The sequence below is a fragment of the Raphanus sativus genome, chromosome 5 (genome assembly GCF_000801105.2).
Source record: "Raphanus sativus cultivar WK10039 chromosome 5, ASM80110v3, whole genome shotgun sequence".
Lineage (NCBI taxonomy): Eukaryota > Viridiplantae > Streptophyta > Magnoliopsida > Brassicales > Brassicaceae > Raphanus > Raphanus sativus.
The window spans coordinates 7,579,174-7,701,078 of NC_079515.1; the positions used below are offsets into that span (position 1 = coordinate 7,579,174).

Consider the following 121,905-nt stretch of genomic DNA (forward strand, 5'->3'; position numbering starts at 1 on the left):
TCATCAAACATACAACTATATGACCCAACATACAGTTCTTTTTTCATGTACCATCACATGTATAAAGTATAATAGTTTTTGTCAACGGAACATTACTGAAAATGTATATGACGCACATGAACTACATAATTCACTTAATAAGGACGTATGCATTTTTTTTTTGAGAAACAACGTATGCATATTCTGGTTTATATGACATATGATTCAAGTCTATGATTCATTAATTTGAATTTAGATTTTTAATGAAATTTAAAACACGAGAAACAAAAAATACACGTGAACCCTTAAAATACATAAATAATTTTGATTTAAGTTTTGTTCCTTTTAATTTAAATGAAAATGAGGGTAAAATGTCTTTTTACATATAAGAAAGTGTAGTTTAATATGTGTATATAAATGAATAATTATGTAAGTACTATAAATAACAGTTAGTTGTTTTACCCAAAAAAATAATAATAAGGGCTAGTTTATAGTTTAACCGCTAGCATTATAGGCCTTCTTATAAATAGAGATGTTTTGAGATAAGAGTTTTAGACTTTCGACCATAATTAAATTTTCTTTCTTCTGAGAGTCAGAGAGAGAGAGAGTGTGCCAGCGAAAGCAAAGAGAGAGAGATGTCAGGTGTTGCAGAGGATACGAAGAATATCTGGAGAGTTGCCGAGGATTTGATGCTAAAAGCAGGAGTAAAGAAGTATGGAAAGTATGCATGGAAGAAGTGTAGAAATCTGCAGATTCAATACTAACAGCCTAAGTACGGAACTTCTAAAAAAACTATATCTGAATCCCGGTGAAATTGATTCCAGCACAGCGTAAACCCCAATTCAATCTATCGGATGAACCAAGTTCCAAAAACCCAATAGTTTAGTATGAATCATTTATCTTATTTAATCGTCAAAACCAATCATATTCTCTAGAAATTTACTTTAACAATACCAAATAACCAAATTCTAAAATCAGTTGCTTATGCATCTTAATTTTTTTTGTGATTGGTTTTAGAAGTATTATATTTGGTCAAAATGGGTGCAATCAAATGGTCATACAAGTGATGACACATAGTTAGATTTGTATATTTAAAACATTTGATGATAAATTATTATGGTTTAAATACAACAAATTAAGATCAATATAGAAATTAAACCAACAATTGATAATGTTTAAGAAAAATAAATGTTAGTTAAAAGGAAGAACATAAAAGAATTGATTTTTAGATTTGGTTTCACTTCAATTTAAAACGGGCATTTGATGACAAATTCTGATTAGTAGAAAAAAGGAAACTTAAGTTTCCCACAAAAACAACCAAACTTTAATATGTGAGACACTTTCGTTTTGAATTAGTCACAAATGACCATTATATTCTACAGTAATTAAATAAAATAAACTCATGCACTTATGCTAGTCCTAGTATAAAACTTGTAGGAGATTTTTGATAAGACTAAGAGCATGTCCATCCATTAAAAACTCATCTAGTATCTTAAACAAAACAAATAATAGTTTTAAAATGTAATATGTTTATTTGATTAAATTCTGATTTATAAAGAAAAATAAAATCAATCAAAAATTGCCATTTGTGAAATGAATATTTTAGAGGTTCTTAATTGGCATACTTTGGATACTCTCTTTCTTGTTTTATTTAATTTTGATTTAAATTTAATTAGGAGAACTCCATTGCATACTACCAATGAAGTTGTTTTAATGATGTTATTAGTGTTGTTTATTAAAACAAAATTATTGTTTATCATTTAATATTTACTGATATCTTCATAATTATGCTCAACATGATAAAGGGAGTATTATGACATGGCTTAGGAGAACACATAAACATAACCAAATCTAGCTTTTTCTTATTCAAAGTTTATATTCCAAATACTTACAAGACGAGATAAAATAAAATTCGTGGTTAGTAATCATAATGAACGGGTATATAAAGTTATCACACACCCAAACTATTGTTCGATCTAGGACAAACAAATTTGGTTGCACCGGTTAGAGAACTTTGGAGATTTAGTTGCACCGGCTAGAGAACTCTACATCCGTTGAGAAAACTTGTTCTGAATTCAGACAACCGTTACGGGAACTCGTGTAATGCGAGGAGGACTGGGAGTGGAGGAACAGGGCCAATGAGGTCAGCACTAGGTTGTATCTTTTTTGACCATCTGCTGCTTCGGCGTGAAGGTTTCCTTAAAGAGGAAATGTGGTAACTGAGGAAACTCCGGAACAGCTAAGAACTCGAGAGACGGTTTCTTCTTGTCTAACAGAACACCTTCAACCTCGGTGTAGTTTGAGAAGGCAAGCAACAGAAGCTCCATAGGTAAGCTTGACCAGGTTTCTCTCAACGCAATATCGAAAACGCTTGTTGGTGAGTTGATGCTGTTGAAGACTGCAGTAACTGTGGAGGAGCATCTGTCTCTACCGAACCCGCAGAGATTCAACTTCTCGCATATCTCCTCGCGGTAGGTTAAGCTAAGAGGATCACTCTTCTTCTTCTTCGAACCTGATGGTTTCTTTTTGCTCATCCTAGATTCTAAGAACTTGGCGAGGTTCCCTTTTGTGTAGGCAGAGAGATAGTCTAGTTCGAGGTATTTGAACCGTCTTGGGAGTTTGTATATGTTACCATCAGGAAAGTACAATAAGTTCACCTCCTCAGTGTTGCAGGTGGAGTCTCTGTGAGATACTTCTCCTTCCAAGCTAGGAGAGGCATTGAACTTGACTGCTTCTAGCTTCCCTGAAGATTTTAACTGAATCAAAGTAAACCCATCTGATGAACTAAGTGATGGAAGGTACTTGTTCAAAACTCCAAAACCAAGAACAAGAACTCTCTTCTTCTGCCAATCGATCCATACAGGGAGAGACTCCTTCGTTGTCACTTCTCTAATTTTACAATCCCCGCAGAGACATTTACCAGCCGTTGGTTAATATCTACCCTAAAAATATTCTCCGATTAATCGATTCGATTCGCCGTTAGGGTATATACATAGTGGGGTTTCCGACGGAACCTGCGGCGAAAGAAAATCTATTAAATAAGGCGGGGCTTTTTGTTGTTGTTTATTGTATTAACTAGGAATGGAACCCTTGCGATGTCGCAGGGGAAATCTATATTAATAATAATATATAAAAATATGATTTATAAAATTAGTTTTAAATTATTAATAAAAATATAAAGTTATTATAAGAAGAAGTAATCTCTTTAATTTATTTTGGCTTAATATTTCTAATAAAATAGGAAAATATATATATATATATATAAGCAAAATAAATTGTTTTACAAAATTCTTCAAATGCTTTTTGTAATGGTGAACTGGAGAAAACAGTAGAATATAAAGTTGATTTAAAAGATGGTTTTTTAGGATATTTTTAGATTATGTAAAACACTTTTTGATTAAACCTACAAGATACCTAAATACCAAAATATATGGTGAAAAAATCTCTAATCATAGCTGCGTGTGTTTTTTTCTTTTAATTTTAAAAATAAAATTAGTAAATTAAAGAATTGAATAATTATTTAATAATTAACTGAGATGATGTATGTTATTTTAATGTGATCTTTGAAATGAGTTGTAGAAAACCGTATGATACAAAAAATGATTTAAAGATGAAATTTTATATATATATATATATATATATATATATAGAGAGAGATTAATTAAAACAATTTTTAGATTATTTAAAACAATTTTTCTGCAAAAAAGACCTAAATAGCAAATATATGGTGAAAAAATCTATAATCATAGTTGTGTTTTTATTGTCTTTCATTTTTAAAAATAAAATTAGTAAACGTCCATTTTTATGTCCCTCAGTTTCATTTTTATTTTTCATTTTTATATCCCTCAGTTTATTGTCCATTTGTTACACTATGATCATACTTGTTCAATAAGTTAATGGAATCAAGTAGTTACAGAAAAAAATATAGAATCTCATTAATTTGTTTTAGTTTTTAATATATATATATATATAATATTCTTCAGTGTCTTAAAGAGAATTGTTCCTCATTCAAATCTAATTGGGTGTTGTTTGAACAATTCTGTCTCATCTTTCTCAGTTATAATTAGTTTTACACATACACATATGAAAAGGGACATCAAAAGAGTCAGAAAATAGAAAGAGGCTCTTAGATCAGTTCTTCTGACAAAACATCAGATACCAAGTAAGAAATATACAAAAAGTGAAAATCGAGTAGAAAATATTATAATTAGTAAAAACTTAGAAACTACCAATTTCAGAGACAAAATAAGTTTGAATTCCATAAGTAATCTTAGTTGGCCAAAAAGAATATATGATTCACTCCATCTCCTCTCCTCTTATGCAATCCAAAACATTTTAAAAGAGATATATGCCACTTCAGATAAAACAACAACAACTGATTAATTTATTTTCCTATAATAAACAAAACAAGGGTTGTGTCTTTTGGTATTAAATATAAAAAATAAAATAAAAGGTTGTGACTTTTGAGAAGTAACGATTCACAAATAAAACATTAAGACACACTGTTTAGATTAGTAACCGGTAAAGAAACAATAAAAGTTTGTTGAGAAATTTTATTTTGAAAAGGTTGCGTTTCTTGAGAAGTGTTTGTGTCTGTTGCCGAAATAAAAAGAGAAGCGCTGTGTCTTTTTGAAAATTAAACGTAAAGTTGAATTATTAGCCGATGGGTGATGCTGTCATACATTTAATTGTAACTAAAACTTGACCATTAGATAGTATAACAAAGTAATCTCTACCGTCTGATTTGACTTTTATTTTCCTATAAAAAATGTTGACCTCATCAGAGACAAGGAAAAGTTGTTCTTCACCATTTTATTTGATGAATGAAAATTATACTTTGAGAAAGATATAGACATAAATTATTTATCGATATTCAAAATAATAGTTTCAATAGTCGCATTTTTTAATTTAAAATTTTATTCTTTTGAATATTTTTGAATATGAATAGTCACAACTTTTCTATACAAATAGTTACATTCTTTCATTTAAGTAGTTATTTTAAAAAGATATTTTTTAGGGTTGCTTGTTGAAAAGACACATAAATTGAACATTAGAAAATAAACACAACCTTTCAGTTCTATACTAGTATTTTTTGTTAACAACGTTTCATTTAAACATCTTCTAAAAATTTGTAACCAAGTAACTTCATAGAACTATTTTTTCACCATTTTATCATCAATTAGATTAGCAAAAATTTTAATTTTAGAAAAGGTATAAACATGGACTATTTATAGATTTTAAAAGATTTCTTTGAAAAGTCACATCTTTTCAATTTAAATAGATGCATTTTTTAATAAAGAAAAGACACAACCTTTTAAGTAGTCGCATCTATATATATAAAAGAACATTTTCATCTCTCCTGGATGTCCACATGGAATGCCAGCCTGGAAATTCGCTTCCCCTGCATCCGACATGTGTCTCCTTTAATCAAATGCTGCGTCGCGTGTTGTCTCCGTCTGGGCTTACGTTTTGGGCTTATATCATGTATTGTTAGCGGCCCATCGATACCTAACTGTGCACAAATCCTAAGTCGAGATGGTGAACGCATTTGTTTGTGTTCAGCGTATCCTTTCGATCGGCGGTGACGATTGTGATTCCTCTGTCTTTAATTTACAAATACATGAACCCCAATTTAATTCTTTGTACTCATCACCAGTTTCATCCACCTTTCAGGTTTCGACTTCAATCCCTTTTATTTCTCCAATTACAAATCTTAATTACTGCTCTTAAATTTCATCAAAGTTCTCATTGGATTCCTCCACGGCCGTTGTAAGGAGTATAAATCTGTAGCAGACAACGCTATCTAAGCACACTATCTCATGATTCCTTTATTAAGTTCTTCGATTTTTTTGGTCGAAACTAATGATTATTTTGTGTCCATTCATGCTGCAGACTCTGGCGTGAGGCATTTTGCTCCTCGCCTTCGGATCATCTTTTTCTATGTAGTGAGCGAGTTCCCATCAGAAGCAGGAGATTCCAAGTCTCTGCTGCTAGCTCTGCTAATGGCGCTCCGCCCAAGAGTTTTTATTACAATCTGATCATCATCGGAGCTGGTGTTGGCGGCCACGGAGCTGTTTACACGCCGTTGAAAAGGTGACTTCGCTTCTTATTACGAAACAGTTAAAGGAAATGCTCAACATCATTGTGAAACCCGAACACACTGTTTTTTTTGTTAGAACATGAATCAGTTTTTCTGTAATAAGAACTGAGATTTTTGCTGTAATAAAAGATGATCTCTGCTTACAAAAAAAACAGAGATGAATTACTCTGTTTCTTTACGATTGGAATTGCTCACTTTTATTTAATGGAACCATTGTATTGATTTTAGGGACTTAAAACTGCCATCATTGAAGGAGATGCTGTTGGAGCGACTTGCGTTAACAGAGGCTGTGTGTGCCTTCCAAAGCTCACTTGCATTAATCTTTGCGGTCCTCACAAAATGTTTTCGACCGATTCCTATCTTAAGAAAGAAGGTGAATTCATGGGATCTTCCTACTGCTTCTTTATGAAAAGGTAATCACCAAAAAACCTATAGGATATTCAGTCCGTATATAATCTCCCCTCACTAATTTATTTAAGAGTATTGTCCACTAAATTCTGTAATAATTCATCCCAGCTGCTGGATCCAACTAACATTGCCACCTCTTTGAATTAGGGAGGATCTACCACCTTACAGTTTTCAGTATTTCTCTCTGCGATCTCTTTGTAATTTCACATAAGATTGCTAGATATAGAGTTTCTAGCAATCAGATATATCTTAATTTCTCTCCAGTTAGTTGGCAGAGAAGCAAGCCAAATTAATAGTCAACTTTTTTATTATTTGTGTTGCTCTGACCCATATATTGAAACATCTATGTATGACATGCACACACTGCCATCTACCAATCTAGCAGGAACTGTTTTCATGTAGTGAAGGTTGTGAAAGTGCAGTTAAGAGATGTGGTGGTTGCCTTGGGGTGCAGGGAAATATGGAGTGCCATTTCTCTTCATAATATGATTTGTAGTTCTCGGTTTATTAACGGTTATGGGTATAATAAGATATTGGTTGCAACCATGGTTGATAAACAATCTTTGCATCACCATGACCATATTATAGCTAAAAGAATGTTAACAAAGGTAAAGTTTTTACTACTTATACTGTTCTCTGTTGGCGTGTTTTGTATAATTTATTTTTCATTTTTGACATTTCTTGGAGTATGTGTTCAAGGATTTCCCTGAAAGATGATGGGATTTGCATGGTCACCACGGACTTCACTGTCTGAGCATGTCTACCAGCTGAAGACGCTTAGCCTTCTTTGGAAATTGTATGAATTGTCATAGATGTTTCAACTGCTCACAGGGAAATCCATCTGACCGAGTGGTGAGAAAGAACTCAAGATTTATAACTTATGTAGACATTTTTTAGGGATTCTTTTTGTTTGCAAAGAAATACTCGAACGTTAGATTCAGACCTCTCCTGTTGACGAATTGAACATTGAGAGGAATGTTTAATTCTAACCTTTTTATAGCCAAATACTAAATATCCACCAAGTGTTGCTTTTCTTTGAGAAAACTATTAGTCTATTAAATAAGTGGTTGAAAATTGTTCATTTTTCCGCAATCATAATATTTGGTTTGTGATTGTCACAATCGTGTTTAAAAAAAAAAAAAAGATTGTCGCAACCCAGTGCTTCAACACATATGCATAACTAAGGCTGACAACACTTACAATTTGAGAAGGATATCAACTCTGAAAATACAAAAAAAATTGAATATAGTGTAATGTAGTAAAAAATAAAGGTAAAAATGGATAACCATAAGAAAAACTAATATCAAATGGCAGAATAAAACAAAATGCTGCAAAGAGTATTATGGACTGCAGCTTTTTTCTGAGATATACAAAGAGTATTAATACATAATAACGTAATATTGATGACATTTAAAAACCCTATATACACACATTACACACTTACATACTATACCAAACAAAATATGCCCGACTTTGCTATTAAAGATGTTAAAACGACTAAATCTGCCCCAGTTAACCCGTCCCATATAAAACTATCCCATTTACATTCTAAACCTTAAAGCCAATATAACACTGAAATATATTTCATAATCTAATATATTAAAACTGAAGTACAATTGAAAATTCCCTGAATTTTCCTTAATAATTACAACATAATGCCACTGGATTTTTTTTGTCATTTAACTACATTACTAAACCATCATAAATCTTCTATCCTATTAAAAGTGAAGTACAAATGGGAAATAATCCTTATTTTTTCTTAATATTTACAGGAGAATGCCACTGATTTAAATTAAGGAAATTTTGTTAGATTAATTAAATCATTTTAAACCAGCTTTATTAGCATAGTCCATTATTTGTTTGTTTACAAATGTTAATGGGTCTACGTTTTTGACAATAACTCTGCTCATACAACTCTAATCTGACCCATTCCTAATCTCTAACCATTAATATTAGACTCATACTCATATTTTGTGGAACCACAAATTCAATATACACAGAAATATTTTTAAAACAAAACTGAAACAAGAATTTGTATAATCAATTGCCATATTCACATATGAATAACCTAAAAACCAAAAATAATATATGTCTGTAGTTTTTTAAATTTAAGAATTTCTCTAAACCGGTTATTATGTATTACATTAAATATCTTGAGGTCAAACCAGTCAGTTTGTTTAATCTATTGGTAATTTCACTTCTAATTAAAAACCATTCGGTTTGCCTATTTAATTATTTATATTATTGATCAAGATTATTCCATATTTAGATAAAATTGACTAATTTCAAACATAAAATCGAGATTATATAGATTCTACGCAATAAATTTTGCACTTATAACTATAAACTGTTAAGATTTCAAGTAACCTATACTTGGTTTAACATAAAAAAAGTAAATTATAATAAGCAGACAATGTAATACGATCAACTATTCAAATAAATCATTTACGATTAACAAAAAAAAAACAGAAAATTCATTACATATTCTAATTTCACACACTACCATAGACAAACTATATGATTAACAAAAATATGTTTCAACCATTTATATATAAATAAATAATGTAATTCATCATTTACAGTTTTAATATCACAATTACATAAGCTAAAATAATAATATCATAATATTTCAAACCGAAAACGAACACCCGTGCGGGTGCACGGGTCAAGGTCTAGTAATATATTAAACCTCTTTCTCAAAAAAGAAAAATATATTAAACCTGATACAATTTATACAAACATTTCATAAAGCATGATTTATTAGTCAGATGTTACAATAACATGCAAAAATCTAACTAATATGTATAATTTTATATAATACAAATAAATATTAAATATATACTATAATCGTTTTAATTAATATTTAATTTACATTCCGCCCATAGGGCGGATCTACTCTAGTCTTTTCATAAAGAAGAAACATAACTTTTTATAAGAGAACACTTTTAACGAACAATTGCAATTTTTCACAAGATTTGAGATATCTATAAAAACACACACCCTTTAGAATTAATCGGAATTCCTATTATTAATAGATAGATAAGACCCATCAAAAAACAAATATGAGATACATTGCTGTAGACCAATTCGGCCCAAAACTTATGAATTAAACATGTCATTGTAGTTTCATAACATTTATATTTTTTTTTCTAAAACAGAGTATTCTATTATAAAGATGGTTTTCCTTCGATATATACATTTATAATTAAGAAAATATATTTAAAATAAAATATAGAAAATGCTAATTTTTGTTTCTATATTTAAAAATATAAATATAATTTTTCTATACATTTCCTTCAAATAAAATAATTATATTAAATAAACATACATGGATCAAATCTATTTATATAATAAATGTTTTCCATTTTACAAAAGAATATTGAGATAAAATAGAGACGAATTGAAGATAATCTTAGACTCAAGTTCTATGCGAGTAAAATAATATGTTTTGTGAATTTATCAAAAACTGCAATCTCAACAAGCTACTTCTTAAATTTTCATAACTCACCAAGATTTTGCATTTCTACAGTAAAATTTGCTTTTGGAGACTTCTAATAAATCCACTACATAGCATAACTATGGTTAAAGAATCTCTTTAACATCATCGTGATGCAGCGGACGATAGGGTGAACGGTCGATCAAAAAACTTTTAGGGTTCTAGAGACCTGTTCTTGGATCAATCAAGAGTTTCTTTCGATAGCGTCTTGAGACCAACTTCCTGTATTGATGAATACTGATGCAGCGGACGATAGGGTGAACGGTCGATCAAAGAACTTTTAGGGTTCTAGAGACTTGTTCTTGGATCAATCAAGAGTTTCTTTCGATAGCATCTTGAGACCAACTTCCTGTATTGATGAATTTAATCAAATCAATAACAAGGCAACTCAAAGAAGATGAATTTAATCAAATCTTTTTCAAGGTATAAAGCAAAAGCTCGTTTATTAATTATCAAAGTCTGAATACATCTTTAGGCTTGAATGCCTATTTATAATAAATCCTTAAATTTAGAAAATCATAATCTTAACTAAAATAAGAAAACCATTAAAATATAGAAAATACAAATAAAAGATAATTATCTAATTCAATATATTTAACAAAATAAATAATAAGATATTTGGAAATATTCCAAATACTTATCTGCATCATTATCAAAGGACTTTTAGGGTTCTAGAGATCTGTTCTTGGATCAATCAAGAGTTTCTTTTGATAGCGTCTTGAGATCAACTTCTTGTATTGATGAATTTAATCAAATCAATAACAAGGCAACTCAAAGAAGATGAATTTAATCAAATCAATAACAAGGCAACTCAAAGAAGATGAATTTTATCAAATCTCTTTCAAGGTATAAAGCATAAGCTCTTTTATTAATTATCAAAGTCTGAATACAACTTTAGGCTTGAATGCCTATTTATAATAAATCCTTAAATCTAGAAAATCATAATCTTAACTAAAATAGAAAAACTATTAAAATATAGAAAATACAAATAAAAGGTAATTATCTAATTCAATATATTTAACAAAATAAATAATAAGATATTTGGAAATATTCCAAATACTTATCTCCATCACATCGTCTATTTTCTTTTTTGAAATATCATATTTATTTGATTTTTGGCGTATTGTTTTTTTTTTTCTTTTTAAAGATGCACATTTAGAGGTTTTGAGATGATAGACAATTCTCTCATTTTTAATTATCACAATTGGTGAAAATGGATTTAAATTTGATGTGAGTTCAAACACAGACAATTTCATAAATGTATAGTACTAAGCTTTTCTAGATTAGAATATTAACATTAATCACTGTAACAAATAAGTTAAAACATTATAAACAAACTATTTTATCTTGGAACTTAATGATTCTAAAACCTAAATATATTTAAACTCAATTGTAAACACAACCACTAGATTTCATAATAACTTAAATAACCAACATAAAAGAATATTTAGATCATAATTAAGATTTAATTTAGTTTACTTTTGATCATCTTGCTCATAATTCTATATAGATTTTTGAGTTATAAAATACAATCAATTGTGAGTTACAATTATCTCAAATTTGCTTAAGACCATCAATCCTATTAAAACTAAATTATAATCTGACTACCAATTTATATTTCATATTGTTCTGATATATTTGAAATCATATTTTCTTTTATGTTCTAAGTTCAACTATATTTACTTTTAAATTGGAAGTGTTGTTTATGGTTTAGCTTCCAAAACTCTTGTTTTTAACTCTTATTTACAAATTACAATATGCTAGATCAAATCATGTAGTAAATATTGTTCGTAACCTAACCAGACTAACTCATCATGTCAAGTTTTTAATGGTGCATTTTAATTTAATGTGTTAAAAAAAAGAGATACATTTTTAAAATCTCATATCGAAAATACAACCATGCTAAAACTCGATTCAACTCACCAAGAAATGACTATGTACATGGTCATAATTAAGTTACTATATATCTTTAAGTCCAAAAAAATCCCCCTATACATTAAAAGAGAAGTCACTTTAGTGATTTTTGCTTAGGTGTCACTCATAGAGAGCTTCTAGGATTAATTCTTATAATTCTATTGGTTCCTTTTTTCTAATTTCTTTTTGATTTATTTTTAATCGGCTGGTAAGAGTTATTAACCTAGAACCAATTAATCTATGCTTCCAAACACTCTCATCCGAATTCTTTTATATATGTTAAGAAATCTCATGAATCGAGAATACAATTTATCATCCGAGTTTATTATATGAAAATGTATGACAATACAAGTTTAGTCTAAAATATGTTAAAAATATGAATCGAGAAAACATACACATATGTACACATATATTTTGATTAAACATTGGTGTCTTTTTCTTTTCATATTTTCATAAGTATATAAAAATGTGATTTCTTATCCTGGTAAGAATAGCACACACATAGATTTTATTTTATTTTATAATTTATATTATACTAAAATATGTTAAAATTAGTAATAAATCAAAACGTTCACTAAGTACTAAATAAAGGCTATTTCAGAATTCTAACTATTACTAAATAATATATGTTTAGCCACCAGCAGTATTATTTAAAAATTTAGGTGAAATTTAAAATATTTGAAAATTTAAAATGATTTAAATATTTTATTTCAATATAAAAAAGAAATAAAATTTAATATAGAGAAAGAGAAGTGTTTATAATGTTTCCTTATTGAGAATATACATTTCGTTTTAATGACTTACCTTATTTTAATTATACATACCTTGCACAATATTTTTCTTTCTTTAGTTATTTGTATGTTATGAATTGTATTAAATTTAGTAGATTCGTATTAAGTGTATTACCTTATTTACAAAAAAAAACTTGCATAAGACATTGATATGACAATACAAGTTTAGTCTTTCTATGTTCATAATGATGAAAATGTATGATACTACAAGTTTAGTCTTTCTATGTTTATGATGACGAAATTTTATTTATTTACATAAATAAAAGTTTAAATTATTAATATATTATAATTATTTATTACATGTAACAAATGAGAGAGAAGAGTGCAATAGAAGGGTAAATTTCCTTTGTATGTTTAAATTAATAAATGAGATTTTTATTAATAGTGTAAGCTATGCAAACAAGGTAACTTTCCTTTGTAAAAAGGTAATAATTATTCTGATATGACAATACGCATTATTAAATTGATTGAAATAAATTTTGGATACATTTTATATTCAGTTTGAATGTTATCTAGGATTTATGCCAAGCCTAAATTATTAGTTTGATTAAAATAATTTTTATACCAAGCCTTTATGTGAAATGATTGAAAGAAAGGTATAGCTTTAGAAGTAACGGATTATGCTTCCATATATTACAATGAATCTAAAACTATAGACTATTTGGAATAAATTATTTGGTTACCATATATTAAAAATACACTACTTTGTTTCAGTCAACCAACTTTCTAAATAATATATATATATATATATATATATCTTCATTTTATTTAAAACGAACCAAATCCTAATTCAGAGATAAATATCACAAGATCTAGACCACGAATATATAGGATTGTGTGAACATAGTATTACTTGCAAACAAGAACGTATTAGTGTAAATAGCATTACTTGCGCAAAATGTTACGGGAACTTGCCATAAGAGGAATGTTGTAATAAATTGTTCTGAACCCTTGGTCACATTACTTGCACAAGTACCAAAGAGATATTTGAATCGTATATTCTAAGTTACCTTATATATTTTATAACTTAATGCTAATTAAAAGATGAATTAAATCGTATATTGTAAGACAAAACTTGATTGATACTTGTAATAAAAATTGCCATCAATTTAAATTGAAAGACAAGAATAGGAAATCATCATTTATTTTAGTGACTTGACAATATAAAGATGCCTTATTCCTTGCGAATGTAATAATTTTGAAAATTAATATTACATTGTATTCAGTTTCATAATATTTCTAAATTGATCACACAATATTAATCACTTTCCTTATATTCTAATTCGAAAACTTGCGCAAGACATCGGCAATTAAATGCAAAAAAGATATTGCATGCAGATCTCAAACATTTGGAAAGCTCGTCAATATATAAACGCAATACTAAAATCTTAGATATTATAAGAGAGATTGAAGGGGAATACCAAAATTTTAATAACGTTATGGCAATGGTTCAAGCTACCAAAAATCGAGTGTCTTTTATCAGGCAATTGAGACCGTGAAAAGATACATGGCGTATTGAGGTTACGATCCTTCGTTTATGGAGAAACTACAACAGAGATTCCGAAAATACCATCAAAATTGGTTTTTTCCGATAAAGAGGTAAGTATATAATGGTATTATATTTTAGGCTAAAGTGTTTTGCGCAAGTTTTTTTCAATCCAACTAATTAAACTTAGTCTCATCACTGTCTAGGGGACAAGAATTAATGCTCAAGTTGGTGAACAGCTCATAAAACAATTTGAAGGGAAACTAAAAGAGGGCAATGCGAAAGCCATCCAGTTATTCAAACTGTACGATGCTATGGGTGATTATCGAACCACCGCGCATCCCTAAAAAATTGGATTCTTTCAAACTACTTTTGTTGGACCAGCGGATGACTTCCGAAGTGAAGTTCCGGAGAAGTATCTTGTGAATTACAGTGATATTATTGATGGAAAGTTTTTTAATAGTCGTTTGGTTGGTTAGTCGATTCCTACGATTACTTAATTTAATTTTTATTTTTTCGTATGCAATGATTTAACTGGGATTTTAATTTCACCTTAACTTTATATTGTAGATGTTATTGGCCAAATAGTGAACTTCAGATCTCCTGAAAACAAAGTCATTAAAGGAAAAGATAATTTGAGGCTATTGATTGAGTTACGTGACCAAAAGTAAGTTTACAATACCTTGGCTTTTCCTTTGATCAATTTGCTGAGGTTTGAATAAACATACGATTAACCTAACTTTATATTATATGCAGTGATGTCAAGTTGATGTGTACTCTTTGAGGCTGTTATGCTAAACAAGTATACGATTACAGTATGTTAAACATGTCCACAATGATCATTTGTCTTATCAGGTTCTGTTCTATTAAAGAATGGAAAAGTATAGTTTCGGCACTATATTTGTTTTAATGATTCAGAGCATAAAATATTTATAAGCTCGTGCTATTGTAAGTGCTTACTCCATATCTAGCGGGTATAATTCAATCTATATTATGCTCAATCCATCACTAGATTTAGTTGACAATTTTGAAGCAAGGTAAGTCCACTAAAACGACAACTATACCCAGCTAGAAATATAGTGTGTGGATTCCAGATACATACTCAAACGTTTTTGCCTAACGACGGTCAAGTTGAGATTGATATCCCTTCTGATTTGCTGATATAAAATAATGGAAGAGATCCTATTAATACTATGGCAAAAGAGGTTTATGGACAAGCTTTTCAAACCTCAACAGATAAGGATTTGTATAGACATCGAGCCATTCTTACTCCCACAAATGATGAAGTGGATAAAATTAATGATTACATGCTTTCGCAGTTGGCAGGTAACATGTTGAATCTGATACTCTTATGTTCCACTACCAATAAGAAGTCACTAAAGAAAAGGATTTACATATTATTTCAGGTGAAGAGAAGGTTTACCTTAGCTCGGATAGTATTATCCCATCTGATGTTGACATAGAAGAAAATGTGACCTATCTTGCGGAGTTTTTGAACAGTGTTAAGTGGCTGGAGTATCTAGACATTGTTTGAAGCTCAAGGTGGGTGCTCCTATTATGTGTCTTCGTAACATGGATGTTGCAGATGGCTTATGTAATGGTACTAATAACTGGTAAAGAATCGAAGCCGCAGACGAAAATATTGAATGTTGTCTACAAACAAGTTTTTAAAAATATTCCGTAGTCAGGGTACGTAATTTTAATATAATTTTTCAAATATTAAAGTTTTAATATATAAACTGTTAGAATTATTTTTTTACAAGGATGTGAAAGATGGGTAGTGATGAGTTACCAGACCTATTTTATTTGATTATTATCCAGCTTTCCGCCTATTTTTACGACGGTATGTCATTTAATATTATTTTACGGTCAATAAAATTTTGAAATAATTATATATCTATCAAATAATGTTATCTGATCCAATAGCTTACCAAATCTAATACATTGTTTTCAGGTGTCTAATGGATTTGGTTTTCTTTATCGAGAATTTTTACTTCATAAACTTATGTCGTTTATTGATTATGTAATTAAATTTTATTTATGGATAATATTTATGGATAATATTTTGAAATTTATTATATTTTCTTTTAATATGTGTACATAAATAATTTAATTACTCCCTCTGTTTCTAAAAGATTGATGTTTTAGAATTTTCACGATTTTTAATAAAACATATTAAAACTTAGCTATAAATGCATTGTTTTCTGTAATTTTATATTCCCTATACTTTTAAACCAATAAGATTTTAGAAATTCCAATTAATATTTTTGAACTTCACAATTTTTCATTATTAGTTGACAAAAATTGTATTGAAAATATAAAACATCAATCTTTTTGAAACAAATTTTTTCTCTAGAACTTCAATTTTTTAGGAACAGAGGGAGTACAATTTAGTATAATACTATTCTTCACCTGAAACCCGATATTACAACACATACAATACAGTTCTAATTATAGAGGATAATATAAAATCAGTTACTTCTAAAAATATACACTATTTAGAAGTCGGAGTTTTAATGAAAGTATCTTCTTAAAAACACTAATTATTTTGGGACTTTGCAATTATATATACACACAATAACTATCTCTTCATACTCGAGTTAACATCTTTCCAAATATTTTTTCCCTCTCGTCCAATGTCAAATATTGAGTATCGGCTTTTCTCCATGGCTAGAGCTTTTTCCAAATGACGGTGACCTAATGATCCCGAGTCAATCTGTTACTTTTAAAGCTATACACTATGTATTCTATATTTTAAACTTTATCATGTCCGCACAGGGTGCGGGCCGGCCACCTAGTACATTCTTAAAAAGCATGCTTAAAAGAACGTTCGGTTAGTGAGAGTGTGCATGCCAGCCATGCAAACGTAAAACTGTTATCATTGCAACGTAAAAAGTGTTAATCATTTGCGTGTTCTATCAAACAGTAGAGTATATGAGCGACAATTCCTATCAATTCACTGCAAGACCGGTTCGATATTGTTAAAGCAAGTCATACTGGCATCTTAAAAGCCATTACACTAAAAGATGCTCTTGAGACTCATCAACACTGTCCCATAGAAAGTTAACCTCCTTGTTCATACTCTGTGTACGATATTAGGTAGTTCAAACAGAAGAATAATAAAAAAACTAATTCATGAGCTGCAGTAGTTTGGCTTTGTGAGGCGACTTCTTTTGCATCTTTGTGCGTAGCTGTTGATCATAACTGCCAGTATGACTTGCAGCTTTTTTTTTGTCACTGAATACTTAAATTAAGAGGGGCCCAAAAGAAGTTTGGCCCAATTAAGTCCATTACAGAAAGGAGTTCTTTAGAATGGCTTTTGCTAGAGCATCGGCCTATTCGTTATCTCCTCTACCAATATGAAAAACTTAACAGAAACAAATGCAGACGAAATATCGAGGATGTCGTTGATGATTCCCCGTAGTTCCTTTCTCTGTGTCTTGTTGATGATTGCTCCCACGAGCGTTCGATTATCGGAACACAACCAGAGGTTCGAGACCCCCTGATTTGCCGCCATGAAAAGACCCTCCCTCACCGCCAAAGCTTCACCGATCAAAGGGGAATTCACATATTCCTGGATCGATGCTCCCTGTCTCTCTGATAGATCGGTGTTTCCACTCAGTACCCAAGCAATACCTGCTCTGAATCGAGATGCGTTCCATGTCGTGTCGGTCCTGCAAATCACGATCTGGTCATATGCTTGAGGTAGACTCCTTATTATGTTCTCCTTTGTAGTTGCATGATGATTTTGACCTGTAGAAGGGAGAGATTGGGCTTCAATCCATTCTCTCGCTAGGGCTAATCCTTTGATGCTACTTCCATAGGTGTTGTGCTTCTGCCTTCAAAAATCAGAGAGTTTCGATCCTTCCAAATAGCCCAACAAACCCCATGGAAGGATTGGCGTCGAGACTCCAGTTGGTGGTAGGCATGTTGCAGACCGGAATCGAGTCATCGCACTTTTAAAGGTGTCTGTTACAGCTATGTGAACTGTTTCTTTGAGAGGGATGCCTTCCCAGACTTTCTTTGCGAAGGGGCATAGAAAGAAGGTATGTAGTGACGTCTCAGATTCATTACATCTTGGGCAGTTCACCTGTGCATTGATACCTCGTCGTTGCAGGTTTTCTCCTAGAGGCAGAGCATTTTGGATGGTTGACCAAATGAATACTTTCATCTTGGGAGAGCAGGTTGGTTTCCATACATCTCTGATCCAATCAAAGTCTTCCGTATGTCTGTTTCTGTTAACTACTCGGTTGGTGTCAGCCACTGAATTGTAACCAGAGCGTGTTGTGTAGGTTCCTGATGGTAGCGGTTGCCAAACGAAGCTATCTTCGGCTCCCCTCAGGCTTGGTCGCAGACTCATGATCTGTTCAGCAAAGTCAGGTAGTAATCCTTCTATCCTCTGCTTGTTCCACTTTAGGTCATCCGTTAGTAAGTCAGAGACTCTAAGATCAAGGGCTTCTTCTTGTATAGGACCAAAAGGCTTGACCTGTTCTTCTAATGAGATCCAAGAATCCTTCCACACTCTAGTAGTGAGCCCATTCCCGATCGCTTTGCCTAAGTTGTCCTTTAAGAGATTTCTTCAATGTAGTATTCCCTTCCAACCATGAGAACAAACCGAGGGTAGTTCCACCTCTAGGAAGCTTTGATTGTGACAGTATTTACCTTTTAAGATTCTAGCAAGTAGACACTCTAGTACTGTGATGATTCTCCAGGCAATCTTCGCTAATAGAGCTTGGTTAAAGAGTTGTATATCTCTTAGTCCCAGTCCCCCCTCCGCTTTAGACTTTGTCAATCTGTCCCATGCTACCCAACTCATTTTTCTTTTATCATTTGGTCCATCCCACCAGAATCTGATAAGGGCGGACTGAATCCTCTTGTACATGCTAACCGGAAGTTCAAAACATGACATTGTGTAGGTGGGGATCGCTAAGAGTACTGCCTTGAGCATTGTCAACTTTCCAGCTTTAGAGAGACATCTAGTTGACCAGCTTGCCGCACGTTGTCGGATGCGGTCTACAATGGAGGTGAACAGGTCACGCTTTTTACGGCCGAAGTGTTCAGGTGCACCCAGGTATTTTCCTTCCCCTCCCTCCTTAGAAATTCCCAAAATCAACTTCGCTTCTTCTTTCATTGTTGCTGGTGTCTTTTTCGAGAATGTGATTGCTGACTTGCTTTTGTTAATCATTTGACCAGAAGCAGCTTCATACTGGGCGAGAATTTGCAGGAGATTACTGCTGGATGATGAGGAGGCAGAGCAGAAAAACATTGTATCATCGGCGAATAGCAAATGGTTCACTTCTGGACATCCTCCAGCCACTTTAATACCCTGTAAGTTTCCTTCTATTGCTGCCATCCTGCATAACCCAGATAGGACTTCTCCACATAGTATAAATATGTATGGGGATAACGGATCACCCTGTCTGATCCCCCTGCTCGGTAATACTTTGCCATAGACATGGTCGTTTACCAAATAGGAATAAGAAACCGTAGTTAAGCACTCCATGATCCACTATACCCATTTGTTGTGAAAGCCCAGTCTGTTGAGGACTTGTCTCACAAAACTACATTCGATTCGATCATAGGCCTTAGACATGTCTGTCTTTACTGCCATATAGCAATGCTTTGTAGCCTTAGAAGTCTTCAGGTACTGTGGTACTTCGTGAGTAATTAGGACATTGTCTGTGATAGATCTCCCCGGGATAAAGGCTGACTGATTTTCTAAGATGAGGGAATTAAGAACCTTCTGCAGTCGTAGTGATAGCAATTTGGAGATAATCTTGTAGTATATATTGCATAATGCTATCGGGCGGTAGTCTTCTGCTCTTTTGGCCTCTCCATGCTTGGGAATTAACCTGACATACGTGTGGTTTATTTTCGCTGGTAGGGACCCCGTTGCGAAGAACTGCTGGATCTCCTGGATGATGGCTGGACCTGTAACATCCCAATTTGATTGGAAGAACGCAGCCGAGAAGCCATCTGGCCCTGGGGCCTTGTCTGGATGGATAGCGAATGTGGCCTCTTGAATCTCCTTACAAGTTGGTTGTGCTGTTAACATCTCATTTTCTTCTTCTGTGATACAGGGGACTAGAGCATCATGTACAATGTGTTCTCCGTTAAAAGGGATTGATGTGAACAGTTTGGAGTAGTAGCTACAGATGACCTCTGAGATCTTCTCCTCTTCATAATTCGGTAAGCCATCTTCATCTTCTAGCACTGTCATTCTATTTTTTGACTTTCTGGTTTTTGCAGAAGCATGAAAATAACCTGTGTTAGCATCTCCTAGTGACAGCCACAACTGGCGACTTCTCTGTTTCCAGAAGTTCTCCTCCTCCAGGTACGTTTTTAGAATCTGCGCATTTAGATCTCTGATAAGCACTTCATTCGCTACAGAATGGGACATTGCTTTATCTAACTCTTGTTGTAGACTATCCAGCTTTTTCCTACTGTTTTCCTGAAAAGCTTTACTCCATTTGCAGATTGCTTGACGACAGAGCGACAGTTTTGCCTCTACTTGGAGATGGGAGTTCCTTTCCCAAAGGTCCTTTACGATTGCTTTTACTTCCTGATTCTCTTTCAGGCGTCTGTCAAATCTGAAGATACCATTCCCTCTCTTTTTTGTAGCATCCAGGAAGGAAATCAAAGGTCTATGATCGGATCCTCCATACCTTAAATACTGACTGCGACAGGATGGATACAAGTCAGACCATTCTGTATTACAGATTGCCCTATCCAAGCGGCACTGAACCAGGTGCGTATGTCGTTGACCCCTCCACGATAGGAAGCTGCCACAATGCTTTAGATCAAATAGGTCATGACTAGATAGGAAAGTTCTGAAAGCCCCAAATGATCCTTCTGCCCTATCTGGGCCTCCACACTTTTCTGAGTTATCAATGATTTCGTTGAAGTCGCCTGTGAGGAACCAGGGTGTAGTGTTGTCTGTGTGTAGCGTAGAGAGAGCATTCCACACCTCTTGTCTTCTAGTTTGTTCTGGTTCTCCATAGACAAAGGTAGCATGAAAAGAGTTTCCTTTGTAGGAGATAGATGTATCTATGAAGCTCTTAGTCGATGAAGTAACCGTTAGCTCTATCTCCTTTTTCCAGTATAAGAAAAGAACTCCTGACCTTGGTGTCTCCGGCGGTACCGTATGATAGTTATCTAGTGTTAACCATTGGAGGTCTTTTAGGGTTTTCTCATCTGGGTTTTTTGTTTCCGTTAGGAAGATAATATCAGGTATGTTCCTTCTATTGATCTCCTTTAAACGCTGGACTGTTGCAGGATTCCCCAACCCGCATCAGTTCCAGCTCGCAATGACTAAGGAGCCTGGGGTGGAGCGGCCCGAAAATCCTCCTTTTTCCTCGTGACTGCAGGTATCAGTTGTATTGGTGGATTTCCCCTCCTACTTGAGTTTCCAGTAGAACTTGCTTGGTTCCTTGATTTAGTTTGCGTCGCGGAGTTTCTTCTTGCAGGTGAGAACTTCATGCCTGAGATGTTCCTCTTTCTCGAGCTTACTCCTGACAAAATATTTGGACTTCCATTGCTTGGGCGATTTCTAGCCTCGGTTCTTGGGTTTCTTCTTCGTGGTGGGACATCACTATCTGAGTTTTCTTGCTGCACCCTTTCTTCCTCAACTTGATCGTTTGGATACATTACAGGAGGAGAGTTTCTGCTGTAGAGTGGAGCATTTAAACTTTCTGGAACCACTACAGGAGTAGCCAGGATTCTCGCAGCAACTTCCTCTTCTAACCCAATTGCATCTCCTTCAATAACTCTCTGCTGTCTAGCTCTTGCTTCTGAAGGGTCAGTACAGCTCAAATATTGTATTGTAACATCATTTAATTCCTCCATAACCTGCTCCCTTGTTATATGTCGATCGAATTGCTCATGTTGTGTTGTCTGATGAACAGCCACAGCTGGAGGGAGGATTTCATTTAACATGTTCTCCACTGTTTCGTCAACTTGGCCATTCTTTTCACTAGCCAGAACTCGAAGTCTCCTCGCTGCTGCTTCTGTGGGGTCATCACAACTCAGGTATCTCTGTGTTGCTGTGTTTATATCCTCCAAAATTTTCTCCCTTACTTGTCGCCTTTCAGATGTTTCAATTTCCAGCTGTGCAGGTGCTAGAGTCGAAACCGGACCCTTATGCTGAGGGATGAGATACGGCGAGTTAGCTTCTTGATCCATCTTTGTGTTCGGTTTCCTTCTCCATTCTCTCGTATCTTTACTCTGGAACAACGGTCTCATATGAGAGGAATCATATGGATGATGTCGCCGGCCTCTTGAGTATGGAGGGGATATATGCTATGCTTGTGCCCTCACTTCTTCATTACCCCTGTTTCTGGGCTTGGTATTAGTTATAGCTCGCTCTTGAGCCAGAGGTGGATTGCGGGTATGTCTTGTACAGATCCTCTCTCCATAAGCCCTTCCATGTCTGTCCACTCGTTGGTTGAAGTCTCTGTTACCTTTGCTGCTTTCTTTGTACTCTGAGGCCTGAGGAGGAAAGTTCTTCCTCGTTTGATAGTAGCTATTTTCCTCTCTTCTAGAAACTGGTTGTTCCTTTGCTATCTCCGCTTGGGGTACTTCTTGCAGGTTCTGCTCTCAGGAGCGTATACCGCAGTGTTCGTTTGAGTGTGAAAGAAGTAAACAGATAGAGCAATGGTTCTCCAGGCGTTCGTACTCCAAGGTAATTCTACTCTCTTCGCCTGTATCAAACTCCACGATGGTCTCTTTCACTAGAGGTTTCAGCCCGTTGATAGAGACTCTGACTCTTCTGCCTCCTCCCACCTTCCTCATCCTCAGTATGAGACGCAACATAACCAACCTCAGAAAAGTTGTCTGAAGGAAGAACGTTCATGTTAAGGTCTTAAAGCGGGAGAGTTTTGGAAGTAGTGCTTGATTTTTCTCCGGTCTCGTTCTCAAATGCTCCCCACTCCTCCAAGTTAGCCACATTGGAGCCCCAGCCAGGTAACTCCTTCTCAGGTAACCTCTTTACTCCATATAACTCAGCCTCAAGCGTGTATGCAAATCACCAGTAGCTTTATGTAACTTTACTAAGCACTTCACATAATCATGCAAAACTACTACTACGTTAAATATATATTAGAAACGTTCCATGCCGTATTTTCAAATTGGAATCTCCATGTTTATCTTTTATACAAGCAACGCATTACACAAGTCTCGTAATTGTAAACATAAACTATACTGAACGTAAGTGATCCACAACTACTAGATCCACCAGTGGCACAACCAACACCCCTCCTCCCCCCCCCCCAGGCCCCACTCCAAAAGACAACGGACCATGGCGGCTCAGTCAGTTTGGTTTTGTCTTTATCTCGGAGTTAATGTGAGAAAGAAGGAAAAGTGGGCCAATTGGGCGAGATCATTAGGCTATGATACCACGATACATCATGTGTACTGGATACGTGTGTATTCACATTTTAACAGTGTGGTATTTACACAGCTAGGATTTATACTAAGATTAAATACATCATTGTCTAATATACTTCAATACATCATCTCAATATGCTGCTACAGCAGGCAAAAACCTTAAAATAGGAATTAATTATCTCAGAGAAATGATCAAACAATCATTCATAGATGATGGGCTTCAAGGCTATTCTCATGTTCAACAGTATCTCAGAATTTGAGGTTCCTACTCACGTCCCACTACGTACAATGGTTTGTTTTGGTATATATATATATATATTCTTTCATTAATTTATCGGTAAAGTTACTCATCGGATTAAACTTATCGAAAACCCGCAAACATTCACGAGGGAAATTAAAATACTATAACGGCAAACATGGAAACTTGTATATTATTATTACTTTTAATACTATTTCCGTTTATAATAACAAATATAAAAATACGATTAGCAAATACTCCGAATCAATGTTAGGGTTGTGTGGTGAAAAGTAGATCTAAGTACACGTGGACAAGAAATAACGGTAAAAAAATATGAGATTTTTCTCGGCAAACCTTTATCAATGTTAAAAGTACACGTGGACAATAATAAGTAACGTTTAAAAACCGATTTAACGGCTAGTTTTCGTTTCATGTGTGCTTTGTTAAACTTACATAAATAGATCTATAGAGGTGTGGTAGTGGTACGAAGCTATTATTTTGAAAATTAAAATCCGATTCCCATCTCATCAGAAGAAAGAAAGAAACAACAAAATGAGTGAGAGAGCTTGGAGTTCGAGTGAGGATGCGAAGTTGAAGAGTGGTGTGGCGAAATACGGAGAGATGAAGTGGGCGAGTGTTTCGGCGAGCGTGATGAACCACCGGAGATCCGCAAAGGCTTGTAAAGAGAGATTCTCGGAACTCAAAGAACCCAAGGTTTGAATTTCTGATTTTTTCTAATAGTTAGGGTTTTGGTTTCGCATATGTACGATCACTGCTTGGGGAAACTTTATAAGTAATGATTAGGTTGACTTTTTTTATTTGGTTTGTTACATATGAATAATGATTGGTTTAATCGATGAATTAGGTTAAGTTTATGCATGGATGGGTGGTTGGGTTCTTATTATAGTATATATATATATATTAAAGTTAGATAATTCTTAAATAAATTTGTTTAAGAATTATCTAACTTTAATATATATATATACTATAATAAGAACCCAACCACCCACTCATGCATAAACTTAACCTAATCCATCGATTAAACCAATCATTATTCATATCTAACAAACCAAATAAAAAAAGTCAATCTAATCATTACTTATAAAGTTTCCCCAAGCAGTGATCGTACGTACGCGAAACCAAAACCCTAACTATTAGAAAAAATCAGAAATTCAAACCTTGGGTTCTTTGAGTTCCGAGAATCTCTCTTTACAAGCCTTTGCGGATCTCCGGTGGTTCATCACGCTCGCCGAAACACTCGCCCACTTCATCTCTCCGTATTTCGCCACACCACTCTTCAACTTCGCATCCTCACTCGAACTCCAAGCTCTCTCACTCATTTTGTTGTTTCTTTCTTTCTTCTGATGAGATGGGAATCGGATTTTAATTTTCAAAATAATAGCTTCGTACCACTACCACACCTCTATAGATCTATTTATGTAAGTTTAACAAAGCACACATGAAACGAAAACTAGCCGTTAAATCGGTTTTTAAACGTTACTTATTATTGTCCACGTGTACTTTTAACATTGATAAAGGTTTGCCGAGAAAAATCTCAAATTGATAAGAATCAACAATGATCATCACATAATCAACAAGACCAATGACCCTCAACCTCAACAGTCAACACTGTACTCTCAACATGTTTTTCAGACACTAACTAAATAAAAGAAAGAAACTAATAGACCAGTGTCACGCTAGCTTTTAAGTCTCCTAGGTAAACAAAACCAATCACTATGAGATGTTTCAATCTAATACGGTACTCAAATTAGCAGTCATTTGAACTTTGGGCATCCTGAGCACAATACCCAAGTAGAAAAGTTTTAAACGTCGAACAGTTATATAGCAAACCTATTGACCTCTACTCGTTGTAGCATCAAGCCTTGTATCTTTTTCTCAATGTTTTGTATACAGTACTTAAACCAAGTGTCAGTGTGAAGAAGGTACCTGTGAAGCTGGTCGGTGATGTCATCGACACTAGGAGTGGAGAACGGAGTTGCATGGCGTACCAATTTGGAGTATGCATCAGAATTGCCCTTCTTCTTTTGCATAGGAGAAGCTATTCCTTTGGAGAGAGCAGCCTCCAAGAGTTGGCCCGGTGTTTATCGAGAAGGGAGTGCGTGCAGGTTTATCACGATATCAGGAACTATGCCTTGCGTCGTGAAAGCAAAATTCACCTGCTCCTCTATATAGTCTAGTCTAGAACACCCTTCTGACCATGCATACTGGAGAATTTATATCCAAGACATGGAGAACGAACCTGCAAGTTGGAAAATACAGATAAGTGGAAACGCTATAAGGTATGCGTTAGCTGAAAGACAGCTCAATAAGGTATGATCTGGAACTTACCTGTGTCATAGAAACAGCAGCATAATTCTTCCCATCGTCATTCGATGACAAAACCACTTTCTGCACTATCCCTCTCTCTGTGTGCTTTAGTTTCACGCTGTGATCAATCCCAGTCTCTGTACATCTGCCAATGACAATATCACCACTGTGCATATTAGCACCCACAAAAGGGAACCCGTCATCATCCAGGCTGTCTACTCTGCCAATCTTGCTGTGCGTCTTTCCAAACTGAACAACCTCGTCCATCTTTTTCCTCTTCTCCGAGTCTTTACTCTCAAAAACGCAATGTTAAGTTCCCAACAAAGTTCCATTATTTCACAGCTCACATTCGCATCACCACCATCGAAGGCAATCAGATCAACAGCCTCTTTGTCTGACGCAATACCCAGAGCGAAGAAGACAGGACCTAGACTGGGATCTCAGTTGACAGGAAGTATACTGTCAGTACTTTCTCCCTTCTCTTGAAGTCTTCAGCTTTCTGATTCTCTGATAGACGCACGATGAACCGATTCCTCTTGGTTTCGGACCTGTAGTTGACTGTCCATGGTGGATTAGAAATCCAAAGTCTCTTATTGCATATCTGTTCTTGAGCAATAAAGACCTGCAAAACACATTTCTTCACGTCAGGAACTTGTATAACAGCTTGGCAATATTTTCCAGCATATACACAGTATTAGAACGAAAGAAAGCAAAAAACGTTGTCAGCAGTTGAAACAGTTTACGCAAACAGGAGCAATGCATATTATGTGAAGAACGCACAATCCAACCACTAAGCCATACACTAAAATAGTTCATGACAGCAGAAATGTAAATATTTGGTGTAACTCACCTTCTCAGCTCCTTTTATCACAAAGTATCCACCCTGGTCAAAAACGCACACTCCCCCTTCTCCGTTGAGTTGCAAAGCACAGACTTCACCATCACGGGTATCCTACCAATAGGGATGTCCTGCGTCTTCTTAGACAGGATCTGCCTCTCGTCTTGTCCCGTCTTGAACTTGTCTCTTTTAACCACTTTCTTAACGAACACCTAGTCAATTTACAAAGGGAAGAGTCAGTTACACAACAACCAGTAATAAGAAAAAGATACAATGGCAAGCAAACCAGAAACTTCATCAAAAGTTTGACAAATAAGAGCCATTGCATAGCCATAGAAGATCACACAATATAAGCACTAAGCAGCAAAGTGAAAATCCCCAAAAAAAAAGTTTCCTTTAATATCTCACATCATACGTTATTATAAAACTCTTTAAGACTGACTACATAGACAAGATTCAGTAAGCTGTAATTGCAAGATGTAGAACGGTAAAAAAGGTGAAAACTTTAATCAGTTTCCCTTTACCTCGACATCGACATTAACTTTCATCCTCCCGGAGTAAGTCAATGTTCTGAAGGCCTGGGGAGAAACACAAGCTCCTTTATCATCAGAGTACAAGGTCGGCTTCTCCACGCTGACTTCTCCCAACTTCACCGTCGCGTCGCGTATCTCCACTCGTGGTCCTTGTTCTTCGTAGGGTCAAAGGACGCATCTCCCCGGAGAGGACTCAGAACACGAGATTCTCTGATAGACGCACGATGAACCGATTCCTCTCCATCAAACTCTCCCACACACACACATTAAATCCATTTCCAGTCAAAACAAAACAAAACAAAACAAGACAGGAAAATCTGTCACTAATTCGATCTGATTTCAACAAATCCAAACCATCAGCAGAAAAAAACATAAACCTACAAACAAAAACAAAGAAAGGCACAACACTAACAACATCCAATTCAACTCCCAATTTGCGCAATCAGGACCGAGCAAGGATAAAAAAAACCCCCAATTGCCTCCGACCCAAGAACGGTTTGGTAACCGAACAGATTTATCCAAACCTACGATCCGGATTCCAATTGCCTCCAACCAAACCGGTCTGAACCGGATATATAGTAAACACCATTTATTTGATCGATTTAAATTATTTTGTTGATTTTAAAATTGCAAATTTCTCTTCTTAAAATCGGGAAACTTGAGTTTCCATCTTTTTTTTATTTCTTTTTTTTTTTTAGGTATAGAGTCTAAACAAAACACAAATTAAAATTCAAAAACACCCCCCCCCTCCCCCAAAATTCAAAAACACCCCCAAAAAAATAAAATTCATCGTCAAATTGTCTCAAATGATCACAGCTCGATCTTCCTCTTCATTCCACGTCTCTGTAAATGATTAAAAAAAAAAACAAAATTGAATGTGTGTGTTAAAATTCATGTAACAAAAACATACAATAGTATAACATTAATAAAATAAAATGGGCTTTTACCCTTTCTGAACTTGAATTCGCAGTCGGCCGCGCTGGGATAATGACACGATTCTCATCCATCTGAAATTTTTTTAACATAAAAAACATCTAAACATATCAAAATTATTAATGATCCCCAAAATGTCGATTATTCTTTTCTTTACCAGATATTTGTATCTGTTCTGGCAGCTGGTGCATGGACGTGACATGGTGGTTGCTACCGTTGTCCACAGCACATTCAAACCAAAGCTCTTGACCAACCGCTTCAAATGATCATCATCTTCCTCCGTCCACTTAAAAAATTAAACAAATTTATTTAAGAATTATCTAACTTTAATATATATATATATATATATATACTATAATAAGAACCCAACCACCCACCCATGCATAAACTTAACATAATCCATCATTAAACCAATCATTATTCATATCTAACAAACCAAATAAAAAAAGTCAACCTAATCATTACTTATAAAGTTTCCCCAAGCAGTGATCGTACGTACGCGAAACCAAAACCCTAACTATTAGAAAAAATCAGAAATTCAAACCTTGGGTTCTTTGAGTTCCGAGAATCTCTCTTTACAAGCCTTTGCGGATCTCCGGTGGTTCATCACGCTCGCCGAAACACTCGCCCACTTCATCTCTCCGTATTTCGCCACACCACTCTTCAACTTCGCATCCTCACTCGAACTCCAAGCTCTCTCACTCATTTTGTTGTTTCTTTCTTTCTTCTGATGAGATGGGAATCGGATTTTAATTTTCAAAATAATAGCTTTGTACCACTACCACACCTCTATAGATCTATTTATGTAAGTTTAACAAAGCACACATGAAACGAAAACTAGCCGTTAAATCGGTTTTTAAACGTTACTTATTATTGTCCACGTGTACTTTTAACATTGATAAAGGTTTGCCGAGAAAAATCTCATATTTTTTTACCGTTTTTTCTTGTCCACGTGTACTTAGATCTACTTTTCACCACACAACCCTAACATTGATTCGGAGTATTTGCTAATCGTATTTTTATATTTGTTATTATAAACGGAAATAGTATTTGTTATTTGATCTTGATTCTGACTCAACGGTTTATCATCTGTATTATTCTGGTTACTATGGCTTAGCTGTTCCTTATTTTCCAAGTTTATCAACCTTCTAGCTTCTCTCTCTTTTTCTTGAACTATTTATATTCTTTATTAACATTAAAATGTGTTTTTTATATTCAAGTTATGCAATGAGCACTTCTTATACGTGTTTTGATGACCTAATTATTTATCATCAAGTTATGCGAGCACTTCTTATTTTCTTTGCCTTAAATGATTGGTTAGATACTTGAGTCGCAAGCTTTATAGTTCTGTTCTAATTTGGATTTAAACTCCAGTTAAGAATTTTGGTTTTGTTTTCCTCTCAAGCTCAGAACCATACAAGTCGATCAAGGGAAAGACATTTGTGTTTTTTTATCAGTCTGTTTAGCTTTTTACCTTTTTCACTGCCTCAAAACTCCTAAACAAGTGGTCCATCATGATGCTCGTACCTCTGGTCGTTCTTCAGCTGCAAGAAGCACAAATGGACTAAGAGCAATAAAAGCAACAAGAGAGACTTGACACCAACATACCACATCAATCAAACTAATGAATCCGTTATTAACTAGCCAGTGGCAGTTTCTTGTTCTACCAAGTACCGGCTCGGCCAACTGGTAAAAACCGATGTCTCTGAAGCTGATTTTAAATTCGCTATCTAGCTTATTACTGCTATTTTCGATAGCTGTCTGTAATGTTAATCTCCTTCTCTTCCTGATATCTTTGGTTGTGCTTTAGCGTTAATCTCCTTCTGTTTCCAAGTCACAGGGGCTGATACTCATGCATCTCAACTGTTTCTGATGGCTCTACATCTGGCACGCGAAGCATCTCTGGCTAAGGTTTCTATAGAAGCACAAAAGAAATGTGCCCACAACACCTCTGTATAAAAACAAACCAGTATCTGTTTCCTGACCTAACGCTTTCACAGTTTGATTTACTAGTATGGTAACAGATTCTTTCTTAAACTTGACCATGACAATTTCTTGAGATGACTATCGATACTGTTTAGTCTTTTATTTATTTATTTATCTCTTTAGTCTTTTATATTGTTTAAAAACAATTAACAGTGCATATCAAAATATATGTTTTTAGTATCTTTGATAAACTGAATTCACAAAAATCAAAGTAGGAAAGCTTTATTTTTTCTAGTTAATAATGAATTCAAAAATTAAATTAAATTAAATATACATTAAAATATATTATATTTAACATCAGTCAAAAATATTTAGATTGGCATAAAAAATTTAAAAACATAAAATATCTCTTAAATTTTAATTAAAAATTATTCAAGTTAAAAATGTAATTAAAATAGTTCATATCATCAGTGTTAATGAATCTAATTAAAAATGATTTGTTTGTAAAGGTTAATTTTGTCTATTTGGAAAACTGAACCAAAGTATGAAAACTAAAACTGAAAAAAAAATCGTTTGAAGAAAATAGAATTTTGAAACTTAGACCAATACATTGCATTGACTATTCTACGTCTCCTCCCAAAAAAAACACCAACACTTTGGCCTAAGCAGTTTCATTTTTTCTCAGTTAAAAAGTGAAATTATAATGAAGATATTGTAGTTGTTTGTTTCCATGCATGGTAGAAACAACAAATTTAGATTTTAATTCACCTGCCGTGAGCCCAGTGTTTCCCTTCTCCTGGATGCTCTCGCTTGAACATACATAGATTTCCTTTTTTCATTAGGGTGAAGACTATATCATTGCTATTCTGCTAGGTTTTGGGGATAGAATATAGCTTAATGAATGAAACTTAACAATAGGTATGTCATTTTACGTTCTCCTATGTTCAATAATGTCTAATTACACCACAGTTTTGGTTTTAGGCACCGAAGAAAGGAGTGAAGAAGAAGATGGTATCATCTTTATTTGCTTTTCAGATTTTTCCAACTGAGATATCGTTAGGAAGAAGTGAATCCAAATCGAGAAGGCTAAGATCTTGGGGGAGAAGGTCAAATCGTGTTAATGTGTGGAAGGCGTCAACCATTACCAGAAATGCCGTATTCTCGTCCAGCAGTATCTCGACTCCACTCGCGACGTTGGTTGAGAATGATCTCACGGTGTCTGTCCGAAGCTATGGATTGTCCATTTCTGTGAAAAGAACAGAAAGTGGAGATTTGATAATCAAGAGCAGAGTTTTTTTTTTTTTTTTTTGTCACTGAATCAAGAGCAGAGTTTATTCATTTAATCATCAACTTGTGTTAAGTAGCAAAGAGCAGTTTAGTATCATGAAGAATTTGAACCACGCCAAGGGGAGAAGAAAAAACCGCATCAAATTATAATTTGTAATTTGCATAAATTGTATGATTTGTCAAATGTATTTGCTTACTATTTAATAAAGTATTTAATAAATGTATATCGGATGTAGGTGTAAATTCTTTATATAAAGAAAAAGCTTTAAGATCAAGAAAAAGGTGGTCGAGAAATGGATTTCAACCAAGATCAATAAAAACGGAGTATAAAGACTTTCATTTTTATGTTTTGTTACCTATTATAAACTTATGACATAGGAAGTAGACATGAATATTATAAACTTTTCCGCACTTCCAGATAAAAGATGGATGCACTAATTAATTTACTTGACCTCGTGTACATGATGAGATCTATATCTATATGTAATGATTCAGTTGAGATTGATGGAGACTATTACATAAGAACAAGTTAGGAAATTCAAATTTCTGCTACGTGGTTTACCCTTTACCATATGGAGTCCATATTTTACGCTTCCTCTTGGGGTTGCGGCTGAGACGAACTTGAACCATTTTGAATAATAGTGGAGACTCAGAGAAGAAGGATTGATACTAGAGATCATCTCTTTTGAGAAATTATAAGAGTTCCTCATCTGGAAAGCCTTGAGCAACAAAGAGTTGATTGGAGATAAAGGTGGACCAAGTAGACTTGTTGTCCAAGGCGGAATATTGGTAAGCGTGTTCATGTTCATATTGAGACCAGCCGCACTTGTGATATTGACTTCAGAGTAAACACTGTTGTGCGGATATTGATGATCATGAATTTGATTGTTTTGTAACCGAAGGTTGATGAGTTTGAACTGGGATTGGGAAGCTCGATATCTTCAAACTCATTTGCCATTGATGAGTTTGCATCGCATGGAGATCCAAAAGATGATTGAGGTTGTTGTTCTTGTGGTTTCTCTATTGCTGTGCTCTTTTAAAAAACCCTACACACTACTCACTCCTCCTGGAAATTTAGATGACGTCATTCAGAATCATGTAATAGATGGTTATTGATAGTGCAAAAATACATATGATCCAACAACATTTAAGGATTCTAAAATGCATATAATGCCGAGCATTAAAACATTCCAAGCATTTGCTTGGAAAATACATGCCCCACCAAAACTAAAACACTTTGTCTGGCAAGCGGTATCTGGACAATTAGCAGTAACAATCAACTTAATCCATCGCTATATGCGTTGTGACAACCATTGTCCGAGATGTCTAAAGTAAAAAATATAGTTTTACTGTAGCTTATTATTATCTATTTTTTGAAATATACATACAAAAGATAGAAAATGTTTTTTTTTAATCTTATATGTTACATAATAATGTTTTTTATTTGTCAACATGGTTGGTCTATTTGAGTGTTTAATCATATACTATGAGAGATATTTCACAGTATAATTATACATATATGAAATTTCCCCATAATTTATTTACATTGATTAATATAATACGTAAACTTGAGTTCGGTTTAACATTCTTGCGATTTTGATTTATATTGAAATTTTGTAGGTTTTGATAATTCTAAGAATTTCGTTTACTAACATCACTTAATACTAACAATCTATATTTTTTATCGTCCAATTAGATCATTGTTTATAAATTAATATAATAAATCGGTTAAATATAACAATATTTTTAAGTAAAAAATTGATGTTGTTATCAAAAATAATATCTTAATTCAGTAAAAAAATAAAATTAAAAAAGTGAAAGATTCATAAAATTTTATATCTTTAAACAAATAGTATATTTATTAATAAATATTTATAAATAAATTATGCTCGTATGTGCGAGTAAATCACTAGTTTGCATATTTTTTTAGTTGACTTATTCCATAACCTACATACACACGAATACTAACATTTTTTGGATAGATACAATATAATAATAATAATGCAAGTATAATATTAAGTTATCAGCGAATCTAGCTAAAGAATTTATATACGTGTATGTTTATCAGCTTCGGCGACATCGGTTTTTACCAGTTGGCCGAGCCGGTACTTGGTAGAACAAGAAACTGCCACTGGCTAGTTAATAACGGATTCATTTGTTTGATTGATGTGGTATGTTGGTGTCGAGTCTCTCTTGTTTCTTTTATTGCTCTCAGTCCATTTGTGCTTCTTGCAGCTGAAGAACGACCAGAGGTACGAGCATCATGATGGACCACTTGTTTAGGAGTTTTGACGCAGTGAAAAAGGTAAAAAAGCTAAACAAATTGATCAAAAAAAACACAAATGTCTTTCCCTTGATCGACTTGTTCTGAGCTTGAGAGCAAAACAAAACCAAAATTCTTAACTGGAGTTTAAATCCAAATTAGAACAGAACTATAAAGCTTGCGACTCAAGTATCTAACCAATCATTTAAGGCAATGTTCCTGACAACTTTGGTTCCAAATCCTTTTTTTTGAACGACCTTTGGTTCCAAATCCAAGATTGGACCAAACAACGAGTGATAATCTGTTTGATTGGTTTGTTTGTGTTTTAGGAATAAGTGGAATGGAAAAAGCGAAGAAGAATGGAAAGATTGATATATACATGTGTGTGTAACTCTGTGTTTATTTATGGCTTTCTATGTTTTGTCTCTGCAAAAGAAGTTGTTTGAGTACCAAGAATGGAAGTAAGATTATATATAGCAAATGATATTTGCCCTTCAAAGCCATACATAATATTAATGTCTCACTGTTGAGATATTCGTTTTAAGAAGCAAAGAAAATAAGTTGAGAAGGTTATTACAATGACATTTCTTTACCTCATTCAGCAGTAAACCCACCATGTACAATTTAAATATGGACGCCTCCCATCAAGATAAATGAACATTTTACCTATAAGGGATAAATAACAGAAATACTTGGGTTCATCCACCTATAAGGGATAAATAAGAGAAATACTTGGGTTCATCCCTAGAGTGAACATTTAGGTTCACCCAAACAATATGATTTCGTTATTTCATATTCAGTATCTTTTAAAAAAGGAAACAAAATATTGTCAAGTTTTATTATGTTTTTAAAATAAAAAATAAATAGAAAAAATAGTAATCGCAAAAAAAGATTTTATATTTAAAATACCGTCAGCAAAACACTAAACCCTAAATCATAAACTTTAAATCAATGGTAAATCTTTGGATAAATCTTAAATTTTTAGATTTTTTTTAAAATATTTTTAACACAATCAGCAAAACACTAAACCCTAAACCCTAAATACTAAACCCTAAACCCTTGGGTAAATCATAAACTCTTGGGTAAATCATAAATACTAAATCCTAAACCATTAGGTAAACCCTAAACCCTAAACCCTAAATCTTAAATCCTAAACTCCTGGGTAAATCCTAAACCCTTGGGTAAATCATAAATACTAAACTCTAAACCCTTGGGTAAATCATAAACCTTGGGTTTATGATTTACCCAAAGGTTTAGAGTTTACCCATGGGTTTAGGGTTTAAGATTTAGGATTTACAGTTTAGTGTTTGGCTGATGGTATTAAAAATATATTTTTTTAAAACGTATTTTTGTTTGCAATTAATATTAATTTTTATTAGTTTTATTTTTTAGTTTAAAAATATTAATATAATTTGACAATATTTTGTTTCCTTTTTAAAAAGATATTGAATATGAAATAACGAAATTCTATTGGTTGGGTGGTTAACCCAAGAATTTCTCGATAAATAAAGGACAAGACTTGGGTTCACCCCCTATGGTGAACCTTTAAATTCATCACTTCCCTAATAACCAATTAAATTGCCAACTAGATTAATGATAAAATAATTTTAAAAATAAATAATATCATATTAAATAATGCTAATATCATTATTTAATTCCTAAAATCAAACTCTATACCCTAAATTCAAATTCTAAACCCTAAATTTTAATTTATAAATTCAAGCTCTATACTTTAAATCCAAATCTTAAACCTTAAATCCAAATTTTAAATCCTAAACCCAAACCATAAACCAAAAAATCTAAACTCTAAACTCAAAACTATATCTTAAACTCAAACCCTAGACCCTAAACCTAAATTTTAGACTATAAACCCAAACCATAAACCCTAAACCCAAATCGTAGACCCTAAACCCAAATCCTAAACCGTAACCCAAACCGTAGAATTCTAAATCCAAACTTTAATACTTAACCTTAAATTTCAAAAGAACAATATCAATATTAATCTAAATATTTAGGGTATAGGGTTTGGGTTTTGTATTTACGTTTTGGGTTTAGAGTCTAGGATTTGAGTTTAGGGTATAAGTTTGGGTTTAGAGTTCAGGTTTTTTTGGGTTTATAATGATTTATGGTTTGAGTTTAGGGTTTAAGATTTGGGTTTAGGGTATAGAGTTTGAGTTTATAATTTAGAATTTATGATTTAGAATTTGGATTTAGGGTATAGAGTTTGAGTTTATGGATTAGATAGTGACATTAACACTATTAGAATTGACACTATTTAATTTTTTAATTTTTTTGATTTTTAAAAATGATTTAATATTTTTTAATCATTAATCTAGTTGGCACTTTGGTTAGTTATTAGAAAGGTGGTGAATTTAAAGGTTCACCATAGTGAATAAACCCAAGTCTTGTACATAAATAAAGACTTTTTCTTGGGTTCACCCCCTAGGGTGAACCTTTAGGTTCACCAACCAATAGAAAGTTGTTATTTTAAATTTAGTATCTTTTAATTAAGGAAATAAAAATAACTTGCCAAATTATATTATGCTTTTAAAATAAATAAAAAGATTAAATAAATAAAAATAAAAATAGTTCTCAATAAAGATTATTTTAAAAAATATTTATTTATAAGATTTGGAGTTTAGTGTTTAAGATTTATAGTTTAGAATTTATCCAAATGTTTAGTGTTTTTCTAAGGGTTAGGGTTTACCCAAGAGTTTAGGATTTACCCAAGGGTTTAGGGTTTAGGATTAGAGTTTAGGGTTTAGTGTTTTGTTGACAACATGTTTAGTGTTTTTTCCAAGGGTTTATGGTTTACCCAAGGGTTTAGGGTGTATGATTAGAGTTTAGGGTTTAGTATTAGAGTTTAGGGTTTAGTATTAGAGTTTAGGGTTTAGTATTAGAGTTTAGGGTTTAGTGTTTTGTTGACAACATTAATTTTTTTTTAATTCGTTTTTATATACTGTTTTTATTTATTTTAAAATTTTATTTTGAAAAAATAATATAATTTGATAAATTATTTATTTCCTTAATTAAAAGATACTAAATCTAAAATGACAAGTTTCTATTGGTGGGTGAACCTAAAGGTTCACCTTAGGGGGTGAACCCAAGAATAACTCATAAATAAACTAATAACACATTTAGAGTAAACGACGTAATCAACTACCGACTGAAATATAAATTACGTGCGCCACTAACTCAATCAAACCAACTATAATTGGAATAAAAAAGAATATATCAACTCAAGACAACTAACCAGTTGCAAAAACGTAACAGTAACTCACCACTCTCAGAAAACATACTTTTTTTTTGGTAAAACTCAGAAACCATACATCATCAGAGTTTCAGAAACACTTCTGCAGAAATCAACATGGATCCACCACAGTCTCTCTCACCTGGAAAGTCCCCTAAAACATTCAAGTCTATATTAGCTCCCCGGTGGCACTTTTCTCACGCACCACGGTACGAAAACTATCGAAGCAATACTGGCTATAGCCACAGCTGCAACAAACGATCAACCTACGACATCAACCTCCTCCACCCATTGACTGTCACTCCATATTTTATGTTTGTTGTATGCTTACATGAATTAAACATAGCATATATGCTATATATGGCCAAAACCAATGATGGGGTATGGTTCATCATTTATGTGTACATCAATTAATATTTATTTATTATAATTATTATATTATTATATTACATAATCTAATAATTATATTTGACATTTTCATATTTTAAAGTTCAGATCCAAAATTATGGTACACAATATATCTTCTAAATAATATATTATTTAAATAAATCAAGTTCACCTAATAAAAGTTGTTTAATAATAAAAATATGGTCAAAATTTGTAAATTAAATAATAAATAAATAAATTATATATATATTGAATAAAACCAATGTACAAAAATCTTCTTTAAAAATAAATTAAATAAAAAACAATTATACTCTCCCCTACAAAGTAAAAATCTATTCTATTAATTCTTCAGCATGACATATTGATAAGGTTGTATCTAACTAATTTTTTCAACAATACATACACAAAAATAAATTTTATATTTTCTAACTGCATCTAAATATAATTTTTTGTAACCACCATTTACGAAAACCATAAAAATCGGGATCTACTTTAATTTTCTAACTGCATCTAATTAATTTTCTTTTTATTGGTGTCCACCCACTCAGTTTAATCAGTTACAAAAGACAAGCAGTTATATATTGAGAATTTGAGATGCAATTGTTTTTTTTGACATCGTGAGATGTAATTAACGTGGTGACGTGTATCAGTTATGTTTTTTTATAAAACATCTACTTAAGTTTTAGTAAGAAAACATGGCAATTATAACTGATATAATATAAAAACTACTAAAATATATAATATGTTGCAAATTTTATGAATAAAATTTAAAAATATTTTTTTGAAATACATATGACATGAGTGCATAGTTACGAAACTTGACTTATTATTGTAGTTACAAACTAAAAACATATTTTGTAAGCATTTACACACTAAAAACATATTTGTAACTATATATATTTTGAAATTTTCCAAATTAAAAACTCAAGATATTTTAAATTTGTGATACTTTGAGTTTCGAAAAATATTCATATAAATTTATTTATTTTAACGGGTTTAAAATAGCTCATTCAATTAAAAATATTTTTTAAAATTTATTAAATGTTATTCTATATTAATCCACTTAGACACACATATTTAACAGAATATAATAAAAATTTATTTCCAAGTAATTTTTTAAAAAATATTCGTTTTTCCGTGCATACTGGTTTGAAATTAGTTTTCAGATATAACACTTTAAGAACTGTTCAAGTATAAATAATAGATCTAATAGAGTATGAGATTTTGGTTTTGGATTGATTCAGAATCAGGTTTTCTAAGTACAAATATTAGATAACTATTCATAAAATATAATATGTTGCAAACTTTAGAAATAAAGTTAAAAAGTAATTTTTGAAATGCACATGGAACAAATGGATAGTTATGCAATTTGACATATTTAATATAGTTACCAAATATTATGCTAAACTAAATTAATATTAAAAACAAATCTGATTAAAAATTGCAAATATAGAAATTTCTTAAATAAAATTTATAACAAAAAATATACCCGCCCTCTGAGAGGGTGGGTCAAAATCTAGTAATATTTGTTAAAATCTAATCAGTTTGCATGATATAGTTTATTTAAAAGTTTTTAAAAAGTAATTATATTTAAAATAGCAACAATAAATATTAGATGGTTAAACTATCTAGCTAATTTTATAAAACAAGTTTTACATCAATTCACTTTGAATATTATCTAACTCAATAGATGTAAAAGAAAATGTATAAGAAAAAAAAGTAAGAAATAAATTCAGAAACAAAAATATAAGATATAAAAATAATTTACAATTTATGTATTGAACTTTATTAATTCCTGATTTATGTATTGAACTTTAAATTATCATTGCGAATAATTTTGTTATAAATATTTTATTATAAAAATAAAATAAACAGTACAACGAAAAATATTTTAAATAAAAAAAAATATCTTTTTAATCATCATTTCCGCCGGTAGGGTGGATTTATCCTAGTAAATAAATAAAAAGACTAAACAGATGAATAAATATAAATATTTCTTACAAGCCCAAAACACCCCAAACTCTTACAGTTCTGTCGCAGCAAATCACTCGAAAACATTAAACAGTATCGATAGTCATCTCAAGAAATTGTCATGGTCAAGTTTAAGAAAGAATCTGTTACCATACTAGTAAATCAAACTGTGAAAGCGTTAGGTCAGGAAACAGATACTGGTTTGTTTTTATACAGAGGTGTTGTGGGCACATTTCTTTTGTGCTTCTATAGAAACCTTAGCCAGAGATGCTTTGCGTGCCAGACGTACAGCCATCAGAAACAGAGATGCATGAGTATCAGCTCCTGTGACTTGATAACAGAAGGAGATTAACGTTAAAGCACAACCAAAGATATCAGAAAGAGAAGGAGATTAACATTACAGACAGCCATAGAAAATAGCAGTAATAAGCTAGATAGCGAATGTAAAATCAGCTCCGGTGACTTCGCTTTTTACCTGTTGGCCGAGCCGGTACATTGGTAGAACAAGAAACTGCCACTGATTAGTTAATAACGGATTCATTAGTTTGATTGATGTGGTATGTTGGTGTCAAGTCTCTCTTGTTGCTTTTAGTGCTCCCAGTCCATTTGTGCTTCTTGCAGCTGAAGAACGAACAGAGGTACGAGCATCATGATGAACCACTTGTTTAGGAGTTTTGAGGCAGTGAAAAAGGTAGAAAGCTAAACAGATTGATCAAAACCAAAAAAAAGAAAAATCACAAATGTCTTTCCCTTGATCTACTTGTATGGTTCTGAGCTTGAGAGGAAAACAAAACCAAAATTCTTAACTGGAGTTTAAATCCAAATTAGAACAGAAGTACAAAGTTTGCGAGTCAAGTATCTAAAGTGTTCGTGACAGAGAAAATAAGAAGTGCTCAGCGCATAACTTGATGATGAATAATTAGGACATGATAAAATAAAATAAGAAGTGCTCTCATTGCATACAAAAACACATTTTAATGTTACAGAAGAAGATAAATAGTTTCAGAAAGAAGAAAAAAGAGAAAGAGAAGCTAGAAAGTTGCATGAACAAGTGATAAACTTGGAAAATAAGGAACAGCTAAGCCATAGTAACCAGGATAATAGAGATGATAAACAGTTGAGTCAGGATCAAGATCAAAGTCAACAAGGCTTCCTTGATAGGTAAGCGAGAGGACGACCTTGTTCTCAACCCTTGAAATGGCCAAAAGAGTGAGAGGCAGTGAAGTGATACGACCAAACCAACAGGAAGTAGAATTCAAGTCAACTGAAAAGATTCTCTCCCACTTGTCGTCGCATTCTTCAACCCTCCACCAAAACTCTTGCTTACAATCGCCCTTGAGTTCAGAAATGCACAGACGACCATCAAGATTGCATAAACCAATTTTGTCACTATAGGCATTAGGGGAAATAAAAGGTGGTGTTGAGGTGACTCGAAACATCTCTGTATGAATATCGAAAACTATGAGCTTGGTTTGTGTTGATGGATCTCCTCGTTCGTCACCCGTAGTAAGCCAGTATAATGATCCGTTAGCAAACGATGGCATCTGTTTAGACAAGATTTGGTGATGATCAAGAGGTCGGGTAGTCACAAATCTCCATTCCTCAAAATCGAAAACCTCGCATCTGGTCTTCTTCTTCTTGTTCAAAGTGGCAGGATATATATTATAGAGCCACACTATCTTATATCGTCCTGTGACGCTGTCTTTCCCAAATCCAAACCTAGTATATAATACGAATGGCACTGGAACAGGATTTCGATCATCTTCATCATCACTCACGTCCTCTATCTCCACCTCCAGATCTGGGTCTGGATGGTATTTATGGACCTGCTGAAATTTCGCCAAGGGGAGTGGTGGTACCAATGTTTTTGTGGCCATATTTACCACTCTCACTGCATCCGTCAAGCCGTAAAAGCAGACAAGGCCATCGCAGCATTCGGAGATCGCAATAGCACCCTTAATCTCTTCAATTTTCAAATAGAAGCTCTCTTCAAGAGAAGTCGTCTCCAAGTCCCTTTGCTCAAAACGGATATGACACTGACCATAAGAGACAAACATGAGTTTAGGATCTTTGCTTCTTCTCTGATGAGCCATGTGTCTTGTCCCAAAATCTCTTGACCTAATCACCGATTCCCAATGCTTTGAAACGGTTTGGAACCTCGCAATCGATCTCACCCGAAGCCTCATCACGATTTCTTCCATCACATTATTGGGGATCTCAGTCTTCCACTCTCTTCTTCCTTTTCTTCTGCGTTTGGTTTCTCTCACCATTCTCTGATAATTATCCATCGACGCCATCATATCTTCCTTCCACTCCCCCAAATCTATAATTTTTTTTTTTTTAACAATACTCCCAATTCTATAATTTATAGAGCCAACCCTCGATTTTCTTTTTTCCTTTTTTATTTGTGTTTGGTTATATAACCACGACCGATTTCCTTTTCATTTTTTTAAACAAGAAAAAAACTCCAAGAAGAACAAACCCTCGATTTTCCTTTTTTCCTTTTTGTTTTTGTTTTGTTATGGCAACCACCGTCTATTTCCTTTTTTTTTTATAAACAAGACTCAAAAAACCTTCAATAAAGGTTTGATCTAATTAGCTTAAATATAAATCCCATATAGACAAAGGCAAAAGAGGCCTAAGCATAAACTAGTAGTCACGAACCGGCCCAAATAAGGTGGGAAAGTTCACGTTTTGTATACAGGACTTCTAACACCTTGAGAGTGTTAAGGTGGGATGGGATGTGAAGGAGTATGGCTGGCCTCATGGTCCAATGCCTGTTGAGGATGTAAGTTATGTCTTGAGTCATGGAGTGGTGTACAAGCAAGAGGATGGGGGGGGAGTAATTAAGTAGATGTCGGACGTTGATGTTTTGACGGTTGGGAGTGATCGTCCGGTGTGGAGGAAGGTTGCTCCGATTACTAAGTGTTGTGGTACGGTGCTTGGTTATACGCAGTTGACAATATATGATGGGAGAGTGTGATGTTAAAGACTGTGTTTTCCCTCTTTTATTCTTTGTTTTGTATGTCACGTTTTCCTTTCCTTTTTTTTGGGTTAGAGAGTATGTCTTTTGTTTTGTTATAATGTTTTTACTGCTGTTTCAGAATACTCTTTTGTAAGGAAAACGAAAGAAAGGACCATGGGTAAATTATTAGATGACGGTAAGACTGTGTCAATGGGACATGAGGCACATATGAGGTGTATAGTGCCGAACAAACAAAGAAGACATTCTCTAGGATCGTTTCTGTTGAGCTCCCTTTTAAATAAAAAACCATAAAAAGGCTATGGAATAGGAAACCATACAAAGAGGAATTCGCATTTACAAAGTGGATTCCACATCGTTTTATACCACATCATAGAACAACAACACAAGAAACCTGACTTTCTATTTTTTCTTTATATTTCTCAAACAGAAACTAAAGAAAGAAAACTATAACCTTTCCTCTTTATTTTTTTTAACCTCCAACTCTAATCAAGAAGGTGCTGAAACTGAGAACAAATTCATCAGCAGCAACAGAGTTTAGTTGGAGAAGTGGAAACATGTTCCGTATCTGTCATGCTTTGAAAGTGTCTATTCGTCATCCTCTGAATCTGTCATTGATAATAACAAACAAATAAATTTTTAGGAAAATAACTCTAGTGGTTCGTTCCTCCACACTACACAGCCCACATAACTTTCAAAACCGGTGGGTTTAAACAAAGTTACAGAAACCTTACCGGATCTTATGTCTTCTCCAACTTGTCCTCTGTTTTTAAGTAGTCTTGCAATCATTGCGCAAATGAGATACCACCAATATATGTGGAAAACAAGAAGCATCAGTAACAGTGTGTTGAAGGAATAGTACATGATGGTGCCTTCACCTGATGTCATATCCAAATGATCCAGGAGTTCAATGCTTTAACCCAAAAAAAGGTGAGAATGTCAGATATAGCATTGGCAAAAAAAAAAGATAAAAGTTAAATATAATAGGTAAGAGGTAAGAATAAAGTGAGGGATACCTAGTGGCCCTGATGATCCAAAATGGAAAGTAAATCAACCTAAGAAGTAGCCAAGAGAGAGCAAAGAGTGAAAAACCAACACTCGCTCCAAATTCCTTTTCAGAGTACTTACAAATTTTAGCAGTTTCCATAAACACGTCGCTTGCATCGTGAAGGGCTATGATGATTGCTCCAATTCTGAAAAAACTGCAAAAGAAACAAAAAAAAAACAGTTTCCTGAGTTTCTTGGTTGCTTGCTCTATAATTCACTACATATATCTAATCTCCCAGTCAAAAGTCGAATATTCACACATAATAATATTGTCCAGTGACAACTCTTTTATTATTATTATTATTATTATTATTTATGATTGGACATGTAACTTAGCAAATTTACTTAAGGTAAGCATCCATATGGAAATAGAATATGAATTAGTTACCTGGTTAAGTAGGAGTAGGCAAGGAGGATGATGGTGATGACATGGTGAGACATCGTAACAGAAAAATCTTTTCTTCTGGTCTCCCATACAAGCAAGGCAGCAACAGCATACATATAGAAACCGCACTCACACATATAGTACAGCTTTATCGGAAGCCTAGAGAAAAGAAAGAGTTAACATTATTCCACCGTATACATGCCGGTACTGAGATCCATGGAGCTTAAAAAATCATCAAACATATATTATTTATAATCATTAGGGACTGAATGATATAATATTTTAAGGGCCTTTAAGCGAACCAAGAAATTATAAAGTAAAAGGAGAAGGAAAAGTAACTCACTTCAGCTCTTGATTAGGCCAACCTTCAAAGTAGAGTTTGACATCTGTGGCCCATGGCTCGTGAAAAACGAATTTGAGAACGAATATGTCACAAGCACCGTAATACAGGAGCTTCCACAGAGACTCCTTGCATTTTACGAGCTTAGCAAGAGTAGAAGCATCGTTCATTTTAATAGGCGCAGTAGACGCGGTGCTCGAAAGCCAGACAGCTATCCTCTGTTTAAGACATATATAGTGGTGATCAATACTCCTAGCTCTTTTGCAAGATGCATGAACCATCTAATGAATCTCTTTGCTTATACAATCCAAAGTTGCAAAGGAGAAAAAACTGAGAATTTTATTTACTTAACTTGAAAGACGAATCTATCAAGGAAGAGTCTCAAGAAGAAGAATCCGAAGGCGAAATAGACTGCTATCTGGAAATGCCACGCCTTAATCGACGCTTCAAGATTCCTCACGCCGCCGCTAGAAGAATATACCTCCGGTTCCATGTCCGTAGACTGTTATTGAGTATTTGCCTTCTTCTTCTTCTTCTTTTATGAGTCTTCCTGAAAGTGAGCCACAGATGTAAATGTTTTGTCAAGCTTTGGAAATTGGGATCTTCCGACCAATTACCTTTTTTCTCTTATTTTTTTTTTTATTACCAATCACTAGCCTTCAATAGAACAAAATACAAGTCATCAGCATGAGATTATTTATCTTCTTTTTAGACACGCTGATCCAGGGGATGATCAAGTCTGTATTTTTAGACACGCTGGTTCGTGATATTATTAAGGGAAATTGGGCCCTATAACAAGGTAAAAACGTATAATGCACTGACTAACCAAAATCTCTAGTACTCCCTCTGTATCATTATAAGTGATGTTTAAAGTTTTAACACATAGATTAAAAAAATACTAACTTTTATAAAATTTACATTGATTATATACAAATATCATTAAATGAGAATAATTCAACCAATAAGAAGAAAAAGACAGCATTTTATAATTGGTCACAAAATTCAAATGCTATTAAATTCTACATAGAATAGTGAGAACATCAATTATTTTGGAACAAAAGAAAATTCTTTAAACACTACTTAATGTGATACGGAGGGAGTATATTTGTATACACAAAATCCCAAAATCCCTATTATTAAATTATTTTAATTTTTTTTACTACTAATTACATAACTTTTTGAGAATTATATTTCGATAAATGTGTCCCTCATGTTTAATTGAACGGGATATATATACAACAAATACTACAAACTATGAGAAAATTAAGAGAGGTAAATGTGAATCATTATGTAATTACACTTGGAGTTAGAGTACACGATAAGCATTCTTTATAATATGATTGATTCACTTTTAGCAAAGCGCGCAGCAGCAGCCATGAATGATGTTCAAGTGCGAGCATCAATCATCATGTCTAGCTAATTTTTTTAATTGGGGTCACTAGTGATGAGGATTAGGTTTTACAGTTCAGCTTAGGGCTGGGCGTTCGGGTACCCATTCGGGTTTCGGTTTAGTCCATTCGGGTTTCGGATTTTCGGGGTCAAAGATTTCAGTCCCATTCGAATATTTCTAAATCTCGGTTCGGGTTTGATTCGGATCTTTGCGGGTTCGGATAACCCATTTAAAATGTTTTTAAGTTTTCAAAATTCATTATATACTTTAAATTTTCAAAATCTATAAGAAAGATAATATATTACATATAAATTTTCATACACATATATGTCAAAATACCATAATTTAACATATAAATTGGTTTTCTTTGAATATTTGGATAAAGAATCAATAGATATTTAACTATTTTGGTGTTTTCAGTATACTAAAGCTATTTTAAACATTTACTTTTGACTATTTGCATATATTTTCCGAGTATTTTGGAAAACTTAAAAGTATCTTATATATTTTTAATATTTTAATATACATTATATATAAAAATAATGTATATATTTAAGTATATAAATTTATTTCGGATACATTCGGGTATCCAAAATATTTCGGTTCGGATCGGGTTCGGTTTCGGTTCTTTAAATACAGAAGGAAAGTGTCTGCAGCAGTTGCTATTGAGAACCAAGATGCACCAACCTAGTTTTATTTGTTGCTCTTGTCTGTAATTAATTACAGAAACGCAATAGTTTCCTTGATTTTAACATGGAAGAAATCTCTTGAGCTTTACTGTTGTTACAAAGAGTAATTAATCGAGAACACAAATAAAACATTTTCTAAAACTAAAAATTACCACTTACAACACATTTAACGGTAATAAACTGTTAGATGTCATGTAACTCTTTAAGTTTATTAACCATACATACATTGTAGTGAATAAATAAAACTCCATAACAACATGCTTCATCATGCCGCGTATAAAGCCCCAGTTTCACGGCTTAATCTCATTCCCGGTGCTGCTCTTCAGATGCAAAGGGAGCTACAATGGTTTAAGGTGATACATAGTTTATATATAACTATTTATTGCTGCACACGAAACTAGGTATAATTTTTAATGTGCAACAATTAAGCTGGAATTACAATTCTGTCTCGTAATATCTGTGATTTCTGATTTTGACCACATTCCTAAGAATCTATCTGATGTTGACCTTGTCACTGTTCTACCATCCTTCCTCATCGGACCAAGCCTGCCTCCTGATCTGTATTCTACAGCATCCGATGTACTCGGTTACTGAAAGGTACTATACATACTCTCTTGGCAACATCACCAGAATAGTAGCAAGTACTTATAACTTGTTATTACTTAAGACAACAGGAGAAACAGACAAGTTCCAATGGCATGGACAGATGGGTATGTTCATATAGACGACGTGGCAAGAACCCACAATCCTAGTTTTCGAACATGAAGCAGCTCGAGGCAGATACATTTGCAGCTCTAAAGTTGTCACTCTAGAGGAACTGGTTTCCTTCATATCCACACGTTATCCATCACTCCCTATCCCCAAGAGGTTTTGAAACTGATCTTTAAAACCCTTTTCTCAAACCTTGACTATCCTTGAAAGCAATGAAATAGTCTTATCTTTGAAAAATATTCAGGTTTGAGAAACTATATAGGCTGCATTACGACTTGGACACTTCCAAGGTAAAAGAGTCTTGGACTCGAGTTCAAGTCACTTGAAGAGATGTTTGATGACTGCATTGCCTCACTTGTGGAGCAAGGCTATTTATCTCATGTAGTTTCTTAACTCTTTTGACTCAAGAACACGTAATGTCCGGAAAGAGCCAAGAAGCTGAAAAGGTTCTTAGTAATCTGAAAGAAATAGACGTGGATCAAACAACTCTGCCTTATAGTTCAGTTCAGTCATTGATGCTTACCTCCGGAGCAAAGAGTATAACAGTGGAAAAGGCTATTGGAAATGAAGAGAGAGGGCCTTGAGCCAAACTATTGGTTTATTTTTATTAAGAGGTGTTGTGTACCTTTCTTTAGCGTTTCTACAGAAACCTTAGCAAGAGATGCTTTGAGAGCCAGAGGTAAAGCCAAAAGAAAGAGAGATGAATTAGTATCAGCTATTGATCAAAAAATAAACACACAAATGCTATTGACTTCTTTCTCTTCATCCACTTGTGTGGTTCTGAGCTTGAGACAAAACAAAAATGTTAAACTGGAGTTTAAATCCAAAAGTAGAACAGAACTATAAAGCTTGTGAGAAATAATGTGGTATATAAAGTGTCCGTGGCAAAGAAAATAAGAAGTGCTCAGCGCATAACTTGATGATAAAAAAACTAGGTCATCATAACATAAATAAGAAGTGATTTGAACATAATAACACATTTTAATGTTACTGAAGAAGACAAATAGTTTCAGAAAGAAGAAAAAGAGAGAGCTAGAGAGTTGCATGAAGGAACAGGTGATAAACTTGGAAAATAAGGAACAGCTAAGCCGTAGTCACCAGAATAATACAAATGATAAACAGTTGAGTCAGGATCAAGATCAAAGTCAACAAGGTTCTTTTGATGGGTAAGCGAGAGAACGACCTTGTTCTCAACCCTTGAAATGGCCAAAGGTGTGAGAGGCTGTGAAGTGATACCACCAAACCAACAGGAAGTAGAATTCAAGTCAACAGAAAAGATTCTCTCCCACTTGTCGCATTCTTCAACCCTCCACCAAAACTCTTGCTTACAATCGCCCTTGAGTTCAGAAATGCACAGACGACCGTCAAGATTGCATAAACCAATTTTGTCACTATAGGCATTAGTGGAAATAAAAGGTGGTGTTGAGGTGACTTGAAACATGTCTGTATGAATATCGAAAACTATGAGCTTGGTTTGTGTTGATGGATCTCCTCGTTGGTCTCCCGTGAGCCAGTACAACGATCCGTTTGCACACGGTGGCCTCTGATTAGACAAGATTTGGTGATGATCAAGAGGTCTGGTAGTCACGAATCTCCATCTCCATTCCTCAAAATCGAAAACCTCGCATCTGGTCTTCTTCTTCTTGTTCAAGGTAGTAGGATATATATTATAGAGCCACACTATCTTATATCGTCCTGTGACGTTGTCTTTCCCAAATCCGAACATAGTAAATGATATGAATGGAAGACGCGGAGGACGAACATCATCTTCAGCTATTAGCTCCCGCTCCAGATCCGGATCTGGATATTTTTTATGGAGCTGCTGAAATTTCGCCAAGGGGAGTGGTAACAACGCCTTTTCTGTGGCCATATTTACCACTCTCACTGATTGAGTCAAGCAGTAGATGCAGACAAGGCCATCGCAGCCTTCGGAGATCTCGATAGGACCGTTAATCTCTCCAATTGCAAGATAGAGGCTCTCTTCAAGAGAAGTGGTCTCCAAGTCCCTTTGCTCAAACTCGATATGATGTAGACCAAAAAAGACAAACATGAGTTTAGGATCCTTGCTGCTTCTCTGATGAGCCATGTGTCTTGTCCCAAAATCTCTCGTCTTAATCACCGATTCCCAATGCTTTGAAACAGCTTGAAACCTCACAATCGATCTCACAGGAAGCCTCATCATGATTTCTTCCATGACATCATTGGGGATCTCAGTCTTCCACTCTCTTCTTCCTTTTCTTCTGCGTTTCGTTTCTCTCACCATTCTCTCACAAATCTCCATCGACGCCAACATGTTCTTCCACTCCCCCTAATCTATAATTTATACAGGCAACCCTCGATTTTCCTTTTTTTCCTTTTATTTTTGTTATGTTATATGGCAACCACCACAGATTTCCTTTTTCTTTTTTTTCGTTTTAAACAGAAAAAAAAATAGACTCATTCTGCCGACAAAACCGAACCCACCGACACCCTTCTTTTGTCCAAACCCTCTACAATTGGGCTTAAATGAAGTCCAGCAACTTCCTTTTCAACTTTTTTTCTCTCTCTAAAGGGGAAGAAAGAGAGAAGAGAGCGTTACCTCTTTTTCAACTTTAATTAAACCATAATTACATTATTAGTGTATCCATTTTCTGAAATATGTACCCAAAAAACTATTTAGTATTTACAACCTTCAGATTTTCCGTAGTCCAACAGATACTTCTATCTAGTGGCGGATGTACATATAGTGGCATGGAGGCAGCTGCCCTCAGTTAAATGATTTTAGTTTGACGGGTTTTTTAAAATCTTTAAAAATCAATGTCGCATAAGGACAGCTGCCCTCAGTTAAATGATTTTAGTTTGACGGGCTTTTAGAAATCTGCAAGAATCAATAAGTGTTGAATGAAGTGAACAGATTAGAACATGCGTAGTTTGTGAAAGTCTAAGAGATGATATTAAGTAAGCACTTACAAGTTTGTTCTGGATCTTCTCTATTGTTTTCTCCAGTTCAAAGATATGCTCCGACTAAGTGCCTGCAACAGTCAGTCACTTATAAGTTTTCATAAGCAACACATGCGATCAATATATGAAATGTAATTTGTATATATTTAAGGAATTTTCGAACCTTATGGCTTTGCATAGCAATGAAACGTTTCAGTAGTTCAAAAAGAAAGCAATGCAACGTTTCAACGCTTTTACTTTTGTCAGAAGATTTCTCGGTCTTAAGCTAATTGGTCTCTTGTAATTCTTTCCACGGTAATAAATAAGTACAAGTCCTTTAGGAACCTTTTCTATCGCGACAAGAACTCCCTCGCTCTCGTATTCTGGTAACCGAGTTGTGTCTTCTGTTAGGAAGTAAAGGCCACACTGCTATGGGCCATCGTTTGAAGCCCAAAATGAGAAGACCGTTGAAGCCCAGAAGAACATATTGCAGCCCAAGAATGCGACTATGTCGTCTTCTGAAAAGCAGTTTGCAAGTGGCTCTAGTTCAAACACAAACTCAAGGCCTGTCTGTCAATCTGTGGTAGGTATGGTCATACAGCTCCGAGATGCTACAACAGATTTGATCAAGACTATCAGACACCAGAAAACCTTCACACTGCTCTTGCTACAATGAAAGTCTCAGCTCAGAATCAGCATTCTGGTCAGGAATGGTACCCCGACTCAGCTGCGACAGCTCATATCACCAACAACAGTGGTCAGCTTCAGTCATCTCAGCCTTACTTGGGTAATGATCAGGTCATCGTTGGAAATGGTGATTTCTTGCCAATCACTCATGTGGGTTCCATTGCTCTTCAGACTCCTCAAGGTATACTTCCTCTCAATGATGTGTTGATATGTCCTGCTATAACTAAATCGTTGTTGTCTGTCTCAAAATTGACATCTGATTATCCTTGTGAGTTCACCTTCGACTGTGATTCTGTCTATGTTAAGGACAAGGCAACAAAGAGTGTGATAACACAAGGTCAAAGCCTTAAGGATTTGTATGTGTTGAAGGACATGAAGTTCCAAGCTTTCTATTCAACTCGTCAACAAGCAGCAGCTGAGGGTGTGTGGCATAGAAGGTTGGGCCACGCCAACATAGAAGTTCTTCAGCACCTATCTCGAAGTTTAGCTATCATAATGAATAAGACAAGCACACGTCTCTGTTGTGATGCTTGTCACTTAGGCAAAAGTTCAAAGCTTCCCTTTGTAAACTCTGATTCTGTTTCTAGTCGTCCTTTGGAAAAGATTCATTGTGATTTATGAGGGCCTAGTCCTGTGGTTTCATCTCAAGGATTCAGATATTATGTCATTTTTATTGATGATTATTCGAGATTTACTTGGTTTATCCTCTCAAGCTCAAGTCTGAATTATTTTCTGTGTTTGTTCGGTTTCAAAAGATGGTGGAGACTCAATATCAGAACCGAATTACTCATTTTCAGTGTGATGGAGGGGGAGAATTTGTGAGCAAGCAGTTTCTGCAACATCTACAGTCTCATGGCATAAGACAACGAATCTCTTGTCCTCATACTCCCCAGCAAAATGGGTTTGCAGAGAGGAAGCACATGCATATCACCGAGCTTGCCATCACGATGATGTTGGACAGTAAGTTGCCACAGCAGCTTTGGGTTGAAGCATTCTTTACTGCAACTTTTATTGGCAATTTGTTGCCCTCATCAGTGTTGGATAACAGACAGAGTCCATATGAAGTGTTGAATGGTCAAGCTCTGGTGTATACTTCGTTGAGAGCATTTGGATGCAAGTGTTATCCATACCTCAGACCGTATATGCAGAACAAGCTCGATCCTAAATCTCTAGTTTGTGTCTTTCTTGGATACAATGAAAATATAAGGGCTATAGATGCTTGTATCCACCCACAGGAAAAGTTTTCATCTCAAGACATGTATTGTTTGATGAAAATCATTTTCCATTTGCTGATGTGTATAGCAGTTTTCACAAGCCTGCAGATTCGCATCTGCTAAATGCTTGGCGAAGTGTGAATCTGCATCAGTCAGCTCCTGAGCCTGATAATGATGTTCCAGAGGAAGAACTTCCTGCTCGTGTTGTGTGTCAAGTTCCACTCCCACAAAATCAGTTGCCACAGAGTCCAGTGATTCCGCATCAAGATAATGCCGAATCATCAACTGATGCTTCATCAACTTCCTTAAGTTCTCAGTCCGATGATGACAACAATGTTGAGCAGCAGATTCAGCCGCCGGTTCATTCCATGACAACACGTGCTCGAGCAGGAATAAGAAAACCGAATCCAAGATATGCTCTGATGACAGTCAAAACAAGTTATCCTGGACCTAGAAGTTTGAAAGCTGCTCTAGATGATCCAGGGTGGACGGCAGCAATGTCAGAAGAAGTTGACAACATAGTAGAAACAGAGACATTTGAGTTGGTGCCACCAGAAGAAGGTCAAAATCCAGTGGGGTATGGCTGGATTCATAAGACAAAACTCAATGCGGATGGCACAGTGTATAAGCTCATATCGAGACTGGTTGCTAGAGGAAATGAACAAGAAGAAGGTGTGGATTTTCTTGAGAAATTCAGTCCGGTAATAAGAACAGCCACTATACGTACTGTGTTTGCGGTTACAAAGAAGTGGATGATGAAGCAGTTAGATGTTAAGAATGCATTTTTGCATGGAGATCTAAAAGAGACAATATATATGGATCAACCTCCAGGGTTTGTAGATCAGACGAGACCGGATCATGTGTGGAAGCTAAAGAAATCTATTTATGGATTGAAACAAGCTCCTAGAGCTTGGTTTGATAAATTCAACAATTTTCTCCTTGAGTTTGGCTTTCAATGCAGTTTCCCGGATCCTTCACTGTTCGTGTATCATCAAGGCACATATGTCATCTATCTGTTGTTATATGTCGATGACATGATACTGACTGGGAACAATGATACTATGTTGGGCAAACTGCTTGAGAAACTCAGTTCGGTCTTTCGCATGAAGGACATGGGAGCACTGCATTACTTTCTTGGAATTCAAGTGCATTATTGTGAAGATGGCTTGTTCTTGAATCAGTCGAAGTATGCCCAAGATCTTCTCATCACTGCTGGTATGCAAGACTGTGCTCCTATGTCTACTCCTCTGCCTCTCAAGCTTGATAATCTCTCGGGGCAGGATGAGCTGTTTGCGGAGCCTTCTTATTTCAGAAGTTTGGCTGGCAAACTGCAATACTTGACTTTGACGAGACCTGATCTACAATTCTCAGTGAACTATATAAGTCAGAAAAATGCATCTACCGAGTGTTTCAGACTTTGCTTTGTTGAAACGGATACTGCGCTATGTCAAGGGAACATGTGATATGGGAATCAGTATCAAAGGGTCTTCTGATTCTACTATGGTCTGTTACAGTGACTCGGACTGGGCATGTTGTAAAGACACAAGGCGCTCAACTGGAGGTTTCTGCACAATGTTGGGGTCAAATGTAATCTCCTGGTCGGCAAAGCGTCATGACACTGTCTCCAAGTCATCTACTGAGGCTGAGTATCGAACTATGTCTGCAGCAACATCTGATATTGTCTGGTTACAACATCTGCTAAAGATAATGGGTCTTCAACAACGAATCATCCCTCTGCTTTTGTGTGACAACCTCTCTGCAGTGTGCCTCACAGCAAACCCTATGTTTCACAAAAGAACCAAGCATTTCGATGTTGACTACCATTATATGCGAGAAAGAGTAGCCATGAAAGCTCTGGAGGTGAAGCACATCCCGGCAACTCTGCAAATTGCAGATATATTTACAAAATCTCTGTCTCAGGAACCGTTTTTCAAATGGAGGAACAAACTTGGCGTGTCAGTGCCGTCTACCCTAAGTTTGAGGGGGAGTAAAGGCCACACTGCTACTGGGCCATCGTTTGAAGCCCAAAATGAGAAGACCGTCGAAGCCCAGAAGAACATATTGCAGCCCAAGAATGCGACTCTGTCGTCTTCTGAAAAGCAAGTGAGCAAGCAGCTCTTACGTGAACATAGTACGATCAGTCCAGCTCACTGTGTGAAGGACATATTCGCGTGCTTGGACAACTGTACCTCAGTGTGTTGAGGTTTACCTAATTTCAGAGTTGTATATAAGGTTGTATAGAGTAATTCTTGCCGTCAAGTTGAAAGTGAATAAAAGTTAAAGTTTTTTTCTTCATTACGTTTTTGTTTCTTGAGACTCACAGGAAGTTAATACTTACCTTGAACACAGACAGAACATGTTCTTGTTCAAGAGAGAAACGAGATTGCACACAATCAACTTTGCTCTGTTTTCTTACTATAAAAACAGAGTAACCGAAATTTCTGTATATATTATTATGATACACTAATATAGAGTTTACAAATACATAACTAAACATTGTGACTCTTCAGTGTGAGACACAACTGTTCAATATAAAGACACAACTCTACATGATACCTTTTAATAATATTTGATCAGACTCAATTATAAACTAATACTCCTTCTTAATTGAGTTTTGGTCCAACTCCAAACTTCCTTCGTAGTTCTTCAAACCTTGTAGTACTAAGTGCCTTTGTAAGTAAGTTAGCAAGCTGAACTTCTCCTTGACAATACTTGAGTTGAATAAGACCCTTTTGTTATGTTTCACAAACAAAGTGATACTTAATCTCAATGTGTTTTGTTCTTCGATGTTTGTACTGGGTTTTTGCCGATGGCAATAGCAGACTTGTTATAAAAGTAAGTTGGAATACCTTCTTCATCTTTAAAACACATATCTTCCAAAAGCCTTTGTAACCAGATAGCTTGATTTGCCGTTGCACACACTGCAATATACTCTGCTTCCGCTATTGATTGAGCCACTGTTTTCTGCTTGCTCTTTTGCCAACAAAACATTGCAGACCCAATAGTAAATACATATCCAGACGTGCTCTTCTTGTCTTCATTTGATCCACCCCAATCATTATCTGAGTAACCTAACAATTTTGGATTGTTGATAATTGTAAACAGCTGAACTCCAAAGTTAGATGTACCTTTGAATGGAAACATGATTAGTGTCAGGAATGAGTCTACTATAAAGATCTAAGTGTGACAGATTGTAAGAAGTATGCAAGTCTGAATGGAAAAAGGTGTTCGATGAAGTAAAACTCTTGAACAACAAAAACAGAGAAAAACAGACTTAGAGAAAGTGATAAACAAACTCAAGTAAGAATTTTTAGGAAAAAAAAAACTTAAGTAAGAATAACAACAGTTCCTCTTATTGTAGATGTTTGGGCTTCTCTTCAGGTAATCTATCCAAAAAGTCATTTTCTTGTTTAATGTGTCCCTTTGAAAGGTTAATTTTGATGGTTAATGGACAATACTATAGAATCCTCTTATAAAGTTGGAGGTTTTATGCCTTATCTTTTTTGTTCATGACCGAATCCAGCTTATCAGTCCACGTTTAACCTCTATGAGACTAATCCTGCTAGTGTCAGATACGACAGTCTCGCTAGCTGCAAAGTTAAGGTAATACAAACAATAACATTACTTAACTACTTTCCCTTCTCTATTCACTATGTAAGTATTTGCTGTGAATGATGTCTACAATGTTTTGGGCCGTTGGATATGATAATGGTGGTAATAAACATGCTGATGAGTTCTTCGAGATGGTTGTTTCCCGTTTAAGGTGTTAGCTCCAACCAGCTAGGTATACGATTTCATTTCTTTGTTTATATGTTACCTGCTCTCCAAGTTTTAAGGACTGGCACTTCTCATGATGGCTCATATAGCTTGAACAGTGTTCTCTACACTCTCTCGATGGCTCCTCTAGCTTTTGTTTTACCAGGGAAGATTTTTGTTTCGAAAGACAAGACTGGAAAAAATAATGCTGGGCTAAAACCATCTGTGAGAGAGTTAGGGGGTCAAAATCAAAACAATGTTATTTATAAGGCAGTGAGAGTTGGAGTAGAAAGGACAAGAAAGCTTTTTACATAAAGTTTCTACTTTTGTAATCTATCTTTAACATCCAATGACTTGTACTTTGTAATTTAGTAATAGTTTGTGCTTTTGGAATCTATCTAGAAAAGACCTTTTGTACTCTATCATAAGAGCATTCTTAATGGGATAAACGGAGAGATATAGCTTAAGTGTGAAAAATTAATAAAATAATGTAAGAGGTGAAATTTAATAATAATTAGTAGTGGGATAAGTGGAAGAACCTAGCTAAAACACTTCTTGTGTAATATCCTAGATATACATCTTTCATCACTTTTTCAATTTTTTTTATTTATTATAATGCACTAAGATATATTAAAATACACCGATAAAAATGTTTTAAATTGTTTTTTTTTGGGTAAACATGTTAAATTATTATTACCCATTTTTGAATTTGTGACAGAGAATATACAGATCACTAGTAGCAGAAAAGGAAAATGAAACTAAACAACAGATCCTAAACTAAACAACAAGAAAACGGCCCATAACCAATATAAGTCTCTGTATTTTGTCCTACGCAACACCGTGATGACATTCTTCTGCTCCCCAAAGAGTGACTTCTTATCCTCAATGACAGGAAGACAAGAAGCCCATTGTCTCAAAATATCCTCAACTCTCTGATGTAGAACATCAAGAATTCTCTTTATGGTGTTGACAAAAGTTCCCACCTGCATTCAACGAGAGGAAGAATAGCACAATGATGTTCAGTACAATTCCTTATAAGTCAGAAAGGTAACAAAACTTATATCAGACCTGTTCAGTGGATGGCTCTTACTTGAGTAGGAACAGACCAGAGAGCTTTTATCCTCTTTGAAATGGTGTCTTTCAAAGGAGTCAATATCACTGTATGTTTCTCAAGAGATTTAACAATGGTTCTCTCTACAACTGAGGCAGTCTAAGAGTACATGGAAGAAAAAAATGAAGCCAAGTTAGTCTTGGTAACCATTCAGTAAGCTGCAAACTTATAACATATATTCCTTTACTAGTCTTTCTCTTCTTTCTTCCTTCACTGAGAATATGCTGTACTCTCTCCAAGGAGGTCCAACGGAACTCGACTGAAAGGAGAGGAAGAAGACTATTTGATTATTTAATCATTCCCCTAGTCGTTTCTTTTGAGAATTGCTAGTAGTTCACTCACTGCGAGAAAGAGAGAAATTGGAGATTGTGTAATATTACGTATATAACTTCAAAGCTCACTTTTTTCTGAAATCAATGTGTATTGTGGCCATCTACTAATCACCACTTAATACTCCAACTCCATAAGAGAATCTTATATTCTCTCGTACATGTCCTCAGCAAACTATCACCACCCGCCTTGGCAAACAAAACAAACTATTCAGTTCCAGCCATGTTGAGACTCTCAGTTTCCAACAAACTCTCACACTATAACAGCTCCCAGAGGTTTTGGTGATAATAAAGACTGCATCAGACCGAGCAAGGATAAAAGCCCCAAGCCTCCAACCAAACTCACATCCTAACCAATTATACTGACTCACTTGATGATTCTCCCAAGAAGAACTGCCCAATATAGCTCAAAACCGGTCTACCTCGAGACTCATCGTACTTGACACCATTACCAATGAACCGAATACAGTAAACATACCATAACGTAACCCATCTCAACCGAAGAAGAACACTTATACACTACTCTAGAAAGACTAGAATCACTACTCAGTTGCACTGAAATCTTCAAAACTCTAGAAAAGAATCCCTCTTTCACCACAGAGACTTCACCTTGGGCGTAATGTTGCAGAAAGAGAGTGGATATAGTAAATTTGCATTGTTGGAGATTCAATAAAAACAAATAGACTTGGACAAGAAAGAAAAAACAAGAAAGACAGCAAGCAAACATGGTGGAATCGGAAGAAAGCTCTGGATAAAAGGTAAATACGCTTCCACCACGTTAACTATTTGCATTAGATTTGTAGTATTATTTTTGTTTGTAGCTAGAGAGAGATAAGGAACGAATTACTAAAGTAATAACATATAACACTGAAGAAGCATAAATTGCAGAATATGAATTGTGAAAAGTATTGAAAGAACAAGATAACAAGAAGTAAAATAAAAAAAACTTCAAAATAATAATTATATTCAACAAGCTATTAAAATCAATGTAAATCTTTTTAACCAAATCTCATTTATCTTTATATGTTCCATGGTTAACTAATTAATTGTGTTAATATGTTCATGTCATTTTAGTTATATATGTTTGAAATATAGCTTTAAATTTTTTATATTTGTAAATAAAAATATTCCCATGCTAAGCATGGAGTCAATACTAGTAGTATATATAAAACGAAGAAAAAATTATAGTAAAATTGATTGATAAAGATACTCACAAGAAAATTATACCGCGATTGGCAGCTTTTAACACACAGGGTGTTATTAGTTCCTTTCTTTTTGTAACACACAGGGTGTTATTAATTCTAACTTCTAAAATAAGAACATGCAATACCAGTATACATCATCACTGATTTTGACGGAAGGACCTCTACTTTCAACAGCATTAAATAAAACCAACAGCATGTCAATAATTAGGGGGTTGAGCGAAATGACTCTTTACTCATTTGAACCTGATATATCGAACCACATTCATTTAATAACAACAAATCTATACTATAATGAGACACTTGAATCATTCCTGATGCGACATGTCAGCGTTTTTGTGAGGTTCACTTTTAAAAAATGTTAAAAATTGTCAAATCTATGGTTTGAACCCAGATTACTAAGATACAACCTCCACCATTTATACCACTGAACTAATGGATAATTTATTCATTGATGGCCGAAACTAATATATATTTATGAAGATTGAAAGCCATTACTTCATGGCTTTCTCTCAGAACGGGTCTGCAAATGTATTATGGGATCCATTTTTAAATGAGCTTCATCACGTTATATTAAGAAATAGCTTAAGTTTGCAACAATTATAGTTTTCTCATATTGTAAATCATCATTGTTTAACATAAGTTAGAATTTTTTTCATCATTGTATCGGACTGAGTTATATAGTTGCGCTGTTTTTCTGTTCGTAATTTTTTTTTACTGGTAAACTATTTATCTCCCCATCTTAAATCGCTTGATCATAAATATTTCAGATTTGTAGCCCCTCTGTAAACCATATATATATACTCGATCAGGTCTCGGTTCGGGTCCGGGTCCTACCCGATACCCGCGGATCTAAAAAAAGACCCATATAAGTACCTATAATTTTTCGGATCGGTTCCGGGTCGGGTATTTTCGGGTCGGTTCCGGGTCGGATCCTCGGATCTGGGTAAAATGCCCATGCCTACCACGATTACTAAACTTTACAATAAAACATTAGGGAAAACAATTTCAATATTATGATCAACAATTCAAATAATTAGAAAGACAACAAAAACAAAACTCCACAGCTCAAATAAACTACTAAAATAAATATTTATATAACAATATGAATAGAATCCTCATTTTGTATTGAAGATATTTCTTCGATAAATTTGAAAATAAAGATATACGTTAAGCAATTGTGAAGGTCAACATTTTATGCAAATAAAAAATATTAATATTTTTATGGATGATTAATGTTATGAGAAAAATTTACAATTATTCTTATTTGACCATTTTAAATATCATAACAAACAAAGAAAAAATTAGTCTTCATAACAAGAAGAATTCAATTAATCACCGTAATTAAATACTAAAACATTAATTTCAATATTTAACATCATAGTAAATGCACTATATAAACAAACGTAAAAATAAATAGGCAAAATAACATCAATTCCTAACAACCTATAAATATATCTACAATGTGATAAACTTTCACAACCAAACACAAACATGAATAACAATTCACTTCTTACCCATCGACTCCCACACCAAACAACATCAACAAGAGCAAATCCTAGACAATTACTCCATATCCATATACAAAGACCAAACACACAACAATCATCGATTTCCAGGTACCATCAATTTTTGACAATCAAGGTAATTACAATAACTCAGTCGCCGAATCATTAGATTTCATGTTATCATATCATGACATTCATCATCACTACTCTACATTCTTTATTGAGGAGACTAACCAATATGTGATAAATTTAATGAGGGAAAACCATAATATTATATTCCAACATCTTCAAGTTACTCTCGCCATTAGAGACTACAATCTAAATGCAACCACAAGACTTGACGTTGATCTAATCATCACGGATCTAAAAGTAACCCGACAACCGAAGAGGAAAACCATATATGCACCATCTGCTTTGAGAATTATACCAATGTAATCAATATTTCGACACTCGCCTGCGGTATAAATTTCATTGTCTTTGCATTAATCATTGGCAACGTACAAATATAAGTTTTCCAATGTATCGGAAAAGTAATTTATGAACCAAAACAAACTAATAATAAAAAACAATTTCATGTTTCAAACTCAAAATTCATTGTCTCATTCCTTAGTATTCCTGGTATAATCATCAAACAACATTCGGTAGATATTCAAGGGCATAATCAATGGATAAAATCACATACACAAAATCACCCGATACATCAACAACGTCACCGGCCCCGCGCCTGCGCGGGGGCTATGCAACTAGTGTTTATAGATTTGGAGTTGGCTGATTAAGATCCATTGTTAAACAAAGTCTATTCGTCTAAAGTACTAAGTATAATTTATTTCAAAAATAAAGTACCAAGTATAATTCAAATCTAACCCAGTGCGTGAAGAAAAATTGTTATTTTACTAGTGTTGCTTGGATCTGAAGTATATATAGATATGTCTTTAGATCTAAAGTTATAAACGTTTCATAGATATCTTAATCCTTTGACGAAGAGACTACTATACAAGGATAAAACAAAACGTGCCGCTCGGATCTGATCCATGATGCGTCTTTTAGGTTATCTGAAAAGTCAACGGTAAAGGTGTGTAGACTATGACCAGTGAAGTGAACAGTCAATAACGGACGGCAGGCATATCGGATGGTCATTATTTTTTCTCATATTTCAAATGGTCGCGATCTCTCAGTATGAAACTTTATGATATATATATATATTTTCTGTCGACTTATTATTTATAAAAGAACATCAACTCGAGGAAGTGTTCAACTGTTCATCTATAAGATAAAAAGCATACAGTAAGTGTTCTGATACTTTTTATAATATTATTATTACCACGTTTTATTCTATTTCACTTTGCATAAATATATATCTTTTATTTTTTTATCTGGCAGAGTAAAATTTATTATAAATAATGTATCTTCTATATAAGAGAATAAATCTTTTAAAGTCTTCTTTTGTTCCTTTTCTGGTAAATAAATAAAAAAGCAATGGTAAGTATTCTAATAATTTTTAATAATAATATTATTATTACCACGTTTGATCCTATTTACCCTTTTATGACTAAAAATCTTATACTTTGGCAGACTAAATCTAGCTGTAAATTAATATTTATTCATTGTGTATCTATAAAACATAAGAAGACTTTTTAAAGTCTTTCTTTGAGTTTTTTTTTGTCGTAAATAAATTAGAAAAAAGGCAGAAATTACGGGAGGACTCTTTTTGTCACACAGTTGATGCTGTCTAAAGATCCGTTACCAGAAGCTAAGAGTTACCGACAGGTAACTTGGGAGATCGGAGTTCTTGTCTGAAAGAGTACTATTCTTATTCGAAACTTCTTCCCACAGACTTTTTCAGTTTTTTTCTTTCCCAGAAATTATTTACTGTTTCCTTCTTCGTCCACTTGTGCAGAAGAAAATATAAATATCTCAAACCCACCGTGGATCTGTGAAGCTTGTTGAACAAATCAATTGTTGTTGGGAGCATAAAGACAAGTTCTTTCTCTTTATTCAAAACTCTTCAGATTCCAAACTCTACTCAGAAAGCTTTTAGATTCTGACCATGGATCCTTGAAGAAGCAAATTTGAAGAAGATGGTTCGGAGAATAAAGAGGAAAGGTTTCATAAACATCGAAGCTGCAAGAGAGTTTTTCAACCATCTAGTTGCTGAGAGACATTCTCTGCTGTTGCTGGTTCCTTTGGTCTTAGCTTTCTGGGCGATTGAGAGATGGGTCTTCGCTTTCTCCAACTGGGTTCCTCTCGTTGTAGCTGTTTGGGCTTCTCTTCAGGTAATATACCCAAAAAGTCACTTCCTTTCTGGATTCAAGCTTACAATTAGATAGAAAGTCTTTTTCTTGTTTTAATTTGTCCTTTTAAAAGGTTGATTTAATGGTTAATGGATATTGTTATAGAATCCTCAGATAAAGTTGGAGGCTTTATGCCTTTTTGTTTATACCTAACTTTTGCAAACTTGTCCTATATACTCAAAAAGTGTTTGATCTTTCGAAATAGTTATGGTAAACTGCTTAACATGGAAGAGAGACAATCTTTATATATATTTGAGTTTGAAGCTTACTTATGTTACTATTTACTAGCTAGAATGTTTTGTGTAGGTTTCCTATGTTAAAACTAGGTGAATTTTAACTGTCTTCATATGTTGTTTTCTGCAGTATGGGAGTTACCAAAGAGCAATACTTGCAGAGGATCTAACCAGGAAGTGGAAGCAAAACGTGTTCAATGCTTCGGTGAGAATTTCTTGTTACCTTACTTTTTTTTTTAACCTGGAAAATTTTGTTATATTTGCTCCATTTTTACAAGACTTCTTTGATTGTCTTTGTGTGCAGACGATAACTCCATTGGAACACTGCCAATGGCTTAACAAATTACTGTCTGAAATTTGGCTGAACTTCATGAACAAGAAACTCTCTCTCAGATTTTCTTCTATGGTTGAGGTGAGATTCATTCTCAGCTGTGTGCACTACCTATCATATGTTTTTGTGCCCGTTGCTTCATTCTAAAACATTGTGTAACATGTGTCCTTTTTTTTTTATCTAAAACCAAGAAACGATTGAGGCAACGAAGATCAAGGCTAATAGAAAACATACAGTTGTTGGAGTTCTCTCTTGGCTCGTGTCCTCCTTTGCTGGGACTCAACGGAACTTGTTGGTCGCAATCAGGGGAACAGGTCCAATTACTAATTTTTTTTTTGATAAAACGATTACTACATCTTCCAAGAAAAAGTTGGATTTTGACTTGAAAGTTTGCTCTCTTTTTTACTATGGTGGTTAAGAAAATCTTGCGGTTAGATTTCACGTGGGACACAACGGATCTAAGCATCTTGCTCCAAGCCAAGCTGTCCAAACCGTTTAACCGGACAGCAAGAATCGTTGTCAACAGTCTTTGCATCAAAGGAGATGTAAGCGTAACTTTTTGTCGGTCTCTAAACTTTTTAAGTCTTTTCATTGAAAATAATTGCGAGTCTTACTTTCATTTATTCAACAGATACTAATCAGACCAACTCTAGAAGGAAAAGCAATGCTCTATTCCTTTGTATCTAACCCTGACGTTAGAATCGGAGTTGCTTTCGGCGGTGGCGGTGGCCAATCTCTTCCCGCCACAGAGCTTCCCGGTGTCTCCTCTTGGCTGGTTTGTTTTCTCTTCCAATTTAATTTCTTTCTTTTTTTTTAATTTTGACTTAGGAGGTTCTTGACCGGTTTAAACCATGTTAAATTTACTCAAGGAGAGCAGACATTAATTAGTTTTTTTTAACCGCCAAAAAGGGTAAAACCGTAATTCTTTTCCTGTTTTTCAGGTGAAGATCCTAACGGAAACACTGAACAAGAAGATGGTGGAGCCACGCAGGGGATGTTTCTCATTACCAGCCACTGATCTTCACAAAACGGCAGTCGGAGGAATCATCTACGTAACCGTAGTCTCCGGTAGCAATCTCCACAGCAGCGTTCTCCGCGGAAGCCCCTCCACGAGAAGTCCCGACATTGTGGAAAGTAGCAACGGTAGCAGCAGCGGCAGCAGCAAACCTGTTCAAACATTCGTGGAGGTCGAGCTAGAACAGCTGTCTAGAAGAACCGAGATGAGATCAGGACCTAACCCAGCTTACCAGTCAACGTTTAACATGATCTTACACGACAATACAGGGACGCTTAAGTTTAACCTATACGAGAATAATCCTGCTAGTGTCAGATACGATAGTCTCGCTAGCTGCGAAGTTAAGGTAATGGTAACGAACCTATAACACTACTAATGTACTTACCTTTCGTTGGCTGTCTAACGTTTCCTATTCAAATGTAACAGCTCAAATACGTGAACGATGATTCTACAATGTTTTGGGCCGTTGGATATGATAACGGTGTGATAGCGAAACACGCTGAGTTTTGCGGTCAAGAAGTTGAGATGGTTGTTCCCTTTGAAGGTGTTAGCTCCAGCGAGGTATATATACTTACTATCCAAGTTTGTCTATGTATTATGAATGTTCAAGACCGTTTTTTAAAACCATTGTTTGTATTACTTACTCTCCAAGTTCGATTCCTTACTTTTAGTTGACTGTGCGGCTACTTCTAAAGGAATGGCACTTCTCTGACGGCTCACATAGCTTGAACAGTGTTCACTCAAGTTCTTTACACTCACTGGACGGCTCGGCTAGCTTGTTCTCGAAAACCGGTCGGAAGATAATCGTCACGGTTTTAGCAGGGAAGAATCTTGTTTCCAAGACCGGAAAATGCGACGCTAATGTCAAGTTGCAGTATGGGAAAGTAAGTAATCACTGCGTAACTCTGCATTGAAAAGTGAGCATTTTTGTTTAATAATGTTCTTCTTGTTTGTGTAATAGACTATACAGAAGACAAAGACGGTGAACGCGGCAGAGGGTGCCTGGAACGAGAAGTTTGAGTTTGAGGAGTTAGCAGGAGAGGAATATCTGAAGGTGAAATGCTACAAAGAAGAGATGCTTGGCACCGACAACATCGGTACTGCTACGTTGAGTCTTCACGGAATCAGTAACAGTGAGATGCATATATGGGTTCCTCTTGAAGAAGTTAGTTCTGGAGAGATAGAGCTTTTGATTGAAGCTGTTAGTCCTGAGTATAGTGAAGTAAGTATTCTTGAGAGGAAAGCAAATGTCACTCTGTTTTCTCTCTTTACTCTGTTTCCTCTGTTTCCTCTGTTTTTCCTTAATGATGTTTTATCTTTTAATCGCAGGCGGATTCTAGTAAAGGCTTGATTGAACTGGTTCTTGTCGAAGCACGGGATCTCGTGGCCGCAGATCTTAGAGGAACCAGTGATCCTTACGTCAGGGTTCAGTATGGAGAGAAGAAACAGAGGACAAAGGTAATGAAAAAACTATCTTGAACACAATAGAGACATAAGAAGCAAAACTTACATGTGTTCTTGTTATTCACTTCAGGTTATTTACAAGACATTGCATCCAAAATGGAACCAGACTATGGAGTTCCCAGATGATGGGAGCTCCTTGGAGCTATACGTCAAAGACCACAACACTCTGCTTCCAACTTCAAGCATTGGTAACTGCGTTGTGGAATACCAACGGCTAAAGCCAAACGAGACGGCAGACAAGTGGATACCTCTCCAAGGAGTGACACGTGGAGAGATCCGTGTCAGAGTCACGAGGAAAGTCACTGAGGCTCCAAGAAGAGCCAGCGCGGATTGCGGCTCTCCGTTCAACAAAGCTTTGTTGCTGTCTAACCAGATGAAGCAGGTGATGATAAAGTTTCAGAATTTGATTGACGATGGAGATCTCGAAGGTCTTGGTGAAGCATTGGGAGAGCTGGAGAGTTTGGAGGATGAACAAGAAGAGTATTTGGTCCAGCTTCAGACAGAGCAAACGCTGCTTATCAACAAGATTAAAGACCTTGGTAAGGAGATACTTAACTCATCCCCTATTCAAGCCACGTCTCATTCGCCGTCCAGGTCCGGGTCAGGTTCGGGAGGTGGATCGTATAGCCGGAGATTACCAGCGCCAATGTAGTGTAGTTGGTTTGTGATCAACCTACAAAAACAATCTATGATGTATATAGATAGATATGTAGGGCATTGGATATAATGTTCAAAGAGATTATGAGCCCCTTTGTTACAGAAGATAGAAACCATCATCCTTAAGTTTCTTATATTTCCATTGTTATTATTCAGTAACAACTAAAGCAGTTGTCATTGTTTTGTAAAAACTGTTGTTCTGTTTCAAATCTGAGAAATAATTTAACAGAAAACTAGATAAGCTATATACTATTTAGTTCACCGCACTAATAATCCATTACTAATGTTCTAATCCGTGCACATGCACATATATTTGTTTAAAAGAATAGACATATTTTTTTATAACATAAAAAAATATAATGGTTCCATATATAATTGTACGTGTGTTTGTTCAATTTGTATATATAATATTTATGATAAATCTACGGTTCTTGTTTGTCTAGTTTAATAATTTCTACTAGGTGTTTTGCCCGCATATGCGGACATAATCGTTTTACTAATAATTATTAATATATGTATTATGATTTAAACACCATGATAACTTATTTTTTATATTCTTAATCATTTTAGTTTTTTCGATTTTTATTTCGGTCTATGTCTTCTTAACACAAATGAAAACTTTAAAACTATGAGACCATAAGAGTATAATTACATATCAAATATTGCACACAATAAATCACTAAAACACACATAATCCAAGTAAAAACAAAATAAATAAAAATTTAATAAAAACTAAAGTTCGATGATAATTTAGAAGATTAAAAAAACGAATTGAGATAATGACAATATTTCATTGGTTTACTTGATAAATATATACATTGACTTATCTTAATATTTCATAAATTTACTTTTAATAAAAGAAAAATAGATAATGATAGTTTTATTATTAAAGTTAATTTATGGTTAATTATATAATGATAAATCTTATTATTCATTAAAAATATATCAATTTTAGCCGTTTTAGAAAATAATCCATTAAACACATGTTCATAACATGATTACAAAGAAACTCTTTAAACTTAATATTAAAACATATTTTTTTATAGATTAAACAGTAATAAAACATACACATGAAATAACTACCGAAGTAATTCAGAATAACTAATTCATAATTCCAAACTCCATGTAACAAAAACGATTTGTTCCTATACTTTCAAGCTCAAAGAAATAAGAAAAACATAGAACTTCAACTAAAAAACAAATATCAAAAGTACAAAATATAGATGTCAAAAACTATAATCGAGAAAATTTGGAATGAATAAAAAAATGAAACTATAGAATTTAAATCATCTTACATCATATGAAAATAAGAATTGGTCCTAACTTGTTTAAAATAATTATAATTTTAATTCCAATTATAAAATTTGAAATCGTTATATTATTTAAATAAAGAAATTAATGATTTAAGCTAAAAACAAATAAGAATCTTGTGAAAGTTAAAATAATTATAATCATAGATCCAATGAGAAATTTCGAAATATTTATATTATCTAAATTAATAAATTGATGATTTAATCTTAAAACTAATAAGCATATGACAAATTAGCAAAATTAGCTAAAATCAAAGAATATATATAAATTAATAAATTGATGATTTAATAAAAAAACTAATAAGAATATGACAAATAATCAAAATTAGCTAAACTCTAGAAGAATGTGACAAATCAGTAAAATCACTTCATAAATAATAATAGTTATATTATTTAAATTAGTAAATTAATAAGTTAAGCTAAAAACTAATAAGAATGTTGTGAAAGTTAAAATGACTATAATCATAAATCCAATGAGAAATTTCGAAATATTTATATTATTTAAATTTATAAATTAATTAGGAAGTTTGAAATATTTATATTATCTAAATTAATAAATTGATAATTTAATTTGAAAATCTAATAAACATATGATAAATAAGTAAAATTAGCTAAAATCAAAGAATATTATAAAAATTAATAAATTGATGATTTAATAAAAAACTAATAAGAATATGACAAATAAGGAAAATTAGCTAAAATCAAGGATATTGTGACAAATCAGCAAAATCACTTCATAAATAATAATATAGAAAACTAATAAGAATATGACAAATAAGCAAAATTACCTAAAATCATAGAATACATGACAGCTAAGCAAATTTACTTCATAAATAATAGTATAGATATTAATTGCTATATTATGGTTGAATATTAAAACAATAAAAATGATATGTTATATAACATATTTGTCAAATATTTTTTTTACTATATTAAATGTCTCTGATGTAATTATTTTAAAACTGGTAATATCTGACAAAAGTATTTTGGTAGTGTAGAAAATAGAAAAGAGCAATTAATTAAGTAGTTAGGATAAATGAAAATAAATAAAAAAATATGTAACAAAACTGTTAAAAATATAGTTAGTTTTATTTATACCTCAATTTTAATAAGATATATTTTAAAAAAAAATTAGAAGGAAATTGTGTCCAACTTTGTATTTCTGTTTTAGTAATTTTGATAATTGCATATCTAAAATGATTCACCTTCACCAACATGTTACAACTAACAAACATGTTTGTTTGTTCAATAAATAGACAACCATCAGTATATGATGAAAAATTAGACTAGACCGTAATTATTCCATTATACATGACTGATTAAATAAAATATGTTTGTTTGTTCAATAAATAGATAACTATCACAGTATATGATGAAAAATTGGACTAGACCGTAATTATTCCATCATACATGAATGATTAAATAAAGAGATTATACAGAAACATTCTTGATTTTAAATATTGACAAATATACAAGTTTGTTTGTCCTTTGTTCTTTAACTTTTTTTTTCTTTAATTAATGGGAAACTTATGTTTCTTCATTATTTTCTGTTTCTTCCAGTTGTATGGGAAACTTATGTTTCCTCTTTTTTTCTATTTCCTCTTATGTTTCTTCTTGTGTTTCCTCTTAATTAATTGGGAAACTTAGGTTTCCTCTTTATTTTCTGTTTCTTTTAGTTGTATCTTGCCATTCATCCTAACAAATTTACTAATTTACCACCAGCGTAGTTCTTGTCACTCTGCTAATTAAAGATGGAAAATAAATGTTTAATCATCGTATCTAACATATAGTATAAAAGAAATAAGTAAATAAAGAATTAATACGTTGATATTTTTGAATGAACTCAATGGTTTGACTGATTTAAAAGTTGTAGTCAAAATCGGTTTTGTGTCAAGATTCATCTGAAAAAAACAATATCAAATTAAATAATATAACAAAAACTGTACTAAAAAAACTCGTTACTACTTAAAAGATAAGCGTATCAATTTCAACATGATTAATACGATCAATTCATCACGGCTGATACGGTGGCCAATTAGATGTCAAATCCAAACTTTTCAACCTTCTTTTTCAGACGCGAGTTTTCAGCAATTGTCCATAAAATTACATAAAATTAGAAACCGAAACCTTTTCAAACAATATAAAATCCGAACTTTTCAACCTCCTTTTCAAACAATATAAACTTTTTAATCTCTTTTTCAAACAATATAAATCCAAACTTTTCATTCTAAATCCAAACAATATAAAATCCAAACTTTTTAACCTCCTTTTCAAACAATATAAACTTTTCAAACAATATAAATCCAAACTTTTCAAAAAAATTCAGACAATATAAAATCCAAACAATATTGTTTGGATTTTATAAAATCTAAACAATATAAAATCCAAAATTTTCAACCTCTAAACAATATAAAAAGTTTTCAAACAATATAAAATCCAAACAATATAAAAAGTTTTCAACCTCCAAACAATATAAATCCAAACTTTTCAAACAATATAAAATCCAAACAATATAAAAATTTTCAACCTCCAAACAATATTAAATCCAAACATATAAAAAGTTTTCAGACAATATAAAATCTAGACAATATAAAATCCAAACATTATAAAATCCAAACATTTCAAAAAGTTTCCAGACAATAAAAAATCCACACAATAAAAATCCAAACAATATAGAATCCAAAATTTTCAACTTCTTTTTCAAAAATATAAAATCCAAACGTTTTAACAATTTTTTCAAACGCGAGTTTGAAAAATATTACATAAAAGTTTGTCAAATCCAAAATTTTGTCAAATCCAAACTTTTTAACATCTTTTTTTAGACGTGAGTCTTCAACAATATAAAATTGGAAACCGAAACCCTAGATTTAGTCAACCTATCATTTGTTTAACAAGATTACATAAACCAGCCCTACCTAAAAGAAGATAAAGTTACTCTAAAACCACGTGTTGTTCAACAAAATTCACTAGATATTAGGGATAAATTTTCTCACATCGAGAATTTAAAAGAACTGTAAGTAAAATATAAATGATTAGAATCAATTCACTTATCACCAATTAGTTTTAATTTAGAAATCTATAATAAACCCAAGTCTAATAATTTACTCAACGAGATTACAGAAACCAACCCTACCTAAAAGAAAAGAAAAGTAATACCTACAGTTCGACAAGACAATAAATGGTGTATATAGTAGGGCATTGGATAAAAGGATCGAAGAGAATGTGATCAGTCCTTTGTGTTACAGAAGGTAGAAACCATCATCTGTAAGTTTGTTTTTATTTCTAAAGCATTGTAATTGTTTGTAAAAACTGTTATTCTGTTTTAACTCTGAGAAATTATTTACAGAAAACTACAGAAGCTAAATATCATTTCAACCTCATGGTTATCTAGTCTATGTTTAGTTCACCACATTAATAATATTGATCCACATATTACAAATTGCAAGCATGTTTGTTTGTTCAAGAGAGTAAATCCATCAACAGCTGATGATAAACAGAGTTTACCATAACTATTCCATCATACATGAAGTGTATTAAATAAAAGGGCATGATGCGGTTTTAGATGACTTGGTCATTCTGTAATTTTACAAAAGTTCTTGCCAAGTTAACCTCTACAGTTCTAGCTAGTGACTGAATATGGTCACAAAATGTTGGATAGAGCTGATGGTCTATGCAGAACCAGCGGGGACTGTGGCTGCATTGGAGCTAGGCTGAACTGGAGTGGCTGAAGCAGAGGTCAAGCGTCGATCTTTCAGCTCGGTTGGGACAATGGGAACTGAGGCGCCGGATTGTGGAAGAGGGGTGATTGCAGCCGCGTCTGGAGCGGGTTTCTGGAGGTGATTCGAGTTAGCAAAGTCATTGGCAGCACTGTGAAGTTGATGTAGCCTGTAATCTGTCTCAGGCCGCCTGCAAATCTTCCTCAAGGGAACGATCTCCTGCTAGGTGAGAAAGGAGGGTTTTGCTTCAGATTTTCTAAACCATGGAACCAAACGGTTCTGACAGGTAAATAATATGTTAGAGACAGCAAGAGAGATGAGATTTCCAACCTCGCTTTGGTCGTGGCTGTAACGAACCAAGAACCTACAACGACAACCTCTGATATCATGTCTTCTTCTTTGTGCATCAAGAACTTTGGCGTCAAAGTAGAGAGCTTGATCTTTGCCTTCCTGAAGACGTTATAACAAAAAGTTTAGTCAAGAGATGAACTCAAATGACGCTGAACTGAATGGTAAGAAAAACGTAGTTCTAAACCTGGAAGCAAAGTACGAGATCTCCAGGAAGAACTACAACACATTCTGATGCTTCACATGGGAATGACCGTAGCCTTACGTGTTTCTTGACGTTTATCCATTCAACTTCTTCAACTTCAAAACCCGCAAATCGAACCTCCACTTCCTGAAAATACCCAAACAGAAAAGATAACGTTTATAAGCAAAACGAAGAAGGGGAAGAAAGAACAAAGTAGTCAACTAGAAACTGGTAAAGGAATCACCGGATCACCAGTCTCCAAGTTTCTATGATCTAGAAAATCATGCACATCATACCTGTATTGTAAGTGAATAAAAGAGATACATATTAGAGAAAACAGTGGATTGAAGAAAAGTATTATAATTCAGCTAAAATACTGAAGATCCAACCCAAAGGAAATTACCATGCACCGTCCCTGGCAGATTTGGCTTCAAATTCCATGTAACATTTGTCTGAACCACTACTCATGACACCGGGAACTAAAGAGCAAATTAGTAAACAATTACGAATATGCCTCATACTGAACTAAGACTTATGGATAAGAAACTCAACAAAATTAAAAAAAATTCCAACGAAACGTATTCAAATGAATAAGCCTTCTCAACCAATTTGATTTACACATATAAGACAACAAACATACCGGAAGGAGCAACGGGTAGATTTCCAGTGATATGAGTAGGTTTAAGACCGGCTGATGGTGGAAGCACATTTCTCATCTGATTGGTCATATCCACACCACGCGGCATGGAAGACACGTTTAGCTTCCCAGGAGCGTTATTCCTCCTTGCTCTTAGAGCATACCTCCTATTTTGGAACCAGTTCCATATCTGTGTGATGGGAAAAAAACAACATCGCATTAAGACCAAACCTCCAATAGACTCTTTGTCTAGAGAAAAAAAAAAGTTAAGAATCGTGAACAAAATAAAGAAAAGAAGCAGTTACTTGTTTGAATTGCACAATAATTTTGCCCTTTCGCTCCACCGATCCACTGAGAAAGACAACGATTGTAAACTACTTATTAGATGACGAAACACGCAAGAAGAGGAGTTTTTAAGACCAATGATAAAGCTAGAAGGAAGGAGGAGTACACTACACCTGAATTTTTCAGCAATATCTTCAAGAACTTGTCGACTTGGCATTGCTGTATGATGCTGTAACAATATTGCTTCCATCTCCGTTACCTTATAAACACACAAAGAAATATTATTAGCCAAAGCAAGATCAAAACCTTTTTCTTCAAACATAACAGATAGAAATGTAAACAATTATGATTCGAACCTCTAAACATTACATGAAAAAACTACAATACTTTCACGCGATGAAAAACTGATTGATCGAAAAAATCTAAACCATATCATGAACACACAAAAAAAAAAAGAGAGACTCAAACCTTACAAGAAAAAAAAACAAACCTTCTCCACAAATTAGTTCTCAAAATCCAATCATTCGACAGCAAACAGATAGCATTACAAAGAGAGAGAGAGAATAAAAACAAAGATTTTCACATCACCTCAGCCATGTTAAACCGGAACGCAGGACTTCCATTACTGGGAGGTCGACCCATTGTTTGTAGCTTCGTCTCACGAGAACAAAAGAACGAAAATACAAAAGGTGACTGCAGATAGTGTAATCGACGGGAGATCCAAACCGTTTTCTACGATTATATATATAAATACAAAACAGGCTTTTAAAAAGCCCATTATATAGGCCCACATAACTAAAATGGAAAAAAATCTTGTCCACATAGTAAAGTTTTCTTTTTTTAAATTAATTTTATTTTTTCAGCTTATCCGCTCTCTGGATATCCCAAACAACGGCGAAGACAGTTGGCTAAACCTAAATCTTTTCCTCACTGTTCAATGGCTATGGTTCAGATTAATTTTACAGAAATGCCACTGAGACGCCCTCATTTCTTCCTTTGACTTTTAGACCTCTCACGATACTCTTCTTCTCCTTGGCTTCGCTGCTATTCTGCTCATCGTCCCGTCACATTGTTCAGCGAGCGTAGCAGCAGCTATAACAACCGGCGATTGGATCAACGGAACCCTAAAGCAACTCTCCTTGGATCAATAAGTGGCCTCCGTCTTCTAGAAAGAAATTGAACGGCGGAGGAGGAAGGATAAAGAACTGACCGCGATTGAGAGGATCGTTCTTCGGCTATCAGAACTTAGGATTAGCTTCTGAAGACAGAGGATAGTTTTTTTTTTTTTTTTTGTTTAACCTGGGGGTATCCCAGGCCCAGAAGGCCCAGACTAATCCCCAAGGGGAAGGAATGCCCACGGATAGACGCCCCTCTCAGTTTTTCAAATGGGCCGAAAGCATGGCCCATATCCGTGTGGGTGACAAGAGCGTTGCAAGGTAGTTCCCTCCGGCCTGGAAAGACAGAGGATAGTTGAGGTAAAAGATCTCTTTATTGCTAGTATAATCGATAGGGACGGACACCAATCATCTAATCTCAACTTTGTTCTGGCGGTAGAATGGTTATGTTCTTTAGTTAGAAATGTAGGAACCTGGTTATGGTCTCCCTCTTAGGAACCGTTATGCTTACGTTTCAGGATAGAAAGGCTAGAGGAGATATAGCTCTGAGTACGACTGTTAAATAACAAGACTTTTCAACATATGTTTACGTTTCAGGATTATAGGAAACTGATTTGATTTAACTCTAATGAGTGAGCAGCGTCGAACTGGTGGCACGGTGATATAGAGAGCAGGAAGTGTGATGCTGGTTTATCATAGGCGTGACTATCAAGGACCTTCTGCAAAGATTGCCGTGAAGCGAGGTGTCCAGGATACAAATAACAAACTGATGGCGGATGAGATAAAGGTCTCTTTTTTTTTTTCCTTTTTTTTGTACTGTTAAATTTTAGGGACAAGTTACTGTTGAGATAAAGTTGTTAAATTACAAATTGAAATCACATTGCAGAAAAGCATCTGTCATTCCCCTAAGCCTAAGTTTCATATAAATATTAAGGATTATGTTCGTATTGAGATCTAGTGATCTATAACTAGGCTTTGTGGAAGGTGACGGAGACCTCACAACTTGGTGGTGAGATCGAGATTTAAAAATGTTGAGAAGTGTTTTGTTTACCTGCTCACCTAATGTTTCTATATTCCTTTGAGCTTCGATGTCGGTATCTAAGCTAAAAGAAATAGGCAAACTAAATGAAAATAAGACCCATTCATATGGATCATATTATGAACATTCATTTATTTCTTGTCTTTTCGTTGTAGACATTGACAGGGGGTGTCTTGCTACTCATAAACAAGTATTACATTGTAATATAACGTGGAAAGGACTTCCTTCCTTCGAGTGTGGCACGACAAGAATTAACAAAAGAGATTCAAGATGTCGAAGAGAGGGTAAGAAATCGAGACATTAAAGCTACTCAGCCTGTTGGAGACAAAGTACCAGCGGAAGCTGGCACTCTGGCCAAATTTTATGAGGCTCAAGCTTGCTGGAGAAAAGAATAACACCGGACCATCGAAAAAGATGATTGAAGATGCTTCAAGGATCGCAAGTGCCAGAGTTGTGAAACGAATCCAGCACAAACTAAACCTTGTAAGTAGACCTTTTTTTTTGTTTTCTGGTTAACAACTATCATAGTAAGTCACTGAGTTTAACTTCTCTGTTTGTTTGTGACTGGGCCTGTCAGTATACTTATATTTGTCCTATCATAGTAAGTCATTGAGTTTAACTAACAGGTATATCCGTGGTGTGTTCGACGGGGTGATCGAGAATATGCATCTGCATTGGAAGCACAAGGTACTGGTGAAGCTTATATCGAAACAGAGGAGGAGTTTTGCGTTTGTTGAAGACACAGCTCGGTTTACTAGAGAATACGAGAGCGGTGGAGTTCTTGTGGCAATAGAGAAGGTTCCTAAAGGGTTTGCACTTATCTATTACCGTGGAAAGAATTACCAGAGACCAAGAAATCTCCTGACAAAAGCAAAAGCATTGAAACGTTCCATTGCTATGCAACGCCGTGAAGCAATGGAACGTTCCATTGAAACGTTGCATTGAAACGTTATATTGAAATGTTCTGCTCTTTTCACTTCATTCACTACTTATTGGTTCTTGCAGACTTCAAAAAAAAACGTCATAGAGTGAATCAGAATGGGAGAATGATGATGATGACGATGGCGAGGAGGAGAAAGATGATGAGAGTGATTGGGACAGAGCCGGTCCTAGAAATATTTAGGCTAGAAGCCAAAATTTTTTTTTGGCATGTTAAATATTTAAAACAAAAAAAATTGTAAAAAGAATGACACAAGAGTTTGAACCCATGACCTGATCAAGCCAACTGTAGTACAATAACCAAATTGCCTGAAGAGAGTTTTGTTACAAAAAGGAGTTTTGTTACAAAAAGGGCCGGAACTTTTCTAAATATTTCACAGTTGGAAGCACGTGCTTCACCTGCTTCTATCAAGGGCCGCTTCTGGATTGGGACGTAGTTTTGAAGAAGAAGCTGATTATCCATTACGCTAAGGATAAAGCGTGCATCTTTTTTTTTCTTATCTCAGGATATTATAGCTGAGACTGAGAGTGATCTCGGTGTCTGTCTGATGTTATGAAACATAAATTGATTTTGTCTATTGCTGAGAAAACAAGAGTAAGTGAAGATTTTAGAATCAGTAGCAGAGTTTCATCATCGACTTTTGTTAAGTAGCAAAGAACAGTTTAGTATCACCAAGAATTTGAACGAAGCCAAGGGGAGAAGAAACAAAAAACGCATCAATTTAAATCTTCATTTACAGAAATTGTATGTTTTGTCAAATCTATTTGTTCACTATTTTATTAACAAGTGTTGGATGTAGGTGTAAAAACCATTTATATAAAGAAAAACTTAAAAACCAAGAAAAAGATGGACGAGAAATGGATTTCAACCAAGATCAATTAAAAATGGAGTATAAAAGACTTTCGTTTTTTTTTATCTCTTTCTTTTTTTTTGTAAACTACGTTTTTTTATTTCTTTAGCTATTAAACTTAGAATAGGACGTAGACATGAATATTACAAACTTTTCCGCACTTCCACATAAAACATGGGTGCACTAATTAATTTACTTGACCTCATGTATATGATGAGATCTATATGTATATGTAAATGATACAGTTGAGATTGATGGAGATTACATAAGAACAAGTTAGGAAATTCAAATTCTGCTACGTGATTTACCCTTTTACCATATGGAGTCCATATTAAACGCTTCCTCTTGCGGTTGCGGCTGAGAGGAACTTGAACCATTTTGCATAATATTGGAGACTCCTTGTTGAAGAAGAGAAGAGGGATTGATATTAGAGATCATTTCTTTTTGGAAACTATAAGAGTTCCTTATTTGGAAAGCCTTGAGCAACAAAGAGTTGATTGGAGATAAAGGTGGACCAAGTAGACTTGTTGTCCAAGATGAAATATTAGTAGCCATGTTCATGTTCATATTGAGACCAGCAGCACTTGTGATATTGTCTCCTAAATAAACACTGTTTTCTGGATATTTATGATCTTGAATGTGATTGTAACCGATGGTTGATGAGTTTAAATTGAGATTCGGAAACTCAATATCTTCAAACTCATTTGCCATTGATGAGTTTGCATCGCATGGAGATCCAAAAGATGACTGAGGTTGTTGTTCTTGTGGTTTCTTTATCGCTGTGCTTTTTTCGAAAACCCTACACACTACCCATTCTTCCTGGAAATTAAGATGATATTCAAGATTATGTTTTAGATGGCAAACACACACATAATTCAAAAATATATGAAGATTCAAAAATGCATAGAATACATGTACTTTAGTTAATATTTTTCATCATATATGCATACAAAATTTGGGGTTTTCTATTGAAACCAATATATTATTGAGCCGTGCCTGAATTTATTTATAATTGTGAAGAAAATCTATATTTTGATAGCATCAAATTCAATTTTGATTAAAAAAGAAGATAAATTCATAACATTTTGTAAATATATATATGTACCTTAGCGGGTGTGATGGGTTGTTTATTCTCAAGCCTATACTCATGCATAACCCAATTGCTTTTCTCACCCTTTGGAGCTCTTCCTTTGTAGAAAACTAGGGTTTTCTTCATGCCAACCAGCACTCCACCTCGGTATATCTCTTTATCTTTACCCGTGGTTTTCCAATAACCGGCTTCAGTTGCTCGGTTTGTCCTCAAACCGGTTGGGTATTTCCGGTCTCTTAGGCTGAAGAAGTACCACTCTTTTTCTCCCATTGAAGCCTTGGCTGCATATATCAGACAACACATTATTTTAGTTAATTATATCATGATCTACATACATACGAAAATACTAATATATTCTGGATAAGTATAATATAATAATAATTCAAGTATAATATTAAGTATCAACGAACTATATATACGCCATTTAATTAATATGTGTACGTGTGTATGTTTATAGTCTCCAGTCTCCACATGTTTGGTAGGCTGGATACACCTATATATGTAGAACCTACTAAATTTACTCTCAGAAAACTGAAGAATGTGGTTACTAAAACAATGTAACAACTATGGTTTCATTTATATTAGTTAGTATGTCAGGATGTCTATATTGTTAATTATATATACGTGTAATATGTCTTTTATCGATATGTATCGATAAAAGATGTCTTTTATTGTTTACAAAAAGACAATAAAAGACAATTTTTACAATAAAAGACAATAAAAAAATGTCTTTTATTATTTACAAAAAAACAATAAAAGACATTCTAACATATTAAATATCTAATATGGATTAATATGTCAGGATGTCTTTTATTGTTTACAAAAAAAAAGTAATATGTCTTTTATCGATATTAAATGCTGTGATTAATCCATTATCATATTTGCCGAAGAGTACATGAATAATTCTCTTTTTGTAAATTAGAGTACATGAATGATTTTACATTAGTATTGTTATATTTTCTAAAATTATTGTGAAAAAAAACTCATGTAGACTAAAACAGTAGCACAAAAAGAAAGCATGGCACTCAAGTATTCTAAAACACCTTGTTGGTATTACAAACACAATAAAACACAAGTTATTTAAAGATTATACAAACACAGTAGCCGGCGAATACTACACACAAAACATATATGTATAGATGATCGAAGTATAATTGTCTACCTGGCAAATCCCAAGGTTCACACTTATTTAGATCAACGTCGACGACTGCTTTACCGGTGAATCCAGTATCGGAGACTTTCCTACAAAGATAATGCGTTATGAGCTCCTCGTCTGTAGGATGAAATCTGAACCCCGGAGGAAGATTTTCTTCCATTTCTTCTTTGTTCTCTCTTTTTTTTTTGACAATTGTTCTCTTTTTGACCAATCTAAATTAGAGATTATCCTCTCTAGCTCCCTTGAGAGAGAACAAAGAAGATCGACGGCAAAAAGCTTTTCAATAATGTGACATAGATATATAGGGTTTATATATATTCACATGAATCACATATATAACTAAATTATATATTAAAATAAGAAATGATTTGTGTACCAAATACCGATCTTGAGGGAGAAGCGGCCACTGGTAGTCTTTTCCGAATGTTGATTATTATTACAGCTAACATTTTGACAATTCAAGGGTTTTCAACCAAGCATACGTACCCATTTTTTATTATTATAAAACATACATGACCTTAATTATATGCTAAACTGTAGTGCCTAATAAAATATTTGTCGGCGTATATATTAATGTTTCTTTTTAAATTACATTACTATGTTTATAAAGTAAAACTTGTCTTAATATCTGCATAAATATAACTATAGAAACATAAAATGGATTTTTGTGAGATTTGTCCAACCAACTTCACCCAATGCTACCCACCATGAAAGAAACCCTAATGCCAGTGTAATGTGAACATGCTTGCGTGGCTTCTCCATTCGTTGGTCAAATCACATTTTAATATGATAGGAAAATAAAAGTTTTTTTGGACAACAAAAAAAAAAATTTTTGGACAACAGTTACGAAATATCTAAACCTGATTAAACCATCAAAACTGTCATATATATATACAGTTGCGGACACTTGTCTTTTTTTGCTTATCTCACGGCCATAAATACATGCATGTATCCATATAATGTGCTAGATTATATGTTTAAAAGAAAATTAAAGTACATGCTTATAACTTATACACTTTTATCGATCTAAAAAGATCAGTTGTGTATTTTTTTCTGAAGATAAATTTTTTAATCTCGTTAAATCCATGGGAGTCGCAAATCCATGGATAAACTCATTTTCCAGAGCATTCAAATAGATCTTAAAACATAAATATCTATATTTGCGTTAAGTAAAAAAATAATAAGATTTAGTTTCTCATAGCAGAAATATCAAATTTGAAATATATTTGCATCTTAGATCCTGTCCACTACCGTTTGACTACGATGCCGTTCAAATTGTGGTCCTCATATACATACTCGAATTGTATAGCTCATATTTCACGTTAAATTGTTTCGTGCAAATGTGTTATCAAAAACATGATTTGGTCGACTAAATTTCTTGATTGGTGGATAAATAAAAATGGTAATCATATATTTATTTGTCTTTCATATGAATATAAATTATGTACCCCAGAAAACAATCAGAAATCACGTAGTGTCTTTGCTTCTGTCGGTAAACTAATGTCTTCTTCTTTTTTTCTGCCAAACAAACATTTCTGATAAGAGAACAAAACCCACAAAATATATGGGTTTCGATGATTGGCATGAAGAATATATTTTTCTAATTTACAAAAAAAAAGAATATATTTTTCTAAACAATTCTGTTTTTCCTAAGATTATGTTGTGTATATAACACATCGATCCTAGATATAAAAAATTGTATTCACAATGGAAAATTTTGTTATATCGAATGCAGCCTGCGGTCTTATAAGTTATTTTAAACTTTTACTTATATAGACAAGATTGAAATAATTACTCTAGAAGAGTGGTTAAAAATCTCACCAACCTAATGGAGTGTGCGTATAATAATAAATACACATGAAATAATTAGTTTATGTTATTCAACGCAGAATTACTGGGATCTTTACATATATCTACTTAGAATGTTGTTAAAAAATATCTACTTAGAATGTCAATCCTACCACTTGAAAACTTTCACAATTGATTCAATCCAACCTCGAGACTTTTTCCCGTCCTTGTTTACGGGCTTTCTAGCTTTCTAGAATCACACCCACGTATATATCTATTATCTACCTGTTATATGCACGTTTTGCACTACTATATATTAGCTACTAAACAAATATATCACTGTGTCAAGTAAAGATATATATTAGTCTAGTTTAAGTGTTTAACTAAATAAAATTAATTATATATGTGGTTAGAAATTTGAAGAAATGTTTCTTGTATGGCTATATATAGAATTAAGACAAAAATAAGTTATATCGCATACTATACGTAAACAAAAGAACTACATCACCAATAAGGTTATGATTCATGACTACTAATGGCCAAAAGTCATTAAGTAAACTAACTATAACATTTCTCTACCATTGAGTTAATATATGTGGATTGAATATATCTTTTTGAATGAAAATGGATTTGAATACGATGACGGATAAATATATCACTATACTTCCAAAATGGATAAATACGATGAAAATATATGTGGATTGAATATATCTTACGATGACGGATAAAAGTATAACTATAAAATACGATGACGGATAAATATATCACTATACTTTTTTTTTTGAACTTAATATATCACTATACTTCCAAAAAACTATAACTCTATATATACATTCTGTAGTTTAGTTAATTGTAATTCATTATCTATGATGGTTACAATGCATGACTACTAATGATCATTATTTATTATTTAAACTTATCACATTTTTATACCAATAAGTTAATATATGGATATAATTGTTTACAATAATTTTGGAATAACTTATGAGTCTCTTCCACTTATATTACATGTAGCTTTCTGAATAGGCCATACCCTGCAATTGGCATATTATTTACTCCAAATAAACTTATAATTTGCTGATTTTGCAATATGCTAATCAGATCGAAGTGACACCAGGAAATATCACCTTATAATTAATTTAAAACCATAAGATTCTGGAGTCCACAAAATCTTCAAATCTGTCTACACATTAGATTTTTCAGGTGGATTTTCTATAAACCATGAAAGGTCGTGTAAGACCGCATGTTTTGTCATTATCTACGTGGAAAAGTATTTGTCTTCTTTACATTGTCATAGTCGACAACAAAAAACAATCAAAACTTAAAAATCAAAAGTTTTCCTAAGTAACATTCCACCTTATTGAAACTAATGATTTTCCGGCGCTACGCGCCAGGTTCGTATGTTATACTTTTATATAAATTTATAAATTATTATATTGTCTTAACAAAAAAAATATGTTAAATATAAAAATAAAAATATATTAAAAGTGATATTTTATGATCTTTATTAATAGTGGTTAGTGACCGTAGTGCATTAATTTGTTTGAAGTTGTTTACTTCAAAGTGTAATAGCATAAGTGGTTGTTACTAACAGATTTAATAAAAATAGAATAAAAATCTGATAGTCATAACAAAATTAATTTAGTTGGAATTTAAACATAAAACAAAGTTGATGTTTTATATAGAGAATATACTTATATTATTAATTATTAAAATAACTATACATGAACTATAAAACTTTTACAAATATATTTAGTTCAAATAATAGAAAGATGGAATATGTTTCAAATTTTATAAAAAATAAAGGTGAAGTGTCAATTTTTAGTAAAATAATTGGTGAGTATCTAATATATATTTTTAAAATTACCATGTTGACTTTTAAAATATAGAGGTGCGAGTTGTATGTGTTACTTTGGTTTCAAGGTCTCTCAAAAAGATGTATCTTAAAATAAGAAACATAAAATTATTTTATATATTAATTTTGTTATAATGGAAGATTTTGTGTGTGTTCATAACGAAATTCTTGTTTGTCCACCCTTATTTAGAATATCAACGAATCTTAATATGAATCTAAATATGTTTTTACCTAAAAACTATAAATGGTTCTTAAACTCCTCTATTTAATGGACAACTTCTATTTTAACCGGAATGGAATAATTTCACCAAATCTTCCTAGTAAAAATTCAATTTGTTAATTAGTAAATGAGATGTAGCATTTATAACGATTATGAGAAAGACAATTTCTAACTATATGTGACATTCGGGCTTGCTGACTTGTTGCATTTAGTAATGGTTTTGACAATAAATGGTTAGTGTGGTGCAAATGATTAATGGTGAGGGTGGTGTATGGTTTACATCAATTTTAAATAACTTTAGCAACCAGACAACGTTTTTAAATTTCTCTCATATTGGAAGTAATGATTCTTTTTTTTAGTTAAGTTTTAAGAGTACATTAATCTTGTTCATAGTTTTTAAAATGTAAACACGGATAGCATGCATCAGGGACGTTATTGGTTTCCTTGCACGGTTTAATATGGGAAAATACCATAAAATTTATGTGTCAATACTAATAGACCAAATGTTAGTCTTTTGGACTAAACATTATTAGAGTGGGATGAGTGGAATTTCTATATTGATTATAAGATGGTTACGTCGATTGCATTAAAGAAGGAGAATCGTAGAGGTTTTATTCTCCATCGTCAACATCAAATACAAAGAAACCCTATAAATCAGTGTTTTGACACCCGATCCAGACATTGAACCGGACGATTTACCGGGTCTCTAAATCATTGGATCAACCGTGGATGAACCGCGGTTTAGTAAATGAATTAATTTTATTATATAATAATATATTCGCTATGAAAATAAATATATAAAAACTAAAGTTAATATTTTAAATGTTTTCAAACATAAAGTAATAGTTTGGATATGTATCTATTTTATGTTTAAAAAAGTTTGAAAATACTTAACTTTAGTTTCCATTTTTGTATTTTTATTTGACATACAAAATATTAAAAAATAGTTTAAAGTATTTTAAAAAAAATATGTAACATAAGAGTTATGAAATCTAAAAAAAAATCAAGACATAAAATTCATAATAAATTAAACTTCCAATCCAAAATTAAAACATCATTGTAATAAATTGTCAATAACAAAAATAAACTAACACCTAATTACAATTAACACCAAAACACATTAAATAAAATTGAGAAAAGATTTTAATTATTAAAAGGAGAATGCCACATGACATTTTTCCTTCCAATGAGATAAAAAAACTAAACTTTATTAGTATAGACAATCAAAACTTAGCTGATAAATCTGAATTTTCTCTAAATTTGAATAATATGTGAAGTTAAAAATGACAATTTCGTTCGTAATCTAGTGGCTAATGAAGCTTGATCAAGAATGTTAATTGAGACGGGTGTTCCTCTCCATTATTCTTGTTTACAGTAATTTCAATAGATGTAATAGTTATTTAATTAGTAGGATAGTAATTACGAAAATATTTCTTCTTGATTGAAAAACTATAGCATATTTAAATAAATATTTACTAGGATAGAAATTACGATGATATTTCTCTAATTTAAATTTTGTTGGAGATGATTCACTAACCTTTTTTTTTGGTCAAAATAATTCACTAACTTTTTGAATATTTTCCATCAAGAACAATTTTGCGTTTATACTTTTGGGCCATATATTGGGCCCGAACAACTAAGCCCATATTTACCTTTGAGTCTCATAGTCCCAACTGCCAACAAAACATTCAGAAGCGAATCGAATCGAATCGAATCAATCAACGAAAGAGAAGAGAAGCAATGGGGAGAAAGAAGGGATTGCCGGAGTTCGAAGAGACGGCGCCGGATGGGTTCGATCCGGCGAATCCGTACAAGGATCCGGTGGCGATGGTGGAGATGAGAGAGCACATCGTGCGGGAGAAGTGGATCCAAATCGAGAAGGCGAAGATCTTGAGGGAGAAGGTGAAATGGTGTTACCGCGTGGAAGGCGTCAACCACTACCAGAAATGCCGTCTTCTCGTCCAGCAGTATCTCGACTCCACTCGCGGCGTCGGCTGGGGAAAAGACCACCGTCCCATCTCCCTCCACGGTCAGTGATGATGATGCCTTTTGCTGTGAATGAAACGTTTTTTTATCCGATTGCTTTGGTTGATTAAATATTGGACTGTCGTCGTGCTTACGTTTTTGGTTTGATGATAATGTTCAGGTCCCAAGCCTGAGGCTGTTGAAGCTGAATAATAATGCTTTGCGTCTGATCAACCGGAGAGGTGAGTGAGTAACTTGTTTCGTGTTTCTACAGCAAGCATTGGTTTTTATTACATCTGTTTGATGAACTAAAAGAATATTGTAAGAAAAAATATTTGGCATTTCTGGCTCTAGTGATAATGATGTGATGCTTTGTGGTTTAGTTAAGGTTCCTCCTCCATACTGGTTTTGTCTGTTAAGAACAAGTGGTTAGTAACCATTTGTATTTTTCTGTAACGAAAGAAACTGTGATGCAAAGTGTGAATGTATCTCATGTAATTCACTCATGACATGCTGTGTTATTATGAACGATTAACAAAGCTAATCCTAGAAATGGGTGTATTGTGATATTATGAACGATGAACCCAACTTGTGGAAAGTTATTACCTAGTGTTGTATTGTCTTTGTGAACTTGAGTCATGATAATGATGGCAAACGTTAGTAGGTTACATCATTAGAAGCCGGACTCGCTAGTATTCTTCACAGCTTCTGGTTTCACTTTTATAACTAGCTTACTGGTCCAAATAATCTTCTTTTTCTTGTGATGCAGGTGACCGAGCTTTTAGCACAAGACATGAAAGATTCTTTGGACTGTGCAGAGTTGCTCTTGTTTTCTTTCTTTTTTTCTGTCTTTTGGAAACATGGCAGTCTTTTGGACTGAAGATTCATGTAATGTGTGTACGAGCTTGAGTAATGTATTGCTACACTCGACATTAGTCTCTCGTTATCAAATAAGTCTCCTTTCCTCTGCGTTATACCAAATACAAATCATAGGATAAACAAAAAATAAACCACAAATTCTTAAGTTTTAACTTAACATAAAAGAACATTTCGCTTTATAAGTAACTCCAACGTAATCTCTCAGGAAAACAATCTTAGTCTTCCTCGTCTTATTCTTCAGATATAAGAGCTATTATCCTAACTTCACTCAGTTATCTCCACCATTACCAAAGAGCTTCATCTTAGAAAGTGGCGTCCTCAAATACCCTTCAACTTCAAACTTCTTTGGAGAAAGCTCTCTGTACTTAGCAAACTGCTCCTTAGCTTCAACATTCTTGTCAAGTAAACTATATATCATACCTCTACAGAAATATGGTCTGAAATCCTTCGGATCCTCTCTCGTCAGCTGCTCGTAGCTCTTCAACGCTTCATCCACATTCTTCTGCAAGAACTGTATCTGCGCAATGATCAGCCTCACGTCTCTAATCTCCTTCACCATATTCTCAGCTTCAGCTACAGCCAAAGCATCTTCCAGCCTCTGCAGCACCGCGTCTCCTTCCCCGGACCTGTCCATGAGCAATGCGTTCTCGAACAAAGCCTCGAACGAAAGCGGGTTTCGCTGGAGAATTTCCTCGAACACTTGGCGTGCGTTCTCGGTACGACCCATCTCTCCCAATAGCCTCGCCATCAGGAACTTCCACTCAGTTTCATCTGGCTGTGCGGTTACGAGTCTCTCTAAGATCTTGAGAGCTTCTTCGTCTTCTCCGTTCTCTAGCTTCTGCTGAAGTAGCGATCTCAGCGTTTTGACCGCCTCTGGGGTGGATTCTAGAAGCTCGGACAACGGCGAAGTGGGTTCAATCTCAGACGAAGTGTTCTCTTCTGTCACTTCCTCGGTGGTCGTCGCGACCGGAGATTCCGCTATCGCCGGTAAAGTTGCGAACTTTCCGGTCATGGAAACAGCAGCGCCGATTAGAATCGCTGATTTAGCGAAAGATTTGAGCTTTTCGTGAAAACAGTGATCGGAAGAATCATTCTTGCTAGCCCTGATGCGCAGAGAGACGATATCACGACGGGGAATGATATGCCCGGCGGCGACCGGAGGAGTTTTAACGGCGAGTAAAGAGAAAGACAATGAAGAAGGAGGTGAGAGAGACGTGAACATGGTTTCCAGCGTATTGTATGAGTTGGCTGGAGAGTGGAGAAGCGAACTCACAAATCCAACGAGGTAGGCAGGCGGCAGCGATTTTCGGATGAGACAAGGGTTGTGTTAACTTAAGTCCACCATTCTCATGTCGAAAATGTCATAGCCGTAAATTATATTTGGGCTTTTATCTTATATTGTGATGGGCCTATTAATACTTGGGCCTTTATCCCTTATATTCGGAATGTTCATACAATCATGTTCAATATTAACTCAATAAGTTCGTACTGGATCAATTTTTTCACTTAATTAATTTCTGGAAATAGAATCGAAAATGTTTTTTTTTTTTTTTTTTTTAGAATCGAAAATGTTATCTAAAGAACTTGTTTTGCAACACGCATGTTTGTTCATGGGCTCCTACGAGGCTATGAACATGGCATCGCTGCCTTGCACTTTTCTTCGGCCATCAAATATATAAAAAGAAGTAGCAAAAAGACAAATTAAACAACATTCTTTAGATCATGTTGTGATAAAAATAGAACAAACATTCTTCTTAAGTCAACCCATCATTTGCTGACCTGTTGGAGGAGCCATCATCTCTTGCTGTTGTGCTTGCACATTCAAAGCCCACCCTATTGCACCAATTAATACTTAGACCACCATTGTTTATAATATAACACGATTTATCATCCCAAAAGGAATAACCACAAAAGAAAGCAAATCAAAATTTTCATTTGGATGTATTCATAACAATGAAAAATTACCAATTTTGGGGTCAAAACCACGGTGTTTGAGCTCACGATACTCTTGACAAAGAGCACAAGGCCCACAAATCAAGTGAGTGAGCCAATCTGGAGCTGGAGCATCCGGTAACCCGTATTTGTTTCTTATCTTGGCCCGGAACATGGCTGAGTACACGCACGGTAACGGTAACGCAGTTAGAAACATCGCTCCATACATCAACCCACCAATCGCACAAGCTGTATGATACACAAATGAGGTTCTAAGAAAATATTAAACATTTTTGTGCATGTATGTATGAGCTGAGAACCGTGCTTGCAGTGTAACTGAAAAGGCATTTGACTTAGCCCCTCCAAGGATTATAAACTTTTCAGGGCTCCTATTACAGTAAATTATTCATGGTATAGTGGTTTTAATGAATTTGTAGATGTGTTTAAACGTGGGTACAAGTTTTTCCTTACTAAAATTTTATTAATTATTTTCTTAGTCAACAAACATTCTAATAAGTTAAATATATATTATTTTAAAGTAGCTTTCTTTGGTTTTTGTACCACAAATTATTTTTTCACTTAGATTTGTTTTAATACTTATAGGAATTTAGTTAATTTTTTGTATGAAAAAGAGAACATATTTCTTTGATTTTTTCTTTCTACGAGCTCGTCACAAATTATGTATAGTTTAAATTTAATTTTAATTATTGTTTAGAGTTTGTTATAATTATTGTTTAGAATTTGTAAAATATATCTTTTTATTTGCCTTGGGCCTCATAAACTCAGGCACTGTATGAGTCAATAACTTACTTGTCGCGCCTTCGTCAACAATTTCAGCGATCTGTCCAAGCGTGACGCATGGAACTATACATGTTATCACAGCTGATCCAACGCAGCACAACAACAACAACAAAGAACGTTTATAATGTTTTTATGTATAAGATTCCGTAACTGTTGTGATTTTATATTGTAAAGCTAACTAACCGTTTTCACTGTCGTTCATGCAGTCGAATAGATCGGAATTCCAACGTTTTTGTGTTTGGTCATTGACAGGTATACCCGTTGGTATGTTTGGCTGAATACCGGCCTTGTTGTTTCCGTCACCCTGAGGATGTGCCTGATTCGGCTGGTTAAGACCTGGTCGAACCATAGATAGTGTTTACCGGCTACTTTCGCAACAAGAAGTTTCTTTTATTTACCAGTTTCAAAAAAAAAAAAAAAAAAAGTTTCTTTTATTTATCTTTTATAACTACTATACCTCCTAGTTTTGTGAAAGAACAATGGATGAAGGTTAAGTTTAAATAGAGAAAGGTTTCTCATAGTTATTTTAATTTAATTTTTTTTTCAGATGGTGGGCATATTTTATTCATATAGTTATTTCCATCTTGTACATTAATAGTGATTTGTAATTTAACTATTCTGATAAAATTATTCCCCAGACTAGTTCGGCTGTCCCGTTCGTAAAATAACACCAAAAACAATGAACTGTTCATTTATGCATCAAACTTCAACATAAAATAGTTAGGTTTATTTTGTAATAGAAAAATTCAAATGTGTTTAGTTACTGCATCCCATGCCAGTTACATTTATCAGTATTTATTTATAAGTTTGTAAATTGTGCGTGATTGTGTATGTAACTCTAACTTCAACTTTTATTTGGTGTCACAAACTGGAAATGGATCAACTCATTGTTTATCGCAAAAAAGAAGAAAAAAATTAAACACCGGTTTTTGAGACATTATTGAGATTCTGCACTGCTTAATTAGGAATGGTGGTGGAGCTGGTGGTATTTTCTTTTATTATATAAAACGAAAATAAAACTGCAACTCACTTCTGGAAACTGTTAATACGATGATATTTTTTTTTTTGAAAAAATATACGATGATATTTGATCATGGTAAACACGATTAATTCAAGTTCAGCCTTTGGGTATTCATACACTCTTACTCAACCTTACGTAAGTTGGCAAACATCCACAATGATAGATCATATATATGTGGTTTATACCAACGATAAAAATTTCTTATAATTGATTCATCATATAAAAATATATTCAAACTGAAATATTTCGGATTTCCAAGTATATTTGAACCAAATTTGTGTACTTAAATATACTAATTATATTTTTAATAATTAAAATAATATACAGAATATATAAGATGTTTTAAATTGTCCAAAATATTTTTAAATATATATAATAAATTACATGTTTATAATAGCTAAAAGATTCTCAAAATATCAAAATATTTAAAATTTCTATTGATTTTATATCCAAACATTTAAACTAAACCAATTTTTATATTAAGTTTAAGTATTTTGGCATACATTATTAAAATTTTCATGTTTTATATATTATATATTATTTTAAATTTTATATTTTTAGAAACTAAAAATTATAAAAACTTTATTTTTTAAAAAATGAATTATCAGAATCCAAACCGAACCCGCAAAGATCCGAATAAAATCGAATTGAATCCGTAAAGATCAACTAAACATAACCAAACCGAACCACATGATACATGAATGTCTATCTTTAGTCAAATGTAAAAAAGTTGTCGATAACAAAGTGAGTATTGTTATAATATTTAAATACATAATAGTTAAAAAATATCATTCTACGCAAGACACGATTTATCATCTAGTTTAAATATTAAACGCATAATTTTCTATGATTATTTATTTTTCATGATTTTAAACCAATAATTATTTAGTAAAAGTAACTAATTTTCTTAATGTTTACAATTAATCATTATTAGTTGATAAAAATGTATTTTTAAATTTTTTTTTCCTATAATATATATCATTCATGCTTGCAGAGAGCATGAGTGATACTAATTTTGTTTCACCTTAGAGTTCGCTTGAGACCTCAATTTTTATCCAAACATATATGTGGGTATACACCATCATAATTTATCTATTTATTCATCATTACCGAAACAAAAGTAATAAAACTGAAACCATTTAAACTATTAAAACACACTTAAAGGTGTTCTATTTCTGAATCCACTTATTCAATTTAGATCATCCATTCACTAAAAAAATAAGCATATCGTGAAACATGAAACTTTAGAATCAACTATTCATGTGTTGAGCCATAGGAGGAGATGTTGCCCGTTGCATCTGTCCATTCCATCCTATTACACCAAAATAATAAAATACAAATTAATAGTTAATCAACAAAAAAAAACCTTTTTCGAAAACAGACAAATAAAAAGGCCTATGATGTTTTTGTATATGATTTATCAAAATGTTCATAAGAACTGCAATTACCAATAGAAGGGTCAAGACCACGGTTTTTCAGTTCACGGTATTCTTGGCAAAGAGCACAACATTCACAAAAGCAGTGAGTGATGCAATCCGAAGCTGGAGACTCCGCTAGCCCGAATTTGCGTCGGATCTTGGTCCGGTAAGTGCATGAGAACAAGCATGGCAACGCGACCACACAACATATCAGTCCGTAAAACAGCCCACATTCCTCACAGCCTACATAATATAAACGTCACATGAGTACACACATACAATATTTACAGATATATGTATACACACCACACAAATACAATAAAATAACATATATATATATATGAGTATGACTTACCGCGATTTCCTTCGTCAGCAATATTAGCGATCCGTCCAAAAGTGACGCACGGGCAGAAACATGTAAGGCAAACTTATCCATCGCAAATCAAAAAGAATAAAAATCAATTAAACCATGATAAAACAATTATGTGTACAAATATATACTGCCGATTTGATTAGTACTCTTAAGTAAATAACGACTCTAATTACCAGTTTTGCCGTCTTCCATGCATCTGCAAAGACCAGAAGTCCATTGGTTCTCCATCGTAAAGTGTTGAGTTTTTTCTGGTAAAAATAGGATTGGAGATGGTGTGAAAGATTTTGTGAATGGATGTTGAGTATATATAATAGGTTGAATGGTGTCACTTTGAGGCTATAAATGATTGAACTTTAGTTAGTTGCACTTTTTTACAAATGTAGATTTTTGTCTTCTTGAAAATGATTTTTTTTTACCATGGAGGACAGCTTGCAACGTACTAATTGGTATTATATTTGTGATTTTAATTTCATTATAGGAAAGATCTTGGATTATATATTCTACATTTACAACATGTTTATATCACAACTGTTAACGCGCTTTTGATTGTACGGTTAAGAAAACTTCTTCACATTCATTTATAACTGATATTTTGAAAAATTGAATTCGTTCTTTAAGACCGTAAGTACGTTGCAAACTGTCCTCCATGAAGAAAACTTCTTCACATTCATTACTGTTTTACACGTTAAAGCGTGATCCCTTCTCAATTTGTGAATTAGATTTTGATATTGCTCGTAGTTTTTAAAAACAGATTTATTTTATGTTAATAAATTATTTTATACTCTCTCATTTTATTAAGTGTCGTTGTAAAGAAATTTTTTTGTTACAAAATAAGTGTATTTTCAGTATTTCAATGCAAAATTTATTAATTTATTTTCTATTTTATTTTTCTATCGATTGAAATATGAGCAGTTGTGTTGGTAATTATATTTTTATATAAAAAAATATAAAATTAAATGATTTCTTAATCTAAAGTGACACTTATTAGAAAACATATGGAGTGTGAATTTATGTATAAAATAGTGAATATGTATATGCACATTTATCCAGAACCAAATTATACTAAACCAAAAACACTAAACCAAATTTTATAATAACCAAAAGTTTAGACAATTTTTTTATAATATCCGAACGAATTATATATCTCTAGAACCAAAATATCGGAATCGAACCAAAAACCGACTGTGTACCCAAATTTTAAAATACACATTATATACCTACAAATATTAATTATATTTAGTTTCTAAATAAATAAATATCCTCAAAAATACTATTTACAAATTGAATTATCCAAGAAAACAAATTATTTTAATATTTTTATCAGAAATATTAAAAATTATCTAATATTTAAATCCAAACAATTTGAATTACCTAATACTTAAACCGAAGACTTTGAATTATCCAATTTTTTCATATAAATCCAAAAGTATCCAAAAACCAGAATCGAATCGAACCGTATTGGACCTAGAATTTTTTGGATACAAGTCATTCTCAAATTTGTTACTCGAATTGAAGTAAACCGAACCAAAAACTGAAATAACCACTGAAACCAAACAAAAATTTATAAACACGTAAATAATTCCTATATTTTTGGAGCTAAAACACCAAAAACCAAAATATTTGAACCTGTAAGAACTAATACTGCATCTACATTTTAAATGATGCGAAAAAATAATTATACTTTTACAAATTAGTTAACTCATTTTAGTGGGGCATTTATGTGGTTTATAAACCAACTAAGATATATGCAATGTTTTTATATTCGATCTGGATCCGCGTCAAACCGATAAATCTGGTAACATGATATAAACCAGTTTTGATTTAATGAATAATTCATTAGTTAAAAATCTGATAAAACTTAAAACTTGTCATTGACAACTTAAAACTTGTCATTAACCTGTGAACCACAACTGATTGACCCGATAAATTCAGAAAAAGTTATAATACTTTTTAAAATTAATTAAATTTCTTATATACATTTTAATAACATATAAAATTGAATAAACTATGTGATTTATCATATAAGGTAAATGCATTATATTTTTTTATGAATTTTAATTTATAGGTTTTTAATAACTATTTTAAGGATACATTTGTGACTTTTAGAATTAAAATTATTATTGAATTCAGTATAATTAAGTTACTATAAATGTTAAACATAAATTAATAATATGTTTGACTGTGGAAAAATAATTTTGATTTAATTATATGTATAGTTATGATTTAATATATTTTAAGTACAATCAATATTATTACAATTTTAATGTTGATAATTTATTTATTTTTTTCAAAAGCATATAATGGATTTAGACGTATCAAAAATAAAAAATAAATTTATAATTGATAGAATGATTTTTTTAACGGGTCACGGATGCGATAAATTAAAGTAATAGTTAGCTATAATTTTAAGTCTAAAAACTGAAAAAACTTAAATGACATTAGTGAGAATTATAATTTTTTTTTTTTTGTAAAAGTAAAGATAATTCATAAGCGCGAAAAACATCAATAATCTATTGATTTACGCCTTCAAAGTGGGCCTTTGTACATACCAATCATCGGCCTTTTAGAATTTGATATAGCTTCAGTGGCTCAGTATTTCAAAGCCTGTTAAAGTGTTAAAAGACAATTACTGTTTTACCCCCAAACTCTAATGTATCCGCCAGCAGATCCGATCGGCAGTAGTAAAATTTCCAGGAGAAAAAAAAACAACAGTCGGAAAATTCTATCGTTGATTCGAAGGTAAAATATCACTTTCCCAGAAAGTTTCTTCGTACTGAAGTATTGCCTGTGTTCGCCGGAGCGCGAGATCGAGATCCGAATACGAGGAGAAATGGAGGCATTGCAAGATGGATCGGAGAGAGATAAAACAACTCCTCCGTCTTCCTCCTCCTCCTCCTCCTCTCCCATTCCTATCGTCACCAGTTTCTGGAAAGGTTCGTTTCAGATTCATACGTTATACGTTTGATTCGAATGGCATTGAAGCTGAGTGGTAGCTTGTTGCAGTAGGAGAGAGATTCGTGCTTAGGGTTTAGTTTTGAATTACATTGAAGTAGTAAAGGCTTAATCGGTACTACAAGAGGCGTGATGAGATTGTCATTAGATGTTCGGGAGAACGAACGAGAAGTGATAGCGTAATGTGATCCGATTTGAGAAAGTTTCAGTTCATTGCGTTTAACTGTTATGTCAAATATATGTTTCAGAGTTCGATTTGGAGAAGGAGAAGAGTGTACTTGACGAGCAAGGGCTTAGAATAGCTGAGAATCAAGAAAACAGCCAGAAGAATCGCCGAAAGCTTGCAGAGAGCACCAGGGGTACTTTTTTTTGTTTCGCCTTTTTTATATTTTGCTTTTAATATAACTGATGGTGAATATGATGGAAGATGTTAACAGATTCTATGATTTATATTGGTAACAGACTTCAAAAAAGCATCGCCTGAGGACAAACTTGGTATGTTTAACGCCTTGCTCAAGGGGTATCAGGAAGAAGTTGATAATATTACCAAGAGGGCCAAGTTTGGGGAGAATGCTTTCTTAAACATTTATCAGAAACTCTATGAAGCACCCGATCCCTTTCCTGCTCTTGCTTCTATTGCTGTAATTCTTCCTATTACCCTAACGTTAGAAACCTTTAAGTCCTCTAGCCTGAATGATATGCTAACTGAACTTACTGTTTTACTGTCTTTCAGGAGCAAGAGCGTAAGTTATCTGAAGTGGAATCTGAGAATAGAAAAATGAAAGTTGAACTTGAGGAATTTAGGACAGAAGCGACTCATCTGAAAAATCAACAGGCCACAATAAGGAGACTAGAAGAACGGAACCGCCAGCTTGAGCAGCAGGTAACGTTTTCTAATTGGTATAGGGACAAAACTGAACAAATGTGACTGTCAGTAAAGCTTAACTTCCTTCAATGCTTGAACCTATTTCTGGAGGTCAATTGCAAACTTATACAGAGCCATAAAGACAGAGCTATTTTGTGATCTTGTAACTGTTAACTGGTTAAGTTTAACAGCCATATCGTTTTGTTTTTTTTGGATTCAGATGGAAGAAAAAATCAAGGAGGTTGTTGAGATCAAGCAACGGAATCTGGCTGAGGAAAATCAGAAAACGCTGGAGCTTTTAAAGGATAGGTAAATAATATTTTCTTCCGTGAATGATTTGGGTGTTTAAGAGTTTTTTGAGCCATCATCTACATTTTCATATTCACTTTTTTACAGGGAGCAAGCTTTGCAAGATCAGTTAAGGCAAGCAAAAGACAGTGTCTCCACTATGCAAAAATTGCATGAGTTAGCACAGAGCCAACTTTTTGAACTTCGTGCTCAATCAGGTTGTTCATTGACCCTTAATATGGTGAACCAGTTATGTGCTTTCATGATCGGGATGGTGTCCTTTACATGATCATTCCTCTAAAAACTTGACAGTTATTATTTCAATCTTGCTTATTCTTTGTTCCTTCTTGTCTTGTTAATACACATTACTTTTGTCTATAACATCAGACGAAGAAACAGCGACAAAGCAATCTGAACTTAGTCTATTGATGGATGAAGTGGAGCGTGCTCAAACGCGACTCCTTACACTTGAGAGGGAGAAGGTATTTCACAGAATGTTCTTTAAATGTCATGTTTGAATTAAGGGAATGCCCCAGGATAAACCAGGTAATTTTGCAGCTTAACTTTGTTATTGTTTTGTAACAGGGACATCTACGGTCTCAGCTGCAAACAGCTAATGAAGATACGGAAAACAAGAATAGGTGAGTTAGTTGATACTTGAGGGTCCATTTAACAAGGCACATAATAGAAAGGTCCTAGTTTTAATTCTTGTTTTTTTTTGTGCTGTGCTTGTTCATTGCAGTGATAATGTTGATTCAAATAGTATTCTGGAGAACTCTTTAACTGCAAAAGAGAAGATCATATCAGAGCTTAATATGGAGATTCACAATGTTGAGACTGCTTTAGCTAATGAGCGAGAAGATCATGTTGCCGAGATAAAGAAATTGAATTCGTTGCTCAATAAAAAGGTGAAGTTTGTGATATCCTTTTAGTTTTTTTTTTGATCGTCTGATATCCTTTTAGTTTATGCTGCGAATTTTTTTGTGTTAGTAAATTAGTTTCCTATCGCTTTCCATGTCTAATATTTGCATCCCGTCATTTTTGTATCAAACTAGGATACTATCATTGAAGAGATGAAGAAAGAGCTTCAAGAAAGACCATCAGCAAAATTAGTTGATGATCTGCGCAAGAAAGTGAAAATTCTGCAGGTATTTATCGTTTCTGGTGTTTTTGGTGCCTGCTTTTTTTTTTCTCTAACTGACTTGCTATAGATCCATTATCTACTCTTCCTTGTAATAGTATTATTGTGTGTGTGTGTAAAGTGTAAATGTGTAATGCTGTCATTGCGCATTAGGCTGTAGGTTACAATTCAATTGAGGCCGAGGACTGGGATGCTGCTACCACTGGTGAAGAGATGAGCAGAATGGAGTCGCTTCTTCTTGATAAAAACAGAAAAATGGAGCATGAGGTCACTCAGTTAAAGGTATATAACCTTCTACGGATTGAACAGGCACCACTGTAATTATGTATCTTCGTTACTCTTTCCCTTTTTATTGACGTGAACTTACCCAATCAATGGCATTGGTCGATTAAACTACTTTTTATTCCAGGTTCAACTTTCTGAGAAAACCTCCTTGCTTGAGAAAGCTGAAGCCAAGGGTGAAGAACTAACAGCTAAGGTTAATGAACAGCAAAGACTGATTCAAAAGTTGGAGGATGATATCTTGAAGGTATGTAAGAGTGTGTAGCTACCATTTTAAGGTCTCTCTTTTCCTTGTAGTTATTTTTTCTCTGACATCCCTCCATGATTTTTTCTGTGTTTATATGTTTATATTATTTTCTGAGATTATGAGGATTTTCTGAGAAGAAACCAGATATAAAAAACTTTGATTGTACGTGAAACCTTCTCTACTTGTTACGCAGGGTTACAGTTCAAAAGAGCGAAAAGGTGCTCTATTTAATGAGTGGGAGTTCTCAGACGCAGGTGTGGCTGAGCAGTCTGAGGTACTTTTCTCTGGCATATATTTATGAGTCATGTAACACTCTTAAAGCTGAGAAAATTCCCTGAAAGAAAAGGGAAAGGATCAAATGGTGTAGAACTAAGATCTAGATAGATAACCAGTAACATATAGCTTTAAGGTTTTAGTATATGTTGTATGCTTACTCTGCTCTCTATCATTTTTGGTTTCCTTTTGATAGGCTCCTATGGATCAGAAACATGTTCCAACAGATCAAGATCAAAGCTCAATGCTGAAAGTTATCTGCAGCCAAAGAGATAGGTTCCGAGCACGGTTGCGGGAAACAGAAGAGGTAAACAATAATGCACTTGGAAGATCCAATTTTAATCCGTCTTCTCTATCTCTTGGTTAAACTCATTTGAGCTCTGTGTTCTATTTGCTGTTGCAGGAAATAAGACGATTAAAAGAGAAGATAGGCTTTCTCACAGACGAATTGGAGAAGACTAAAGCAGACAACGTGAAACTCTATGGCAAAATCCGTTATGTACAAGACTATAACCATGACAAAGTTGTTTCCCGAGGATCAAAGAAGGTATTTTCTTTTCTCTGACACCCTTTCTATGTCCCATCACGCTCGTGTTTTTTTTTCTAATTGAAATCTTTCTCCAAACTTCAGTACGTGGAAGATCTGGAAAGTGGATTTAGCTCGGATGTGGAATCTAAATACAAGAAAATATACGAGGATGATATCAACCCATTTGCAGCATTCTCCAAAAAGGTTAAAAAGACATTCTTCTATTATTTATCTCTACACAACAAAACCTAGTAGTATTAACCATTCCAAGCCTCGTGTAAACTAAATGGTGTGTTCAAACAGGAAAGAGAGCAACGGGTCAAAGATTTGGGAATTAGAGATCGGATTACACTAAGCAGTGGCCGTTTCCTTCTAGGAAACAAGTAAAGCCGCTGGGTTCTTATCTTTTTTTATGAACTACATCACAAGAAACGTTGGGAGTGATTGGGTTTTTCGTTTCAGATATGCGAGGACATTTGCCTTCTTCTACACTATAGGATTGCATGTACTGGTCTTCACTTGTCTCTACCGCATGTCTGCTCTCAGCTATCTCAGGTAACAAATATCCACCAATGTTTTGTTAGTTTTTTGAGTTATAAGTAACTCTATTATGTGTCTGATTATCATTTTGTTTTTTTGTTTGTTTGGTTTAGCCATGGAGCTGAGGAGACTCCGGTGACCGAAACAACCACAAACCTCCCTCGCGGTTTTTAATGATTTTCATCCTTTAAAACTTTTGCCCCTTGTTTATTTTATTCTCTGGGAAATTTTTTAAGCAGTGGGATTATGAAAGCTTGTGTACAGGGGATCCAAATCACTAGATATATATATACATATATAAAAGCCACAGAGAAGTTTTACTAATAGAAATTTCTGAATATCGCAAGGTATGCAGAATTGAATGATACCCAAGTTTTAAATTAACGAGGAGATATAGAAAAGAAACACACAAAAAGAGAAAAAGTAATTCAATGGAAACTGTTGAAATAATTACAACCGCAAAGACTGGAGACAGAAAGAAAAGTCATATAAACACCACTTGGCGACTTGACTCTTTCACAGTTGTAAACAAGTCTTCTACATCCGTCAGCTTTGGTCAACCTCCAACGAGTATTGATCATTTGAGTTTTGTTTTTATTCCCTGTAACCCTTTCATTATACTGTCCTCCCTTCCTTTCATTTTCACTTCCCCATGTTTATAGTTTCGATATTAAAAGCGAATCCTCCCATTTTCTTGGCCCCCAATAATAACCTGTCATCACCCTTTAAAACAAGTCCATTCCCCACAAGCATAGATGTGAAAGGTAATAATAATTGCTTATACCCTACAACGGCGTGTCTATGTTTGTGTGTGTTATCCCCCGTACATGTATATATTATGTTCATTCGTCCACATAAGCTACTTTGTTTTACATTTTTACCAAATCTAAACCAATTTATGATAGACGAGATTCAGCAGGTAAGGGGATCAGTATGTGAATACTGAATAGAGTAATCACGATCAGTATCCAATGTCATCTGCATCTTGGAACCTGTAAGTAGAATTTAATGACTTTGCATGACACTCTTTACTTTATAAATCAAGCTCAACCAAACGCATTTAATGTCGCATAATGTTTTTGTCTTTGCATGATCCTAATTTCTCTTATTTATTTTCCTGACCTGTTATGCCTTCTAACCAATAACTACTCCCTCCGTTTCACAAAAAGTGTCACTCATACACTTTTCACATATATTAAAAAATTCAATAAAATATAGAGAAATTGCCAAAAATACCATTTTCATAGTACCACTTTTCATGTTTACACTAACCACTTTTACCACTACTTTTAATGAAGGGTCTAGATTTAAAGGTTTAGGATTTAGGGTTTAGATTTGATGTTTTAGGGTTTGAGGTATATAGTTTAGGGTTTAGAGTTTAAGATTTAGGGTTTAGAGTTAAGGATTTAGGGTTTATAGTTTAGACTTTAGGGTTTAGGGTTTAGGATATTGAATTTAGGGTATATAGTTTAGGGTTTAGGGTTTAGAGTTGAAGATTTTGGGTTTAGGGTTTAGAATTGGAGGTTTAGGAATTAGAATTTGGGATTAGAATTTTGAAAAACATATAAAAACAAAGATATAAGAGTCTTTACCATTTTAATAAATAAGGTATTATTGAAAATGTGTCTTTAGTGGTGGTAAAGATGAATAATGGTACCTTGAAAGTGGTATTTTTGAAAATTTCCCTAAAATATATTTATATTTTCATTAATATCACATATCTAACCAACAGTATTTTAGATAAATAGATTTATTTATAAGATCAATGTATTTTGCAATTAATTTTGAGTTGAAAAATTGTATAAATTACATTGATATTGTAGAATGACATTTTTTGTTAAACAAGAAAAATGAGTTGAAATGACACTTAATATGAAACAGATGGAATATATATACATATGTTAATTAATCATAATTTTATAGTATAGTCTAGTTCGGTTCTGTTAGGTTTCATTCTTTTTCGCATGTCCTATTTAGAGTAACAAAAACATTTATTTCGCGTAGCTTATCCTGTAAGGTAAATGTATATATGTCACAATAATCATCACTACGGAATCGCAGATTGCAGATTTGGTAGTGAAAACTAGGATAATCGCAAAACAAATCAGTTTGTTTTTACAAAACTATTTATGTACATTTTATTAAGGACAATTAAAATTGGAGAATTTTCAAAAATACCACTTTCAAGGTACTATTATTTATCTTTACCACCACTAAAGATACATTTTCAAAAATACCTTATTTATTAAAATGGTAAAAACTCTTATATCTTTGTTTTTATATGCTTTTCAAAATTCTAAATCCTAAACCTCCAATTCTAAATCCTAAACCCAAAATCTTCAACTCTAAACCCTAAACCCTAAACTATATACCCTAAATTCAATATCCTAAACCCTAAACCCTAAAATCTAAACTATAAATCCCAAAATCCTCAGCTCTAAACCCTAAATCCTCAACTCTAAACCCTAAACTATATACCTTAAACCCTAAAACATCAAATCTAAACCCTAAATCATAAACCTTCAGATCTAAACTCTTCATTAAAAGTAGTGGTAAAAGAGGTTAGTGTAAACATGAAAAGTGATACTATGAAAATGGTATTTTTGGCAATTTCTCATTGAAAATTTGCATTTTCAAGTATTTTTATTTGTAATGTTCCGAAGAAGTATTATTATTTGTCGTGATAATTGGCGTCATGTATATTCAATCCACGAGAACGCGATCTAACGTGAAACAAGTACTGGTATTAAGAAAAGTAGCTCGATCACCTGCAAGCCTGCAGTTCCACGTGTCGTCTCATTGTTGGGTTTTTAATCTTACCGACAAACAGATTCTAATGGGTCCACGAGTGTACGGTGCTCCTTTACTTCCATGTCCCTTTTGGCTAATCAGGACGCTTAGATTTGGTAATACATCACTTCTATCTATGCGATCAATAGTAGTTGACGATACATCACTATTCCAAAATCAAACACACAAATCTGATTTAAGCGGATCATACCTTGAACATTCAGTTCATCTTTGTAAAAAGTCTGCTTTATCAAATCTTGTTATGTTAATACAGTTTTAATATAGCAGATAGTGGGGAAAAAAGTTGTGTTATTGAAAAATTATGACAATGTTATAAGTTCATGAAAAATATCATTCTTCTAAATTCCCTAGCAATTCATAATATGATAACTACTACGAGATATAGATAGATCCTATTAGTATCTTGATAATGATGTACTTACGATATTTATGCTATCTCCTTATGAGATTAGGATCTTACACTCTTGTATATAAGAAGGTTATTGCCGTACATAATAAACAACACAAACTATTATCTTTACTTTCATTCCGTTATATGGTATCAGAGCCTAAAGGTTCTTTGACCTAATTTTTTCTCTACTGCAAATCGTGTTCTTCACGTAAAAGAACATGGCAGAGTCATCTTCTAAAGCAATTACTACTTCTATTCCAGCTATTACTACTTCTACTCCAGCTATTACTGCTGATTCCTCTCCGTACTACCTTCATCCGTCAGATAACCCTGGCGCACTCATCACCTCCGTCTTACTGCGTGGTGATAACTACACGGAGTGGGCTACGGAACTATCTAATTCGATCCAAGCCAAGCGAAAGCTCGGTTTTCTTAATGGATCTATACCGAAGCCGACAACAGAACCTGATATCTCTAGATGGCTTGCTACGAATTCTATGCTGGTAGGTTGGATACGGACTTCCATCGACCCTAAGATACACTCTACTGTCACGTTTGTCCCAGATGCGCATAAGCTTTGGGAGACTCTACAAAGTCGCTTCTCTGTTCGTAATGGAGTTCGGATCCATCAGTTACGAGATGCAATCAGTTCTTGTCAACAGAATGGACAAACTGTTATTGACTACTATGGACGCCTTACCAAACTTTGGGAAGAGCTTGATAATCTAAATACAACTCGGGCTTGTACCTGTGAAGCTGCACCAGATATTAGCAAGGAGCGAGAAGAGATTCGTGTCCATAAATTTCTTTTTGGCCTTGATGAATCTCGTTTTCGAACCATCCGATCTCAGATCATTGATGAAGATCCTTTACCTGACCTGAATATTGTCTATTCCCGGATCATTCGAGAAGAGCAGCACAATAACTCAACTCGTACTACAGAACTCAAGAGCGACGCCATTGGATTTTCTGTTCAAACCGATTTACCAAAACAAGAAGCGCCTCAAACTGCAGCAGTTGCTACTCGAACTCGCGACCCAAACAGACTCTGCACTCACTGTTCTCGCACTGGTCATGACAATACCGAATGTTTCCTTCTCCATGGATATCCTGAATGGTGGTACGATCTACAGAAGACAACCGGAAACAGAGAACGTGGTCTAACACTGGAAACAGAGGACGTGGACGTACAAATTCTACTCGAGCCATAACTAACAACACAACGTCTACTCCACCAATAAACAACCTCAATAACGACCAGATATCACAACTCATCCATCTACTTCAGACGTCTCAGCAACGCTCCAACATCTCTACTGAAAAGCTGCCTGGTAAACCTAAATTTAGTGATGTGATCATTGATACGGGTGCTTTGCACCATATGACAGGAAACATATCTCTTCTAACCGATGTTGTTGACATATTGCCATCGTCAATCAAATTTCCTGATGGGCGCTTGTCTAAGGCACAGAAGAAAGGCACTATTAGGCTCAGTCGTGACTATTTTTTGACCGACGTGTTATACGTCCCTGATTTCAATTGCACCTTGATCTCTGTGTCTTGTTTACTTAAACAAACGGGCTGTATAGCTATATTTACTGATACGTTGTGTGTCTTGCAGGACCGTTTTACGAAGACCCTGATTGGAACGGGTGAAGAACGTGAGGGGGTTTATTATTTTACTGGAGTCACAGCTGCGAGTGTCCACCGAACTGTGTTGAAGAATTCTTCTACATCAGAACTCTGGCATCGACGGCTTGGTCATCCATCTTTTCGTGTTTTGTCTTCCTTGCCGTTTTTAGAAAAATTGGTGTTTGATTCAGAACAAGCTGCGTCTTGTGAGGTTTGTTTTCGAGCTAAACAAACTCGTTGTGTTTTCCCTGATAGTTTTAATAAAACTTCTTCTCCATTCTCTTTAATATATTGTGATGTGTGGGGACCTTACCGTATACCTTCTTCATGTGGAGCTCGATATTTTTTTACCATAGTTGACGACTACTCTAGAGCCGTATGGGTTTACTTAATGCTTGAGAAATCTGAGGTTTCTGGTCTTCTCCAGCAATTTTTTGCCCTCTGCCATCGCCAATTCAACGCATCAGTTCGGAAGATACGGACTGATAATGGTACTGAGTTCATGTGTCTAGCATCTTATTTCAGGAAACAGGGCATTGAACATCAAACCTCTTGTGTCGATACGCCTCAGCAAAATGGCCGTGTTGAACGGAAACATCGCCATATACTCAATATAGCTCGTGCGTGTCTCTTCCAAGCACGTTTGCCTTCTACTTTCTGGGGTGAGAGCATCTTAGCAGCGGCTCACTTGATTAACCACACACCATCACAGATTCTACATGGCAAAACGCCATACGAACTCTTATTCAATAAGAAACCAGACTTTGATCGCCTAAGGGTCTTTGGATGCTTGTGCTATGCACACCGACGAGCCAGAGATAAAGACAAGTTTGGTGACCGAAGCAGGAAGTGCATTTTCGTCGGTTACCCCTATGGCAAGAAAGCATGGAAACTATACGACTTGGACACACACGAATTCTTCACAAGCCGTGACGTAGTTTTCTCTGAGTCTAAGTTTCCTGGAGTTGACTCTGACAACTATGTTCCACCACCTACTAACTTCTATGACTCATCGGGAGATGACTGGATTTCACCTACTTCTGACTTAAGGGGGAGCTCACCGCCGTCTACAACAGCGCCATCAACTATGAATCCTACTACTGAACCCTCTACCATCTCTCCTCCTCTACCTTCTACAAACCCTGCAACTACTTCTCTTTCTTCTCCGATCCCTGCAACTACTCCTCTACCTTCTACACTACCTACTACGATCTCTGACACCACTCTTATACCTTCTACTATGCCTGAACCATCTTCTCCTACTCCACATACCTCGTCTGAGCTAGATGATACGCATGTACCTGAGATACTTGGCCGTGGCTTGCGCCACAAGACTCCGTTTATCCTTCTCAAGGACTATGTCACTCACTCTGTACAACAGGAAAATAATAAACCCTCACACGATCTCTACTCATCTGATCTTGGTCCTCTACAAACGGTCTCAGGTAACACTTAGTATCCTATATCTAGCTATATTTCTGACCATCTGTTTTCAGATTCCCATCGAGCATACATGGCAGCTATTGTTCGCGACGATGTTCCAAAATCTTTCAAAGAGGCAGTTAAACTTAAGGTCTGGAACGATGCTATGGGAAAGGAGGTCACTGCGTTTGAGGAAACTAATACTTGGGATGTTACTACCCTTCCTCCTGGAAAGAAAGCTCTTGGTAATATGTGGATATACTCAAATAAATATCATGCTGATGGAACACTTGAACGGCCCAAAGCTCGGCTCGTGGTGCTTGGTAATCATCAGACAGAAGGAGAGGACTTTACTGAGACATTCGCTCCTGTTGCAAAACTATCTACTGTTCGTATCATCCTAAAGCTAGCTGCAGCAAAGGGGTGGTTAGTCCATCAGATGGACGTTAGTAACGCGTTCTTACATGGAGATTTAGAGGAAGAAATTTATATGAAACTTCCACAAGGTTTTACAAGCTCGGACCCTACTAAAGTCTGTCGGCTTAGGAAATCTCTATATGGTTTGCGACAGTCTCCACGGTGTTGGTATGTTAAGCTCTCGGATGCCTTAGAAAAATTTGGTTTCTCTCATGACTATGCTGATCATTCTCTGTTCTCCAAGATACGTGGGTCTGTCACTCTTCACATACTGGTCTATGTGGACGATTTTGTTATCGCCTACAATGACTCTACTGCTCTACAAGAATTTAAAGATTATCTTCGACGGTGCTTTCGTATGACAGATCTTGGTAACTTGAAATATTTTCTAGGCATCGAGGTGGCTCGCAATGCTTCTGGTCTTTACTTATCTCAGCGGAAGTACGCCCTTGATATTATTGCAGAGACTGGTTTGTTGGGATGTAAACCTTGCTATGTACCCGTGGAGCTCAATCACAAGCTTGCAGAGGCTACTGGTCCACTCGCAAATGCAAAGCAGTATCGACGATTGGTTGGTCGTCTGATTTATTTGACTAATACTCGACCTGAACTTGGATATATTGTGCATATTCTCTCGACATTCATGCAGCAACCTCTACTGCCTCATTGGGAAGCGGCTTTACGAGTTGTTCGATATCTTAAGAGTTATCCGGGACAGGGCATTCTCTTGAAAGCCAATGATTCTCTTCAGATTAGTGCATATTGTGACTCAGATTGGTCATCTTGTCCTACTACACGACGTTCTATAAGCGCCTATATCATATTTCTTGGCAAGTCTCCGGTTATATGGCGTGCAAAGAAACAAGACAATGTCTCCTTATCATCTGCAGAGGCTGAATATCGAGCGATGTCTGAAACTGTTAAGGAATTGAAGTGGTTGAAAGAGCTCTTTGATTCATTTCGTATGCCTAGTCCTACACCAATGCGTTTATTTTGTGATAGCAAGTCTGCCATTCATATTGCTGCGAACCCAGTCTTTCATGAACGTACTAAACACATTGAGCGAGATTGCCATCATGTGCGTGATGCGGTTAAGAAGAAACTCATCACTACAGAGCATGTTACATCTAAAAATCAACTAGCAGACATTCTTACTAAGGCTTTGCCTAGGCCATTGTTTGAAGACTTGTTGTCCAAGTTGGGTGTTCGTCATCTCACACTTCCAACTTGAGGGAGAGTAATATGATAACTACTACGAGATATAAATAGATCCTATTAGTATTTTGATAATGATGTACTTACGATATTTATGCTATCTCCTTATGAGATTAGGATCTTACACTCTTGTATATAAGAAGGCTATTACCGTACATAATAAACAACACAAACTATTATCTTTACTTTCATTCCGTTATAATTCACACATACGATAGTCATTGATTTTTTTTAGATTTATGTTATCGACTGATTTGGTCAGTCCTAGAAAAAATACACTTATTGCTATAGAGTCAACTAACTATTATTCTGCCTAATCTAAATTTGAAATGTCTTTTGATTAATGGAAGAGATGGGCTGACTGTATACTACAATCCACCATATTAGAAAATCTATAATGCTTTACTCCAAATTTTATTCTATAATGGGGCAACACCAAAATAAAGTTAAACTTCATTCTAATGTATTACTCCAAAAAGAATGTTCTAAATGATACCATTTTATTTGATAAATAATTATCACTAATATCTTCTACTTATAAGAAAACTATCAATTAACTCCAACTATAAACATTAATAAAAATAAATAATCTAAGAAACTTTTCACACAAATGTTCAACTAACACAATTCATTATGTATAATAAGCTTTTTTATCCATAAATTCTTAAATTGAATAAGAAAATTTTAAAATCGGACATCATCATCGTTTAGGTAATAGTTCACCAATCACAGCGGTTCCAAAAATGATTCACTGGGTTATTTAATCGCTTATTTTACTTTATTTGTATTTTATATTTTTATGTTTTTTTTTTGGTGTATATGTTAAGAAATATTTTAACATTATAAATATTTAACATTATAAATATTTAATCGCTTTTTTGGTGTAAATGTAAATGTTAAAGAAATATTTTTATGTTTAGTTTGGTATTTTTCTATTAGTTTATGAATTTTTATGTAAAATTATAAATAATCTCTTATAGAATATCATATTTATTTTCATGTTATTGTATTATTTTAAAATATTATTAAGTATGAAATAAAAAATTCCAAATCTAAAATGAATTAAATGTAAGATTACTTCATAATAAATAAAGTAATTCTAACTATTTCTCCATTTTGGAATTAGAAATATAATATGATTGAAGCATATTTTACACCAAAATAATATTTGGAGTAAAAATGGAGTTGGGTCAAAAACGTTTTTAACTACATATACCAAAATTCAAGTCCAAATTATCCAAATAGTAATCATTTATTTTCTAAAAAAATCGAATTCAAGACTAGATACACGCGTTCAGCTCCAAAAAAAAGCTATCCATTATTCTACTTCTTTCAACTTCTTCATTAACCACTCAAAAATTGTCAACGGTTTAGCCAAATACATTACCGATATCATTTAACATATTTTTTCGCTCGACTTGAACATAGAAGTATATAACATAGACAAACACAACAATATGCCACAACTAAAAAAAAATTCTGCCACAATTTCTTCTTACCAAGCGTTCACATATCTTAGGGTAAGACGGATAGATCATTGATGACATATCATTTTGACAAAATGATTTTGTTTGTGATGAAAATGATAATTCTTAGCAGGGGTGATGATAACTCGTCCTAGCTGGCAGCGTATAATATGGTTCATTTTTACCAGTGTTCGAAAACTATCCCATAATTTCTAAAATCATGCTATTCTCGCTGTGAATTAAATGACTGTTACCATTCTTTATTTTTCTAACGTACATATCACTATCCTCAAAATCACAGTATAAAACACCATAGATCAAATCATATTATAGGAAGAGTTGATCAGAAAGACAATAAGGACAAACCGATCACAAACATTACTAGATTCCAAAATCTTAAGCATCACACATGATCGGCGATCCTTTTTCAGAATCTCCACACTCGCAAATTTATGCAAGTGTTTCGATAATATTATTTATATGTAATATATGGGCGCCACGCATATAAATAATGTTAATAATATTTGCTGGTGAAGGAAGTTATGCCGTACAATATGATTATTTGTAATCGGAAAGACAGAAATTGCGTAGACAGCATTCATACGGCAGTGTCCAAAAGAAGCAAAATACAATGAATGGCGGGCCACTTTTGCATTTGATTCTTATCTCACATCTCTATCATCCTTACCGACGTTGCGTCCATGTATTTGTAATTTTTACAAAACCGTTATCAAATATCTAAGAACACTGACGCTTAGCATGAACGTTTCATTAGCAAGAAAGTTTTAAATAAGAAAGACTTGTGATCTATATTTGAAATTTCACCTAATTATTTCCATTCTAACATGCATGTACTGCAGTGCAGCCAGCTTCTTTAGGATTCCCCTTTACCATTTGAAACGTAAGATATTATCATAAGGATTCATTATGAGTTAGTGTAACGTGTCGCCAGGTTTTGGAATACTAGGCATCACTATCATGCAAATTTTCTTTGAAAATACACAAATACTCCTATATAACTCGGAAATTCTAAAATTCTCCATAAGATTGATTGAAACAAAAAAAACAGTATTTTTAATTTTCGATAAGAATGTTTTGCCGTCACCCGTTCATCTAACTTTAAAAACGATATGGCATTTTCTTGAAGTTGTTAAAACTTTTATGATTTCTGTCTACGCATATGTATCATACACAGCAGCGTATAATAATCTGTATCATTCATATAGAACAAATTAGAATACAATAAAAAGAAAGTTCAAGTTTAATCATTTTTTTCAAGTTTAATGACTTTAATGACAGAAAATAGAAACGGTCCAAGTTTTTTTTTTGTGAAACAGAAACGGTCCAAGTTAGTAACTCCTCACCCCGTGACTTTTACACATGATTTACTCTGTAGTTGCTAGAATGACTAAGCTAAGTAAACCCTAAAAGTCCACCCGTCCCTCGTCTATCGTTCCAAGACGTGGCTTTGTGCATGTAATGTAAACTTATGCACATAAATGACATGGTTTACAAACCGTTTTGTTTTCTTCTTCCGGAATTAATGTAAACAAATTGGAAAGATAAATCATTGAATATGTTCTTCCTTCGGTTCAAATTAGTGGATAAGTCATATAGTGTCTTTGACTATTTTTATCAGACAATCTGTTGACTAGATGTAAAAAAAAGGGACTAGTAGCCTGTGTGTGTGTTTTTAACTCAACTTTTCACATCTGAGTCAAATAAAAAGTTTACATTCACACTGATTGTTTCCAGACAGCAATGTAAATACACTCCCAAGATAAGGGCCACACCAAAAGTTATCTGAAGACTTTTCGTTAGTTATAAGTCCTTGCTTTTATATAGTATAGATTTAAAACATTTTGAGATGTGTTATTAGTATCAAACAAAAACTAAAAAACCTAGCTCAGAGCCTCAGCCTACATCATTTTCGAATTTATAATCGATAAATAAGTCCGAAAAATAACTTCTGATTAATTAGAAGAAACGAAAAAGAGAGAAAAGAAAAAAGAAATTCACACTTCATATTTTATTTTTCATTAAACAACCAAGAACTAAAAAGAGTTTTACTTTGATATCCGTAAAACTACTAATCATCATAAACTTGTTTAGCATTTATTAGCTGACAACCCGATAAGACGATTCGCTAGATCGTAAGTGATACGTGTCCCCTGCTGCTGCACGTTCCCGATGATCGACAACTGAGAAGACGTCGGAGCAAAAGCGAAGCAGAACGTCCCGGCGTCATCGACCGGAATCAAGTAATTCTTCGCCGGGAGATTAAGCGTCTTCCCGCCGGTGAAATGCAGCGCCACCGTCGGGACTCTCACGGTGGAGAGAGACGAGAAATCGTAGCACGTGTCGAACAGAGAGATGCTCGACGTCCCCCGCTTGAGATCCGCCGTGAGCTTGACGAACGCGTCGCGCAGCGAGTCGTAGGCCTGAGTCTGGAGCCGAGTCACGGCGGTTCCGCAGTCCAGGATCACTCCTCCGCCGCCCGAAGCGTCGACGGCGAACACCGGCGAGGGGACGGAGACCTGCCGACCGCCGACGCTGAACCCGGTGAGCCCGACGTAGTAGAAAGTGTCGACTTTGCTGTTGCGGAGAAGCGGAGCCGTCGCGTCTCCGGCGCCGATCTGCACCGAGTTGAAGTCGAGGCTCGACGATTTGCCCGAGTCGCGGTCGACGAGGCAGTAGGAGAAAGACTTGGCTTTGATCTGGCTCGTCATCGACAAGGCTCCGCCTCCTAAACCGAGTAAACCGGCTGCTCCGGTGAAGAGTCCTTCGTTATGACGACCGCACCCTAACGCAACGTTGTCTACTTTACCTGAATATTGAATGAATTGATTATTCGGTTTGTTACATTGGTTTAGTGAAGGGAAGCTAAACCAACTCATAACATGTAACTAAACCGGAGTATTATGATCTAATTAATTTACCTGAGCTGCCAAACGTCACCGTATCGGTAGCGTATTCACCAACGGTGAAGGATCCGTCTCCGTAACGGACTTGGTAGAGGCATTTGCCGGAGCCACAAGCGGAGGCTCTTAGAGAAGCGCACCGAGGAGCGGAGCAGGTGAGGGACTTGTACGTGGAGGAAGAGCTCGGGTCGAATATCGGGTCGGATTGTTGGTAGCAGGAGGAGCAGGGTTTGCACTGGATCCAGTTCACGTCGCTTCCGGTGTCGAGCACCATGTACATCTCCTTCGCCGGGGTACCGACACCGAGCCGTGAGAAGTACTCGCCGCTTCCTTGGCTGGCTCCCGAGATGACGGGCGTCGTTAGCTCCTCGGGTTGGTAACGGGTCTCGCTGCTGTCGGTACCCTCGACGGCGAGTCTGACTTTGGAGATGATGGAGGCGACTCGGGACGAGTCTCGCTCGAGTCGGCTCAGTACTAGGCTCTTGTAGTTCTTGTGTTGTGACGCGAGGAGAGTGTCTCGGGAGTGAAGCTCGAGGGATAGTGGAGAGGAGGAGTTGAGGAAGACCGGGATGGATTCGGGTGTGGTGGTGGCGGTGAGTGAGGAGCGAGTGGGGTCGATTGAGAGGATGTGTTGTGTTTGCTGGAGAGATGAAACGACGTTGAGTTCGGTCGTTTCGTGTGATGTTGGTAGAGAGCGAGAGGAAGCATCGGTCGGGGTGAGGAAAAGAGAGAGAGTGACTACGGAGAGGAGAGATAAAAATCTTGCGGAAGACATTGTGTGAAGTGAAGAAGATAGCGAGTTGAATAAAAGAGAGAAGAATGTTTTACTTATAGGAAAAATAAAAAAAAAAACAGTTGATGAAAGAGAGTCTTTGGCTTTCATGGTTTTTATTTTTTTTATGTTGTTCTGTGGGTGGTTGTATCCCTCTCTTTTTGTCACTTTGAGTTCTCGGTTGAGGAAGTGACCAAAAAAAAAAAAAAAAAAAGAGTTCTCGGTTGAGGCTTCCCAAACTCCTTTTGTTCTTTGGAATACAATTCAGCTTTAAAAAAAAATACTAGTACATGTTTTATGTTTGCACATTTATTAAATACATATATATATATATATATACTAAATTTTAATTTTATTTTTTTATTCACATTTTTATAATTTTAAATTAACAGTATTTTAAAAATTATAATTAATTTCTTTGAGATTTATAATTTATTATTATTAAAAATACCTAAAAATGAAATATGTATTTTTGAAACAATTAAAAAACATTTAACTTTCTAAAACAGAAAAAGTATTATTATTAGAGTATGTTGTGGTAAATTTAAGAAATTTCAAGTTGTCAACTGATTAGGTTTGGTTCTATTATTGCTATGGTTTTTTTCAAACTTTTGTCGTGATTGCTTTGATCGATTAAAGCTGTAAAACTTCTTCCGTGTATGTAAATTTACGAAATATGCTTTATCAAAAAAAAAATTACGAAATATTTGGAAATCTCTGCAATAAGTTTACTTTCTTGATTGCAATAACAATAAGCACATGCACAACAATGGAATGATATTTATATGGGCTTTGATAACGGGCTTATGGAAGACTGGAAGAGAGAGTAGACAAAACGGTTTGCAACTTGTAAGGAAAGATATTATCTATAAGGCGCCAAGCGGTTGTCTTGTGTGTGGTTTTCGATTTCTCTCCACAAAACCAAAAAAAATGCGTTGCCTGGCTTGTTCTTGGTCACGGCCAAGCGGATCTTCTCGAATCTCCTTTGCTGGCCATCTTTCGTCTGGATTTCACCACCGAGCTCCTTTATTGTTGTCTCTATCTTTTCCTTCCTCTTGCGATGCGAGCTTACTCGTGTCCTGCTCCTCCACATCTGGACCGTCCGATCCCAAAGATTCTTCAAATCGTTCATACAGCCGTAAATGGCACAACCCTCTTCCTAGGCGTCGACATGCCGATCAAATGCCAACTTCTCGGATCGCTCGTGACTGGATTGATTCAGATACCTCTCCCGTTTCCCAAGGTAGTACGTAGTGTATGACGATGATGATGATGATATAACTGTTTCGTATCCATCAAGTTGTTATGTATCCATGAACCGAGGCACCAAGCGTTGTGAACGGGTTTAGGGTTTCGTTTTTGAGATTCCAAGCCTCCTGTGAGATATATTATTTACCTAGCTAGGATCGAGTTTTTGTTCCTCCGTGTACCTTCTTTGTTCTTAATTGGTGTCTTTTTTATGTGGTAAATATAGATTCAGACAGATTCACTGTCGTGTCATACAATATACTTGGAGATAGAAACTCATCATATCACAAAGATCTGTACTCCAATGTCTCTTTTCCTTACCTCAAGTGGGGTTACCGCAAAAGGTTGATATGCGAGGAACTCATTCGTCTCAGACCAGACATAATCTGTATGCAGGTAATTAAAACAAGCTTTCCTTCTTCTTTTTTTTCTTTATCTTTGACCCTCTGTTGATTTTAAGTTCGTTGGTTAAGAAAGTTATGTTGTTGATTTTTTGATGGAGACTAGTATTTCGATCTGTAGGAAGTAGACAAGTATTTTGATCTGTTTAGCATAATGGAGAAAGCTGGTTACTCTGGTTCCTACAAGGTTTGCTCTGTTTTACCTCTTTATGTACACCATATCAAATAAGATTTTATTTTTTTTTGTTGAGAATGGCATGAGATGTACAAACATCGATGGTTCGTTTCATTTAGAAGGACTACAAAATATAAGCTTTGCAATGGCAGCGGCGAACTGGAGATAACATCGATGGATGCGCAATGTTTTGGAAGACCGACAGGTAAGCAAAGACTGCCTTCGCTCATATATGTTTTCACACTCTGAAGAATGACCAACATCTGTTAGAAATCACATGTTGTTTTGACAAAAAGGTTTCGGGTTTTAGAGAGGGAAAACATTGAGTTTAGCCAGTTTGGGATGCGTGATAATGTTGCACAACTTTCTGTTCTCGAGGTAGCCATTCTTTCTTAATGTTTTAAATAACCTTATTTCATGTATATATACTTTGATCTAGTTTTGTGGGGTTTATGTTAGCTGCGGAAGTCTAAGTCAAGAAAGCTACTTGTGGGTAACATTCACGTGCTTTATAATCCAAGTAGAGGAGATGTGAAGCTGGGTCAGGTAGGTATCGTCTGTTTAATTGGTAGATGAACTACACAAACAATTGACTGTCATGTAGCTTGAAGTCAAGAGATGTTTCAACTAGCATGTGTTCACAAAACGTGAACTCATAGCTTTGAGTTCCTAGTTGTTCATATATATATATATATGGCTTATTCTTGAATCTTGATTGATAGATCCGTTCGCTCTGCTCAAAGGCTCACATTCTCTCTAAGAAATGGGGTGATATTCCTATTGTTCTAGGCGGTGATTACAATAGCTTACCCCAGGTACTAAACGCATTCATCACTTCGGTGTTTGTATTTGTTTACTCATTATTTGATGTTATCACGAGCAGAGTCCTTTGTACAACTTCTTGGCGTCCGCTGAGGTATGAACAACATCTATAGTACTCTTCCTTCAGTTTACCTGCTCATATTCCCGCTTATGGTTTCTTTGGTCTTAACAATGTTTCTTAACAGCTGAATATCATGAAACATGACAAAAGGGAGCTGTCTGGCCAGAGAAATCGTCTTCCAAACCAAGTTCTTGAGACAGGAAGTAAACCTAGCAATACAGTAACTTCCATAAGCAGGTAAAAGCTCATTTTCTTAAATATTTGACCAGGTTTTACTGCAGTTAATGGTTGTTTGGTGTCTACCTAGTGAAATACCCATTGTGTTCTGAGGTCTATGTAAGTGTTAAAACAGTTGTCGATACTCACTGGTTCCAGATATTTTAATAGCTCTTGGACCAACGAAGAGATCCGTCTTGCGACAGGGCAAGAGAACTCGTACTGGGCTGTGCATCCGTTGAAACTCCATAGCTCATACGCTTCAGTTAAGGTAACACGCACAAAATTAGCTTTACAGTCTATACAATGACAAATTTGATCATGGTAATGGTTACACGACAGGGTTCAATAAACACTAGGGACTCTGTTGGTGAACCTCTAGCAACCTCGTATCACTCCAAATTTCTTGGAACGGTTGATTACCTCTGGTATAAACATTTGTAAATGAAACCAAAATTTAGAAAATTGATAAGATGAATTAATTGGAAACACATGTATGTGTCTGGTACAGGTACTCGGATGGTATTGCACCTGCAAGAGTTCTTGATACACTTCCCATTGATGTTCTCTGCAAAACCAGAGGCCTTCCTTGTCAAGTAAGTTTTGCTACTAACCCGATGTTTTTGCTACCAGCACAATCACCTAACCTAACCTAATGTTTTTAAGCCCTGTTCGTCTTTGGTTTTGTAGGAGTTGGGTAGCGATCACTTGGCACTGGTTTCAGAATTTTTCTTTGAACCGAATGGTTGATTGCATTTGCATCTCAAACCAGCTTAGTTATGCTTACGGTTTACATATTTGTCTACGATTTATAAGTACAGGCATACCGAAATAACCGGTTCATTGTGCAAAACCAAACCGCTGGCAATAACTAAATGTAAAAATTAAAATAAACCAGGATAATCCTTTTTTTCTCTGTTTAATTATTATGGACCTGAACCGGACGGGATATCAGATCGGTTTGCCATACCATGAAACCAAACCGTAAGATAGAATTGAACCACTCGGTACGTTCTTTTATCCGTCTCCCGTAAATGAAAACGAGACGAGATCAGACGTGAGTCGTGAACTGTAATCGAAGGGAGGGAGGAAAATGGCGTTGAGCTCGATGACATGGGGTTACGCAAGGATCATAGCCGGAACACTTCTCGGTGGAACTCTCGGATTCTACGTGATGCACCGCGTCGAAGTTAGCTATAAGGTCAGTTTCTTCATCTTGTGCTCGACTTTACGCTTTAGTGCTTTTTGTATTATTTTTCTTGAAACTTGGGGGGGTTTGAACGCAGATGAAGATGGAGGAAGCGTTAAAGCAATACGAGAAGGACATGAAGAAGAGACAAGAAGAAGAGAATCTCGGTCAGTTCGGTGAAGATTCTGCTTAGATTTGCCTGGGAGCATGCAGCCAAAGTGTTCGATGAAATGCCTAAACGAGATTCTTTCTTGTTTTCTCCTTTTTTACTCTTTTTCTTTTGCTGTAGTTTCCGGTTTGGTTTGGTTTGGTTTGGTTGGCGTTTTGAGAAATATGTTTGCTTGCGAGGGTTCTGTTTATAGAGCATGCAGCCAAAGTGTTAGATGAAATGCCCAAACGAGATTCTTTCTTGTTTTCTCCTTTTTATACTCTTTTTCTTTTGCTGTAGTTTCCGGTTTGGTTTGGTTGGCGTATTGAGAAAGTACTATTGATTTTGGTTTAAAATCTATATACCAGCAAATGGACCACCAGAGAAACAGCGATACTATATGTTTTTTTGTGAGGGTTCCATTGGTTTTTCTTTTAAAGAATAAATTCATAGACTGAAGTGAAAAGTACGAATTATTAATATATAAGAATACGTTAGTTGGTCCATCCAAATCTATAATCGTGGATGACTGTTTCTACTATACTCCCTAACGTAAATCTTCGAGCAAGAGTGGCTTGATGTGTTATTTTAAGAACGTTTGATTTTTCAGTTGGTTACTATCAGGGGCGACGGCAGTTCAAGTTCGATGTTCACACACACGTATCTTAGATACATTATTTAGTAGATGTGCACCCACTAAATGAATAGTCTAGCTTCTCCCTTGGTCACTATGCCGAAATTTAGAGACGTTTTCAAGGGTATGGTTAAAGCTTTCAAGCAAAAATAAAATTACTCTTTCTTGATGATTCTCCACTAATCCAAACGAATATCAATGGAATCTAAATCTGTAACGAAATCCAGTGTTATTCGATTGGGATTTAAAGAAAGTGAATTAAAATCCACTGTTATTGGATTAAGGATTTATCAATTAGAATTTGAAAAGAATTAATTTCCCCTGTTATTCAATATCACACAAATTGTCGTGAGGAATTAGTTATAATAGATTTTGATGAACTTTTCAATAAAAAACAACAGGAAACAAATCCTAGCTTTTTATCGAAGAAACCAAAAAGCTTCGCCTCTGACATCACATCCTCTTTTCTCTTCCGTTCTTCACCACCGCTGTAATCGCCTCCGACATCTCCTCCGAGGATATCAAACTTTTTGCTGAACCCCTTCTCCTCCACCGTTCATCTCCTCCGAGGATACCATTCCCTTTGATCACTATATCAACGTAAAATTCATTGGTTGTCTGATCTGGGAGTTCAATCTCAATCTTATTACCACTAGATAATCTCTTTTGCATAAACTGTATTTCAAAATCTTTGTGCTTTTAAGTCAAAAAAAAAAAAATCCTTTGTGCTTTTTGTTCTCAGTTTTTATTCAAGAAGTTTTTGGAATAAAGAAATCTGGTGGTGATAAGAAGAGAGTTGAGTACGTGAAGCAAAGGGCTGTTGGGAAAAAATCATGGAAGTTGTTGAGATCAAGCAGCGAAATCTGGTTGAAGAAAATCAAACTCCATTGAACTTTTTATGTTCCTTTCATAAATATTCTCCATAGATTACGTGCTGAGTCGTTACTAAACAGAATTTGGTTACCTAGATTTTCTGAATATCAACAATTTCATATTTTAAAATGGTCTGTGTCTTATCTCGAAGATATCAACAAGTTTCTCTATATAAACAGTTTACAGCAAATAGCCTAAGACACACCCAAACAAAGATGCAACTTATAAAGAAAAATCACTCTGCAAACTGAAGTAAGTTATTTTTTGTGCATCTTTAATTGACAAAAACAATTCAATATTCATATGTTGTTTTTTAGTACTTACATATCACTTTCGTTAATATTTTGCAGGTGTCTTACTGTATGCGAGTATCTTACTGTTCCGTACGATCTCCCTATCGCCACTATGGATAACATGTAAGTAATTATTATCAGTACTGCAATTCTTTTCTCAATTTCTGTGAACTTTATATGTTTGTTTCGTTACATAGATTATCTAGAGTTCTTTGGTTGTAAAATTTAATGCGTAATTGTTTCAACACACGTCTTTGATATATTATAACTTTGACTAGATTAGTTGTATGAAAAAGGAAACGTGTTGAGGGCAATAGATACTTTCAAAAGGTCAAAATTTGCCACAAGCAGAAATTTCCACAAAGTCTTAAGGGCAATAAATACAATTGCTCCAAGTTTGATGGCCAAACCCAAACTCACGGTACCTGCGAAAATCAGAGAAAGTACAAGATTGTATCCTTATTTTAAGGTATGTGTGCGTTTTAATTTAATTTATTTTTTCTTTATTATTACATTTGAAAAAACTAATATATCATATCTATTTTAGGATTGTTTAGGAGCTATTGATGGTACTCATATACCAGCTGTAGTACCAAACCGTGTTGCTCCTAGCTACCGCAATCGAAAAGGAGTAATATCACAAAATGTATTGGCTGTTTGCAATTTTGATTTGGAATTCATATATGTTCTTAGCGGATGGGAGGGCTCAGCTCATGATTCAAAAGTATTATATGATGCTTTAACGAAGAGAACTAATAAATTTGAAGTTCCACAAGGTAACTTTTTGTATAATAAGCTAATATTTTTGTTTATCAAATGATGAGCTACTAATTCTATTTTAATTCTATTTCAGGAAAATTTTATCTAGCTGATTGTGGATTTGCTAACAGACGCAGTTTTTTGGCTCCTTTTCGAGGTACTAGATATCATCTTCAAGATTTTACTGGCCAAGGTTGTGATCCCGAAACTCCACATGAATTGTTCAACCATCGCCATGCCTTCTTAAGAAACGTGATTGAAAGGATATTTGGAATATTCAAATCACGATTTCTAATATTTAAATCTGCTCCTCCATTTTCTTTCAAAACACAAGCAGAATTGGTATTGGCTTGTGTAGCTTTACATAATTTCCTTCGCAAGTATTGTCGCTCAGATGAGTTTCCTGTTGAAGATCCCAATGAAGCTACCAGTACAGGCAATAATGCAAGAGATGATTCAGAAAATATTGAAGAAATTTTAGAGACACAAGATCAAGAAAGAGAAAGTGCTAATATCTGGAGAGAAGCAATGGCTGAAGAAATGTGGAAAGATGCAACTATTTAGTTTTTTTTAATAATAACTACTTAGTTTATTTATTTGCAAAAGATATTCTAATAATAATTTGTATTCTTTTTATTTTCTTATTTGGAAACGAATTCCACCAAAATCCTTCACAATAATAAATGTTACTTTCAAACCATTCAATTTTAATTCCACTAAAATCCTTCTCATCGATTGAAGAATCCATCCAAATCCCTTAAAAGAATCCTAATTACAGTTATATTTAATTCCATTAAAGTTCCCAAACCAATAACACCTCCTTATTTCTTTGTCTGGGCTTCTCTAACCCACCATCACTATATAATTCGAAAAAACAAAAATTTATAAAAATGAAATCCTCTATTTTTTTTCTTTTCAAAAATTAAGAAGCTAAATGTTACCAAAGCTTAGTACTAATGAGTATGTAGATTATTCGGGCCTGGGCGAGACTTATGCCTTAACGATTATTGATTTATGTAATTATGTTATATATATTTTATACTTATATAAAATACTTTACTTTATGGACCTCAAATGGAACGAAAATAAATAGGAAAAGGATGTCGAAAGACCAAAGTCACTGTCTAACAAATTAAGGTTGTATTTAGTATTTTCTAAAGAAAAGAAAAGGTAACAGTCAACCGACAAGGGCTGTCTTGTCTGCATGGTCTTCACGTGCACCAGTGCACCCCCTACACATACCCCTTTCGTGCATTATAAAGAATCCTAATTTGGTTTGTTTACTTTCTCACTGAGTATGAGAAAGATGTGATGGATTCGACATTTCACTTCCTACGTTGGAAAATATGTAAAACTCCCATGTGATCTATTACCACTTTTTATGGAAAATGAAACCACTAAATTTGACGGATGGATTTTCGCTCCAAATATATATTCAAATGAACTATAGGATGTCATATCAACGGGAACACAAGATGAAATGTAATAGGGTATTTTGTTCAGCAATCTCAAAACCCCACGTACCACTAGACTCCATTCTATGGTTAAAACCAAAGATTGTTTAAAAGATAAAAAGGAATAAGCAGAACTCGCACGGCAGAAACTATTGTAAGCAACACTTTGTTTAAATTCACACTTTTATTTGAAACGGACCGCAGGATAATCCAAAACTAATATTCTTAACAAACTCCACCAAAAAATTCATAAGAGGCGCAGTAACTTGTATAGTATTATAGTTTATACATACAGTAATATTGCATCGTGAAAAGAGAGTAAATTACATAATATTCTACGTCACTACTTTCTGTTCATTCTTTATTGACGTCGTCAACTATGATAGTTTAAATGAGAAGTGTATCTGTGGTTCAGTTCAATAAAAAGCAAAACTCTCATGATTGTGAACATGCTTTGAGGACCCTGGCGATTTACTAAAAGTGAGCTGTCCACACTGTTGGGAAGACTGATTTGACCTAAATTCGTCATGGATTTGAATGATTATGGATGAGCGGCAGAGATTAAAGGCCAAATATCATAATAGCTGGACTCCGTAGAGTGGGTACGTTTCTTTTGAAAACTATAGTAATTTACATACTTCATTTTCACAGATTTTCATTTTTGGTCAACCTTATTATAACAGTTCAATTTGTTAATACGATAGAATTATGATAATATTCAGTTGTACTGTGTAGAACATCAGTAATAGGAAGTTCTCACAAAGAGTCTCAAAAAACTATTAAAAATATATATGGATAAAAATTTAGGTTTGGGACAGATCGGATGAGAATTTTAAAGCTTCTGGATCTAAATCCTTATCCGGATCCGGATCCTTATCTGGCGGATCTATTATTTTATTATTTTATCATGGATTCAGAGTTTCGGATATTCGGATGTTGGATACCCGAAAAAACTGCAATTTAAGGGATATTAAGATCCAAATATGGATCTTTAAAATAAATAAAAATAATATTAATATATATCAAATATTAACTATAGTTTATAAATAAAAATATATATAATGTTTTTAATTATACGTATAATATTACAAAATTCACACAAAATCTATATATACTATTATAAAATGAAAATATAATAAATAAAATTACTATATATTATTATTTTTGAAATAGTTATCAAAAAAAATTATGGATCCGGATATCCAAATTAAAAAATCAAGATATCCGGATCCGGTAACCGAATCCTACATTTTATTGTCTGGATCCAGATTCGGTTACTTCCAATTTTTGGATTTTAAATCGGATCCGAATTAAATTTCGGATCGAATCCGGATCTTGGATAAAAGTTCCCGGCCTAGCTAAATAATGTTGTATGTATATCAGAACCATGAAAAACTTATTTCGATTTTTTCAAATGAGATATTTTGAAGTGAGTTGTTTGTGGTTTAGAAATACACAGAATATAATATGAATGATCCTGTATACATACACCTAAAAGAGTATATTAGACCTCCACTAAAGATGCTTTTAGTATGAATATATTTTGGTAAAGAGATAGACTAAAATGAGTATATAATCTTGAACATAAACAGAAATGTATGTCTCTGTCGTAAACAAATACATAAGTTCATGTTCTAAATAACATAATTGAATACATCCATCACTAAAATCTGTACCGATAATGAATCTTTGAATTGAAAGGAGACATGAAAACAACACGTCAAATATTTTCAACCATAATAGGAAGATAGTCGGTCACACTCGACAACTGGCCTTTGTTTTTGGGTTGTTTCAATGAAGGGTCCCGAACCAATGCAGTAGTGGGGGATACTTCTCCTTATCTCTTTAACTCTCGCTATAAACGTTGCACTTCGCTTCCTTTTAAAATACACTTTAAACATCACACAATCATCAGTTACCCCATAAACCCCATTACTAACAAAAACTTTGTTACGAGAGCACAACAAACAATGAGGGAGGAGGCAGTGAAGAATTTGGAAAAGAAAAAGAAGTCTTGTTCACCGAAAGGAGTTGGGAAGTTTCTGAACAAGAAGAAAGGAAAGTTCTACATTATTGGGAAATGTATTACTATGCTTCTTTGTGCACACGAGTGATCCTCATCATCACACACATTTGTACGCATGTATATATAGAGTTAAAGTTTACATCTACGAGGGTGTGTTGTTATATTTTAGATTCTTGTTCTTGCCAACTGTATACACATATATATACCTGTGGGCAAAAATATATAGAACATGGGAAATTATGCTAATGGAGTACTAAATAAAATTGATAATAATTTGCTCTGTTAATTTTTAACTGTAGTACATTAGCTACATTAATTATGCTAGCCACTAGGCATGTACCTTTCTAAAGGGACGCAAAAGTAGCTTGCGAAGCTGGCATGATCTTGTTCCGTACAAGAACATTTTTCTGGGGTAGGCTTTAAGTTCCATTTGGCAAGATGACATAGGGTCATGTGTTTAGCTCTCATCTGAAAATTTACTATTTACTGATACTGTTTTCCTAAAAAGATTATAGTTTAATTTGATTTGGGTACAGATACCACCGGTCTAAGCCTGGGCATAAAAACAGAAAACCGAACCGAAAAACCGAATCCGAAACCGAATCAAAGTTCAAAGTAACCGAATGGTTCCTATATTTCTATAACCGAGAAACCAAAACCAAACCGAGAACCAAATGAGTATCCGAAATAAAATTTATATACCTAAAAATATTACTTATATTTAATACTTTCACTCTTATACACCG

The 121,905-nt window shown here is 34.3% G+C and overlaps 16 protein-coding genes, 1 long non-coding RNA gene and 2 pseudogenes across 30 annotated transcripts; 8 read left to right on the forward strand and 11 right to left on the reverse strand.

Moving 5' to 3' along the window:
* Positions 1-5,502: 5,502 nt before the first annotated feature.
* Positions 5,503-7,521, forward strand: LOC108862184 (uncharacterized). 5 transcript variants are annotated; one of them, XR_001950972.2, is made up of 4 exons: positions 5,503-5,652; positions 5,872-6,072; positions 6,308-7,095; positions 7,187-7,521. XR_001950972.2 is itself a non-coding variant. In XM_018636238.2 (3 exons), exons 1-3 carry the CDS (start codon positions 5,600-5,602, stop codon positions 6,486-6,488), a joined length of 531 nt encoding a protein of 176 aa, XP_018491740.1. In that variant the 5' UTR covers positions 5,511-5,599; the 3' UTR covers positions 6,489-7,521. The 5 variants fall into 5 exon arrangements, 1 of the variants encoding a protein (XP_018491740.1); XR_001950973.2 differs by having other exon boundaries at positions 6,308-6,492; positions 6,596-7,521; XR_008934378.1 differs by having other exon boundaries at positions 6,308-6,492; positions 6,873-7,521.
* Positions 7,522-9,921: 2,400 nt separating this feature from the next.
* Positions 9,922-28,036, reverse strand: LOC108862185 (DNA-directed RNA polymerase D subunit 2b-like; annotated as a pseudogene).
* Positions 28,037-32,206: 4,170 nt separating this feature from the next.
* Positions 32,207-32,856, reverse strand: LOC130494820 (uncharacterized; annotated as a pseudogene).
* Positions 32,857-40,447: 7,591 nt separating this feature from the next.
* LOC108862182 (putative F-box protein At2g02030) lies at positions 40,448-42,045 on the reverse strand. The gene has a single exon (XM_018636235.2). It carries the CDS (start codon positions 41,810-41,812, stop codon positions 40,544-40,546), a length of 1,269 nt encoding a protein of 422 aa, XP_018491737.2. The 5' UTR covers positions 41,813-42,045; the 3' UTR covers positions 40,448-40,543.
* Positions 42,046-42,792: 747 nt separating this feature from the next.
* On the reverse strand, positions 42,793-45,007 carry LOC108862183 (ceramide synthase LOH2). Its single transcript, XM_056986196.1, has 7 exons — positions 44,885-45,007; positions 44,620-44,817; positions 44,271-44,485; positions 43,931-44,086; positions 43,512-43,697; positions 43,230-43,408; positions 42,793-43,103 (listed from the first exon to the last, which is right to left on the reverse strand). Exons 2-7 carry the CDS (start codon positions 44,758-44,760, stop codon positions 43,084-43,086), a joined length of 897 nt encoding a protein of 298 aa, XP_056842176.1. The 5' UTR covers positions 44,761-44,817; positions 44,885-45,007; the 3' UTR covers positions 42,793-43,083.
* A 2,543-nt stretch (positions 45,008-47,550) lies between these two features.
* On the reverse strand, positions 47,551-49,418 carry LOC108862181 (putative F-box protein At2g02030). The gene has a single exon (XM_018636234.2). The coding sequence runs from the start codon at positions 49,348-49,350 to the stop codon at positions 48,067-48,069; it is 1,284 nt and encodes a 427-aa protein (XP_018491736.1). The 5' UTR covers positions 49,351-49,418; the 3' UTR covers positions 47,551-48,066.
* Positions 49,419-61,430: 12,012 nt separating this feature from the next.
* LOC108805078 (uncharacterized) lies at positions 61,431-66,007 on the forward strand. Its single transcript, XM_018577033.2, has 13 exons — positions 61,431-61,584; positions 61,681-62,056; positions 62,438-62,512; positions 62,612-62,719; positions 62,830-62,952; positions 63,058-63,183; positions 63,270-63,413; positions 63,580-63,999; positions 64,080-64,214; positions 64,325-64,537; positions 64,615-64,875; positions 64,983-65,111; positions 65,188-66,007. Exons 2-13 carry the CDS (start codon positions 61,862-61,864, stop codon positions 65,767-65,769), a joined length of 2,511 nt encoding a protein of 836 aa, XP_018432535.1. The 5' UTR covers positions 61,431-61,584; positions 61,681-61,861; the 3' UTR covers positions 65,770-66,007.
* A 4,481-nt stretch (positions 66,008-70,488) lies between these two features.
* On the reverse strand, positions 70,489-72,985 carry LOC108860491 (protein SAWADEE HOMEODOMAIN HOMOLOG 2). Its single transcript, XM_018634361.2, has 9 exons — positions 72,843-72,985; positions 72,428-72,513; positions 72,275-72,320; positions 71,973-72,159; positions 71,736-71,811; positions 71,577-71,628; positions 71,336-71,479; positions 71,131-71,250; positions 70,489-71,019 (listed from the first exon to the last, which is right to left on the reverse strand). The coding sequence occupies exons 1-9, from the start codon at positions 72,894-72,896 to the stop codon at positions 70,753-70,755; spliced, it is 1,032 nt and encodes a 343-aa protein (XP_018489863.1). The 5' UTR covers positions 72,897-72,985; the 3' UTR covers positions 70,489-70,752.
* Positions 72,986-73,125: 140 nt separating this feature from the next.
* Positions 73,126-75,964, forward strand: LOC108861060 (uncharacterized). 2 transcript variants are annotated; one of them, XR_001950799.2, is made up of 4 exons: positions 73,126-73,729; positions 73,967-74,156; positions 74,564-74,891; positions 75,035-75,964. It is a non-coding gene; the product is annotated as an uncharacterized LOC108861060 (long non-coding RNA). The 2 variants fall into 2 exon arrangements; XR_001950800.2 differs by having other exon boundaries at positions 73,127-73,729; positions 74,010-74,156.
* A 377-nt stretch (positions 75,965-76,341) lies between these two features.
* LOC108860203 (NAC domain-containing protein 79-like) lies at positions 76,342-78,793 on the reverse strand. Its single transcript, XM_018634106.2, has 3 exons — positions 78,451-78,793; positions 77,304-77,569; positions 76,342-77,017 (listed from the first exon to the last, which is right to left on the reverse strand). The coding sequence occupies exons 1-3, from the start codon at positions 78,602-78,604 to the stop codon at positions 76,511-76,513; spliced, it is 927 nt and encodes a 308-aa protein (XP_018489608.1). The 5' UTR covers positions 78,605-78,793; the 3' UTR covers positions 76,342-76,510.
* Positions 78,794-83,984: 5,191 nt separating this feature from the next.
* LOC108863221 (NADH dehydrogenase [ubiquinone] 1 beta subcomplex subunit 10-B) lies at positions 83,985-85,239 on the forward strand. 2 transcript variants are annotated; one of them, XM_056986276.1, is made up of 3 exons: positions 83,985-84,336; positions 84,454-84,518; positions 85,042-85,239. In XM_056986276.1, the coding sequence occupies exons 1-2, from the start codon at positions 84,048-84,050 to the stop codon at positions 84,483-84,485; spliced, it is 321 nt and encodes a 106-aa protein (XP_056842256.1). In that variant the 5' UTR covers positions 83,985-84,047; the 3' UTR covers positions 84,486-84,518; positions 85,042-85,239. The 2 variants fall into 2 exon arrangements, with proteins under 2 accessions (XP_056842256.1, XP_018493075.1); XM_018637573.2 differs by having other exon boundaries at positions 83,986-84,336; positions 84,454-84,514.
* Positions 85,216-86,492, reverse strand: LOC108863220 (protein SLOW GREEN 1, chloroplastic). The gene has a single exon (XM_018637572.2). The coding sequence runs from the start codon at positions 86,371-86,373 to the stop codon at positions 85,420-85,422; it is 954 nt and encodes a 317-aa protein (XP_018493074.1). The 5' UTR covers positions 86,374-86,492; the 3' UTR covers positions 85,216-85,419.
* Positions 86,493-86,910: 418 nt separating this feature from the next.
* LOC108858095 (protein PLANT CADMIUM RESISTANCE 4) lies at positions 86,911-88,233 on the reverse strand. Its single transcript, XM_018632074.1, has 4 exons — positions 88,068-88,233; positions 87,894-87,965; positions 87,117-87,332; positions 86,911-86,984 (listed from the first exon to the last, which is right to left on the reverse strand). Exons 1-4 carry the CDS (start codon positions 88,231-88,233, stop codon positions 86,911-86,913), a joined length of 528 nt encoding a protein of 175 aa, XP_018487576.1.
* A 1,746-nt stretch (positions 88,234-89,979) lies between these two features.
* On the reverse strand, positions 89,980-91,014 carry LOC108860771 (protein PLANT CADMIUM RESISTANCE 7). Its single transcript, XM_018634623.2, has 4 exons — positions 90,870-91,014; positions 90,679-90,750; positions 90,354-90,566; positions 89,980-90,217 (listed from the first exon to the last, which is right to left on the reverse strand). The coding sequence occupies exons 1-4, from the start codon at positions 90,922-90,924 to the stop codon at positions 90,156-90,158; spliced, it is 402 nt and encodes a 133-aa protein (XP_018490125.1). The 5' UTR covers positions 90,925-91,014; the 3' UTR covers positions 89,980-90,155.
* Positions 91,015-93,370: 2,356 nt separating this feature from the next.
* On the forward strand, positions 93,371-98,143 carry LOC108856448 (protein CASP). Its single transcript, XM_018630246.2, has 19 exons — positions 93,371-93,629; positions 93,897-94,007; positions 94,111-94,289; positions 94,382-94,531; positions 94,734-94,822; positions 94,910-95,019; positions 95,189-95,283; positions 95,387-95,442; positions 95,544-95,709; positions 95,857-95,949; positions 96,096-96,224; positions 96,352-96,471; positions 96,665-96,745; positions 96,941-97,051; positions 97,148-97,291; positions 97,376-97,477; positions 97,577-97,656; positions 97,736-97,828; positions 97,927-98,143. Exons 1-19 carry the CDS (start codon positions 93,527-93,529, stop codon positions 97,985-97,987), a joined length of 2,073 nt encoding a protein of 690 aa, XP_018485748.1. The 5' UTR covers positions 93,371-93,526; the 3' UTR covers positions 97,988-98,143.
* An 11,027-nt stretch (positions 98,144-109,170) lies between these two features.
* On the reverse strand, positions 109,171-110,974 carry LOC108863475 (protein ASPARTIC PROTEASE IN GUARD CELL 1). The gene is made up of 2 exons (XM_018637910.2): positions 110,107-110,974; positions 109,171-109,994 (listed from the first exon to the last, which is right to left on the reverse strand). The coding sequence occupies exons 1-2, from the start codon at positions 110,969-110,971 to the stop codon at positions 109,276-109,278; spliced, it is 1,584 nt and encodes a 527-aa protein (XP_018493412.2). The 5' UTR covers positions 110,972-110,974; the 3' UTR covers positions 109,171-109,275.
* A 736-nt stretch (positions 110,975-111,710) lies between these two features.
* LOC108859197 (carbon catabolite repressor protein 4 homolog 3) lies at positions 111,711-114,699 on the forward strand. Of its 4 annotated transcripts, none has more exons than XM_018633065.2 (13): positions 111,711-112,103; positions 112,335-112,504; positions 112,631-112,696; positions 112,837-112,889; positions 112,981-113,062; positions 113,144-113,230; positions 113,407-113,499; positions 113,568-113,600; positions 113,692-113,804; positions 113,943-114,054; positions 114,126-114,223; positions 114,295-114,379; positions 114,474-114,699. In XM_018633065.2, the coding sequence occupies exons 1-13, from the start codon at positions 111,791-111,793 to the stop codon at positions 114,531-114,533; spliced, it is 1,365 nt and encodes a 454-aa protein (XP_018488567.1). In that variant the 5' UTR covers positions 111,711-111,790; the 3' UTR covers positions 114,534-114,699. The 4 variants fall into 4 exon arrangements, with proteins under 4 accessions (XP_018488567.1, XP_018488569.1, XP_018488568.1 ...); XM_018633067.2 differs by having other exon boundaries at positions 113,955-114,054; XM_018633066.2 differs by having other exon boundaries at positions 111,713-112,103; positions 114,126-114,211.
* Positions 114,700-114,720: 21 nt separating this feature from the next.
* On the forward strand, positions 114,721-115,624 carry LOC108859198 (uncharacterized). Its single transcript, XM_018633070.2, has 2 exons — positions 114,721-114,984; positions 115,070-115,624. The coding sequence occupies exons 1-2, from the start codon at positions 114,877-114,879 to the stop codon at positions 115,163-115,165; spliced, it is 204 nt and encodes a 67-aa protein (XP_018488572.1). The 5' UTR covers positions 114,721-114,876; the 3' UTR covers positions 115,166-115,624.
* A 475-nt stretch (positions 115,625-116,099) lies between these two features.
* LOC108858097 (uncharacterized) lies at positions 116,100-118,411 on the forward strand. Of its 5 annotated transcripts, none has more exons than XM_057011409.1 (6): positions 116,100-116,620; positions 116,807-116,879; positions 116,978-117,043; positions 117,199-117,389; positions 117,468-117,696; positions 117,774-118,411. In XM_057011409.1, exons 4-6 carry the CDS (start codon positions 117,321-117,323, stop codon positions 118,241-118,243), a joined length of 768 nt encoding a protein of 255 aa, XP_056867389.1. In that variant the 5' UTR covers positions 116,100-116,620; positions 116,807-116,879; positions 116,978-117,043; positions 117,199-117,320; the 3' UTR covers positions 118,244-118,411. The 5 variants fall into 5 exon arrangements, with proteins under 5 accessions (XP_056867389.1, XP_056867386.1, XP_056867385.1 ...); XM_057011406.1 differs by having other exon boundaries at positions 116,100-116,354; positions 116,497-116,879; XM_057011405.1 differs by having other exon boundaries at positions 116,100-116,879.
* Positions 118,412-121,905: the final 3,494 nt, after the last annotated feature.

Excerpts from the sequence above, each read along its gene's own strand:
- LOC108858097 (XM_057011405.1), top strand. The coding sequence starts at position 117,321 with ATGGCCAAACCCAAACTCACGGTACCTGCGAAAATCAGAGAAAGTACA. Across the intron at positions 117,390-117,467 it reads GATTGTATCCTTATTTTAAG|GATTGTTTAGGAGCTATTGA; the intron begins GTATGTGTGCGT and ends TATCTATTTTAG. Across the intron at positions 117,697-117,773 it reads TAAATTTGAAGTTCCACAAG|GAAAATTTTATCTAGCTGAT; the intron begins GTAACTTTTTGT and ends ATTCTATTTCAG.
- LOC108858095 (XM_018632074.1), bottom strand. The coding sequence starts at position 88,233 with ATGGTTCGACCAGGTCTTAACCAGCCGAATCAGGCACATCCTCAGGGT. Across the intron at positions 87,333-87,893 it reads TGTTGACGAAGGCGCGACAA|CTTGTGCGATTGGTGGGTTG; the intron begins GTAAGTTATTGA and ends TGTATCATACAG. Across the intron at positions 86,985-87,116 it reads TGGTTTTGACCCCAAAATTG|GGTGGGCTTTGAATGTGCAA; the intron begins GTAATTTTTCAT and ends TTGGTGCAATAG.
- LOC108862182 (XM_018636235.2), bottom strand. The coding sequence starts at position 41,812 with ATGATGGCGTCGATGGATAATTATCAGAGAATGGTGAGAGAAACCAAA.
- LOC108860771 (XM_018634623.2), bottom strand. The coding sequence starts at position 90,924 with ATGGAGAACCAATGGACTTCTGGTCTTTGCAGATGCATGGAAGACGGC. Across the intron at positions 90,567-90,678 it reads TGCTGACGAAGGAAATCGCG|GCTGTGAGGAATGTGGGCTG; the intron begins GTAAGTCATACT and ends TATATTATGTAG. Across the intron at positions 90,218-90,353 it reads TGGTCTTGACCCTTCTATTG|GATGGAATGGACAGATGCAA; the intron begins GTAATTGCAGTT and ends TTGGTGTAATAG.
- LOC108859197 (XM_018633065.2), top strand. The coding sequence starts at position 111,791 with ATGCGTTGCCTGGCTTGTTCTTGGTCACGGCCAAGCGGATCTTCTCGA. Across the intron at positions 113,231-113,406 it reads GAGATGTGAAGCTGGGTCAG|ATCCGTTCGCTCTGCTCAAA; the intron begins GTAGGTATCGTC and ends CTTGATTGATAG. Across the intron at positions 113,500-113,567 it reads ATTACAATAGCTTACCCCAG|AGTCCTTTGTACAACTTCTT; the intron begins GTACTAAACGCA and ends TATCACGAGCAG.
- LOC108863475 (XM_018637910.2), bottom strand. The coding sequence starts at position 110,971 with ATGAAAGCCAAAGACTCTCTTTCATCAACTGTTTTTTTTTTTATTTTT. Across the intron at positions 109,995-110,106 it reads GGTGACGTTTGGCAGCTCAG|GTAAAGTAGACAACGTTGCG; the intron begins GTAAATTAATTA and ends TTCAATATTCAG.
- LOC108859198 (XM_018633070.2), top strand. The coding sequence starts at position 114,877 with ATGGCGTTGAGCTCGATGACATGGGGTTACGCAAGGATCATAGCCGGA. Across the intron at positions 114,985-115,069 it reads GCGTCGAAGTTAGCTATAAG|ATGAAGATGGAGGAAGCGTT; the intron begins GTCAGTTTCTTC and ends GTTTGAACGCAG.
- LOC108862181 (XM_018636234.2), bottom strand. The coding sequence starts at position 49,350 with ATGTTGGCGTCGATGGAGATTTGTGAGAGAATGGTGAGAGAAACGAAA.
- LOC108805078 (XM_018577033.2), top strand. The coding sequence starts at position 61,862 with ATGGTTCGGAGAATAAAGAGGAAAGGTTTCATAAACATCGAAGCTGCA. Across the intron at positions 63,414-63,579 it reads CCGGTGTCTCCTCTTGGCTG|GTGAAGATCCTAACGGAAAC; the intron begins GTTTGTTTTCTC and ends CCTGTTTTTCAG. Across the intron at positions 64,876-64,982 it reads TTAGTCCTGAGTATAGTGAA|GCGGATTCTAGTAAAGGCTT; the intron begins GTAAGTATTCTT and ends TTTTAATCGCAG.
- LOC108862183 (XM_056986196.1), bottom strand. The coding sequence starts at position 44,760 with ATGGAACCGGAGGTATATTCTTCTAGCGGCGGCGTGAGGAATCTTGAA. Across the intron at positions 43,698-43,930 it reads GCCTACTCCTACTTAACCAG|TTTTTTCAGAATTGGAGCAA; the intron begins GTAACTAATTCA and ends TTTCTTTTGCAG. Across the intron at positions 43,104-43,229 it reads TGGAGAAGACATAAGATCCG|ATTCAGAGGATGACGAATAG; the intron begins GTAAGGTTTCTG and ends TATCAATGACAG.
- LOC108862184 (XM_018636238.2), top strand. The coding sequence starts at position 5,600 with ATGAACCCCAATTTAATTCTTTGTACTCATCACCAGTTTCATCCACCT. Across the intron at positions 5,749-5,871 it reads TGGATTCCTCCACGGCCGTT|ACTCTGGCGTGAGGCATTTT; the intron begins GTAAGGAGTATA and ends TTCATGCTGCAG. Across the intron at positions 6,073-6,307 it reads GTTTACACGCCGTTGAAAAG|GGACTTAAAACTGCCATCAT; the intron begins GTGACTTCGCTT and ends TATTGATTTTAG.
- LOC108863220 (XM_018637572.2), bottom strand. The coding sequence starts at position 86,373 with ATGTTCACGTCTCTCTCACCTCCTTCTTCATTGTCTTTCTCTTTACTC.
- LOC108863221 (XM_056986276.1), top strand. The coding sequence starts at position 84,048 with ATGGGGAGAAAGAAGGGATTGCCGGAGTTCGAAGAGACGGCGCCGGAT. Across the intron at positions 84,337-84,453 it reads CCGTCCCATCTCCCTCCACG|GTCCCAAGCCTGAGGCTGTT; the intron begins GTCAGTGATGAT and ends GATAATGTTCAG.
- LOC108860203 (XM_018634106.2), bottom strand. The coding sequence starts at position 78,604 with ATGGAAGAAAATCTTCCTCCGGGGTTCAGATTTCATCCTACAGACGAG. Across the intron at positions 77,570-78,450 it reads TGAACCTTGGGATTTGCCAG|CCAAGGCTTCAATGGGAGAA; the intron begins GTAGACAATTAT and ends TGATATATGCAG. Across the intron at positions 77,018-77,303 it reads AACCCATCACACCCGCTAAG|GAAGAATGGGTAGTGTGTAG; the intron begins GTACATATATAT and ends CTTAATTTCCAG.
- LOC108856448 (XM_018630246.2), top strand. The coding sequence starts at position 93,527 with ATGGAGGCATTGCAAGATGGATCGGAGAGAGATAAAACAACTCCTCCG. Across the intron at positions 95,710-95,856 it reads ATTCGTTGCTCAATAAAAAG|GATACTATCATTGAAGAGAT; the intron begins GTGAAGTTTGTG and ends GTATCAAACTAG. Across the intron at positions 97,052-97,147 it reads GGTTGCGGGAAACAGAAGAG|GAAATAAGACGATTAAAAGA; the intron begins GTAAACAATAAT and ends TTGCTGTTGCAG.
- LOC108860491 (XM_018634361.2), bottom strand. The coding sequence starts at position 72,896 with ATGGGTCGACCTCCCAGTAATGGAAGTCCTGCGTTCCGGTTTAACATG. Across the intron at positions 71,629-71,735 it reads TCTGCCAGGGACGGTGCATG|GTATGATGTGCATGATTTTC; the intron begins GTAATTTCCTTT and ends CTTACAATACAG. Across the intron at positions 71,251-71,335 it reads ATCTCGTACTTTGCTTCCAG|GAAGGCAAAGATCAAGCTCT; the intron begins GTTTAGAACTAC and ends TAACGTCTTCAG.